At 43.1% G+C, this 108,655-nt stretch overlaps 6 protein-coding genes across 7 annotated transcripts; 4 read left to right on the top strand and 2 right to left on the bottom strand.

The window, feature by feature from the left end:
* The first annotated feature begins 463 nt into the window (after positions 1-463).
* LOC133497048 (leucine-rich alpha-2-glycoprotein-like) lies at positions 464-1,447 on the top strand. The gene has a single exon (XM_061813231.1). It carries the CDS (start codon positions 464-466, stop codon positions 1,445-1,447), a length of 984 nt encoding a protein of 327 aa, XP_061669215.1.
* Positions 1,448-18,873: 17,426 nt separating this feature from the next.
* On the bottom strand, positions 18,874-22,971 carry LOC133496632 (potassium voltage-gated channel subfamily F member 1-like). Its single transcript, XM_061812439.1, has 2 exons — positions 22,309-22,971; positions 18,874-21,191 (listed from the first exon to the last, which is right to left on the bottom strand). The coding sequence occupies exons 1-2, from the start codon at positions 22,969-22,971 to the stop codon at positions 20,424-20,426; spliced, it is 1,431 nt and encodes a 476-aa protein (XP_061668423.1). The 3' UTR covers positions 18,874-20,423.
* A 1,099-nt stretch (positions 22,972-24,070) lies between these two features.
* On the top strand, positions 24,071-30,493 carry pdia6 (protein disulfide isomerase family A, member 6). Its single transcript, XM_061812638.1, has 13 exons — positions 24,071-24,203; positions 24,492-24,636; positions 25,040-25,097; positions 25,361-25,487; positions 25,567-25,673; positions 25,751-25,875; positions 26,115-26,229; positions 27,338-27,478; positions 27,591-27,675; positions 29,248-29,320; positions 29,408-29,566; positions 29,660-29,756; positions 29,903-30,493. The coding sequence occupies exons 1-13, from the start codon at positions 24,185-24,187 to the stop codon at positions 29,975-29,977; spliced, it is 1,326 nt and encodes a 441-aa protein (XP_061668622.1). The 5' UTR covers positions 24,071-24,184; the 3' UTR covers positions 29,978-30,493.
* Positions 30,275-37,685, bottom strand: hpcal1 (hippocalcin-like 1). 2 transcript variants are annotated; one of them, XM_061812639.1, is made up of 4 exons: positions 37,456-37,685; positions 32,525-33,018; positions 31,882-31,987; positions 30,275-31,187 (listed from the first exon to the last, which is right to left on the bottom strand). In XM_061812639.1, exons 2-4 carry the CDS (start codon positions 32,900-32,902, stop codon positions 31,090-31,092), a joined length of 582 nt encoding a protein of 193 aa, XP_061668623.1. In that variant the 5' UTR covers positions 32,903-33,018; positions 37,456-37,685; the 3' UTR covers positions 30,275-31,089. The 2 variants fall into 2 exon arrangements, with proteins under 2 accessions (XP_061668623.1, XP_061668625.1); XM_061812641.1 differs by having other exon boundaries at positions 32,525-33,015.
* A 4,850-nt stretch (positions 37,686-42,535) lies between these two features.
* apobb.1 (apolipoprotein Bb, tandem duplicate 1) lies at positions 42,536-58,272 on the top strand. The gene is given in 29 exon segments (XM_061812287.1): positions 42,536-42,593; positions 44,309-44,341; positions 44,429-44,541; positions 44,635-44,780; positions 44,856-45,003; positions 45,122-45,274; positions 45,347-45,471; positions 45,556-45,641; positions 45,730-46,174; positions 46,253-46,367; positions 46,483-46,629; positions 46,886-47,097; positions 47,201-47,396; positions 47,479-47,655; positions 47,733-47,936; positions 48,038-48,205; positions 48,297-48,502; positions 48,607-48,789; positions 48,886-49,016; positions 49,115-49,325; positions 49,406-49,578; positions 49,814-49,974; positions 50,050-50,159; positions 50,242-50,615; positions 50,705-52,120; positions 52,123-56,721; positions 56,813-56,924; positions 56,990-57,176; positions 57,258-58,272. Coding segments are annotated over 29 exon segments (11,379 nt in total). The 3' UTR covers positions 58,248-58,272.
* A 3,201-nt stretch (positions 58,273-61,473) lies between these two features.
* Positions 61,474-106,891, top strand: LOC133496977 (apolipoprotein B-100-like). The gene is made up of 50 exons (XM_061813115.1): positions 61,474-61,562; positions 61,754-61,798; positions 62,112-62,224; positions 62,316-62,461; positions 62,950-63,097; positions 64,900-65,052; positions 65,225-65,349; positions 65,457-65,542; positions 65,652-66,102; positions 66,191-66,308; positions 66,715-66,861; positions 66,958-67,169; positions 67,267-67,486; positions 67,596-67,769; positions 67,851-68,054; positions 68,130-68,297; positions 68,398-68,603; positions 68,798-68,962; positions 69,137-69,258; positions 69,372-69,573; positions 69,679-69,851; positions 69,936-70,111; positions 70,193-70,308; positions 70,420-70,781; positions 70,883-75,561; positions 75,663-76,745; positions 81,021-81,803; positions 84,385-84,602; positions 88,747-89,104; positions 89,845-89,913; positions 90,180-90,285; positions 90,907-91,094; positions 91,731-91,903; positions 93,436-93,766; positions 93,840-93,933; positions 96,826-96,933; positions 97,887-98,032; positions 98,275-98,398; positions 98,481-98,621; positions 99,055-99,360; positions 99,461-99,688; positions 100,716-100,983; positions 101,095-101,224; positions 101,309-101,443; positions 101,590-101,727; positions 102,502-102,627; positions 102,861-102,932; positions 103,651-103,772; positions 104,966-105,158; positions 105,509-106,891. Exons 1-50 carry the CDS (start codon positions 61,508-61,510, stop codon positions 105,638-105,640), a joined length of 14,538 nt encoding a protein of 4,845 aa, XP_061669099.1. The 5' UTR covers positions 61,474-61,507; the 3' UTR covers positions 105,641-106,891.
* The last annotated feature ends 1,764 nt before the right edge of the window (positions 106,892-108,655 follow it).

Here is a 108,655-nt window from a genome sequence, read left to right as displayed (position 1 = left end):
TCTCTAAGACAAGTTCTCCAAATTTGGTTATTTCTAAAACTGTGTAATACCCTCGAATGCTTGGTGCTCCTCAATCCACTTGACAGCAGAAGCAACAAATCGGTCTTTAAAGGAGATCCAGTCGTCTCAGGGCCATTGCTGGCTTCACTTTAGTTGAGCTGTGAAGTCAGGTGAGTGTTGCACAGTCCAAAAGGGGTAAAAAGTCAAAGCTCAAGTTTTTGCGACGCAAAGGTCAGCAGTCGATAAACTGAATTGTTTGCTCAGTTCTGTTTGCCTCTTGCAACATTATGTCCCAAGCGACCGTCCTCGTTCACCCGTAAATCACGGCACCTCTTTCGACGTTAATCAACTGCTCTCTTGTCACTTGCAGGTAAGATTGAGAATCGCCGTCAAAATTCTTCGAGGAAAAATATTCAGTAGTCCTTGTGTATGGTTTTCTTTCCACACTGTGCAGCGTTTGAAGATGATCTTGAGGTTTCTGCTGTTTTTGTGTGCGCTGGCTAACAGCAGCGTCCACACTTGCCCAAGACAGTGCTCCTGCTCCTTTGCTGAGGTGGAGTGCGGCGACATCGCAACCATGACATCGTTCCCCGTAGATGCTTTGCCATCCAACACCACCGTGTTGTCCATCTGGTCCACCCAGATCTCTTCTCTAGAAGCCAGTCATTTAAATACTTTACCTTTTCTAAACAAGCTTAATCTGTATTCCAACAAACTTGAAAAGCTTCCTTCTGATCTCCTGCGGAACGCATCCTGGCTGAGCTCACTGGATCTCACGGGGAATCAGATTGTACGCCTCCCTCCAGGAGTCTTCAGCCAGAAGTCCCTCCGTAACCTGGTGCTCAAAAATAACCGCATCGAACAAACAGACGCCGAGTGGTTTGATGATGACAGCAACCTGATCTGGTTGGACTTGTCCGGGAATCGCTTATCCGAGATCCCGGTAAATTTGTTTCAGAAGCTAAAACATCTCGAGCATCTGGATGTGAGTGACAACAACCTGGCGGATCTGCACCCAGATGCTTTGAAGAACCTGTACCACCTGGACATTCTGAACCTCGCCGGGAACAAACTGAGCACCCTGACGCCAACGGCCTTCAGCCACAACCAGAAGCTCTCACGTCTGTTTCTACAGGAGAATCACTTCCGGGAGCTTCCGCCGTCCCTCCTGTTGGGTCCGCAGAACCTTCAGATGCTTCTTCTCAACCAGAACCAGCTACAGCATCTTCCCGCAGGCCTTTTGGACGGCAGGAACTCCTCTTTCCAGCTGATCCTATCAGCAAACCCATGGCTGTGCGACAGCAAGATGGAGTACCTGTGGAGGTGGCTTAATGAGCATTCTCAGAATGTATTTTATTTGGAGGAGGTGACATGTGCTGGACCAGAACCTCTCAAAAACAGACAAGTTGTGTCTTTAAGTGAAAGTGAACTTGGTTTGGTCAGATAAGATGATTCCATGCGAGGGAACATGGTCTTGTGTCCCTTAAACAATAATGTAAAAATCAACTAGGTAGAATTCGAAAATAATACTCATCAAAGTGATCTATGCATTATTAAAACAGAATTGAAATTCAGTAGCTAGTCAGAACATACCAACACTTATTTCTATCATTTGCAGCGGCATCTATCTTTACTGTACCATGGTGAGAGTTGTTCCTTCGAATTTTCACTCTCATACAGAGTATTGGAGGTGACAAGTCGTCAAGAAAAGTGGTCATAATATTGATTCTAATCACCTTTAAAATTAAAGGTCAAGTGTTGTGAAATGGATGATTTTTAGTATGTTATTAATCTAAAAAAAAAAAAAAACAGCAGCCGGGTATGGACCCATCCGTTTTTTCACCACTAAACATAATTTTGCCGTATATGGTTTTGTGTAACTCCCGCCATGAGAATCCTCTCGAGGGATTTGTTTTTGACAAGAAGCAGGAAGTGACCGTTAGAGGCAGTAGCGCGCTCAAGCGGACTCGTTTGTTTCTATTAATTTTACCTGCGGGAAGACTCGTTGTTCCTTCGTGTAAGGCAAAATGCCGCCTTGATGCATTGCTGGATGTTGCTCGAACACTTTGGAGGATGGATCCGCTCCTCATACTTTTCCAAAAGATCCGGGTCGTTGTGAAAAATAGATTGCACAGGTGCAAAGGAGGAAAGCTTCCTGGGTTCCAAATGACAGGTAGGTGTGTATACAGCTACTAAAAAAAAATAATGGTTTTGGGGGGGACCACATAATCCGTCTCTCATAACGTAACAAAAGATCCTCGTACGTATGACAGGCGTGTCGATGTGCGCGTCGGGCTCACCGGCGAAGGCTTCCGCGTCATGCCTCGCAGATGAGCACAGCTTCGGCAAGGCTGGCTCATGCATACTGTCTGGGAATCTGTTGTTAGTTAAAAGTGATCCGCATATCATCTAAATATGGCTTGAAACAATCGGGTAATATATTCCACCAGACACTAAACTCGATTGTGAGATGTTCTCTTCTTTCAAAAGAGCTTCCGTGTCCCATAGTCGATGGGCGGACGAGCCGCCGCCGAAGCCGTGCCTCGCGGACGAGCTGGCTCACACATACTGTCTGGGAGTCTGTTGTTAATGAGAAGTGATCCGCATATCATCTAAATATGGCACGAAACAATACGGTAATATTGCACCGGACACTTCACTCGATTGTGAGACGTTCTCTTCTTCGAAAAGAGCTTCCATGTCTGAAGGGGCGTGTCCCACGGTAGGGGCCACAGCGTGTTTTCAATGGCGAATGTCCGGGGTGACGTCACAGGCAGGAGATGCACCCAATATGGCGACTACTTGGATGTGAAATGACACTTCCGCAACTGGATGATGCGCTCTCCGCTCATATTTATTTTTTCATATGGACATTGAAGTGAATAATGTAACATGTATTTTTCATTTCAATATCTATTTTAGAATGTTTATAGGGATGACACTTGCCCTTTAAATATGGCCAGAGATAATCCGAATGTAACAGAAAAATGTGATTAAGGGACGTGGAAAACTGTGACCGATGCTCCTTTGGTATTTCTCTCATGTTCAAGAATCTCACAATAGCAGACCGAATTTTCTCCTCATTTCCATCGCTCGTAGCGTTGTGTGTCCTGTAGTTTTTAATGATGTCGAGCGAAAGTGGGAGTGCGTGGGCTGAATGTTCCAGCTGACCTCCTCTGGATTATTTTTTTCCCCCTCCTGCATTCATTCTTCAGTTTTCTTGCGCCATCTCCAATAATATGAATCTTTTGTATTGGTTTGTTTTTCCTTTTGACGGTAAAATACGGCCTCCTGCTCAGGCTCTCACTTATGAAAATGAAACATCATTCATCCATCAAAGAGCAGAGGTAAACAACTCAATGTTGATATACAGGCCAGAGCAGAGTGCGGCGTTAAATGCGGCGAGCGATGCTCTCTGCGGCTGCGTTTAATGTGAACGCATACGCTCTCGCCTGTGGTGGCGAAAATGGCGCAAGGTGGCGCATTTAATTGCAAAGTTGTTGTGTTTTTCATATTTAAAAGAGAACTAGTCGGTAATACTAAATGACAAAAAAAAATAATTATTTTGACATTTCACCACACCGTCGTCTGATAGACGCCGAACTGCTACCGAGAATGCAAAAGGTCAAATTTTTAAGTTTTTGCTCCCTCGCTCTCTTTCTCATTTACCCTGAAAGTAAATGATACATTTTAAAATGTCAGCAAGCCTCTTGGTCCAAATGTTCAAAACGAAAGCCGCAGATGGGTGCTAATTATTTTGTCATTATGCAGCACTCTACGAATTACTCCCCCGCTTAAGCTCGCAATTCACAACAACGAACAAAAGCTCTTCTCGTGGATTTTTCTAAAGTGGAAAATTGACTTTTTGTTGCTTTTATACAAATAGTTCAGTCTCTGGATTTGCTGCACCCCACTGAGTCCACAGTTAAAGAACCAGGTCAGTCTTTTCAAAATGGATTTGTGAGTCAGCAGTTTTGGACTTTTGGCTAATTTACATAATAACTGCTCCCACCCCTCCAGTTTTTCCCAATGATGTTACGATATGGCTTCACAGTTCTCAAGTCCCGGGTTCAATTCCGGACTCTCCTGTGTTGGGTTTGCATGTTCTCCCCCTGCCTGCGTGTGTTTTCTCCGGGTGGGCACTCCGGTTTCCTCCCACATCCCAAAAACATGCAACATTAATTGGACACTCTAAATTGCCCCTAGGTGTGATTCTGAGTGCAGATGTTTGTCTCTTTGTGCCCTGGCAACCAGTTCAGGGTGTACCCTGCCTGACAGCTGGGATAGCCTCCAGCAATTCCCGCGACCCTCGTGAGGATAAGCGGCAAAGAAAATGGTTGGATGGATGGAAAAATGATAACATTGAGATGTTCCCCGCATTTTTGTGTCACCAAACATCAACGATAGTTGCAAAACTCATTACCCTTGATTTCTGATTCCAAAACGAGTTCATAAATTTCCCGTGTAAATATGACGAGGCCATTAAAGTTTATTATGGCTTCAGTCATCACGGCCCCCTGAGGGGAAACCGTAACTACAATGCGACCCACAACAAAAATGGGGTTGACACCCCTGACTTAAGACGTAGAATTAATCAGTTGCCCTCAATTTTGAAATAGCACTTTAAAACGTTTCCTCAATGCGGAATTGCCGACTTTCTGGATTTCGTTATTTCACAGCGGCGTCACCCAAAGAGCTTCAGAGGTTTCTCTGAATAAAAAAAAAAAAAAAAATCCCTCCAAAAGGCGCTTTTCAAAAGTCTCCGCGTCAACGGCGCACTTTGTTCTTTAACCGTTTTTCATGTCCATCTCGGGTTAAAAGGCGAGAAAAGCTTTTTTTTTTTTTCTTGTTTTTTTTCCCCCTCATTAAAATGTAACCTTTAGGTGGAAGAGCGCCGTCGCCTACAGGCGCCATTAACATGTGAGCGCTCCCACTGAGCCCTTTTATCAAGCCTCCCACACGTCGCGGCTCAAACCTGCTCATGTTCGGGATCCGCCGGGTTTTTCATTTCATCATCTGCGGGAGCGCGCGGTCGAGGTGACGAGCGCCAAAACGCAACGAGATCCCTGAAGCGGAAGACTGAAAGTTGCTTCCGCGATCACACGTCTGGTGGCTTGCGGGCGACATTTCGCTGCTCCCGAGGCAACGAGAGGCCATCAGGAGGGCTGTTGTTAGACGGATGCTATGTTTAAACATCATGCCACAAAGTCACGCTGGTATATTTCGGGAATGAATGTCCGTTGGATTGCTAAGTGAAGAAACGCACATCTCCAATGATGGATGGACGCGAGATTAAAACCGGCACACGGACTCAAACCGGCTCAAACCGCCACAGCGTGGACACCTTGAAATATGCTTATACATATTGCCCTCCCGTCGCATGTTGTGAACAGAGTTTGAGCACGGTGTGTCAGAAAGTTGACTTTGAGACTCCAGCGGGATTACTCCGAAACGGAAACCTTTTACTTTGTAGTTTGCATTTGAAATAGATTTTCCACACGCTTGGTGACAACTAAAAATACAAGTTGTTAGCCAGTGTGCCAAACAGTTCCGAGGTTCTCATTCAGCAAACAAAACACGGAAAGAAGCTATATGTCATTTTAATGGCTGCTTTCAATTTTGTCCAAAATCTGTTTGCTGATGGGCGGCACGGTGGATCAGCTGGTAAAGCGTTGGCCTCATAGTTCTGAGGACCCGAGGTTTGCATGTTCTCCCCATGCCTGCGTGGGTCTTCTCTAAAACACTCTAAAATTGCCCCTGGGTGGGATTGTGAGTGCAGCTGTTTGTCTCTATATGCCCTGCGATTGGCTAGCAACCGGTTCATGGTGTACCCCGCCTCCTGCCCGTTGACAGCTAGGATAGGCTCCAGTACTCCCCGTGACCCTCGTGAGGATAAGCGGCAAAGGAAATGGATGGATGGATGGATGTTTCCTGATAATAACCAGTCACTCACATTTGAAAAATGTATGAGTATGGGCAGTCATGCCCGCAGATATAACGTTGCTGCTGTGTGTTCTGTTTGTAAATATGAGTGTACCTCTTTAAGAGCGGAGCGGGGCGGTGTCAGGTAAACTAGGAAGTAGAAGTAGGCTGAGCAGCAGCTTGTTGTGAAGAGACCGTGTGCTTCTGTGTTTAAAAAAAAAAAAAAAAAAAAGGCGTCAGGATGTGGTTCACTGCACTGGATCAGTTTGCATGTGCGCTGAGAGTGTATGACAAGTGTGCAATTGATTAAGCAGTAACGATTGTGAATATTGAACAAGTTTAACATTTATGATTGTCGGCCCCCACCCCTTGACTACCAGATTGGTGTGGGAAAATTATGTTTAACTTACGCCACACCACAGGATCACTTAGGATCATTTTTTGTGACACCTGACAATCGGGCCTTTTCTTCCTTTGATCGTAAGAGAGGAAAAATGATCAAATTTCAGCCCGATTATCGGTTTGTCGATCCTTGTCTTAACAACAAACTCACCCTGCTGAAGTACGAAGTTTTGCTTCAATTAGTAAACATCGGTCACTCACATTTTGAAAAATGTACATGTGTGGTCAGTCATACCCGCAGATATAAAGTTGCGGGTGTGTGTTCTGTTTGTAATTTTGAGTGTACCCCTTTAAGAGCGGAGGGGGGCGGTGTCAAGTAAGCTAGGAAGTAGAAGTAGGCTGAGCAGCAGTTTGTTGTTAAGAGACTGTGTGCTTCCGTGTTAAAAAAAAAAAAAAGAAAAAAGACGCCGGGCTGTGGTTCACGGCGCTGGATCGGTTTTAATGTACGCTGAGAGTGTGCGACAAGTGCGCAATTGCGCAGTGGCGCAGCTTACAGGGAACATCGGTCAGGACTACACAAAATAAGCGATATATTTCAATATCTATGTATTTATACTCATGACAAATTTTATCCACGTGATTTTTCACACTCGACTGTGATCACAATACATACGCAAGTACCGTTATTTAATCAAGATAATTTCATACTTTATATGAATATATTCAAATTAATACGGGACACACCTCAACAGTCGTACCAGAAATTACTCCTTACCCATTTACAAGATTTTTTTTTTTTTTTAAAGCTGAAAGTGCATTTCATTGAATTACTTTTTCATCACTTTGACTGCTCAAGCATTAAAGTTGAGTTTGTTTTTGTGCGAGGGGGGGGCGGGGGGGGGGGGGGGGGACTTTTGATGAGTATCGCTAAAAGTTTTAATGGCTTTTTCCAACTCACCTTGTCGCGTCAGGGCTTCGACATCCGAAATAAAGTCAACGTTCATTATGTCGTCCACGGGGATCGCAGCGCCTCCACCGCATGCTAAAATTCTGCATTTTTAAAAAAAAAATGCACCGGCGCCAGAAAACATCTGCGTACGTATCGCCAGCTTTTGTGTGTGGGCGGACATTGATTTGCACAAGCCCGGCGATCACTCACATAAAGGGACAAACCTGCCTGACAAAGTTTAATTACCTCCGAAGACGAAAAAAAAAAGCCCATCACAGCGTTTCATCAGTGAGTGACATCTAAATCTCCTTGATGGCTCCTCACATTCTTTGCCAAAAGTTATTCGGATCCTCTCGCTCTGATGCGATAGGGATTATCATCGGGCTCGAACCGTCCCCGCGGCGTCTATAAACGACCTTTCACCTGTTGTTGGGCTGCCCGCCGCAGGAGGGGGGGAAGGTCAAGGCGGCCCGGGGAGATCGTTTATCAGCGGTCGGGCTGAATGTTTTCTGAAGGCGGACGGAGATAAAGTTAGCAAAGACTAATGGACTTGGGCATCCGCTGAAGAAACTATCGATTCAGTGTGTCTAACGTCCAGGTTGAAAGATGTCTGGCTGCTTGTCACGAATGTCTTTACTGACAGAACCGACATGCGCTGGCCGATAAATATTGCATTCGTGTCGTGCAAATCAAAAGGATGGATTCATCCGTTTTCGATCTTCTCACAGGGCCGCCCGTGTTGTGCGAATTCGCCCTCTGCCGTCGACCGGAATCGGCGTCGCAGCTGCTGCTTGCGAACTTCGTGTGACCCGAACCGGAAAACAGGTCGGCGGACTCCCCCGTTTATGCTGGCATGATTACGGATATAGTTTGAAAAAAATTTGAGTAGGTTTGGGTTATCAAATCATGGTTTTGTAACTGGTTGTGTTAACATTTAACGCGAATTTATCCTGATTGTGTGTGGGAGCTCTCAATGGAGAAGTTGTATGTGTGTGTGTGTGTGTGTGTGTGTGTGTGTGTGTGGGAGGGAGGGGGGGGTCATTATTTTAGTATTTAGCTTTAGTTGACATAGGTAGGTAAATCGGGCGACCCTAACGGGACAAGCCGAAAGGAAAAGAAGAAGAAGAACAAGTTTAATATTTGTGATATTTGGCCCTAACCCCTACGGTGGATCAGCTGGTAAAGCCTTGGCCTCACAGTTCTGATGACCCGGGTTCGATCCCGGACCGACTTGTGTGGAGTTTGCCTGCATTGGTTTCCTCCGGTCACTCCGGTTTCCTCCCACATCCCAAAAACATGTAACATTAATTGGACACTCTAAATTGCCTCTAGGTGTGATTGTGAGTGCGACTGTTTGTCTCGATGTGCCCTGCGATTGGCTGGCAACCAGTTCAGGGTGTACCCCGCCTCCTGCCCCTTGACAGCTGGGCTAGGCTCCAGCACTCTCTGCGACCCTCATGAGGATAAGCGGCTGTCACGTCCCATCGGAACAAGAGTAGGACCCAAACGCAGGACTCGGAAGACACAAGGTAGTTCAAGGAGACACGTTTATTGTATGCAGAGGTAGGGGATCGAGCAGGCGGTCCGGTGCAGCAGCGGTAGTTGGGACGTCGGGCGAAGAGAGCAGGTGAGCGGGCGGGGAGGAGTCAATCAAAGCAGGCAGAAGTAACGAAGGAGTCAGGGGTTGGTCGGAGAACGGACGAAGGTCGGTACACACAGGTTCGATCGGGGATACCGGAGCACACGAACGGGACATGAAGATCAATGAACTGGCGTTGGCCAGTTGTCATCGCGGTCATATAAATCCACAGCATAATCAGGCTGCATGAGGCGCAGGTCTGCACCTTCCAATCAGCGCACCTGCGCGGACACCCGCACAGCTCGTGCTAGAGCGGCAGGATCATGACAGCGGCAAAGAAAATGGATGGATTGCCCTGACCCCTTGACTAGCAGATTAGCGTGGGAAAATTATGTTTGTTACGCCATACCACGGGATAATCACTTATGATCATTTTTTGCAACACCTGACAATCGGGCCCTTTCTTACTTTATCATAAGAGAGGAAAAATGATCAAATTTCAGCCCGATTATCGATTTGTCTATCCCCATCTTAACAATAAACCAACCCTGCTGAAGTACGAAGTTTTGCTTCAATTAGTAAACATCAGTCACTCACATTCGAAATATGTACAAGTGTGGTCAGTCATGCCCGCAGATATAAAGTTGCGGGTGTGTGTTCTGTTTTGTAATTATGAGTGTACCCCTTTAAGAGCGGAGGGTGGCGGTGTCAGGTGAACTAGGAAGTAGAAGTAGTTCCGTGTTTTTAAAAAAAAAAGAAAGAAATCAGGCTGTGGTTCACTGCGCTGGATCAGTTTTCATGTGTGTTGAGAGTGTGCGACAAGTGCGCAATTGCACAGTGGTGCAGCTTAGAGGGAACATCGGTCAAGACTACACAAAATAAGCGATATCTTTCAATATATACGTATTTCAGCTCGTAACAAATTTTACACACGTGATTTTTCGTGCTCGATTGTGCAGATTCGCGAGTGCGATGGCGTGCGGGCGCGTATGCACCTGTCAAATCTGAGTGACTGAAACATGCATACTTGATTTGGTTCTGGGGACTTTTTTTTGTTTTTTTCTTTTTACAGTTAGTTTTTTGAGAAAATTATGGTTTTTTTTTAATCCCAGCGTGTTTTTATCAGCATGCTTTCACACTGGCAATCCTTAACGTTGCACCAAATAGTTTCCTTGTCAAAGAAACTCGTCTTCAACAGATAAATAACGTCCAAAACCCGATTGAATAGCGAACGGAATTTATTGTGCGCCAAATCTCACAGCGACGCATTGACTTAGAACTCATAACAACAAAATGGTAAATTAAATTAAAACAATCAATGAAAGTTGATCCACTGCCGCACCGCAATATAATTCGAGCCAAGTTGTCAGACTTTTTTTAATAATTGCAGCCCAGATCAATGAGTGCCTCCCAGGGAAGGCAGATGCAGCAGTTCTCGCAAAGTCCGAAACGTACGAAAGCGCTGCCAGGACCTCGTCGTGACCGGAACAGTTCGCCGCAATTAAAGGCACACCTCGCCACCCCCCGGATGAGACGATCATCAGGGGCGAGTGCTCGCTTTGGCCGTCTGCTGCGGTCTCTCGAGGCCAATTTCCTTAACGAGATGTCCGAACACGACAGGTGACGACGCGGGGCCGCCGCAGCGTGGATCAGAAGGACGGGGGACAGAGCACCAGTTCAGCAGTTTTTGTCACAAATTTCATTTTAATTCGCCCCGTTTAGTACGCAAGAAGAAATACACGAGAGAGCCGTTTCATCCTTTTTATGCCCCGGCTGATCTTTGTAACCCACGGACGGAAGTCGTTTGCCAAGAAAGTCGAGCAATGACTGGATTGCTTTCCCGGAATAAAGCGAAGCAGCTTTCAACAATTCATTTGCGCCCGTCGGCCCCTCTCAAAGGCTGAATTCGCTCGGCGCTTGGTACCGGTGTGCAAGGTGCTCATTTAAAGTGCCAGATAAGGTTAAGATGAAGCCCCCCCCCCGCGCCGGAACCTTCCAAATAGACGACATTTGAAGCACCCGACAAGAACGTCGACGAACACAAAGCGACTCCATTTGGTCTTTTGTCTGATATACACGGAAAGCGAGACTGCTACACCGCCAGGGCGGGTCAAATGTCATGCCGGCCTACGCGCTACGTGGAGTTTTGTCCTTATTAACTGAGAAATAGCAAGCAATAGCATGATCTTTATTTACTCAAATATTAAAAAAGATGAGATTCAACTATATTTAATTACTGTGAAATGTAATTACATTTTTCTTTTTCTCCAATGCTGAGCACAAAAATAATCAACTTTTCAAATATCAGTTTTGATAAATCAGGTATGTGAAAGCAATCTTTTTTTTTGTCGATCACATAAAATGTAATCATTTATATCATTCTCCACATGACATATGAACATATTATTATGTACATATTGAAATTCAGTAGAGAAAAAAAATGTTTGGCAATGTTTCCACAACATATAACCAATTCATTTGAGTTATTATTGTACATAAAGATTTCCATCCATCCATTTTCTACCGCTTCTTCGGGTCGGGTTGCGGGGGAAGTAGCTTCAGCGGGGATACCCAGACTTCCCTTTCCCCAGCCACTTCTTCCAGATCTTCCGGAAGGATCCTGAGGAGTTCCCAAGGTATCCGAGAGACATCGTCTCTCCAGCGTGTCCTGGGTCGTCCCCGGGGTCTCTTTCCGGTGGGACGTGCCCAGAACACCTCACCAGGGAGGCGGCTGGGACACATCCGGATCAGATGCCCCAGCCACCTCATCTGGTTCCTCTCGATGCGGAGGAGCAGCGGCTCGACACTGAGCCCCTCCCGGATGACCGAGCTTCTCACCTTATCTCTCGGGGAAAGCCCAGACACCCTGCGGAGGGCCACTTTTATCCGATCTTGTTCTTTCGGTCACGACCCACAGCTCATGCCCATAAGGTGAGGGTAGGAACGTAGATCGACTGGTAAATCGAGAGCTTCGCATTTCAACTTAGCTCCTTTTTCACCACAACGGACCGATACAGAGTCTGCATCACTGCAGACGCTGCCCCGATCCGGCTGTCGATCTCCCGCTCCATTTTTCCCTCACTCGTGAACAAGACCCCAAGATACTTGAAATCCAACTTGGGACAGGATCTCATCACCGACCCGGAGAGGCGCACGCCACCCTTTTCCGACTGAGGACTACGGTCTCAAATTTGGAGGTGCTGATTCTCATCCCGGCCGCTTCACACTCGGCTGCGGATCGCTCCAGTGAGCGTTGGAGATCACGGCTTGATGAAGATGAAGATAAAAAAAAATTGTAATACAATAATCATCTAGTGTCAAGTATTTTGTGAATGGATATCATACCCCATGAAACTGGAGAAAACTTTTTTTTGTATTTATTTTTGTGAACACCGACCCTCCTTCGCAACGTACTTTTGCTATTTCCACATCATTTACTTTTTTTATGGCCAGTGAGAAAGGCCAGCATCAACAAGTACTTGCATAATATGATAGAGTATATTTAAAAAATGAAAACAAAGGTGGAGCTCAACTATAAAATGTGATTTAGTGTATAAACTTTTACCGCATTCACGGGTGGACGCCAGCAGAGGTTATCTCAGCGGCTTTTACGCCCTTAAATGTTTTACGAGGGAATGTAAACAAGCGCACGCCGGCCCCAATCTCCGGCAACACCTCTGCAACCCGCCGAGATCCAACGCGAGCGCCGTTTCGAATAAACGTGGCCTTTACAAGCGCAATAACGCTCAAACGCAATGCGGGGAAATCAAGCATCCTCATTAGCAAACAAAAAACAAACAAAAAAAATGCTGCGGAGAGGAGATGAGACGATCCACGATGGAGGAAATTATTCGGCACATTCGTTGGGCACCTCTGCGGTAACTTTTACTGCCCAACGCAACAGTGGAAGAACAGAAGCAATTTAAAGCGGCGTGCATCAAATCTATGGAGAAGCTGACTTTGATTCGGTTTTCAAGTCCTCCTCCATTTCACATTAAAAACTCGCTAGTTCCTCTAGATGACAAGACGGGAGAGAAATAATGAGGCTCCAATTCTCATCCCAAATGGGAAGATACAAAGTGGCTGAATCCACTTTTCTTTTTTTTTTTTGGACGCACTTCAAGTTTTGACTCACTATATATTTGTTGCTTATCTTTTTCCATTAACGGAGAAGACAAAGTAAATTCGAAACGTCCGCATAATCTGGGATTGATAAACTGTGCCCCGTGCACAGGAGTCAGACATCTTTAATCATCAGTCGGCTTGCGTTCATTTGTTTTTGTTTGCCCCAACCCCCCCCCACCCCCACCCCCACTACATTTTGCATTTTTACAAGCCTGGCGAAAACTGTATTTCATCACCACTGTCAATTTTCTCCAACTTCTAAAAGAGTCAATCTAATCCATCCATCCTTCCATTTCCTCAGCCACTTATCCTCACAATGGTCGCGGGGAGTGCTGGAGCCTATCCCAGCTGTCAACAGGCAGGAGGCGGGGTACGCCCTGAACTGGTCGCCAGTCAACTCAATGTGCTCTATGTGATTAAAGGCATTTGAAAACAAAGAGATAAAACATTTCAAACGGGTTAAAAACAATAAAAATTACAAACATAATATTAAAAAAAAAAAAAAAGACAATTAAAACCGCAAGTAATCTGATCAAAAAGTGGATGTTTTTGGAATATGTGAGGAAACCGGAGTGCCCAGACAAAACCCACACAGGCACGGGGGAGAACATGCAAGCTCCACACAGCCGGGGCCGGGTTCGAACCCGGGTCCTCAGAACTGTGAGGTCAACGCTTTACCAACTGATCCATTGTAAATACAATACACTATATTGGATATTGATTTTTTTTTAATTACCTTCAAGCTGTCCAATTCAAATGAAAATGAAACAAAATTGGATTAAAAAATGTATTTGATTTTAAAAAGTACATTTATCCTAGTAAGCGTAAGTTGTGCATACCCTAAAGGACATGTGTCAAACTCGAGGCCCGGGGACCAGATGCCGCCCGCCACAGGATTTTATATGGCCCGCAAAGCCAAATCCTCTGTGGCGACTTCCATGATTTTTGTGAAAATCTCTACCAAAATTTCAAATTGTCCTCTATAACAAATGATGACATGTTGCCAAACATGAACAATGTTTGAAAAACCCATTACCCTTGAATTCTGATTGGCAAACTAGCTCAGAAATTTTGTGCGTAAATATGATGAGTTGATTAAAGATTTATATGGTTTTGCAGATATAATGGCCGTCTGAGGGAAATTTTAACCACAATGTGGCCCACGACAAAAAAAGAGTTTGAAAACAGAAAAAAATAAAAAACAAAATGCAACGATAAAGCCACACTCCTTTTGAATAAATCTGACACTTGTATGTATTTCCCTAAATCACACACAAAAAAATGTTTTTGAACTGTACTGTACTGAAAGGCCTTTTTACATGTGATGCAGTTCATATGTTTTGAATGTATCATATATTTCGGGACAATTGTACATAAGGCATCATTCTGTCTGCACTGGACCATTTTTCAGACTAAGAGCCCCGATTGTGTTAAAATGTTTCTATTTCAGTGACTATTTCGTCGCGATTTTCCCTTTTCCCACGAGTTCACGACTCATCTCGCTATTTGTCGCGTCGCCGACGCAGTCGCGGTCCTCCGGGGTTGCACTTATGCACACAACAATTCGACTTTCTCGCCGTTAGCTCCCTCGGCACCCGAGGGCCCTCCCGGTACGTTCTCGGTTTGCATTCGTTTCGTCCGGTCGGCCACGCAGCAGAGATTAGTTTCACGTTCCTGATCCTGCAACGGAAAATAAATCCCAAATGGGAGACGACCGCTGGGGAGGCTGTAAAGCCAAAGCGCTGTTGCACATTATCCCCACATCATTATTCGAATGACTGAGTTTGGCTATCTCGGATTAAAATCCATTTAAATATCCTATTTGAAATGCCTCGAGATACAAGATAACTGCATTGTGTCCCCAAAGTAGTTGCTTTGCTTGCTTGCACACATTGGGATTTACTTGGGGGGGAGGGGGGGGGGTGTTTGCCATAAAGGTAAGCATGTCTGCGTCGTAGTTGTAAGGTCCAGGATTGGAGTCCTGGTCTTGTCCCGTTGTTTAGGCGTGTAAAAATTTCCATGGGAACAGTTTCGAAAATGAATGTTTAAGACAATGCATTTAGCTTTTTTTTTTGATTGAAAATGTAAATGTTTCATGATGGAGCAGGTTTGCCAAATTCATTTTTATCGCGGACCACATTTTACTTCCGGTTTCCGTCAGAGGGCCATTATGACTGAAACCATGAAAATCTTCAATTGACCTATCATATTTGCACATTTAAGCTATCAACTAGTCTTGGAGTCAGAAATCAAGGACAATGGGTTTTTCAACTGTTGTTGATGTTTGGTAACACAAAAATACTTGTTATATCTCAGTGTATTATTTATGATATGACAATTAAAAATTTTGGTACAAATTTGAACAAAAACCCTGAAAAAAATCATGGCTTCACGGGCCACATAAAATCATGTGGTGGGCCGCATCTGGCCCCCGGGCCTTGAGTTTGATACCTATGGAGAGATATTTTCAATTCAAATGTAACTATCCATCCATCTATTTTCTTTGCCGCTCATCCTCACGAGGGTGGCGGGGAGCGCTGGAGCCCATCCCAACTGTCAAGGGGCAGGAGGCGGGGTACACCCTGAACTGGTCGCCAGCCAATCGGAGGGCACATAGAGACAAACAACAATCGCACTCACAATCACACCTTGGGGCAATTTAGAGTGTCCAATTAATGTTGCATGTTTTTGGGATGTGCGGGGAAACCACAGTGCCCGAGAAAACCCAAACGGGCACGGGGAGAACATGCAAACTCCACACAGGCGGGGCAGAGATTGAACCCGGGACCTCAGAACTCTTTACCAGCTTATCCACCGTACCACCTCAAATGTAACTAAATACAATAAACAGTGTTTGTCTCTTTAAGGGAAAATATGGACCGTCCAATAATAGATCGTGTTGTTGTTGCGTTTTTTTTTTTTTTGTTTGTTTGGTTTTTTTTGGATGCTGGTTAGATGAGGCAGCACAGTGGCGCAGCTATAGAGTGTTGGCCTCACAGTTCTGAGGACCATGGTTCAAACCCCGGTCTCTGTGGACGTTGAATGTTCTCCCCGTGTCTGCTTGGGTTTCCTCCGGGCACTCCGTTTTCCTCCCACATCCCAAAAAACGTGCAAACTCTAAATTGCCCATAGGTGTGATTGTAAATATGACTGTCGTCTTGTCTCCATGTGCCCTGCGATTGGCTGGCAACCAGTTCAGGGCGTAGGCTCCAGCACCCGACCCTCGTGAGGATAAGCGGCTAAGAAAATGGACGGATGGATTGGATGACCAAGATCCGGGAGGTCCCCGCAAGGCGAGACGAAGGTTGGAAAGCGATGGCGAAATGTAGCGTGGCAACATGTCATCATTAGCAAACAATGAGAGGCGCGGGTCAGCTGGCAGGAGTTTCGGGAATAATTGCCTCCTACACGGGCAAACATTGCTCTACAAATATAGCCGCGGTGTCATTATTGTCCCCCCTCACCGCTCTACTTGTTGACTTAGTTGTCAAATGAGTACAAGCAGGATACAAACAACAAAACATGAAAAATTCACATTTTTTAAAAAAGCGTGACTTCTATTGGTTTTTTTTTTCCTGTACAAAGTATGGAGACATCGGGTTTTTCGTGAATATTATTGTCTGGAATAGAATATAGAAACTAATTTTATTTATTTTTTTTGGAGCAGCTCCATATTTCGAGCGCCCACAGAGTGCCGCAGACGGGCAACACGGAGGAGTGAAAATAGTGATTAGCCAACAGCCCACAGCAGGTCACACATGAAGGAGCCAATGGATGCGCTCGCTTTGTGTACGTTGGAGGCGGGTGGCGAGGACGAGGATATTTCAACCTGAAGATCAACAGTATGGACGGTATTTTTGGTTGATCGTGGCGGCCTTACTTGAACAAAGCTCTCATTGTGTACAATTTCTATAGAATTTATATATTTAAAAAAAATTCCGTAGAAATTCTATAGAAAGTTCTGAAGAACAGAAAATGGCACAGTGTTTGATCTCAAATTTCTATAGAATTTGTACAGGAAATAATTCCTGTAGAACAATTTTCAAGCAACATCAGAGTTAATACACATGCTGAAGTCGCATAATAAAAGTATTTGTTACAATATATAAATATTGTCACGACGATGGATATTTCAAAATACGGCAAGTCCATAAGATGAGCCACTATTATAAAGCCTACATCTTGAAAACCCGGAAACCGGCTGTCAATGTTCACAAACCTTCGATCGCTATCAACCAATTGGCCAACGCGCCAAGGAGAAGTCACCAGACCAAATCCGGATTCGAACCATTATTCCACAGATGGCAAGGCATAATTCCGCAGTGAAAAGCTTTAAACTGTCAGTCAAGGTAACAACAACACTCCCGGTCTGCTCGGCAACCACGTTGCGGTACCCACCAAACGTCAGTCAGGCTTTCAAAATAAAAGCATGCCAGCAAAACAGTTTTATCACTTGCTTCGATGCCAAGTGTCTTTTTTTTTTTTTTTTTTTTGGTGGGGGGCATTAAGAAAGGCCCGTCCCAATCAATAAATAATAAGACATAATAATAACAACTGATAAATTATGATTAATAATAATAATTTATAGCAATTAATTAAAACACTACGCACAAAAAGGATGTCATTGTGGTAATCACAATATTGTTTTTAAACATCTGGTCTTTATTTTTCAGGTCTCTTACAGGACAAAACAGGACTGATTTATTCATTTTAGTATGACAACATAGACACAAAAGTGAAAAGAAGAAAAAAATATATATTTTTTGTAAGGGACTCATATTTCACAATTACAATGTGGGCTACTTGTACGGCGCACGTGGGCCACTCCGATGTTATAAAGACGTCGTCACCAGCAGTTTAAACACAGCACACGATCGCTTCCGCGTCGTCCCGCAGCGCATGCATTTACACCAAGGACAAATATCACGAAAAATTATTCATCAATATTTTGATGCCAAGCGATTCCAAAATAGCGCTCGAGTGGTGGAGCCAATTTCAGTATAACCTTTTAAATGTGCCACACGTTGGGGCAATATCAATTTTTTTTTTTTTTTTACTTCTCCAAATAGAGTATGACATTATGAACAATTTAACCACCCACACTACTGAAGTCACGTGTACAGCTTCATCTAAAAAAATAAAAAAAAAATGTAAGACGAGTTGAATTTTTGTTTTCTATATGTTTTTTTATACTGGCTCTTTTATTGCTCCTTGGAGCTTGTTGGACTTTATGAACAAATCAATTCATAGATCCTCCGGGGAGGGGGGAAAGATGCAGCAACATTGAAAGGCTTGGCGGTTCCACGTTCTGCGGTTTTACTGGGCTCGGAAGGGAGGGCGGGCGGGGGAGGTTCACGGCCTTTTAAACATCCCGGCGCGCTGGATCGGGTTTATATCTGATGCCTCATAGTCACGCCGAGGCCGAAAAAGACCGAGAACAGCTGTGAGGTTGCGCTAGAGTCCCCCCCCCCCCCCACACTGGACACTTTATTCGGTACACTAGTGGAGAAAATGCTCAACAGAAAAAAGAAAAAGAACATTTGCACCCAGCATTTATGCAAAATGGGAAAAAAATGATAGATTTGTAAAGTGGACACATTCATTGTAAGATGCAAGACTGTTCAACATACAGCATCTATAATATAACAATAATGTGGGCCGCGTGCGTGTCCCCCCCCCCCACTCCCCCTCACCCCCCCCTCCTTTTCCTCCACACCTTCCTTTTTACGACACTTAAACACGAAACATTCTGATTTATAGAGAGGAATAATAAGAGGCTTGCTACCATACAGCAGATATAAAAGCACTAAACATATGGAAATAAATTTGAATGAAAAATGCCACTGGAAATTTTATGTTGTAAAATTCCCACCATTATTTCAAAGTGATCACATTTCCAATAGCTGTATTTCACGTTTAACTTTTCAAAGTTAACAAATTTGCCATATAAATAAATTCAACCTTTAAAATTCAAATGCAATATTTTCAGTCTCCTGAGATTGTGAACTGGCTACAATTCGCTGTCTAAATTCAGTGTTGAGAAGGCAGCCAATCCAGTCACGCTTTCTTAGTACGTGACGTCACGTGACTAAGAAAGCGTAACCGGATTGGCTGGGTGTTAGCCGGGGAATTTCAGACAGCGAATTGTAGATGGAGAATCTCAGAAGACTTTCGAGATTTTTTTTTTTGGTTTTTTGCTTCCGTTTTCGAACGAAAATCAGTACTCGAACCGATGCGACAAAACCCGGAAATAACATAACTGGCTGACCCACGACGCGCGTCATTATTGTGTATAACGCAGCCTCTGCACGCAGACGTGGGAAATATCGATTCGGTTTTCGAACAAATCAGTTCCCGAACCGCCTTCTGGAACGGATTGGCGTCGAGAACCGTATTATACGACGAGACCAAAATCGTTTCAAAAACGTTTTCCGCCATTACCGCGACCTACAACCTCTACTCACGGTGGAAAATATCTATATTTTTTTTCAAAAGGGTGAATAACAATAAGCAACTGTAATAGTGTAGTTGCATAAGTGCGCACACCCTCTTATAATTGGGTACAAGTGCCGAGTTCAGAATTAACCAATCGCATTTGAACTCGCCTCTGATTAATCCCGTATTGATCAATTAGTCCTAGTTCTAGTCGGGTTAATGGTTGCATGCCCAATGCTGGCTTTAATTGATCCTATCATCAATTGAGCTCTTTGGGTCAAAAGTGACACTAAAGGCGGGCAAAGTTTTGAAATCATTTTTCTTGATCTCGTTTTATGCTCCGTCACACAAAAACCTTGCATTTAAACAGAAGTACGTAGACCTTTAGCAGCTATTCTGTTACAATTCATCTCAACGTCACAATCCACGTGCCTGAAGGGACGCACAAAGGCACACACAGTTGAGTCAGTACTTGAATGCACCTCCAAATCCATTTAGGAGCCTTCGAGACTGCTTCGGAGTCACCCCCGCTGTGATTTCCTTCTTTTACAATCACGTCGCCATTCTTGTGTTCCAGCAGAGGATCAGTAGCAATCTGATTAGTAATTATATGCGGTAATATTATCTATTGTCAAGTATTTAAACTCAACTATGAGTCCAGTCCAGTTTTTAAGCATTTTTTTTTTGACCCGTGAGAGCAGGAATGAGCAAAGTCCGACCTACAGGTCGCATAAGGCCTGCTCGTCTCTTATAAATGAAACATTACATTGATTAGTATTCCATATACTCTATATTATTTTACATAAGCAGCACGGAAGGGGAGTGGACGGTGGATCCGCCTCACGGTTCCGAGGTCGGGCGTTTGAATCCGCCTCAGTAAGTGTGTTTTCACGTTTTCTATATTTTCCACTGGTTCCAGTAAGCAGCAATATCTGAGAAAGTGGACGTTTAGTCATGCTCTCTTAGATGTCCGGACACGCCCAAGATGGTGGACCCGTTGGGTGCCCCCCCCCAGGGCATTCCCCATGATTCCCCCACAGTAGCCATTTGAGGAACCATTTAGAGAACTGTTCAGTGTTTGGTTTCAGCTTTGGCATTCATGTTAGGGCTCCGGTTTGTTGCCCAACCCTTGTAGGGGGTCTTCAGGAGTCCCACCCGGGCGTCCCCGCCCCCACACACGTGCTCGCGGCGGCCACCGTCCTGGTCGAAGCGCAAGGCCATCAGTTCGATCTCGTGCTTGGCGGCCGTCTCCAGAACCTGCTGCTTATTGTAAAACAGCACAAAATTGTTGATGATGGGATGGATGGGCAACGCGATGGCGATCACGCCGCACAGGAAGCTGATGGCGGCGTTGCACCGGCCCAAGGTGGTCTTGGGGTACACGTCGCCGTAGCCAACGGTGGTCATGGTGATCACGGCCCACCAGAAGGACTGCGGGATGCTCGTGAACAAGGTCTCCGGGTGGTTCTGCTCCATGGTGTAGCCCAGCGCGGAGAACAGGAAGACCCCCACGCCCATGTACATGAGGAGCAGGCCCAGCTCCTTCAGGCTGCTCTTCAGGGCGCTGGTGAGGGTCTGCAGCCCCGACGAGTGGCGCGCCAACTTGAAGATGCGGGCGATGCGCATGATGCGTAAGGCCTGCACCGCCTGCTGCACGTTGGCCAGCTCCATCACGCCGGCGCCCAGCGAGGTGAGGAGGAGCACCACGAAGAAGGGCATGATGGCCATGAAGTCCACCACGTTCATGAAGGCCAGCGCGAACTTGACTTTATTCGGGGACGAGGCGAAGCGCAGGACGTACTCGACGGTGAACCAACCGATGCACGCCGTCTCGATCCACTGAAAAAGGGAAAGTGCATTTTTTTTACATGAATTTATTGTTGTTTGCATTTCGACTGAGGACAAACTCAAATTAAATTAAAAGTCAAAATACCGACTTAAGTAGAACTGAAGTTGCACAAACAGTGCAGCAAAACATGTAGACAGACAACATAATGATAGTCGGGGATACTGTGTATTTGTTTGTCGTCTGGAGAAAATGATTATTACTACACCGGCTTACGAGGTCTATTATTTTGTCCCTGGTGGTCAAGCCACGTTCACGAGAATATTTGAATATTTATACAGTACGACCTCGGTTCTCCAACAAATCTGTTTTCTAATGAAAATTTTGAGATTTTTTTTTTTTTTTTTTTTGCTTCTGTTTTCGAACGAAAATCGGTACTCGAACGCCCCCCAACAAAACCCGGAAATAACGTAGCGGCCCGACCGACTGACCCACGACGCGTGGTTTTTTTTTTTTTGGGGGGGGAATTCCAACACACCGCAAAAAACCTGGAAATAACATACGGTTTTCGAACATATCGGTTCTCGAACCGCCTTCTGGAACAGATTGTGGTCGAGAACCGAGGTTGTACTGTATTCCACTTGTCACTATTAAGATTTTTATTATAAAGTTAAGTTTTACAAATTGCTATTTTCTTTATTAAGGCCACATTGGGCGGCACGGTGGATCAGCTGGTAAAGCGTTGGTCTCACAGTTCTGAGGTCCCGGGTTCAATCCCGGACCCGCCTGTGTGCACGTTCTCCCCGTGCCTGCGTGGGTTTCCTCCGGGCACTCCGGTTTCCTCCCACATCCCAAAAACATGCAAGATGAATGGAACACTCTAAATTGCCCCTAGGTGTGATTGTGAGTGCTGCTTGTTTGTCTCGATGTGCCCTGCGATTGGCCGGCAACCCGTTGAGGGTGTAGCTCGCCTCCCGCCCGTTGACAACTGGGATAGGCTCCAGCACTCCCCGCGACCCTCGTGAGGATGAGCGGCGAAGAAAATGCATGGATGGAAGGTCACATTGCATTGGGGGTTTATAATGGCATTTCCATTCATTTCAATGGGAAAGGTGATGGAATGGATTCAACTTTTGTATCTCAAATTAAAGATTATTTTATCAACGTGACCTCCAAGGTGGGGTTCTCCATGAGGTTCCCCTCCTCGTCTTCCACCTGCAGCTCCGGTATGGTGCTGACGCACATGACCACGGACGAGACGAGGATGAAGACGAAGGAGAGGATGGCGACGACGTGCGCCGGCAAGGAGGACTCGGGCTTCTCCATGAGCCTCCACACGCACGTCCGGAAGCGCTGCCAGCCGACGGCGCTCGGATCTCCTTCCCGGTCCACCAGGATAGTCCTCACCTTCTCGGCGATCTCCTCCAGCTCGTCCTCCACCTCCTTCAAGTTGCTCTTGCAGCACTCGTCCAAGAAATCCGGCTCGATTTTCCAGAAGTCCATCTCCTTCATGAAGCAGATGGGGCAGATGCCCCGCTTCACGTGGATCTCCCCGTAGTAATAAAGCTCCGCGATGCACTTGAACGCGTCTGGATCCCGGTCGAAATAAAACTCTCCCTTTTCGGGGTCGTAGTCGTCGCACAGGGAGGAGATGACGTCCTCCGCGGGAAACCCGGACACCGAGTTCGCCAGTTGGGCCAGGCGGCTGTCCGGGAAGCGGTTGAGAACGTCCCGGCGAAACACCTGTTTGAGCCCGCCGATGTTCACCGCGATCTCCGGCTCCTCGCTGGCCGCGGAGCCGCTCCGGCGCCGGCTCCTGTGGGTTCCCCACATTCTGCAGGGGCGCCGTGCAATTGTGTACCACAAAGTGTTTGACAGTTCAACAAAATAACAATTTAAAAATATGTAATCAAGACAAAAATACTTTATCAGCTGAAGATGCTTGATTGCTTCCACGCAAGAGCGTTTTGTGGCTCTGAGTGGACAAAGTTGGGCTTGAAGCGCGCGTGGGATCACTGAACTGAGCGAACCAGACCCAGTTCCGGTAAGACAACAAAATAAGAGCATAATTGTGAAGTCTTTCCTGTTTGCACAGTCTTGAAATCCCTACACACGACAGAAAATAACGAATACTGGAATTATTATTATTAAGTAATAATAACAACTATTTATTCACCGCTGTGCTATGAGAAATATTATATTCATCCCGTGAATTTGTCCAATCTTATTAAAACTACTTTCAGCGTTCAAACGTGTTTCTGTTTTTATTGAATGATGCTATTCAAAATATTATTATTTTAACTAATAATAACTATTTTTTCACCGTTGCTATATGATAAATACTATATTCATCCTGTGAGTTTGTCCATTCAAAAAAAAAACTACTATAAGTGTTCAAACATGTTTATATTTTTTTATTGAACGATGCTATTTATTAAAGACTCGGAATTATGGGACGTCGTCGTTGGGTCATAGGATTCAGTCGATTATTTGTCCCCACCTAGAGGCCGCCAAAAAATAATGCACGGCGAACATCGGCACGCTGAGTTTTAAGTGGTGTACCATCAGGTCCATTTAACGTAACTACATTAATAAAGTATCAGTGATTATCTGTATATTAAACCATTTCAACTCATGTTGTAATAACGTTACAATTATTCATTTATTACTAGAAAGCAAATATGTTGTGCATCATCTTATTTTTCCAGCGATTCCTCTGTGTTTTTATGACTATACATAATTCATTCATTTGTTTGTTTTTGTTTGTTTTTTCCCCCGAGACAACGTAAACAACAACAACCCGTTATTACTTTTTACACGTTTCCTTATACCCTTACACGGCGCCTTCCGATTGGTCAGCCACGCGGAACTGCGCGTGTCAGCCAATCGGCGTTCTTAGATTGGTTGCGCCGCTCGAGTTCAGCCAATCAGCGTGGGCCACGGTGGGTCTCCTCCACTGAGTTTATTCAAGGTAGCTGAAGGCCAGTGGCGGTCGTCTTCGTGGAGTTTGGGTGTCAAGGAGGAATCTTTGGAAGCTGCTAAAACCATGAAACCCTTAGTTTGTGGTAAGTGGAGCTGCAGATTAATATGACTGTTTTTTTAAGAACCAAAATAGACCCCGTTTTGGGATTCTCGGGTTAGCCAATCGTGGAGTCTTGTGTCTTGTTTGGCTAGCTTGGACCAACGAAACCATCAAAGCTTCACAGGCCTCTTAAAATTAATCAAACCTGCATTTCCAGTATTAACTAGTATGATTTGCTAATGCAAGATAAATCTTGTTTCAAAACGGCTGCCAGCTGGTTATCCGTAGATGTGACAGAATAATGACTTAAGATGTGAATTTTTTTGTGCAGGGGTGTTGCTGGGCTGTTCGCTGTTTGTGGGTGTGCGAGGCTTTTATTCCTCCAGCGACGATGTGGTCGAACTGAACCCCTCAAACTTCAACAGAGAGGTGATCCAGAGCGACAGTCTGTGGCTGATCGAGTTCTATGCTCCATGGTGAGTGCGTTCACACAACTTCGGTGGGTCAAATTCAGTGCTTTGGGGTGTCCCAGAAAACAACGAAATCGTGCTGTTACGTCTAATAAGGCCAATAATTGTATGGTCTGTAGCTGTCAAAAAGCCACACAGTTTTTAGATTTGGAGTTCATATCTGCATGGAGTTTTCATGTTCTCCCCACCCTACAGCCGAAATATGGCTTCCCACATTCGACAAACATAAACGTTATATTATTTGTGGTCGATAGATGTGAATGGGAGAAGGAATGATTGTGTGTCCATTAGCGCCTTGAGCGAGTTACTTGTCCAGTATATAGCTCACTTCTAACCCAGAGTCAATTGGGATACGCGCAGGAGTGTTTAACTGATGCACGATGTTAACACGCCTTTGCTTTCCGATCAGGTGCGGCCACTGTCAAAAGTTGACGCCAGACTGGAAGAAGGCTGCGTCAGCCCTGAAGGTAAACAACACATCAGTGTATATTTACGAAGAACCTTTTAAAATACCGTAACCACTATTAAGTGTGACTTAATGAATCGCAAAAGAAACTTCTCGGGTCATTTAAATAAGGTCCACAACCAGTTGAAAGTTTGGTCATGGTTTCTCTTTCCATAACTTGAGAAAGTGTTTCAAAGCTTTTGCTGGTCGTGTATGTTTCAATCATTCGATGCCATATGTTGGTCAGATGAACAAAAAATGTACTTATTGTGCTCTCTCTCTCAGGGTATTGTCAAGGTGGGCGCGGTAGACGCAGACCAACACAAGTCTTTGGGAAGCCAGTATGGCGTTTCCGGCTTCCCCACTATCAAAATCTTTGGCGGCAACAAGCACAAACCTGAACAATATCAAGGTATTTGTGCTCTAAACAAAAATAAAAAAGTTTTTCTTCTTAAGTGGACAAAATGATGGAGGGTCATTTCATCCCGCAGGTGGACGCAGTAGCCAGGCCATTGTGGATGGCGCCATGAATGCTCTGCGCGCTCTGGTCAGAGAACGACTCGATGGCAAGTCTGGCAGCTCGGGGTACAGCAAACAGGTACGAGAAGAGTCAACGCGGCTTTCCCGGTGCCAAATTGCAAAACGGAGCCGCGTGAGACTTTGCACCCCCGGCAGGGCGGCGGCGACGGTAAAAAGGACGTGGTGGAGCTCACCGACGACAACTTTGACAAGACGGTGCTGCAGAGCGACGACGTGTGGTTGGTGGAGTTCTTCGCCCCCTGGTGTGGACACTGCAAGAAGTGAGTTGGGCCCCCCCTTGATAAGCTTGTACAGTGGAACCTATCCAGATGTGCACAGTTTGGAAATTCTGCCAAAATTTGAAGGAAAAATATTGTGCGTTTGATTGTTAAATTGTCTCACTCATCTTTACTTTACTTTGACAATGAATAACTATGGCCAGTTATCCTCAAATCGATTTTTTTGATAAAAAAGATTTCTTGTAAAAAAGTGACCCGATGTCGCTTTTTGCCATCACCAGCCTGGAGCCCGAATGGGCAGCCGCCGCTTCAGCTGTCAAGGAGCAAACCAAGGGCAAAGTTCGCCTGGGAGCCGTGGACGCGACCGTACATCAGGCGGTGTCCAGCCGCTACGGGGTGAGCACGAAACCGGAATCATGAATGAAATGCCTTCATTTCGACAGACAGTGTTTTTTTTTTTTTTCGTCAAACTCATTGAAACAACCATCCGGGTCCACTATTTTACCTCAATTTCTTCACACGCCATTAATTAACAGTCAATTCCATACAATTAATGAATGGCTTTGTGGATAAGTATGGCCGTCACACATCAACTTTCCAGAGAACTGCAGTCAATCAATATTTGGGGGTCAGAAGATTCTGCGTCACTGGCTTGACCAAAATATTAACATCATTGACTTTTATTACTCCAACTTGCCAACTACCGTAATTCCCGGCCTACAGAGCGCACCTGGTAACAAGCCTCACCGAGTACATTTGTAAAGGAAATACCATTTGGTACATACATATGCCGCAGCTGTGTAAAAGCCGCAAGTGCTAACATTGAAACCCACATTCAAACACAAGATATTTACAAAGAAAGACTGTACCAAGAAAGAGTTTACCACGAGCAAAATTACGGTAGCGCTCTCTAAATTCCAACGGTCGATTCTAATTGGCATTCACAAATGACATCCAAATTGGAATCAAATGGTATTACTTATAATCTTCAGAAATATCAGCCGTCATCCAGAGAATGAAAGTTCCAACTTAACTTGAAAACTGTCTAAAACTATATTTGTATGATATCACAAAAAAACTGGAAAGTTAGTGTAGTTTGGAGTTTTGCTGCTGATCTTCCAGTGTATGAATCTAAAAAATGGCCGCCGTTTCTCGTGTGTGTGTGTGTGTGTGTGTGTGTGTGTGTGTGTGTGTGAGACACATTGCGTGCTTATTTGCATTTAATTTTCCAAAGAACAAAAAATATGTAACGGAACAGTGGATATGAGGGAAAACCACTACTGGCCGTTTCTGACGGCAGAAACCATACGCCGTATTTTTATATATATATATTTTTTTTTTTAAGCATGGTGTGCCAACAGTTGGAGTTTGATTCCTTCTGAGTCAGAAAATTCATCATTCCTTTTTTTTTTCGACACACTTGAATGCCATTTTGTCCGTGGCCATAGTTGACACACCGTGCACGCTAAATCGGAATACCAACACGCATTCTCTCTCTTTGCAGATCCGAGGTTTTCCCACCATTAAGATATTCCGCAAAGGGGAGGAGCCCGAGGACTACCAAGGGGGACGCTCCCGCGGCGACATCATTGAGAGGGCCATGGACCTGTTCTCCGACAACGCTCCTGCCCCAGAACTGCTGGAGGTTAGTCGGCATGTCAGGTGCTGCGTTAGACTTGGAAAGAGGTTGGGATCATTTGAGGGAAATGACATCATCTGCAGGAAGTGAGACGGGAAGAAAATGTCTTGTCTTCCAGATCCTTAATGAAGACGTACTGAAGACGACTTGTGAGGATAGTCAGCTGTGCATAATTGGCATCTTGCCCCACATTCTGGACACGGGTGAGCGCACGCACACAGTGAACGGTAACCCCACCCCCGGTCCCCTTTTCACACTTTGTAAACTCGCCTCGCAGCTGCCGCGATTATTCAAATGACTCAAATAATTCCATTACCGAAATAGGTTTGGTGCAATATCTGCCACAAAACTTTTGCAGGGAGAATTTTTCCCCCACACCATTTTATATATACACACCGTAATTCCTGGTGTGACGGTCTGAGCGTTCCCAGTGCTGAAAGGTCTTCTTCGGGTTAATGCTCATGCGTGTAGAATTTCTTTGAAATTTTGGAATTTTTCTACTTCCATGCCAGTCTGAAACTTCCCCATCCATGCTTCTTCCGTGTGTTCATTTTCACGCCGCGTGCATATCTCACAAACCCGAACACGGCGAACGAAAGCTCTGCATGCTGCTTACAATATAAGATAATTTCAGCGCGTGAAAATGATACGACACTTACTCTCACTATCCCAAATGTGCCTTAATGACTGAGCCCGAACAATCCTCTGATTTCCTGTTCAATGCTTGAACGCGCTTTCCAGTTGATAAATAACAAACGATACGTTCGCGTTTGTTTCTGTGTTCTTTCATTCGCTGTGTTCGGCTTTTGTGAGACGCTCATAGCGGGATGCAGGCGGAGCGAAAATGAACACGTGGAAGAAGGATGGACTGGGGGAAGTTTTAGACTGGCACGAAGTATGAAAAAGTAGAAAAATTGAAAAAAATTCTACACATGCGCATTCATGCCAAGGGGACTTCTCAGCACGGGGGAGCGCTCAGACTGTCACACGGGCCTACAAGCCGCGACTTTTTTCACAGCCACCCCGCGAGTTGGCGTTAGCGCCACCACGTCAGTATTAGCACCACCGTGCTAGCTAGCGTCAGCGATAGTGCCGCCGCGTTAGCTTCAAACCAGGGTTCACCAACCTTTTTGAGACTTGAGGGCTACATTGTCAGCACCAATCGTATGAAGGGGTACATGATCTGTTTGCAGCAAACTTCAGAGTCAGTTCATTATACATAAAATGATTTAGTTTGAATTCTTTATTTTATACATTATTCATTTTTATTTCATTAGGCAAGTCGGATTCAAAATTTGAAGCACAAATAATAATAACAATTTGTGACCTCTCCTTTTTTTTAAAACATGCCTCGCGTGGGCCTTAAGTGGTCCTCATTGGGCAACCATGCGACCGTTGGCACCACGTTGGGGAATCGTGCTTTAAACTCTTTCTGTGTACCGAGGCTTATCACTATGTGCGCTCTGTAGGCCGGGAATTACGGTACATAAATTGGTGGTAAGATGGGAGATGGTGTCCGGAAAAGACAATGGCAAAAGTTTGGGGCCATGTCACAAAAAAAGGGAATGTCGAACCGCGATAGTACGCGACAGTCCCCTTGTCCTTTTCTTGAGTATATGTAGTAATATGTTGACCCGGTTAAACATTGACGTCATAACAGCCTTCTGTGGGAAATTGTTGTTACATCGTGACCCGTTTCGTACCCCCGCTCGAGTCAGTCATCCAGTACTTCCTTTCTACTCATAAGTGCGTGCTTGTACCGTTTATGTGAACAGGTGCCGCTGGTAGAAACAACTACCTGGAGGTGATGATCAAGATGGCCGACAAGTACAAGAAGAAGATGTGGGGGTAAGCGCCAAAAGCCGAGCGTCTTCACTTAAATCTAATAAGAGTTGAGTTATTGACACCTCACCGCTCCCTCCCAATCCCCATCAGGTGGCTTTGGGCCGAGGCCGGCAGTCAGATGGAGCTGGAGGCCTCGCTGGGCATCGGCGGCTTCGGCTACCCTGCCATGGCCGCCATCAACACGCGCAAGATGAAGTTCGCCCTGCTCAAGGGCTCCTTCAGTGACACGGGGATTCACGAGTTCCTCAGGTGAGTTGTACAAGTTTTTTTTTTTTTTTTTTGGGGGGGGGGGTCAAGTTAGCAGCAGCCAGCAAAACAGTTCTCTCTGCTCATCTTTTGCAGGGAGCTTTCTGTCGGACGAGGCTCGACGGCCTCTTTGGCAGGTGGCGCGATGCCCAAAATTCACTCCGTTGAACCGTGGGATGGAAAAGATGGACAGGTGAGACTCGGGCTAGGATCTTTTGACCTAAGCAAGAATTTAATTTTAACACCTGACAGTAAAAATATTTTGTTCCGAGTAAACACTACATGACCAGATTGTATACCAATGTCACGAATCGATCATAATTGTGTCTTCGCCGACAGCTTCCTGCGGAGGAGGAATATGACCTCAGCGACGTGGAGCTGGACGACGACGTCTACGACAAGATTGAGTTATGAGGCTCTTAATTGGGGGGGTTTAAAAAAAGAAAGGGGGGCCGGGATTTGATCCAGGCCGCTTTTGCTTGGATTGTTGTCTGTTCCCGTGCGAGCCACCTCCCCTTTCTCCTGTGGACAAATGGAAGGCCCGCTCGGTCGCAGTTGCAGAAATACTCCGGAGGGGGATTCCTTGACGTTTCATCTTTTGGGTGAAGTCACACACACATGGGGGGGGGGGGGGGTAAAATCTCTAATATCTCCCAATAGTTCCAATCCATCATATTTAAGAGGGGGAAAGCCTTTTATTGATCATGCGTCTTTTTTTTTTTTTTTTTTTTTTTTTTTTTAATGTTGACTCGAATAACACTGTCAAACCCTCATGCGGTGGCATCTTTTTTTCCCCCCTCCAGCCTGGTTTTCAATCCAATCGGCGGGTTTAGGATGAAGGGGTCACATCATGTGTAGATTTTTCATACACAAACTTTTATTTCAATTGTGTGAAAACATTTGTTACAATAATAAAACCGTTTAAAAACAGCCGCTGTCTCTAAAGTCACTGTATGATATGATGCGTTATAGCAGAGTGCATGCACTACTAAAAGGCATATACGTACATATTTTGTGTGTACAAGAGCCACCAACCATTCCTGAGCGACAACACTGAAGTGAATTAAAATGTTAACACAGTTATGGAATTAATTCCCTCTTAATGTAACATAGCTAGTTTTTAATACTTGCAAGTCAGGAATCCAGTCGATTATAAATACATGATATGGCACTTGACTTTGGGGGGGCAAGTAAAATCCATTTCAACACAGTTGGAAAGCTTTTACACATAAAATGTGCAAGAATATACAGAAAAAATAATAAGCCACAATTATGAAAAGCAGGGTTTCCCAAGCTACGGGGCAGGTAATTTTTTTTTTTTATTATTGGGCAACTGATTGTCACAGTAGAATCCTTTTAAGTAAACATTTTCCATGTTTTTGTCATTTCTCATATGTCATTGCAGTACGTGATGAATTTTAGCAAAAAGGCCAAATTTGTAATATTGAGTGGAAAGTTTGGGGAACCCTTATGTAAACAATAAGACGTTGTGGAGTGCTGTACGTGTTTGGGCGCGCGTTGTTTTCTCAGAACTGACGAGAGGTTCCCTGGTCGGACTGCAGCAGTCTGACGATGGATGGGTCGCTCTTGGCACCTTTAATGAACTCCTCCAGGGACAAACGACCTATCCATCACACATGACAAAAGCAGTTTGTCGTACCTGAGATTTGAGCATGTATTAAATACCCTTCATATCCATCAGTCCAATTCAAATACCGTAATTCCCGGCCTACAGAGTGCACCTTGTTATAAGCCTCTGTATACAGAAAGACTTCAACGCTAGCGCACCTGGGTGTAAGCCTCGGTACACAGAGTTTAATGTTGGCATCGCACAAGGGTTAGCATGGTGCTAGCGTTAGCGCAGCGATAGCATTAGCGCACCTGGTTATAAGCCTCGGTGCATAGAAAGAGTTTAGGCGCTAGCGCTGCGCTAACTCCGCATCACCGCATAAACCGCAGGGTTGGAAACCGTGTGAAAAAAGTCGCGGCTTGTAGGCCGGAAATTACGGTAGTCTACCCAACAGTCACTAGGCAAGGGCGGATATTACAAAATAAATAACCATTCACAATCACTTTCACACCAAAGTAAGAACGTTCAAATCCCACACAGGAAGGCAAGAGCCAAGTCTGGAACCAAACATCTTCCAACTGTGAGGCAGATGTGCTAATCAGTGTACAACAGATAATATTCACATTTCTGTTTGCGGTTGTGTAAGTCAGGGTGCGTTGACTTCCTGAGAAATGCAAATATGGTTGGTTGTATTGTTGTCATTAATCTGTTTTTGCAGAAATTATTGGATGAAAGCGAATCGTCTCACCGTCGTTGTCGACATCCATCTGTCTGAAGATCTTATCCGTGCGTTTCTCCGGTGTGGATTCATCCTCGGGCATCTTCATTACCGAAGACACCATCTTATAAATGGCCTGCAAAAACCAGGTTAGTCACACAGTATTTGAGAGCCTGAAATATTGACTCTGTCTTTTATACAACCTAAAAGGTTGGCTTGTCTCAGGACCAAAAACCAGAGTTACAAATTGCCCTGATACATTTTTTATCGGCAAAAAACACAACAGGCAAAGCAAATATTGATATGACCCCGCAGGCAGCTCGGCTCACCACACTGGGGGGAGTAAATTTAACTACGGAAAGGGCAAAGCTATGTGATGTCAGGAGAAAACATGAATGCAGTCCCCTGCGAGACCAGAAATATGATTTCATAGTTCAAACTTTGAGCTGAAACTGGTGGATTCGGAGAGGTCATACCAAGGTTTTATATGTGGTTTTTCAAAAACAGATTTTGTAATAAATCTGAACCATGAGGAATGTCAAAAATAAATGTAAGCTAGGCTGAAGTTAAAAGATTTTGAAAGACTCCACGCAGAGGTTAAGACCCAGTCCCCAATTGCTACCGTTTGAATTTCGACATCGGAGTTGAAACGGTCTGGGCACATGGTCCTCACCTGGACTATCTCCAGCATCTCGGCCCGGCTGATGTAACCATTCCCGTCCAGGTCGTACATGCTGAAGGCCCAGCGCAGTTTCTGCTCCAGCCCGCCACGCGACGTCACGCTCAGGGCGATGATGAACTCCCTGAAGTCGATGGTGGCGTCGCCGTTGGTGTCGAATGTCCGGAAGACGTGTTCCGCAAACTTGGAGGCGTCTCCGTAGGGGAAAAAGTTAGCGTAGATCTTCTTGAACTCCTCCACGGTCAGGTGGCCGGTGGGGCAGTCCTTGAGGAATCCCCGGTACCACTCCTGCAGCTCGTGGTCGGTGAACTCGGTGTTCTCCCGCAAATCGTTGAGGACCTCGGGCCGGAGTTTACTGTTCTGTTTTCCCATGATGCAGCGCTACTGGCAGCAGGCAAATAGCTGGAGGTTCTACAGTGTCCCTGGAAGTTCTCCACACTCCCACTGCTTTTGTTTTGGACAACTACTCGGTTGGAGAGGAGACTCTTCTGAAGGGAACAACAATTATCATTAGTATACATGTGGTAAAATAATCAATGATTCATTCCTTCAATAAATTCATGAGAACTCGCCACTGTGACCCGACCGCTTTCAGAGCCACTGGCTTCCACCGGTCAACGGAATTGCCAACCCCGGTCTAACTAGCCTCCCCGCACAGTTGTGCACAATTTTATGCAGTTCACCAAAACAGAGCCTCTTGCGTTAAAAGGATTAATAACTTTTGTCAGTACCGTATGTAGAGCCCTGGGCAAAGCAACCTGCAACCCAAAACTGTTGAAACATGTCGTCTATCATTAGCCTACACTAACAGTAGTCGATCCATCCATCCATCCATTTTCTACCGCTTCTCCGGGTCGGGTCACGGGGGGAAGTAGCTTCAGGAGGGATACCCAGACTTCCCTTTCCCCAGCCACTTCTTCCAGTTCTTCCGGAGGGATCCCGAGGTGTTCCCAAGCCAGCCGAGAGACATAGTCTCTCCAGCATGTCCTGGGTCATCCCCGGGGTCTCTTTCCGGTGGGACATGCCCGGAACACCAGGGAGGCATCCGAATCAGATGTCTCAGCCACCTCATCTGGCTCCTCTGGAGGAGTCACTGAGCCCCTCCCGTATGACCGAGTTCCTCACCCTATCTCTAAGGGAGAGCCCGGACACCCTGCGCAGGAAACTCATTTCAGCCGCTTGTATTCGGGATGTTGTTCTTTCGGGAACGACCCACAGCTCGTGCCCATAGGTGAGGGGAGGAACGTAGATCGACTGGTAAATCCAGAGCTTCGGCCTTCGACTTAGCTCCCTCTTTACCACAACGGACCGATACAAAGTCCGCATCACTGCAGACGTTGCACCGATCCGTCTGTCGATCTCCTGCTCCATTCTTCCCTCACTGGTGAACAAGACCCCAAGTAGTAGTCGTAGTAGTAATAGTAGTCGTAGTTTTATGGAAATGAAGTCGTCATCAAAGTGATTTTGGTCCATAAAAATAAAAAAATCAATTGCAGCAGTAAATAAGCATTCAGTTACCATTTCTGACCTCATACTAACCATCCAACGATTAACCAATTTTGAGATGCACCAATCCTTATTTATCAAATTCCATCATAACAGGAGTGTCATAAATTTGTGAGGTGCGACATCAGAGCAATAATGTGTCATCTAAACATTTAAAAAAAAAAAAAAGTATGATAGTCTCACTCACTCAAGACGTTCCCGGCCTTTGATTAGTCATCGCATTATTGTATATACGGCGTTTATCACTCGGGCATCTGGTTGACCAAATTAGGTCATTTCCTTGGAAAAAGCATGACTGGAATTCATGAGATTGTTTTTTTTATAAGAAGAAAGAAACCGATGCGAGCCTCCGACTGTCCTCCAAAAAAATTTAATGCAAAGACTCTCGAGTTTGTCATTCCGAAATCCCAATCCGCTTGCGCCCTGCAGTCCGCTTTTTCCGCCGGCTTCTCTCCCTAATGAGTCTGTTTCACGCAGTCGTGTGTGTGTGTGTGTGTACTGTATGTATATGATATACAGATATGTATAGTAAAATCCTTTCACAGCTATTAGATACAGTTGCATGATTTCCTTCGGTTTTGCGTGTCCTGAAATACACTCAATATGCGCCCCGCTGTTTACTTGGCACAAATCAATGCGAAAGTGAGTCGAGCTCTGCCCAGAATCGCTGCAGTACACGCAGAGAGTCCTCCATGCGTACAGCTTCAGTGATTTTTCTGCCTTGTCACGGTTGCGGGAATTGAAAGTACATAGCCCAAAGAAAAAGGTCACAGTTAGTTTCGGCGGCCTTAAAGGACACCTGCACAACGTCAGTCAACAACAGTTAAATCGACACCCTTGCTATAGTAGTTAGTTGTACTAGTGCAGTGGTTCCCAAAGTGCGGTACGAGTGACATAGGTTCCTTCTCGTGGTACGCAAGAGAAACACTAAACACTAAATGTTCAAATGGAACTCAATGTTATAGTAAATTACTGTAATATTAAATGTATTTTCTCAGGATACAATCTCTAACTTGTTTTTATGAACACCCGGTCATTAGGGTGGTACTTGGAAAGCAAAGTAATTTTCAAGGTGGCAGTTGGTGTGAAATGTTTGCGGACCACTCTGCTTGTGTTTTAAAGTAATAAGTCATAAGGGTGAATATTACGTCCTGGCACCTCCATCCTCAGCACCCTTCTACAAATATACTCACTCTCTCGCCTCTGGACATGTCCGAAACATCGAAGTCTGCACTCTCGGACCTTGTCTCCAAAACATCCAACTTTAGCTGTCCCTCTAATGAGCTCATTTCTAATCCTGTCCAACCTGCTCACTTCGAGCGAGAACCTCAACATTTCTGCTACCTCCAGTTCTGCTTCCTGTTATTTCTTCAGTGTCACCGTCTCTAATCCGTACATCACCGCCGTTTTGTAAAATTTGCGCTTCATCCTGGCGGAGACTCTTCTGTCACATAGAACACCAGACACCTTCCGCCAATTGTTCCACCCCGCTTGTACCCATTTCTTCACTTCCTTACCACACTAACCACTGCTCTGTAATGTTGACCCCAAATAATTGAAGTCGTGCACCCTCGCCATCTCTTCTCCCTGGAGTTTCACTCTTCCTCTCATTCACGCACATATAGTCTGTTTCATTTCGGCTAATCTTCATTCCTCTCCTTTCCAGAGCTTGCCTCCATCTTTCTAATTGTTCGTCCGCCTGCTCCCTGCTTTCACTGCAGATCACAATATCATCTACGAACATCATGGTCCAAGGGGATTCCAGTCTAACCTCATATGTCAGCCAATCCATTACTACCGCAAACAGGAAGGGGCTCAGGGCGGATCCCTGATGCAGTCCCACCTCCACCTTAAATTCTTCTGACACACCTACTGTTCTGCTGCCCTCATTCATATCCTGTACTATTCTGACATATTTCTCCACCACACCGGACTTGCGCTTGCAGTACCACAGTTCCTCTCTTGGTACTCTGTCATAGGTTTTATCTAGATCTACAAAGATAGAATGTAGCTCCTTCTGCCATCCTCAAGGCAAATAATGCATCTGTGGTACTCTTTGAATGAAACTACACTGTTCCTCGCAGATAAGTACTTCTGTCCTGAGTCTAGCCTCCACTACTCTTTCCCATAACCTCATCGTGTGGCTCATCATCTTTATTCCTCTAAGTAAGAGGAAATGCAAAAACATGAAAACATTGAATTGGGAGATTTCATCCTTTACATTTTAAAAAATGGGGATAAAGAAACTCATAACTCATCTTTAATTAAAACTATTCCTTTTCATGATGTCAAGGGGTCACATACTATTACCGCGTGATGCGAAGAACGTTTTAAAGCGCCCTTTCATGCCGTTTGATTGGGCGGAAATCAAACCCAAAAAAACCGCGAGCTCACAAGATCCATTTTGCCTTCTGTGTTGGTCATAAAGATGGAATCAATGCAGTTGGAGATGAGTTAGTTTATAAAAAAAGAGAGAGAGAGAGAGGAGAGAGAGAGAGAGAGAGAGGAGAGAGAGAGAGCGAGCTAAGCGAACTCTCCCCATATTCATCTCTCTGTGCAGTTCTCTGAACTACTGCGGAGAACACGACGCACCCGGTTCAGGATGAGGTCCCCTGACACGCCAGTTGCCAAGGCAACCGAGTAGCGGTGCTAAAGCTCAAGGAAAGGGAGGCGATGCAACTGTTACTCTGGTGCACTTGCAGGACAGGCGATGCCGTACCGAGTGTGTGTATACCGTACTCTGACGCCATCAACCACGCCTTTACGGCAATACATTCAGTTTCCGTTCTCTGCTTCCAACTTTGTGCGAAGACTCCAGACTATCACACCCCCCCCCCACCCTCCCAAAAAAAGGGGAGGATTTTTTTGGTTTTGTTTTGTTTTTTTAAACGATGCATGGAGGCTGTGTAGTACTGAACTGGACTGCTGGATGGAAAAAGCTCTCGTAGGTGCAATGTGTGGGTGGACTAATGCAGTTGTTCATAGTTTATATTCCCGTGCGTCCGTTTCTGTCACATTTTAGTGAGCAAAATCAATCAAATGTGCAGACTCCCTTGGGATTTCCGTCAATAACGAGACTTCGCTTTTATTTAGTATTAGTTACTTGAATTGTCATTTAATGACGTTAATGAGGGTTTTCCTCGCAAATGATGGGTTTTACAATTTTGTAATAACGAAAAAAACGATTTTTTTTACATGATTCGGTGATGATGTGATCCATTTAGCACTGAATTTTAATAAAAATGTGCATATAGTGCTTTGACAGAAATAGCATGTGATGCAAGTTTAGTTTAAATGGGTGTAACCCTTAAAACTATCATCGTGTCTTGAGGGAAAACTGGAACGGCGGCCCACCGCTAACTTTTAAAGACTTTTGCGTCACAAGAAGTTTGTTATTTAAAAATAAAAATAAAAATTACCTTTGAAGGGACGTTTGGGGTGGAAAAGTCCGCTTTGGTCGCGCCAGTTCTTCAGCGGGCACCATTAAACTTCAACGTCTTGTGTTGAGCAATTCAACAAGGGGAAGGGGGGAAAAAAGAAGAACGTTGATGTTTTGTTTTTTGGGGTTGTTGGGAAAGTTTTCGCGGGGCTGCTACGCGGCAGTTTGTTTTGTTTTCTCGTGGGCTCGCTGGCGATGCTCCGGCTTGAAGGGCTGGTGGAAGATGTGGCACGATCCAGCTCGGTTTCCATCCGGCTCAACCATAAAACAGAAAAGATGGGGGGAATTACTTTTGTTTCGTCATCCAATTCTGTTCTTTTGGAAAATAAATACGTTTTGTGTCACATGAATGACTATTAAATACTTAAGGAAAATAATATACGTGCTGAAATGTCTATTTTTCTCGCTGGCGGTGTGATTTCTTTGCGCGCCTTCTCCCTTATCCACCCTTCATGTCAGAAATGGATCGTTCCATTCTCTCCTTGCTGCTTCCATCGGAGAAAAAGTCGCAGCGTCCGGTGGAAAATGAGCTCGGTTCGACTATTATTAGCTCTCGAAAATGCACGTCTGAGAAGAAAATCCTACAAAACCAACACCAAAATTAAAAACAAAAAAAGGCGGAGAATAAAGTCCCTTTTTAAAAAAATCGGTTTCATGTCCACTAAGAATTGAAAAAAAAAAACCACAAAAAAAAAACCAAATCCATCACAAATCCGTTATTTCCCCAATAATTTCAACGGTGCATTCTGCAGGGATTTTCAACCATATGGTGTGGACTTTACTTGTGCACGTTACAGACACTTCAGGAAGTGTGCTGGTGTGTATGTCAGCATTTCAGGGAGTGGATCAATAATTAACTGCGTGTTTCTGAAGCTTGACACCTGTTCCCATGAGCGCATGGTGCGTTTATCTCTCCCTCCCTGAAAGGGGAATTTATCCAGTACATGCAGACAAGTGGTGGTCCTTGAACCTGAAGTGAAATGAGATCACAAAAAAAAAAATCAATCCCAACCACAACCTGGAATGCAGTATGTAAATCATCAGAAGGGTTAGCAATCAATTTCCATTAACGGTTTTTTTAAAAAAAAGAGCATTTAATTATTACTAATAATGTGGCTTTGTGCATCTATCTACGCGTGTTGACAGCTAGAACAATGAAATGTTCTTCCACAAAATGGCAGAAGGTGCAATTAACTTGTCCACCCAGTTGTTCACATTCAATTCGACAAAATAACAGCTTTGTGTTTAACTTTCACGTTAAGTTAGTACATTTGTGAGTCAACTGAGACGAGATCATCATGATTTCCCTTTTTTTTTTTTTTTTGGCGGGGGAGGGGAGATATTTTTAATGTAATATACGGTAATATACTCATATGCCTGGAAGGCCTCCCCCTCCACCTTTTTGGCTGAAATAATTCAGGAATGTTGCACTAGAGGGCGCCAAGGTGAATTGGTTCCAATATGGGCACTTGCTATGGCTTTACATATACTTTATGTACTGTATATTAACACACTCCACTGCTTTTCACACAAATATTTAGGGGGGGGGCTGGCAAATGATATTTTATACATTATCATTAGAAAACATGTCAACTTAATGTTCCTAGAGGGGAAATCAAACACGTGAGATTTTGGTATATAGTTGTTACTATGGATAATAAGGTGTAAAGGGAAGAAAAAAATACTTTAAATTCATCTTTTGGACCGTCCACACCAAATAGTGAGTATGTGTTTGTACATTCATGTACAGTAACAGTCTAGAATAGGAAAAATAGCTGATTTATTTGGGTTATAAATTTATGTTCATCTTGAAAGGGAAATTCCGGTGGTTTGGATTAACAATGTATCCAGTAGGTCATGTAATATGTACTATATCTTGATAATGTGATGTTAAATGCTCTCTCATTTAATAGTGTTTCGAGAAGGTTTTTATCGACAATTACACATTTTCACGTGAGCTGCCATTTTGGCGAGTCACATGACCTACGTGTGCGGATGTGACGCGTTGCGTGCCATTCCAAACGCTCAATTTTATGGGACACCATTATGCCCGAGCGATGATTTCTCAGATTTAACTTCATCTGATGAAGAAATAGCAGTATCGGTTGATCGGGAAGACGGAGGAATACTTCCATACAGATTTGTAATCTATAGCTGTAAATAATGTTGAATATTCGGATGGTTCTTCGGGCGGAATGATGTGGAATCTGACAAGCGACTCGCAAAAATGGCAGCAGACTCGTAAAAATGGCGGCGCACCTGGAAATTCTGAATTGCCGATAAAAATCTTCTCAAAACAGGATTAAATCAGAGAGGATTTAACATCACATTATCAAGATAGAGTACATATTACATGACCCTATTGGATACATTGTTAATGCAAACCACCAGAATTTTCCTTTAAAAAAAAAATCATAAGTGACTGAGTTGTTCATTTTGTATGGAAGCATATTACTGCCACACCAAAAAAAAAGGTCATGTTTCTCATAATTATGTGAAACTTATCACATAATTATGCGAAACTTATCACATAATTATGTGAAACGTGACCTTTTTTTTGGTGTGGCAGTAATATGGTTCCGTAATTTTGTACTGTACTTGCTCTTAGTATAGAAAATGGAACGACACAATAGTACGCCTGCCCTGCATATACAATACTCTGGAGAAATATGATAAACTTTGATCGGTCTTCTTTGAATGTCAATGGCGTTTTATTGGGTTTGAAAAGTGTTATCGTTCTCTATCTGATAAAGTGGAAGAACAATATGGCTGCTGGGGCACACCAGGCTTTATGACGCCGCAGATACCCTGCGCATGACTCGGCCTTGTCTGGACTTTCAGCCAACGTTCGTCCCCTTGCCATCGATCGATGCGTCGGTGAACCTCCGGCGCGTTTGCAGTTAATAGTCACGCTAAAAAAATCCAGTAGATAAATGCAAAAACCTCAGGATGGCAGAATTATAGTGCGGTGAGGAATATGACCGTAACAATCAATAGCTTGTATGCTTTCCTGGCTGAATTTCTTGAGGCCAATCACACAATGTGTCGCTTATCAAGTGGTTAAGGCCCCCCCCCATGATATCCATGTGAGTCAATCCAAACAACAACAGCAAAAAAAAACATTTAAATAATGCACGGGAATTTCGATCATTTGCAAGGTTTAACACACAACCTCACACCATAGGGATGAAAAACACGTTTCAACTTTGAGTCGAAATGTTTATGTTTGCTTGAGACCCAAACCGAGCCATAGAGGAACCTTTGAATGTTTGTAGATCGAAGTTCATCAACCATATGATATTGAATTATGGAGGAGGGGGTCGGGGGGGGGGGGGCGTTTTCATTTTGGGTTAGTGGCAGCGGAATCGGAGAGAGAAGCAGCGACATAAGAGCGAGGTAAAATGCTTTTGGATTAATATTCCAATGATTTTAGTTTTATCCTTGATATGTGACTGTGTGTTTAACTGGTGGTGTACCTTGTTTTCCTGAGAAAAGATCTAAGGGTCATAAAAAACATTAATTAAAAATAATTTAAAATTGTTAGCAATGTATGTACAATAAATGCAATGTATCAATGTTTTTTATATTTTTTGTTATTAATTTAAAACATAAGAGTGCTTAAAAAATTGTGAGAAAATGAAATGGGTATCCTACGCAGAATGAGTTTTTTTGTTTTGTTTTTATACAAAGTATTAATAAACTATTGTGTTTGGATCATGTTTTGATGATGATGCCACAAAAAAAAAAAGATAAATAATACTGTAGTTCACTTGTACCCGTGACCTCATCCACACAGCAGGAAGTTGCTACGATGACTAAGCAAATGTGCGAAAACTCGCAGACTGGCATTAAATGGATAGAATTCGGAGTTAAGCTACTGAGAGCAAGAGTAGGCTAAATCCGTTTTGTTATTTTGCATTCAATCACATTTAGTGATTAAAAATGTTATGATTGCGATCAAATCTTGGCCTATCTTATATTCTCATGATTACTTTTTACGGGTACTTGGTTTTGCAGAACTTGTGGTCTTGGCAAGATATTCGCATTTTGCCAAATCTAATGATTTTGGATTCATTCAAATCGATATTTATTTGAGATCATATTGCTTGCACTTGTACCCAAAATGGAGAAACTATAGATTCTTCAGTTTTATAGGTCCGACCCCGGTCTGTAGCATAATATTTTTAAATACTATATATGATAATCAAGACAACATATGAAGCTCTAAATGCATTTAATGTAGGCAGCACAGTGGATCAGCTGCTGAAGCCTCACAATTCTGAAAACCCGGGTTCGATCCCGGCCCCGCCTGCGTGGAGTTTGCATGTTCTCCCCGTGCCTGCGTGGGTTTCCTCCGGGCACTCCATTTTCCTCCCACCTCCCAAAAACAATGCCACATAAGTTGGACACTCTAAATTGCCCATAGGTGTGATTGTGCGTGCGGTTGCTTGTCTCTATGTGCCCTGCAATTGGCTGATGATGACCAGTTCAGGGTGTACCCCGCCTCCTGCCTGTTGACAGCTGGGATAGGCTCCGGCACTCCCCGCGACCCTTGTGAGGATAAGCGGGAAAGAAAATGGATGGATGAATGCATTTAATGAAATGAATTTTGAACATACACGTCATGCTAGCATTTTGGGGAATAGATTTTAACATCCACATTTTAACCAAACACGGCAATAAAACACCACTACTTGGAGACTTTCAATAATTTTTGGGGGGCTAAGACTGACTTATCGTAATCATCTTAGTGCATCTCGGTCAAGAACAGACATTGAGTTTGAACTCATTGGCGTTTGATCATTTGATGCGATCAGACATTCGTGTCAGGGCCCCCGCGTGTAACGATTTCAGAAAATCTGGTGTTGTAAGCCTCTGATTTGAGCAATGCGTCTCCTTCGTGCACCTTTTCCCCTTTGTCCCTCCACACTGCAGGCCCCAGCGGACTTTGAGCGTTCCCCGCAGTATCTGCGTTATAAAAGACCCGAGAGGATTCAGACGACTTAGTCTCATCTGAGTACTCGCCAAACACCAAAGGGATCGAGGCTTCCGAGCCCACCATGAGGGACTCGAAGCTCTGCCTTCTGCTGATCCTCGGCACGTCGGCCTTGGCCGCTGGTGAGTACTTTCAACAGTTTCAAAGACATGGTGTTCAATATTGTTCATGATCAAATTCAGATTATTTTGCTGTGAAAGCTTAAGATTGGTATTTTGAATTTCCTATGATCAATGTTGGCCAATGCTATTTTTTTTTTTTTTTAAGCATCCTAATATTTTGGGTCTTTGGGTGAGCAGTGAATTTTACAAATGAGCTTTACTTTTAAGGACAATTTCATTTACAACATACTTTTTTCTTTGAAATTTGCAGTTTTCACATTGTTGCTGAAAAGCATTTATTCAAGTTAATTGACTTATTTTCCTTGATTCCATTTCAAATATATGTATAAGCTTAATACTATCATGACATCCTCATTATTCTTTCTGCATGTAATTCAATGTGGGTGTTTTGGTCCCCGCTTACTTGACAATAATAGACTCTGGCGCCGACCCAAACGTAGCACCACTACGTCAATTACATCAGGAACAAATAATATTACTGTCAAAAGGGTTATAGGCCAATGGAAACATTGTGCCGTCATATTTATTGACCTATTATGACCTACGTATTAACTAAATAACACTGTCATTTGGTTTTCCTGGTTTTAACTGAAGGTGTTCCACAAGGCGCGATACTAGATCCTGCGCTGTTCAATCTACATCAATTGTATTAAATCCTCTATTACACATTGTATAGTATACTTAATGTAATGCCCTTACGTAAGTGAAAAGAACACGATAAGCACACTCACATGGGAGCTGCTGTCGGCCACAGCTCACACCAAGAGATTCACAAGCAGACGCCCTGACATCACGTGCGACCAACCCACGTCGTAAAGTTGCACATCGAACACGCAAATACTACATTAGTGATGTTTACACTTGCATTTTTTTATCCACATTTTGAGTGTGTTTCGATACATTTAAGTGTTTTTTTAAAAGGTTAAAATGTAATTTGTCTATATCCTGTCGAGAACCTTGAAAATGAGGGCTTGTCCTTTATGATCTCTTCAAATTTTAGTAAAGATTTGAATTAAATCAAATTTGAGTATGATGGTTTGGTCTCCACTTAGTTGATGATAATAACAAATTGACTTCTGTCAATTACAGTGTAGTGGAGAAGAATGGTATTAAAATGTATATCTTGGCTGTTTAATATTTTCAAATTTTTGTGAGTTTTGAGTTTGTAGCTGAAAAACAATAAAAATGTTTTGTTTGTGTTTCAATTTTGAAAAATGCAAAGCCTGGACAAACATGCTTTTCATTCAACAGTGTTTGTAAAATAAAAACATTGCTTTCAGATTTTAGAATATTCTTATGCCGGCGGCATAGTGGATCAGCTGGAAAGCGTTGGCCTCACAGTTCTGAGGTCCCGGGTTCAATCCCGGCCCCGCCTTTGTGGAGTTTGGATGGTCTCCCCGTGCCTGCAAGGGTTTCCTCCGGGCACTCCGGTTTCCTCCCACATCTCAAAAGCATGAGACATTAATTGGACACTCTAAAATGCCCCTAGGTGTGATGATGAGTGCGACTTTTTGTATCAATGTGCCCTGCGATTGCCTGGCAACCAGGTCACGGTGTACGCTGCCTCCTGCCCGTTGACAGCTGGGATAAGCTCTAGCACTCCCCGCTACCCTTGTGAGGATAAGCGGCTAAGAAAATGGATGGATGGATGGATGGAATATTCTTATGTTCTATATATCCTGTAAATAAATAATTATTCTCCTTCTTGTTCCAAGTTGCCCAAAATGGAGATCAGCCAACTTGCCTGCGTAAGTTGTCCCAGATGAATTGCGAAATAAAATATCACACAATAGCAGTGAGTGTCTCACAAAGGTAATACCGATGTTGTCCTCTAGTTGCCAAAAGGTATAAGACCCTGCACAAGTACGAATATCAATACGTAGCTGAATCTCTGAATGCCATCACTGGAGCGTCATCGGTCAAGAACGGACCCAGGGCAACATGCAAGGTTTGAGCAGTGCAGTCTCTGAGTTTCAGTTTGTGTAAAGCCCACGAGAGGGATAAAGCTACAATATAATGTTGACACGGGTCTCCGTCACAGGTTGAAATTGAAGTCCCGCAGACTTGCAGTTTCATCGTACGCACCACTGGCTGTAGCCTGAGCGAAGTGGTTGGTGTTGACTCAAACGGCAATCCCGCGTTCAACCCTGCGCCCGGCTCGGATGCCTTCGCCGATGAAATGGAAAGGTGAATGGAACATAATCCACAAATATTTAGACGTACAAAAGCAAGTCCATTAACATGTCCTCTGTTGTGTTTTAGATATCCTCTGAAGGTTGTGGTTGAGGGTGACTACGATGTGAAACTGTACCCCGAGGAAGGTGAGACGACAACCACCCTGAACATCAAGAGGGGCATCGTCTCATCCCTGGCTGTGCCTCTGATGGAACAGGACAAGAACAAGAATATGGTGCCGTAATTTCATTTGGAAATTTCCAAAAACAACTACAATATTCCATTTTCTGAATCAAATTAACGATTGCCCTCAAATGTAAATTCATTTTGCATTTATTCCTCTGGCATTTTAGCCAACAATCCATGGTATGTGCAAGACCTACTACGTGATCAACGCTCGAGAGGATATCGCAACTGACGTTACCCTGGAAAGGGACCTGTCCACATGTGACAGATTCGTCCCAGTAAGAGATCATACCAGCCCCCTGGCACTCATCGCTGGCATGGTAAGTCAAAACAACCAAAATTTAGGATGCGAAAATGCCATTCAGACCAATAATTTCATTTTTCCTTTTCAGCAATACCCTCTTTCCAAGCTCCTCAGAAGCTCGGAGACCTGTAACTACAAGTTTGACAATGAGAAGAGACACATGACCTCTGGGTCTTGCACAGAGAAGCACATGCTGATCCCGTTCTCCCACAAGTAAATCTGAATTTACGTATCTCGTGCCCCATATATCGTGCTTTGGTAATATAGTATATTTTCTGCCTCATTTTACAATTTTAGGGGCCAATATGGAGTTACGAATGTTGGAACGCAGGAACTAACCCTGTTGAAGGTTTCTACTTCCAATGACAGACTCTTCGACCATGGTAAGATCAGAATTTAATCAGATGTTTTTTTAAATATCATCTCCAAAGCGAAACCAGTAATTTCTGCAATGCTGCTGGTGTTTCACAGGCGTTAATGCCAAAGGTCTTCATATGGACGTTGTTGAGCACAAGACATATTTCCAGAACAGAGATGCTTTTCTGGATCTGCTGCACGACGTGGCCACTCTGCCTGAGACCGAGGGCGAGAGGAGGGCGCACTTATTCCGTCAGGTCGTCACCATGGTCCGCGGAATGAAGAGCGAAACCCTGAGCAGCGCCATTCCCGAGGCTCTCGTTGTGTCCCGTGTCCTGACCTATCAAGTTCTGGCCCAGTGTGGAACTCCAGAGTGCAGCAGTGCCATCATGCAGATCCTCAGGGGCTTCCAGACCTCAGCAGTTGAAGTTGACGCCACGGTTTTTGCATTGGGACTTGTTTCTAACCCTTCTGCTCTGCTGATAAACGACATGCTTGAAATGGTCAAGTACAAGCCCAGCAAACCCATCATGTACGGCCTTAGCAATGTCGTCAAGAGGTGAGTTACGGTACCTTAATTCGAGGTGTACTAATTACTGTCAAATGGGAGTCAAAAACCCAAATGTCTTCATCATAGGTTCTACAAAAGCGAAGGAAAACTTATTCCTGAGATTCGCTCTGTTGCTGAGTTCATGGCAGGCCGTTTGGGTGACTGCACCGGCGACGAAGACAACACTTTCCTGACTTTGAGAGTACGTAATTATGCAAATATATTCTTCAACGACATGTCTAATGGAACCATTATCACAATCATGTTTGTTTTTATACAGTACAATAAAGAGATTTTTTTGGTCTGTCTTGCTCTAGGTTATTGGGAACATGGCTCCCGCTGTTGTGCCTGCTAGTCCTGCGCTCAGAGCTTCAGTCCTGCAGTGTGTGAACCAACAAGAGGCTTCCCTGGCAGTGCAGCAAGCTGCCATCCAGGTTTATCGGCTGACTCCCATCCCAGATGAGGCAAGTGCAAACAACAACAACTTTCTTTCGGCTTGTCCCGTGAGGGGTCGCCACAGCGTGCCATCTCAAATGAACGCTCATATTTGTTTGGCACAGTTTTTGCCCTTCCTGACGCAACCCCTCTTGGGGAGTGGAGGCCCCAGTGAGAAGCGAACTCATGACCCTCGGTTTACTAAACCAATGCTCTAACCACTGAGCTTTAGGAATATTAATAAATCATAAAAATAATTGGTGAAACAATCTTTTTTTTTCACAGGGAAGAGAAATTCTCATTCAGGTCCTTTTGGACAGTGCCAGCCCCGTGCAAAAGAGAATTGCTGCTTATCTTGTGCTTATGAAGAACCCCCTGCCAAGTGAGTTGCTACGTTTGGCTACTGCCTTGGCCACTGAAGAAGACACCCAGTACAAGAGCTTCGTGGTGTCCCACATGACCAACATTTTGTCTTCAACTGAGCCTAAAACCGAAGAGTATGTGAGATTTGCCGCATAATCATTCATCTGTCGTAATTGTCAGAATGCCGCTAAATTGAGGAAATTAGAGGTTGAACTGTGTCTTTGTTTTCTTGCCAAGACTCAGACAAAAGATTCGTGACGCCCTCCAGGGCAATGAGATCGGACCCATCATGGACCCCCTCAAATTCTCTCGCAACTACCGGATCGGATCTGTGGAAGGAAACATGATCTTTGAGGGCACCAGCTACTTGCCCAAAGAAGCCATGCTGGAAATGACTCTTCAGGCATTTGGTTTCAACATTGACACGGTGGAGGTAAATATTTTGAAACTCACAGTAAGAGTAAGTCAGCGTAAGCTTAGATCAAGTTAACTTGTGACTTCCAACACCGTTACAGATTGGTATGGAGGGTACAGGATTTGAACCAACAGTTGACGCACTGTTTGGCGACAACGGATTCTTCCCCGACACTGCCATGAAGACAATATACTTTGTCTCGGATAAGATGCACACAGTCGGAGACATTGTGCGGCACTTACTTCCTGGCTCGAGGAACGCTGAGATGAAGAGAAAGGTATTTGGAGTGGCTGAAAACAACCACTTTGGTTGTATCCAACGATTAAGTCGTACTTTTCGCACGTCTGTGTTTAGGTCTCTCGGGATTTTATGAGAGAAGTTGGGCAGAACCTCAACTTGCTGATGAGGAAACTGGAGACTTCGAAGTCTCCAGAGGCAATGATGTACCTGAGATTATTCGGAAATGAGCTGGGATATCTGAAGACCAGTGAAGTGGGAGATATGGCATACTCTGCCTACTTGATGATTGAGAGCATGTTCAGGATGTTCCCCACTGATGTAAGGAAAGAAAATGCGACTGAAGGAGAACAGTTTACAGCATTATTGTATGAAATCAATTTGTTATCCATGTGATTGAAATCTGAACTGTATTTGCACAGGTCTTGATGGGACTGATGACAAAGGCTGACAATACCATCTTTGCCCACTATATCTTCATGGACAATGACTTTTTCCTGCCAACTGTCACTGGTATGCCTCTGAAAATTTCACTGTCTGGGACCTTCACCCCCGGTATCAAGGGCGGACTTAAGCTTGCCCGTGACATGGTAATTATTTTGCCGAATATGTTTTGATCACATCATTGATTCATAGGCCATATCTTCAAATCACCGTACGTCTTTTGTGTTTGTCTGACAGAGTGAAGTCGCTTTCATGCCCTCCGCTGGGGTTGAGATTGCGACCCACGTTGGCGCCTACATTCCTGAATATCTCAACTCGGGATTGGAGATGCACTCCAACCTCTTCCATGAGAGCGGCCTCCGGGCCAAGCTCTCCATGGGACGTGACCATGTCAAGCTGACCATTCCTGCGCCAAAGAGCCCGACCAAGCTCATCAAAATGACGTAAGCTGCAATAATGATAAAACTAATAATGGCAGCTGCATGCCAAGGGTGGAAGTTCACTTTTTGTTGATTTTAACCTTTGTACCTTGGTATTTAAAATTTAGAACCACGCTCGTGGCAGTGAATGATCTTGGGGTTGTGACTATCACCCCGATGGGGACCCACAAAGTCGATGTTAGTGAATGCACCCCCTTTTTTGCTGGGATGAAATACTGCACTGCTCTTCAGTACATTGATGCTTCCTCTCAAGACACAGCCCCCTACTTCCCCTTCACCGGTGACAGCAAGTGAGAAAAACAAATCACAGAACATCTAAATTTTTATGAATAAATTTCTTAACAAAAGCAGATTAATCCATTAAATGATGACATGAATTTTAATAGATTTGCACTGGAGCTCCATCCGACCGGTGAAGTCTCTGAGTACACCGCGACTCTTGCATATGAGCTGCTAAAGGAGGGGGACGAGGGCAAACAAAAGGTCGACTCTGTGAAGTTTGTTCTTAGAGCAGAAGGTACATCACGCGAAAGATAATAATGAGCTTTTACCTCACTCGAACCGGATTCGAAATTCTGTGAAGTGACATTATTGTCTTGGTTGGGGCAAAAACAGGTACCGAGCCGACAGAGGCCAGAGCTATCATGAAATACAACAGAAGGAAGAAAACGGTCACAGCTGATCTCCAGATTCCTGACTATGATTTGGAAGTAGGATTGAGGCTAGGAGTTGTTGATGGGAAAACCAGAGGCAAAGGAACCCACTCCGTCTCTTTGGATCTCCTGAACAAAAACATCCCTCAGCTTACCCTGGTTGGCCGAGCCAAGTAAGAAATTGTCTCATAGCGGAGAAACGATCTCATCTGTCATATTTTATTCTGGATTCCGACTCTGGTATTTCTTTCAGTCTTGAAATGATGAAGAAAGGTATGCTTCAAATTCAGCTTCTCGTCCCCGTATTGAACGTCGACGCCTCGGTCACAGCTAACATAAAGCGAGAAGACGAACTGGAATTGAAACTGAAGAGTGAAGTGAAGATCCTGGAGGCCATGTCCAAACAGGAGATTGCAATGAAATATGGTAATATATTTTTTCCATATTCAACCATCAGCAATACTTACCGGTATACTAATACTAATACTCACGATTGGCTAGCTCACAGGATTTTTTCATGGGTGTTTCATGTCCATTTCTGACTTAACATAGCACCTTAAAGTCAACACTGAATTTGAATCAATCAAATCATTAATGTAAATGTAAGTAAAAGAAACACTTTCATTGGTTACAATGTTTCCATTTGTTCTCCATTTTCAAGATGACAGCAAGGTTGCGGTCGAGTTCAAATCTGATGTGAACACTGACGTCACCTTTGGGCTATTCGCTGATGTGTTTGAGAAGTATACACAACGACTTCTCGACGCACAGGTGGGACAGACTGACATGAAGGTCGCTCACATCTTCAAGAAGTTTGGGGAGGTATGCGATATACAACTATTATGGTTGTTTGGTTTCTATATTTCAGGTAAAATGATTATTGTTGTTGTCTAATAGGCAGCAAACAACTACATGCAGAAGTATGGTGCTGAGATCCCTTACCTTCAGAACTTCAGAGTTCCAGATATGCCTGAGATTTCTCTGCCAGAGCGATTGTTCTTGAACACGTACGTTTGAAATGCGACATATGAATTAGTTATTGGGTTTCTCGTTTCACAATTATGTGTTTACATGTCAAACTTTTAACAGTGAAACGAAGGCTGTGTACTACTTCAACAAAGAGCGCTTGACCTTCGTCATCCCACTCCCTCTGGGAGGAAAATCGACTAAGGAGCTCAATTTCCCAGCAGCTTTAACAACACCTCACCTGTCCCTGCCTGAGTTTGGACTTGAGCTCATCTCAATGAGGATTCCAATCCCGGAGCTTTTTGTGCCCGAGAGCCTCACTTTAAGTGTTCCCCTTTTTGGCAAAACTGAAGTTTCAACACAGATGAAGAGCAACCTCTACGACATGGAGGCATCGATGGCAGCTGGCAAGGATGTTGTGGAAACCCCAAGTTACTCTGCCAAGTTTGATATCAAAGGAACCTCGCCATTTGAAATTCTCGCAGTCAAGCTTGAAGGTATTTCTAAAATTACTAAAATTATGCAAATGCTGCATCATACAAGTGCAAGGCTGTACTTACTATTTCTTTCTCTTTCTTTCATTTAGGCTCCGGAATGTTGGCCACCACTAATTCACTTAAGGCCCAGGTGAAAGGCTCTTTGTCCCACAAGTTCATTGAGGCCAGTGTCAATTTCTTCGAGGATACAACCATCACTGACAAAATTAATGTGCAATCAAGTTCCAAGATCGTAGCCACAAGCCCATTTAGCCTCACTGTTGACATCGAGCACAATTCTCTGGCTGGACTCAACACTGAAAAAATCTCCATTGATAACAACTTGAAGGGAATGTTCATGGCTGGGCCCCTCTATGCCAAGACCTCTTCAACTCAGACTATCCATGTTATTCCATTCAAACCAAATGCAAAGATTGACTCCTTGGTTGAGTTTAACTCAACTCTTGTTCAAGCTAAAAACAGAATTTCAGCAACATTTGTTGACGGTGACTTGCTGGTTGTTTCTAACAGCAATGCCTTTGAAGACACCTTGACCCATGTTGCTGAGCTTTCTTTCACAGACAGCAACCTGTCACTGAAGTGCCACTCGAGTGCCAATGCGCTCGGTATGAAAATCTACAACAAGGCTGAAGCTTCTGCGGGAGTCGGCAAAATTGCGCTGAGAGTGGAAACAAATGGAGACCGGTCCAAAGATCATATCTACTCTTTGCTGACTTCCTCCCTTGACGTCAGTGGCCTGACTGTAAACAGTGATGCCATCGTTCGGCTTCCGCAGAACACCGCCACGCACAAAGCCACCCTGAGAGTGGACAAGGACGGTTTGATCACAAGTGGAACAAACACTCTGCAGAGTCCTCTTACTCTGGAAAACACCTTTAATGCCAGGCTGGACACTTCAAGAGCAACTCTGTCCATTAACAACAAGGCTGCAATGCTGGACCTCAAGTTTGATAATAGCAATGATCTGACCGTAACACTTTCTAGCCTTAATGTGAACTCTAAGGCTAAAGCCCAAGTCAGTGATTATACCTCTTATAAACACGATGTTGCCATTGATCTGACACCATATGCCGCATCTGCCAAGGTCAACAACAACCTGAAGCTTCTTGCTGCCAACATCATCAATGAGGCTCAGTTGCACGCAGGTTTTTACAAGATGGACCTGACTGGAAGCTTGAAAGCCACCTATGGTGAAACTGAGATCAAGCACCTCTATCAGGTGAACTATGCTGACATGACTGCCAACGCAAAGTGCACCACAACTGGAAATCTTTTTGGAACCCACATGACCCATAACTCAGAGCTTGAAATTATTGGTCTTGCTGCCAGGTTCACCAACGATGGCCGCTTTAACTCGCAGCTAGTGCGCTTTGACCATACACTCCGTTCCAGCATTGTTCCTTTTGACTTCAACCTTGATGCCATCTTCAACGCTGATGGGGACTTGTCGTTGTATGGAAAACACAGTGCACAGCTCTATGGCAAGTTCCTACTGCAAGCACAACCTTGGCTTTTGCTACCTCACATGAATGCCGAGCCTCAGTCAGCCAGAGACTAGACAATGGAATTTCCCTGGAGACCACTTTTGACAATAAGATGGATGCTGTTCTTTCCCCTAATGAACAGAAGAGCGGTTTTAGTCTAAAATCTAAAATAAATAATCATGCCTTTAATCAAGACCTGAGTCTTTACAACACTGCTGGGGAAACCGGGATGGGCGTTTCTGCTACCCTACTCACAAACATCATCAACACCAAATCCACAAACAACCAGGAATTTGGTTTCTCGGGTTTCCTCAAGTATGACAAGAACACAAACTGCCACATCGTTCAGTTCCCTTTGATAGAAAATATACCTTTCTTCTTGGAAAGCATCAAGAATTCTATTGTCCGTGTCGCAGAAATGGTTCAGGACTGCATCAGCAATGAGGAAATCAGGGCAAAACTCGGGGCACTTCCTCAGCGTGTAGGTGAGTTTGTAGCTCAACTTAACATTGAAGGCAAAATCATTCAGTTGAAGGAGTACTTCAGTGAACTCACCCCAAAGATTCAGATTTCCATGGATGATGTAGATAATACATTAAGAAACCTGAAGGATGTTTTTGACAAAATGATGACTGGTGTCACCTTTTACATTCAAAACTATCTTACCACGCTTGAACAAATTATTGTTGATGGCAACACGTTTGAAACCATTGCGTCAAGGATCCAAGACCTGGTAAATACCATTAATGCTGAGTATGACATTAAGGGAATGGTTCTGTATGTTATCGATACAGTGAAGATGATGATCCAGCAGATTGACTTGGAACAATTACAAGGCACCACTGTGGCATTCCTGAGAAATATTGAGAATGAATACAAAATTATGGCTGATCTGATTGATTGCCTAAATTTCATGAAAACCGGAGTTGAGAATTTTGATTTTGTTGAATTTGTTGCCGAACTGAAGGAGTTTATTACAGACATCAACATCAGTGGTACCGTTAAGGATTTAATAAATGAGATTCCAACTGAGATACTTGACGAGATAATAAAACATATCAGGAAACTGATCCAGGATCTCAACATTCTTGAAAAATTCAACACATTCTCTGGAACGCTAAGGGAGTTTGTTGTGAAGCTTGAAGCTGACAAGAAGGTCCAAGTCATCTTGGAAAAACTGGTGGAGGTCATCAAGCAGTTTAGAATTGAGCAAACAATCAACACTGTTGCCAGGATGGTGAGTGATGCAGACATCCCCGGTAAATTCCACCAGGTCTTCCAGGTAGTTATTGACTACATGAAATCCGCTGAAGTTAAGGATATGATTCAACAGCTGAAGTCATTTATCGAGTCTACCATGCAGAAGATGACATCATTTGATTATAATGGATTTGTGGATGATGTGAACAATTGCATTGCTTCCTGCACTACTTACATTAATGCTCTCATCAGGACTCTTGAAATTCCCCAGAAACTTGAAGCAGCAAAAGAGTTCTCCAACGTCGTCCTGGCCTCAGCTAAAGGCGTTATCGATCGTCTGAGAGAAGTCAGAGTTGCAGAAATTATGGCATCTGTAAATGAACTGATGGACCAGGCTATGTTTGGAGAAATCAAAAGATTGTTTGAATATATAAAAGAGGAAGTTACAAATATCGACATTAAAGGTGAGCTTGCCTCATACCTGAAGTCAGCGAGCAGATTCTACAAGGTAGTCCTGAAAATTGTTACTGATATGTGTCATCGTGTGATCGAAGAAATCAAGGCAGTGTTCCCCGAACAAAAAATCTTCAGTGAGATTCAGCAAATCTTTGACTCACTAATAAGGGAATTGAAGAAATACCAGCTGAATATTCCATCTTTCACTGTTCCGCTCACTGACCTGGTGGTGCCTTCCATGACATTCAAAATGGATCAACTTCATCTCGTTGAAATTCCCACAAAGTTTGATATCCCTGAGTTCACAATTCTTGGCTTCCATGCTATCAAAGCCACCGCCGTTTCATTTGATGACATCAAGCAGAGTATCATCCAAATGATTGACTTCATCTTAAATGTGAATTTCAACGCGATTGACTTTGAAACCTTCTTTGGAGACCTAACACTGAACTACCTGCCTTCCATGCCAGAGATCCACTTCTCAGATATCTCTCTTCCTGAGATATCCTTCCCTGCTATCCCTCACTTCCCTGTAGAGAAGCTTGTCAAGTCTTTTTCGGCTCCTGAGATAAGACTTCCAACAATCCCAAGTGATATTGTGGTCCCATGCTTTGGCAAACTCTACGGTGAGATTCGATTTAATACTCCCATTTACACTGTCAAGACATCTGTTGAGCTCCAAAACTCCACCGAGTCGGCAATGACACCCCAATTAAAAGGAATCATTACTTCCCAAGGCACATCTACCAGCTTTGAAATTCTCAATTACAAAGTTGACTCAACTGCTCAAATTGCACTTCCCAAAATGAGCCGGGTTGTGCTCGCAGAGACCCTCAAGATCAATCACCTTGCTCTTGTGTTTGATCACCAAGCCTCTCTATCTCTCTACGGTCTCTCTGGTCAGGCCCAAGCTAAGACCACAGTGAAAGTTAATACTCCAATTTACAATGCTGATGTCACAAACCTTGCTTTTATCGCCATGGAAGAGGGAATGGCAGCGTCTCTAGAAACAAACTACAAACATCTCGTAGACCTTCCGATCGTCAGTGTCAAAAATGATGCCACCGTGAACCAGAAGGCAGTCCTCCGTCAAGACGGCTCCACCCTCACTCTGACTGTTGACAATGTTGGCAAGTCTGTCGCTCAGGAAGGCAACCACAGCAGCAACTTATATTTGTCACTGAGTCCAATCCTTGTCACGCTGACCTTCTCTGGTAATACAGACTCAAAAGCATTGACGATGAAACAGCAATTAACTGCTGAAGCAAGCCCTCTGCTCTACAAGTTTAATGTCCTTAACGAGATGAAAGCCTCTGTGATTAATAACAGTGTGGTTTCGGCCTCTGGACATGTCAACCTCAATACCATGAAGGCTCAGCTTAAAGTAAACCATGACACGGACTTGACCGGTGTGATTAGAGGACTCCTCTCCAACGGAATTGACATTGTTGCCCATCCCTACGAGTTTTTCGCTGACTTCCAAAACAAAGTAAATTGCAGGGTGGCAATCTTTGGAGTGCCAACTGCTAAGATTAATCTCCAGAACCGTTATTCTGCCACTCTGACGCCCAACAGCCAGAAGATGAACATCGTTTATACTGCTCGTCTTAATCAAGGTGTGATGACCTACAACTTCACTTTCGACAACAACAAAAAGGAGTCAGGAGCCTTTATTGCAATGAATGGTAATGCCAATCTTGACTTCCTGACGAACCCCATCAGCATTCCTGCTATTGAATTCCCGTTTGTTGGCATCCGTACCCCAGCAATAAGTGATCTGAACTTGTATGAACTGGCAGGACTCAAGAACCTTCTGATTTCTACTGAACAACACGTCAGTCTTGATGCCAAGATTGTTTATCAGAAAAAGCAGGCTGCTCCCATCGCCGTTATATTGAGCCTGATCGAGATCCCCCCTGCGGGTGACCTGATTACAGACCTGTCCTTTAAATCTGCCGTAATCAGTGTGAACGTCAATACTGGACTCTCTGCAGCTGATGATATTGTATTCCGTCTGGGCGCTACCACTGCCTCTGTGTTTGAGCACTTGAAAGCCAAACTTGATGGCACCACCAGCCTGACCACCAAGAGAGGAATCAAGTTGGCAAATTCCTTATCCTTAGAAAATCGGTACATTGACGGAACCCACGACAGCACTTTTAGCGTCAATACTGAAACCCTGGAAGCTGCTACTTCGGTGTCTTCTGCTGCACGGATTTCTCTCCCTATAGTGAGCTTGGAATTGAACCAAAATCTTGTTGCAGACACGAAATCCAAAGCCAAGGCTCACTCTACCATGAACATCAGGGGAAATTACAACATCCCTGTGTTCAGGGCTGTTGGAAAAACAAACACTGAATTCAGCCTGAAGCTGGAGGGAAGCGGTGAAGACATTTCCATTGAAGCATTCACGAAGGCAAACATGGATGGCACAGTGCTTGATAACTATATAATACTTGGAGTCTTGGATAGCGACGTGAACCTGTTCTTGAATAATGGCCTACGCTCCACCTCCAAGGTCATGGCCGATGTCAAGCTTAACCACGGCACCACTAAAGTGATCAACTTTGATTTCATCGACAGCCTGGCTGTGCAAGCCTCCCGGAGTCATGTCTACGCCATGCTTAAGCACACAAGTAACAACGAGCTCAACCTGTTGAGTTTCAACACCAATGGGAAGCATTTTGCCCAGACTACCATTGATCTTGCATCAGTCCCTTCCTTGACCGCTGATATCGAGATTAATCTGTCACAACCAAGCAGCCTGGGTGAGTTCGCCATCTTTGAAAAAAGTGTGGCCGATGTTACATTCGACAAGCAGAAGATCTCCACCAACGGCAAAGTGGCAACGCCGCTGTACACCTCAAATTTTGACGTCCTACTGGAGAGAAATGCTCCCATTTTCAAAGGAACTTTTAAATCCTCTGCCACCTCCGCTTTTGTGCTCTTGGATTACGACATAGATGGTAAATTAGTGATATTCCTTTAATATAATTATTTACATTGTTTCCATGTTTTCAAGTACTGAATTACACAAAAAAAAACCTTTGCCCGTAGCTTCTTCAACATTAAGATTCCAGAATGCAGCTTTGAACATGATCAACAAGCTCGCGCTGACACATGCCGACCTCAACATGGACGCCAACCACGTCATTGACCAGAGTACAAGGTAAGATTATCTTTGTTTCAATAGTTGTTGTAAAGACTGAGTTTAAGGTGAATGCTCTTTTGCAGTGTTCCTCACCAGACCCTCAATGTGGACATCACCAGTCCAACTTTCACTGACGTCAACCTCCGCTATGCCGCTCGTAGAGACGTTCTTAGTGCCTCGCTATCTACTCCGTCTGTTGGCTTTCTGGGGTTGCAATTGAACGGGAGGGTCCCGTCTCAGATGAGTGCAAGGTTCTACGGTCGTTATCCTGTGAGTTGAGTACTCTGACACTTTTGTAATTGGTTTTACTCAGTATCGCTTAAGTTCTATTTTGCCTTACTTTTTTGGCAGTCTGCTCCGGAGGCTGACGTTGATATCTTGGTCATAAAATCATCTTCCAAGGCTGCAAATAGGATGAACCTCCAGATTGTCTACAACACTGATACACCCAAACTGATGCTCTCTGAATTGAAGCTGCGACTCCCTTCCGTCATTTCCGCCTTCGCGGAATTCCTTCAAAAGTATCAGATCAAGAGCGACTTGGAGAAGTTGAAGAGTGTCGTAGTCAACCGAATCAGCGATGTCTATAGTACCGTCATCAACAATGATGTCCAGATGAGCCAGCTGTCAATCTTCTTTAGAAACACTATCGTCCAGTTCCAACAAAACATCCAGGTTGTCTTGGACTCTATCGTCAGGCTGCTGAGAGAGATCAAGTTTAAACTCCCAGGGTCTGAGGAAATGACCACACTTCCAGAGGTCCTGAAGAAGATGACCAGTAGCGTTGCTAATACTCTGGATAAAAATATCCAGATTATTTATCAGAACACAGAGGTCTACTATAACTTATTTCTGGAGAAAATCAGCAGCGTGAAAATCACCATGCCAGTCGGCGATGCAGTTACTGTCGGCCACATCTTTGAAAATATAAAAACCTACGTCAAGAATGGCATCAGTCCACTGGTGCACTCCTTGAAAAACGTGGAGAGTTTCGACACCGTGCTGGAGAGAATCGGCGAGACCCTGACCGCCGTTGTTGACAAATCCCAGCACTTTGTTGACTCGATCAACTCCGACTATTTAGATGAACTCTTCCTCCAAATCAATGAGCTCTATCGCAGTCTTGTGAGAGTCGTGAAAGTCGTTGTTGACAAGATCTCTGCCCTTGATGTGGAGCAGCTGAGCAACGCGTATGATTCCCTTATGGACATGTTCATTAAGGCGGTGGATCAAGTCAATGCCACGGTTTTTGAGCAAATGGCACAATCTTCACAGAATGCTCGTGTGAAACTCAGTAACGGAAAGCTTCAGATTGACCTCCCCTTGACTTTCCAACAATGAAGACCGAGGTCCAACCGAGTTCTGAATCAGCATGAAACACTCCCACCTGTTTGGAAGGAGTATTGCCGGTTAGATTGCTAGCATATTTATAACATCCAATGAACAACAGTGTCAAATGAGTTGGTTTAATCCGTTAAACATGTAACATTATACATACTCTTGCGAAGAATGACATTTCCCAATAAAGTATATTAAAATGAACCATCGATGTCTGATATTTTGTCCATGTTGCATATGAAATAACGATTTTATAATATTATTGTGAAAAATGTGTATTTCCAAATCTCATCCTTAAAACTAATACATTTCTTGCACCTTCTTATTACACATCAATTGCATGCATCATCATAATATTTCTTATAATGAATCGTTTCATTAAACTTTTTTAAGCAATCACTCCAAGGCAATAATTTGTTATATTCATGCATTCTAATAAAATTCAATCTGAATTTATCTTACACTTGATTGTTTTGTTTCGTCCCCTGCCGAATTTGTAATTTCTGTTTACAATAAATTAAACAACTTTACGAGTGCTTATCGATTATGGTAATAAACAGAATATCCATCGAAATGAACATGGAAGCGCAAGGCGTCAAATGATTGTCGTGGAGTGATGATGATTATGAGAATGTTAACGGCGTGGTCTGAAAGTACACAGCGGGATCTTATGATCTGAAAATTTTTGGGACCTCAGTCATCAAGAAAACTGCAGGAATTTGAACTACACTGACTGCACAGTTCAGCTGGAAAGCGTTGGCCTCCCAGTTCTGAGGTCCCGGGTTCAATCCCCGCCCCGCCTGTGCGGAGTTTGCATGTTCTCCCCGTGCCTAAGTGGATTTTCTCCGGGCACTCCGGTTTCCTCCCACATCTCAAAAACATGCAACATTATTTGGACACTCTAAATCGCCCCGAGGTGTGATTGTGGGTGTGGCTGTTTGTCTCGATGTGCCCTGCGAGTGGCTGGCGACCAGTTCAGGGTGTACCCCGCCTCCTGCCCGTTGACAGCTGGGATCGGCTCCAGCTCTCCCCACGACCCTCGTGAGGATAAGCGGTGAAGAAAATGGATGGATGGATAGTTATTTCACCACAATAAATAAAGTATGTGGCACTTTAGTAGTTGTATGGATCATATTTAATACATCTACAGTAACTGTTGTTTAGCTATTACAAGGTGGAAAAAGACAAATTAGGATTCCTCAAGTGGGAAGTTCGAGATTTGAAAACTTCTCTGCTTGTATCTGAATTATTAACATTGAGTTGATTCTGGTTCGACTTCTGTTTTTTTGTTTTTTTTTCCCTGAAACAATTTTAATTTGTGAATGTCTTCCTACTTGCTCATTTGAGTGACATTTAGGGTGTTTGAGAACCCCTGCTTTCAGGAATATGAGTATGAGTTCAAACCTGATTCTTCATCAACAGTGGTACTTTTTTTTTTTTTTTTTTTACTTCTTGGCTCTCTTTAGCTGCATTCGTGTAGCTTTTAAGAAACGGTCCATTTGCATATAAAGTCCTGTACAGTAAGGTTGTTTTTCTTTGCTTTTATGCAACACAAGACTTGTCATCCTGTGTCAGATTGGGTTATCTTGAGTGCATCTCTCTCCCAATCATGTTCAAATAGCCTCTGCTGGCTTTTTAAGTGGGGGAGAGGTCAGTCAACAGTATACCAATTGACAAGTTCTGTTCCTTTTGGGTCTCGGGTACAAACGCTCGCTCACAGATATGCAAAGTCTTCATTGGTCTAAACAATAAATATGGCTTCATACTGAGAGGTTTAATGTAAAAAAAAAAATCGAAATATTAAATATTCTCATCATGATGTCTGGGAGGATTACAAGAATAATGATGATCATATTGTAAAAATAATAAATTAATAACTAGATAGACAAAGAAATAAACAAACAAATAAGTAAATAAAGAATTTGTTGACTGTCAATCGATCCTAAACTGAAGAATTTATAGGGAAGGAAACATCACAAAACTTGGGACATGACCAGGGAAATAATTTAAGGAATTCTGTTCAGGAATTTTTTTGTGTACTTATTTTTTTCCCTCTCATTTGTCGTTGTTGTTGCCTGCACAGAGGGTAAAATTTAAATAATATACATTTTTAAAGAGCCTATTGTGCTGTCATTTTTTATGTAATTGTGGGCCTTTTCTATTATTTATTATTTAGAATATATCCACTTTATGATCATATTACTTGCACTGTATGCAGTTTTAATTGTCTTTTTTTAATATTTTTTATTTTTATTTTTTTTATGCTATTTTAAAAGTTTTATCTCTTTGTTTTCAAATGCCTTTAATCATGTAAAGCACATTGAGTTACCTTGTGTATGAAATGCGCTATACAAATACTTTGACTTTGCTTTGCTTATTTGTTTTTATTAAAAAGATAACTGGTAATAACGAAACACGTGACCCTAGTGAGGATAAGCGGTACAGTGAATTTGTGGATGTAAAAACAGTATGTAGAAATATTTATCACAACTATGTTACAGGGTTGAAATCAGAATTAAGAGTAAATCAATTCTAAAAGAAGATGTAATAATATTATAAAGTAGGGCGAGTGGATAAATTTTTTTCTTCTTTCTACTCCTTTTGAGATATGCTGTAATGCTTTATTTTTTTTATTGTATGCTATGTTGTTATTTTTAAATCACTCTCATGTTAAGATAAAGTTCCATTTAAAAAAAAAAACGTGAATCTATTATGTTGTCACACAATCACGAACAGCAGCAGGTTGAGTCATTTCTTTCTTAGTTGATATGAATTATATCATTAAGCCAAAAGTGCAAAGGTTTTCTGTTTTAAAAGTGTTAGATGTGACTCAGTAGCGAATAACTGTTGTTGCGTGATGTCAATCCATCCTTTAGAAGCTCTAGAACTATCACAATAATTTCCGTGACAAAGTTGAATTCCCCAAAAACTTACAATATTATTGCAACATTTTTTTTTTTTTGCTGTCAGCTTTCTAGGGTCCCCTAAAGCACCAAATTAGAATATTCAGCATTATCACGGCAAACACCCCCACCCAGTGCTGACATCACACCTCAGTTTGTGAAACATTTTTTACCTTTGGCCTGCCACAAGGACTGCTCAGACTTTGGAACCAGGGCAACACATTTGCAAGTCCCGCTAATCGCGTACCGGGAAGACGGCAGAACTATAAAAGCCTTCGTATCAAACCGCAAGGATTAGTCTTCGCTGAAGGAGGAGGACTCTTTTTTTACCACAAGGATTTCCAGGTGCTGAGCCCCGGCATGGGACGTACCAGGATCTACCTTCTGCTCCTGCTGGGCACGTGCACCCTTGCCCGTAAGTATTATTTTCTTTGAAAACATTTTAATGTCAAGGATGGGAATACAGACTGTATGTGACATACTGTATGTTATTACATAGTAGTATATTTTACATTGCATTTATGTTGTCGTGCAAATTGTGTTGTTGTTCTCCACTGAGTAAAGGTCAATTTATTAAAAAAAATGTTTGTTTGCTATTCTTTCCAGAGCAAGATGCGGGAAGTGTGGCTGAACAATCTCCGACATGCTTTTGTAAGTTTCCCGTTTATTCTCAATAATTTCCTGTTTTTAGAAATGATAATGAGGTAAATACTTGGGAAATGCAATGGAATTCTGTGTCAACACCACGCAAAAACTACGGTTAAATGTTGCAGTTAAGGGAATGGATTGTTCCATCATACTGAGAGGTTTTTCTAATATTTCCAAATTCTTATATTCACCTCATACTGTGGTGTAGGAAAAATGTTGATACAGGATCTTGTATCGGATCTGATGCGTCGCAGTGATTTAGCACCGAAAATCCAAATATTGCTCAGGTCCAACTAATGTTTACTTCGCATTTCAGTGGCTAAAAGGTTCAGGAACTTCAAGCGCTTCGTGTACAACTACGAGGCCGAGACCGTCAACGGCGTTCCCGGAGCTACCGACAACAAGAGTGGCCCCAAAGTCTCCTGTCAAGTACGTCTCGCGACCTGAACCGCTAGTCCTTACCCCGTCCTGACCGTCACGAAAGCAAAGCCTGACCAAGCAGTTCTCCATCTCCTGCCAGGTTGAGCTTGAAGTACCCCAGAGCTGCAGCTTCGTCCTTCGCACCACGCAATGCTCTCTGAGTGAGATCTTTGACGTGGATGATGACGGCAAGGCGTTGTATCGCCCCGCTGCCGGAGCTCAGGCTTTCAAAGCCGCCATGGCCAAGTGAGTCTACTCGACCCTCTTTCAAATGCAATTTTAAAACCGGAGGCTGTTTTATTCAGGGAGCAGGTGACATTTAGATTTCTTTTTTCTATTTTACAGATAATCCTTAAAGTATTTGGGTATGACTCTGAGCTATATACCTAAAATTTGAATCTTTATGAGCTAGCTAGCAGTCTAGATCCTCAGATGATGGCCTTTTGGTTGTTCCAAAATCCAAGGTTTCAAACTAAAAGATGATTGAGCGGCCTCCATCAGGGCACCTTGGCTTTGGAAAACCAACAGATCTGTTTACGGTTCAGTTTTTACGAGATGTCATGTTCTACCTTATTAATTTTCTGCAAACCTACGTCGTGACTCCTAGTCTAGGTTCCTCAATCCGTTTTAAATACGAGTCATAGGTAGTACGATAGTCGTTATATATGATTGTTTGGGTATGTAAGAAGAAAAATAGAATCAAGTTTTAAGTGACAATCCATCCATATCATCAGGAACCCACTGAAGGTCACCGTTGAGCGCCACACTGACGTCAAACTCTTCCCTGAGGAGGATGAGCCAGTCAACATCTTGAACATCAAGAGAGGAATCGTGTCGTCCCTCCTCGTTCCCGTCATGGAAGAAGAGAGGAACAACAAAATGGTGAGGGATCCTGTTTGTGCCCGAGTGTTTTTTTTTTTTTAAATCAATCAAAAGAGAGCTCGTTTCTGTTTGCGGCGAAGAGTCATGCAGTGATAAACATGTTGCGCAATGATGTGATAATCTTGAATCGCTGACACATGCACACGGTCCACTTTGTGTTCCCACATCACCAAGCGGGTCAAAGTCCAAGATAACTTTATCTCTCCCATGGCATCACCTACTCATATAATTGTTTTTAATCTGGCATATTGATTTGACCATCTGATTAAAGTGGATTGCTGCAAAACAGAAAACATGTTCACCATTTCAGATATTTAAACTAACTTTGGATTGTTTTTTATTGTATAGCCCATGTGATAATTTTAATCACACAGATAACAAAAAGCAAGAGCTATGAAAGGGGGACAGACAAACTAAAGGGAGTCCTCGGGTTAAGACGGTCCCGACCTAAGACGTTTTGACTTTACAAGGCCCGTCCCCCGTCCGCCATTTTGTCTGGCTAATGCTTGTCCGTGTTTGTGCGCCAGGAGTCTCTTCGCATTTTTCGCCCTCCTTTTTAGACATTATCACCGCAGAGAAGAAAGCTCTGTCTTTTAGCAATGCTTCTTCAGCCAAAAGAAAATCCAAGACCGTGGAAAGGAAGTTCAAGAGCATAAAAAGATTGGCGAAAGTAGAGACACCAACACCACCAAGCCTTCAATCGGTCGACCGTGGTGACAATTATTAAAGAGAGACCCCATATTTTAGCGCATGTGAAGTGTTCCGTTTCTATGTCAGATACGATGATCTCAAAATAAGGTTCTTTCATACTTGTCGAGATGGAGAGGACTGAGGACCAGGTTCCTTCGCAATAGCTAAGCACATCCTCCTGTTTTTCTTCTCTGACCACCTCTCAGCAGTAACGCTAAGTACGTCATCTTGTTTATTTTAATGCATTTGTTTTTTTATACAAAGTATTTTGATGGAAATTCTGACTTTAATGGCGGAATCCGACTTAAGTAGAAATTCGAGTGAAGTCGCTACTGTAGGAATGGATCTCAGTCATAAACAGGGGACTCCCTGTACATCCAGTAACTTGTAATTATAGGCCTGCTCCAGAGAAACTACTGAAACTGACTAACCCATCTCAATATCCTTTTCTTTCTTACTTCCCCCATTTCGTTTTGGTCTACTTTTTTTTTTCAGACAAAATGTGGTCGACCCTGTTTAACGTGAGGTATCAAAAGATGCGTCTCATATGCACTAGTGTCAGAATTATTTTTGTTTTTAAGTTCTGTGTTACCGTCACATTGGAATTCCCTAAAAACTGAAACTAAACTCCCATGGAAAATGAGTCCCGTACAAAATGAGTCATGGTGCTGTGGGATATTGTAACCAACAGATGCTTTTTTCCGTCTCCTTTTCATAACATGATTCTGATCTTTATTGTGGCATCACTGTTTTTTTTTTTTTTGTGTGTGTGTGTAAATTTGTGCTTCTGTTTCGATTGACAGTGGTAGCACAAATTCAGCAAAGAAAGACCAGTTTTATTTGAATAGGGGAATGGAATTTTCAGGAATTTAGACAGTGAGCCAGCAGAAAATCCGATGAAAATGTCTCCAATGAACTCATTTCCCAGGCCACCCAATTCCCTCCTGTAGCCTAAAATTTGATGATTTTCTCTGTACTTAACAGTAACTACAGTATTATTAAAAACTAAGATCAATGAACAGAAAGAAACCTAAACTCCATCTGCTATAATGCCGTGTGGACGCCACTGACTGATTCCAGTCCCCTAATCCTGAATTTGAATGACATTGCAGCCCACCGTGTACGGTGTCTGCGCCACCGACTTCACAGTCAACGCCAGAGAAGACATCGCTACCGACGTTACCATCAGCAGGGATCTTTCCGGATGTGACAGCTTCAGCGCTCACAAGCAGGCCACCAGTCCCATAGCTCTCATCTCGGGAATGGTAAAGGCCTCGAGCTACCTTCCTTGTCACCTACTAATGCCACAATTGTGTCTCATTCATTCAAAACGGCATGGACTCTACTCACGAAAACCATTTTTACTAAATTACTAGGGTTCATGGAACATATGACGGTACAGCTTATTAATGTTTGCTCGTGTCTCTCCACTTTTAGCACTATCCTTTGTCCAAGCTGATTAGCAGCCACCAGACTTGCAACTACAAGTTTGACAACCAGAAGAAGCACATGACCAGCGGGACCTGCACGGAGAAGCATCTATTCCTGCACCTCTCCCAAAAGTGAGTGAACAAATGAACCCGATCCAAACGTTATTTAAAAGAAATTTGAATGTTACGACTGCTTTCCGCATTGTTATTCATTTGCTGTAACTGTGTGCCATACATAGGAACGAGTACGGAATTTCCGCACTGGTGAAGCAGACTGTGACTCTGAAGGAGACCGGCAAGATTAATGACAGAGTCTTTGATCATAGTAAGTGTTTTTGCTGTTAGAATGTGCCGGAATCTGTCCAATAATGTTCATTTCTGGATGCGGTGTAATGGTTTGTGTTTTGTTTTGTTTTGTTTTGTTTTTTGAACAGATGAGGCCCTCCTGCGTTTCTTGCCAATGGAGGTTGTTGATGACAAGTCACCTGTGCAAAGTAAAGATGCTGCAATTAGCACAATGCAACAGCTGAAGACCCTGTCCCAGACCAGCAACGGGGACCAACGCGCCTCCCTCTTCCACAAACTGGTGTCTGAGCTGCGTGGCCTGAAGGCTGACGCCCTGCAGTCTGTTGCACTTGAGATGATGGATGTGTCCGATTCCCTGACCGTGCAAGCCCTGGTTCAGTGCGGTACTCCGGAGTGCACCAGCGCCATGCTGAGAGTTCTCGGGACCTTCGAGAAGTCTGCTGTTGAAGTAGAAGCAGCGGTTTACGCACTGGGACTGCTGCCTAACCCTTCACGCCTAATGGTCAAGGATATTCTGGACATGGCTCAGAACAGGAAGAGCAAGCCCATCATGTTTGCCTTGAGTAATGTGGTCAGGAAGTAAGTCCGCATCAGTCGTGATGTCAGTGATTTTGTAGAAATGGGTTATTTCTCGTGTAACAAATGTGATTTAAAACTTTGTCACTAGGCTGTACCAAGCTGAGGGAAAAGTCACTCCAGAGATTACTGCTGTTTCCAACTTCCTGGCTTCCCTTCTGGGTCCGGATTGTTCTGGGGAGAAAGATCTGACCTTCCTGACTTTGAGGGTTGGTAATCAAATGGCACATTAAGAGATTGATGCTATGGTGCAATATTCAATGAGGCAGACGGTGTTCGTGCTCGAAATTTACATAGTCCCTCTATACCCAGTGTACACATTGAGCTTGTACAACCTAGATGTATACTATATCTAGTTCAATTACCAGACAGGGACTGGGCTAGTTCCACTGAATTTGAATTCTATGATTCAAGTTTTGTGAATTTTGTGTCTCTGACCATGTAAATGCGCTTCTGAATACATTGAAAAATTAAAAAATCATTTAAAAACTGTTCCCAGATAAATGGAAGTCTTTACAATGAAGCTAAAAAGGAGGGACCAACTCTGCATTTATTCTACTTTTACTGATTTTCTTTTTTGAAAAATTAAGGTTACATTTTTACACTTGAATCTAGGTTGTTGGTAACATTGGAGATGTGATGGAAGATGCTGACCCCGCTATTAAGAGCACCCTGCTCAAATGCATGAGACAACCTGCAACCACACTCTCCGTTCAGCTTGCTGCCATCCAAGCTTTCAGGCGAATGTCTGTAACAGATGAGGTAGCTAAAACTTCTCTGAACAACAAAAACACTCGTGTTTTCAGTTTTATTATGAATCTTTTCCATAAGTGTATTGACCTTTCATTTGCTGTGCAGGTTCGCTCAAACCTCCAGCGGGTCAGCCAGTATCCAAAAGGTGCTGTGCAGAAGCGCCTTGCGGCCTACCTGATTCTGATGAGAAACCCTCTCAGCAGTGACATTGACATGGTGAAGAAGATCTTGAAACAGGAGCAGAATGAGCAAGTCAAATCTTTTGTGACCTCCCACGTCTACAACATCATCTCCTCCACTGATCCTGAGACCCAAAAGTAAGATTAACCTGGCTAAAATCCACACGCTTAATTATAAAACCAAATACGAATAAGTTGGGGTTTTTTTTGGTTCTTTGTGTTTTCTTTGCTACAGACTTGGAAGGAAGATAATGGACGCTTTGCAGGACATTGATGTGGCCACACACAATGACTACACAACAAAGTCTCGCAACTACAAATTGGGTTTGGCACATGAAAGCATGCAGGCCGACATTCAGGGCAACGTTATCTTTGACCCTAGCAACCAGCTGCCCAGAGAAGTCATGTTAGAATCGACCCTGAAACTTTTTGGCTACAATATGGACATGTGGGAGGTGTGTAACAGTCAAGGTCATAATATAGAAATGTTAAGTATGTAAGATAAATTAGAACAAGAACAAGAACCCGTTCGCTCTTTCTGAATCTTGTTTTTGCCGCTTGTAGCTTGGAATCGAAGGAAAAGGCTCGGAACCCTACATTGAGGCTTTGTTTGGAAAGAATGGCTTCTTTCCAGACTCTTTGTCCAAGACTTTGTACTGGGCGGAGAACAAGATGCCAGTCAAGATGATGGAAGTCCTGGAGAAGTGGCTTACTCCCTTGAAATCAGGAGACCAGAAGGTATTTTGGGTTCAAACCTCACGCTTTTCAGTATGAGTAATGTCACCGTTAAAAGAACGCAAACAATTTTTTTCCCTCAAGGTGCCTGAACATCTTATGAGAGAAATTACTCGCAATTTCAACAAGCTCATGAAGGATTTGCACGATCAAGAATCTCCAGAGGCCATGGCCTACCTTAAGATTATGGGAACAGAGCTTGGTTTCATCAAGGCCAGCGATTTGAAGTTTCTTGCTGATAACGCTAAAATGTATGCAGAGATTTTCTTGAAGATCCTCCCTACCAAGGTATTTCATATTTTCAAATTTTCTGACATTTTTAAAGCACTGTATTAGGGCATTTTTAACTTGTTCTTTTTTTAGGTGGTGTCCAAACTGATGTCCGGCACAGACAATGAGATCTTTATCCATTACATGTTCATGGATAACAAATTCGTCCTTCCAACAGCCTCTGGCTTGCCTCTCACATTTTCACTGTCAGGTACCTTTACTCCCGGAGCTAAGGGCGGACTTCGTATTTCCCGAAACATGGTACATTTTCTCATATAAGTTCTCATTAACATTATATTATAATCCATTGTGATCGTCTGTATCACTTTTCGATCCATACAATCTGTTGTGTTCAACGCAGAATGAAGTGTCGTTCATGCCGTCTGTCGGCGTCGAGTTCGTGACCCAAATGGGCGTCCACGTGCCCGAATTTGTCGTCTCGACTGTCGAGATGCACACCAGCTTATACCACGAGAGTGCACTCAATGCTAAGCTCACCATGGAGTCAAACCAGGTCAAACTTTCTATTCCAGCTGCACAAGCCCCTGCAAAGTTTTTGAGAATCAGGTAAAAATAAAATAAAATCAGAAAAGTTAATAACAAGTAGTGTGGGTTGTAAACAAAGTTTGTTTGTATTTTGTCTTTGGAAATAAGTCAATTTTCCATCTTCAGAAATAATATTAGCTCTCTGTAACTGTTTGTCATATGAAATCCTGAAATGGTAACTTTTAAAAGCAATTTCTGTTATCTGTTTTACATAGCAATAGAGTGATGATTGTTGGCAATGGCAAGGCTCGTCTGATCCCGCACAATCGGTTCGTTGTAAACTGCGACTCCCTCTATGGAATCAAGTACTGCACAAAAAAACTTCAAGCTGAAGTGCAGAGTCAAACCAATGTTTACGTCCCTCTGGCTGGAGAGACAATGTAAGTTGAAAATATGGAATGAAATAAAGTATCAAGAATCATTTAATGCATATCAATTTGACATTTTGACAATTATTGTAAAGAATAGATACATATTTATGATGATTATTTAGCTTTTTGTCTTTTGTTTCTTTTTCAAGATGACAACCTAAATCTTTGTCCTGTTCATCTCAGGTTTGGAATCGACATTGAGCCTCAGGTCTCATACACGGCTACTGTTGCATACGCACTCCTCAGTGAAGGAACTGATGGCCGCCAGAAGGTGGATTCCCTGAAGATTAGTCTGGAAACTGAAGGTATAAGTGCCACAATTAGGAAGACGATAGTTGTCAGTCTCTTTTGTTCTGAGAATAGTTCGCTCGTCTCTCTGCAGCAAACATGACCGTTATATTTATTTCCAACTACACAGGGGCTCAGGCTGCAGAAGCTTCCGCCATCATGAAATACAACAGGAACAGGAATGTCTTCACCAGCCAAATCCAGATACCCAATATGGATGTCGAAGCTGGGATCAAGGTTGGCCTGACTGATACCAGCACCAAAGGCAAAGCCCTCACTATTGAGCTTTCCAACAAAAACGTCCCACAGCTCACGCTGACTGGTCGTGCCCAGTAAGTAAACAAACCAGAAATGCAGAACCCTAACCAGGCCTAAGAGTCCAGTTAACAGGAACTATCTCTCTTGATGCTGTGATTGTTTTTTAATTCATTCTTTAGGCTTCAGGACATGAACAACGGCATGCTACAGGTTCAATTGGAGGTCCCCTCTCTGAAGACAGATGCTATCATTTCTGCCACCATGAGTAAAGCCAAAGAATTAACATTCGAGATCAAAAGTGACGTGAAGCTCCCAGAGACATTCTCGATTCAGTCAGTCACATTCAAATATGGTATGTCTTAAAAGTCACACACACAACCAACATTGAACATGTGTGTTCATTACAGTAGCTAAAAGATGAAATGTTCGGTTTCAGGCGAGGATCAGGCAGAGCTCAAGCTGATGTCAAACATGAACGCTGAGACCAAAGTCCTGGTACCTTATACTGAAGCTCTCGGGGCCTGGGTCAGGCAGTTTGTTGAAAATGCCATGGATCGTCGGGTTGTTAACACTGACATGAAACTGCGTCACATTGTCAACAAAGCATTTGAGGTGAGTTTGCTTTTACTGAAGACTTTCCCTTAATTCAAGTTCAAATGTAAAAAAAAAAAAGAAAATCTCTTTTCTCCTAAGGCCTCCAACATCTGGTTGAACAAGATCTCCGCTGATGTACCCTATGTGGAGACTCTGAGGAACAACATTGCAAATGTGGAAATGCCCACCATGCCTGAGAACCTGTTTATGAACATGTAAGAGAAAACTCCCTACTGATTATAAGAATTGGTTATAAATGTTATCACGTTAAAGAAGCTTACATCAAACTAAAAGTAATACTCTATGTATTTTCATGTCATCATTAGGGAAAGCAAATTCCGCTACCAGTTCAACAAGAACTATCTGACCATCAGTATCCCTCTGCCACTTGGAGGGAAATCCTCTCAGGAATTGTTCGTCTTCCCTAAAATAATCACCATCCCACTGCTGGGTGTGGAGCTTGCGCCACAGGAGATAGAAATTCCCAAATTTACCATCCCCGCCGAGCAAGAGATCACCCTGCCCCTTATTGGAATGGTGGAAGTCTCCGCTAAGGTGAACAGCAACTATTACAACTGGGAGACAATTGTGTCGGCAGGCAACAATACCGTGGACTCTCCAAACTATTTGGCCAAATTCAAGGTTCAGGCGACCAGTCCAATCAAACTTCTGTCTTTCACGGCTGAAGGTAATATCAATTATTACTTTAACCAGACATTAAAAAAAATATATGACGATCAATTTACAAATGACATCGTGTTAAAAATGTCACTGTTTTTGTGTTGACAGGAGCTACACAATTTACTGATACAGCCGAGAAAACACTGAAATTCACCCTGAATGGCTCCCTGGAGCACGAGTTTGTGAGTACAAGGGTTAACATGGAGGAAACGATTGCTGTCTCAGACAATGTAATGTCATCAGGAAAATACAACATCCACGCTGCTGCACCCTTGGGCTTGCGGACCTCTCTGGATATTACCAAACACTTCACTCTTGATTCAGCCAAGCTATTGGGAGACATCAATGCCAATGGAAGTGTCACTGTTGGTTCTTTAACTGCTAGTACCACTTATCTCAACACCTTCTCGGCTGACCGTGCAAAGAAAGAAGCCAGATTGGAGAGCACACTGAGCGCAAACTCTGAAATTCTGAAGGTTACAAATAAGATCACGTCTGTGTATGCAAATGAGAATCTTATGATGGAGTCGAAGACTGACATCAAGAGTGATCCCATCAAGCACTCAACAAAAATTAACCTTAACTACAAGGATGTCAAGCTTAGCGTTCTTTCCAACTCTGTGACGAAAACTGGTCAGAGAAAGCTTCAGAGCCAAGTTGAGTTCTCGGCTTCTGCAGATCAAGCCAGCCTCCGTGTAGAAAATACAGCGGAAGATACAGTGAACCGTGCCTACTCTTTGCTAACTGGTTCCATTAATCCTTCAGGCTTGGAGCTCAATGCTGACGCCTCTGTTAACATCTTTTCGAGCGTTGCCTCTCACAAGGCAACCTTGGCCTTGAATTCCAAAGGCCTGACCACCAGCTGTACCACAACTGCTCAGCACAACCCAATGACCTTTGAGAATATTTTCCACAGTGGACTTGATGCTAACGGTGCCACCATGTCTCTCACCACAAAGGGAGGCACCAAAGAGAACAAAGTTTACTTTAATGTTGAAGGAAAGCTTGCAAGCTCTGAAGTCTACCTCAATGGCGTTTTCAACGGTGACATCCTACCAATCAACACGAGAAACACAATGAACTTCAGAATAAGTGAGGATGGTCTGATCTTATCCAACAACATAGTTGGAGCTATCAATGAAATGCGGACCGAAAATTCAAATTCCCTTTCTTTTACACCAAGATCGTTGACTCTCCACAGCAAGACTGACAACGTCCTTGACACGAGGAACTCGTACATGCATGACATCACATTTACCGTGGAGCGTTTTACAGCCTCAGCCATGATAAAAAATAATCTGAAGATCATGGAGGTGAACTTCAATAATGTTGCCCAGTTCAAGGCACAACCTTACAACATGGAGCTGACAGGAACACTGAAGGGAGACTTGTCGGAAGATGAACTCAAGCACACTTATGAAGTGAAGTTCATGAACATGATCCTGTCTACAAAGTGCAACACTAACGGAAACCTCCTAGGATCTCAGATAACACATGCCACCGACTTGGAGATTGCTGGTCTAACTGTGAAATTCAACAACGTTGCTGATTACAAATCTCAGTCACTTCGTTTTGACAGTAAGGTCAACGCTGTTGCTGAACCCTTCTTTCTTACCGTTGACGCCTTGTTAAACTCAAATGGTGGAGTATCTTTGTATGGACACCAGAGTGGGGAACTGTATAGTAAATTCCTCCTGAAAGCAGAGCCCCTCCTATTCACACATTCGTTTGAATACAGAGCTTCAACCACTCATGAGATTGAAGGCAGACCTACAATCAAGACCACTGTGGACAACAAGCTCAGCAGCACCGTGAGTCTTCAAGAACAAAACGTCCACCTGAGAGTTAAATCCAAGGTAAACGACCACACTTTCGATCAACAATTGGAGGCCTACAACAATGCAGAGAGAATGGCTATTGACATGAGGGGAGCAGTCACCACAAACCTCTTCAGTGAAACCATCCAAGACTACAGTGTGTCCGGATTTGTCAAGTATGACAAGAACACTGATAGCCATTTTATCCAGATCCCTTTCACCGAGCACATTCCCGCAATCATTGAAGTTGTAACGAAGACAGTCACGAGCTTGACCGACAATGCCGTTGTATTGCTGAAAGACATCAACGCTGAGTATGAGATCTGTACCACGATTCAGAACAAAGTGTCTGAACTGAAGGAGGTCATTGACAACTTTGACTTAAACCTCATTGCCCAAAATGTGAGAAAATATGTCAGCTACATTGAGAATGTCTTGACCAACCTGACCGCCAAGTTGCCAAAAGAAAAAGTCCTCACTGTGCTGAAATCAGTCAAGGACGCTATCATGGCTTGGATAAAGAAACATCGTATCTCTGAGAGATTCAATAAAATCTACGAGAAAATGGAGGAAATCCTGTCCGAATATGAGGTTGACAAGATGGTCGGGGCAGTGATGGATGAGGTCGTCAAAATTATGAAGCAGTATCAAGTGAGGGAAAAGATCAACTCTGTATTTGCCCTTCTTAGGTCAATTGACATCCAGCCATTGTTTGAAAAGGTTACAGTACCTATTCAGGAGCTTGTAAATGATCTATACAATTTTGACTTCAAACAGCTCATCAATGACATGAGGGATTATGTGATGAGAACGGTACAGGAAATACAATCCTTTGATTATAACAAATTAACACTGCAGGTGAAAGAAAAAGTAAGAGATATGAGCAAGATTCCCTGTTTTGGAAAGCTCTACGGAGAGTTTAAAATCAACTCGCCTCATTACAACCTCACGACGACTGCGGATCTGGAAAACACCACGGCTACATCGGTCACACCAGAGTTCAAAGTGAACTTCAATTCTCGGGCCACGTCGACTTTGAGGGTCCTCCAGTTTTCGATAGATGCCGATGCCCATTTCGCTCTACCCAAAATGAGCCGTTTGACGATTTCTGAGTATATTAAGATTGACCAGTCATCTTTTAAGGTCGGCCACAAGGGAACTATGACTATCTATGGCCTGTCAGGTCAAGGTTCTGCGGAAACTACTGCAAAGATAGCCACCGAATTTTACTCTTCAGATCTCATCAACAATGTGTTCGTTGCGATGGAAGACGGGCTCTCCGCAAGTGTAAATACGAACTACAATCATGACTTCAACGTGCCACCCCTCAACATATTCACTCACGTGTCATCAACTCAAAAGACCAATCTTTCACTGGAAGCGGGCTCTGCGCATCTGAAGATGAACACCATGGCGAATGCAAAATATGTAATTCAGGAGTTCTCAGACGAGGCAACTCACAGCAGTAACGTGGACTTAGTCATGGATCTGCACACGGCCAAAGTGACTTTCATTGGTGCAACAGGCTCCAAAGGCTTTAAAAGCAATCAGAATGTGGTCGCGGATATCTGCATTTTCCGCCATGCGATTGTAGACGCCAAGGTTGAAACAGAAACACCTGTGATGAAGGGGAGCGTTTTAGACATCAAGTTCCAGGCTAAGGTTGAAGACATGAAAATTGATCTCACTGCCTCTCATAATGCGCAACTAATTGAGGGAACTCTTTCAAGCTCCGCCCTTGCCTTGATCACACCAACTGAGCTCATGTTTGACAGCAAGAATAGGGCAAATTCCAAGATTTTCCTTCCGTTCCAGCTGCCCGAAAAGCTGGAGTTCGTTAATGACATCTCTCTTACACTGAACGCTGAAGTGCAGCAGGCCAGCTGGACTGGAATGGCCAAAGTCAACCAATACAAATATTTCCATGACTTCAAAATGGATAATGGTGAAAGGGAAATTAATATCATCGCTCAGATCCAGGGAGAGGCAAGTCTTGATATCTTGAGGATACCGATCACTATTCCTGAAATAACAGTGCCATATTATGGAATGAAGACACCAAAAGTGAAGGATTTCTCACTGTGGGAGGACGCTGGTCTGAGTTATCTCCTCAGTACGACACAACAGAGCTTTGACATGAACTCCAAGATTAAATACATAAAGAACCCAGAGATGTTCACCATAAGCTTGTATGCAGATCCCATTGTCAACGTCATCAACACCAACATCAAAAATCTACACAAGAAAGTGCTCATGGGCAAAGATAAGACTGCTGATATTCTGTCGTCCACCTATGCCAAAGCACAAGCAAAATATGAAAAATATAATATTGGATTGCCTAAAACACTCACAATTCCTGCTTACAAAGTACCGTTGATCAATGCTGAGACGTCATCATTCACAATTCCCCTCCCAGACACCAGTCTTGTCACAATGCCAGCTTTGCGTGTCCCATCAGCTATCAGCAAATTTACTCTTCCCAAAATCACTCTGCCCAAAATCCAGAGCATAAAGATTCCGCTGATGGGTGATCTGACCTTCGAGTTCTCCATGAAGGCACCGCTGATCAGTCTGAAAAGCAACGCCAGTGTTCTCAACAAGGACAGCTTCGTCATCAAACTTGACGCATCCTCATCATCGGAATTTGAGTTTCTGACGGGAAAAATTCAGGGCAACACCAACGTCAACGTGTTGGATGGATTCAAGATGGCTTCTGTCCTGGCTGTAAAACATACAGCATTGGAAGGAAACCACGGCAGCACCATCGTCTTAAATCGTAAAAATGTCGACGCCTCCGTCAGCAATTCAGTCAAAGTCCATCTGCCTTATGAGACCGTGGAAGTCCGCCAGGAGTTTACTAGAAACAGCCTCCTCTTCTCTCTTGCCACCCCATCTGCTGGTCATGTTGCAATTCAAATGCAGACCAAGATCCCACCACAGTTGACAGCGAGACTCTACGGACGCTATCCTGTAAGTACTAACTTTTTTTTTTTAGGGGGTGTTACATTTTCATCGAAATGTCAGAAAACATATTATCTTTGTTCATTTTCTAACAATGTCTTGTTCCACAGACTGACCCACAAACGGATATTGATATCTTGGCCCTGAAGATGTCTGTGATGAACTCTGAGAAGCTGAACATTCAGACTTCCTGGAACATGGAGATGCCATATGAGATGATGCTGGGACTGAAGAAGAATGTTCCTGTGATGGTCAAAACGGTCACTACTCCTACTATCATGACTTATGATAAAATTAGCAGATATGCACGGAGCCTTGAGGGTTCTTTCAAGCAGGCTAGGCACCAGGGTACAGTGATGCTGAATAGGGCTGTTGACAAGTTTGTAACCGTTAAGCCCTCCGACCTGCTGACCTCCGTCAAAGATCAGACAAATATTGTCGTTAGACAATACAAACAAAAAATTGAGACTTTTTTCGAGGCTGCAGTTAAATTCCTCAGAGAGACCAAGTTTCTAATCCCAGGTTATGCACAAAGGCTATCAGGTCTTGAGGTCTATCAGAAATGTGGTGCCTTTATTGCTGAAGTGTACGAGGAGGTGATTCAGAGTATCCCAAAGTTTTTCAAAGCAGCCGTTGAGTCCTTTGAAGCCATTGAATTTAAAATTCCCGGTTCTAGCCTTGTTGTCAGCGGAAGAGACTTTCTGAATGACTTTTATAGAGCTTTGAGGATAGTCCAGGACCAGGTGAGTGCCACACTGAGACATGTGGGAGGCAATACTATCAAAGATATCCACAGGGATCTTTCTACATTCCATAAGAGGCTCCTCCAATTTTTAAGATCACAAGATATTGCGAAGCTGCCCACCCTTGTCGCCGACATGTACCAGGAAGCCATTGACTCGCGCGTCTTAACCAGAGTTGTTAATCAGCTTGACAAGGTCCACCCCATAATTAGCGAATACCTTACAGGAATAACGACGAAGCTCCAGAACATTCTGGACTACATCTCCAGTGAGCAACTCCAATCAGACATTCAACACGCAATTAACTTGATGCTGAAACGCGTGAATGCTTTCCAAAACCATATCATTCGAATCCTAAAGGAAAAAAGTCAAAGCGTTGAACCGTTCGTAAGAGTTGGCGACAGACAGATGGAGGTGGATATTCCGTTTCCCTTTCTTCACCAGTTCAACTAACTTTCTTGGCTAACTCCACCAAAGCATTCTAAGAACGAGATACAATCGAAACTGGACACTAAATGTGATATGTATCCATGATGCTGGCCTCTTTTGTTTTCCATATGATACATTTTGTTCATTTCAGACCTGCTGCCCACTGTGCTTCATTTGTATGTCGTATTGTACTATTTAAAACCTGTTTCCTTAATTAAAGACAGTTTTTACTGCATACACCTTGCGTCCTGTGTATGGTTTCGGTCAGTTTTTTTGAAAACCACATTAGCAAATGTACTTTTGACATAATTGCGATAAACTACTAACTACATATTTATTCATTTGATTTATGGCACAGGTGTCAAACTCAAGGCCCGGGGGGGGGGGGGGGGGGGATCTGGCCCACCACATGATTTTATGTGGCCCATGGCGGCAAATCAACTTCCATGATTTTTGTGACAATCTGTTCTAAATTTCTAACTCATATGTCATAAATGATTACATTTAGATGTTATTTGCATTTTTTTGTGTAACCAAACATGAACAATGGTTGAAAAACACATTAGCATTGTGTTCTGATTCCAAAATTATTTCAGAAATTATAGATTTTAATGCTTTCACAGTCATAACGGCCCTCTGAGGGAAACTGCAACTAAGATGTGGCTGTGCCAAAAATGAGTTTGACACCTCTGATTTTGGGGAAAAGATCACTGACAACATTTTAAGGATTATAATAAATACTGTCAACTCATCAACTTAGTGTGTTTCTAATGTAATATTTTCGAGAGTAGTTGCTGCAATGTTTTAATTTTTTTTAACTATAGTTTGTATAAAGCGTGGAAAATAATACATAGTAAAAGGAACCTTTTTCAAGGAAGTTGTGTGAGAGAAACTTTCAAACCGATCCATGTCATACAAATATTAGTCATGTGTATTGTTAGGTCTAACTATAGCAGAGCAACATACGGCTCCAAGCAGTCAGTGACACATGCCCTCAAATTAGCAAACAATTGGAAATAGTCATCTTGTTACTTGTTTTTTTTTAAAATAGCCTGAAAAAAAATCTGTCTTAAAAAATGTATATATATATATATATATATATATATATATATATATATATATATATATATATATATATATAATCCTACAGTAGTTCATTTGATTAAGAGTCCACAAAAAATGGACAAATTGACTTGCTGCATTTTAGCAGCATGTCCCTCAAATAAATAAAATTGGCAGAAATATAAATCTGTGAGACATTTCTTGATATGCTGTATGTAATGCCATTAATCGTGTGTTAGCTTGCTTTGCAATTAAAACATGGATGTTATATGCATTATTAGTGTTGGTAATAGTCTTTAAGGGGTGACACGGTGGATCAGCTGGTAAAGCGTTGGCCTCACAGTTCTGAGGACCCGGGTTGAATCCCGGCCCCGCCTGTGTGGAGTTTGCATGTCTTCTCCGTGCCTGTGTGGGTTTTCTCCAGGCACTCCGGTGTCCTCCCACAGCCCAAAAACATGCAAGATGAATGGAACACTCTAAATTGCCCCTAGGTGTGATTGTGAGTGCGCCTGTTTGTCACTCTGTGCCCTGCGATTGCCTGGCAACCAGTCTACGGCAGGGCACTCATTTTTGTCGCGGGCCACATTGTAGTTACGGTTTCCCTCAGAGGGCAGTTATGACTGTGAAATCATAAAAATCTCTGACTGTCTAATCATATTTACAGATGGAATTTATGAAGTACTTTTGGAATCATAAATCAAGGGAATGGTTGTTTAAACTATTATTGAAAAATGCTGGCAAATCTCAATATTATCATTTAGGATATGACAATGGGAAATTTTGGTGCAGATTTGATCAAAAATCATGGAAGTTGTTCCACATGATTTGCGTCCGCGGGCCACATAAAGTCATGTGGCGGGCCGGATTTGGCCCCCGGGCCTTGAGTTTGAAACTCGTGGTCTAGGGTGTACCCTGCCTCTTGCCCGTCGACAGATGGGATAGGCTCCAGAACTGCCCGCGCCTCTCTTGAGGATAAGCGGGGAAGAAAATGGATGGATGGACGAATGACACCACTTAGATAGTAATATATATATATTTTTAATAATTTCATCAGAAAAAGAAAAATCTGTTTAAATAAAAATAAAATGCTCCCACTTCCCCATTAAAAACTAGAAAATGCAGCATAAGTGTGTTTTTTCAAATACACAAAATAGTTTAGTGTGGCACATGAGCACGTTTCTTCTGCATCACTGTAGAAATTGAAAATGAAAACAAGGCCGTCTGAGTCATATTTACGAATTCAAATCAACACGGGAGCTAGCGTGGGAACAATCAGCAGCACAATCGCAGTCCGACCCGGGAGGTCAGCAAAAAGCCCGGCGACACACGGCAGGCACAAATGTGACTCTGACATCATTTTGTTCATGTTTTACAAAAGATACCCTTCGAAAACAAATAAAAATAAAACAATTTGACAGACATTTGATACCAGCAGCGATAACAAGATTTAAGATTCAGAATCTAAGGTCAAATCAGATGTAAAATCTTGTAAGATTTGGCATTTAAACAAGCACCCTAAATTGTGTCGTAAAGGTAGCGTTACACATTTTGGAGTACAGACTGATTTGCCCAAAAAATTACACTCAAGAAAAAAAACTGAAAAGCATTAGCAGATAGTTTGTCCACCAAAAAAAAAAAAAAAATGGAAATACATTCATAGTCATTACTCTTGACACATGAGTGGATTAGCATAGTCATGTGCATGTCTCAATTGAATTTGTTAATTCTTCTTACAAATTTTAGAGCATTCCCCGCCTCCCCCCCCAAAAAAACTGCAGAATCGGTGCCAAGTGGCTCACTCCATATTTTTACTGCCATCAAATGGTTTAAGTCTTATTTAAGCGTATGCATATTTCTTATCGAGCTCTTACTCACGCTTATCGCTTTTTTCTGTCCCACATTTTACCAAAATTGCAGCCTTTAGAACTGCATTTGGTACAGGTCCAAATTGAAATATTAACAGCGCCAATAATATGTCCTATAATTTCGTCTCCAAACTAAGTTACCAGCGATGACGATAAGGTGCTTAAAACATACCTGAATGACATTAAACTAAACGTACCCCAGTTTAATTAAGAATTACAAAAAAATTCCACTGGACTGCATTGTTGGTCCTTAATCCACAATACAGTATGACATTTCTGTGGTACTATGCGGATGAAGAAAATACTGTACGTGGGCAGACTTTGAAGCCATGCCATGCCGCATGTTACATAATGCAACATTTAACGTGAACCGGTTATAACAATTGCAGAGCGCTTTCTGCCCAAGTAAAAATAATTACAAATTAAAAAGAGGAATTGCTCAACCAATCATTTTCCCCCAATAGTGACAAGGAAGTTTTTGTTCATTGCCAAAACTGAACAAAGGCCTTTGTCAAACACTACCGGGTACAATCCTGTGCAATTCCTTCATTAAAAAAAAATGTTTAACAGTTACAAGTGAACATAAATCACAAATGCAAACCTTAGCGCTTTAACTTTAGTAATAAGTATTTGCATGAAGACTTTGCCTTTCATATGCGAGCTGAAAGTGAGAAGTCTTAAAAATGCAGACCAGTGAAGTGGTCAAGTAATCATGCACTCTGTAGTAAGTTTGCAAAAACGGATATTAAAAAATACGGACTCTAGCAACACAAAAAACATATTTTTCTGAATTTGACCATAAATCAAGATAATTTCGTTAACTGCCACAATCAATCAACAGACCCTGCTAAAAAAAAATTCTATAGAATTTGTACAGAACAACTTGTCCTGTAAAACTTTGGCTGTGATTTTCTATAGAATCTCTACAGAACAATAGAATTTCTATAGAAATTCTATCGGACTTGGGTCCTAAAGTTCTTAGAAATGTTCCATACATTTTTTTTTAGCAGGGGAGAAAAATACATGCCGGTTTTGGTTGAAAAAAAAAAAAAGTAATGAAAATAAAGATGATTTCCATGACTAACCGCTTGGTTCACCCCGTCTCAACCCAGTCCTATATGTATAAAAAATATTTTTAGTCACATCATCACTTTCTGATTTCCGGCATTATAATAATACACAAAGTTCGAGGCTACGTGTGGTGAGTTTTAAAGGCAGAAAAAAAGTAGTAGGGTTTGAAATCCTCCACCAGCGATGTCACGTGACCCGAGATAATTGTTCAAAACACTCCCGCAGCAACACAAAAGGATTATTTACGTCTTTTGAAGACATTAATGTTAATTTTTTGTCGAGGCTGGCTGCGCCCCAGGGAGCGGCAGTCCCCGAAGAGGCCTCGCAAGCCTTCAGGTCAGACCAGGACGCAGAGTCTGTGCGGCCGATGCCGCTTCTGTTTCTGCAAGGCCGCCCTCGCAGCCGTCTCGAACACCTCCCAGATGCCCTCCTTGGTCTTGGCCGAGCACTCCAAGTAGTCGTGGGCGCCGATCCGCGCGGCCATGGCGCGGCCGTCGTCGGGCCTGACTGGCTCCAGCTTGAGCCGGCCCAGCTCGTTCTTGACGTTCTCGTCGTTGCGGAGATCCTTCTTGTTGGCCACCAGGATGATGGGCACGTTGGGGCAGAAGTGTTTGACCTCGGGCACCCACTTCTCCGGGATGTTTTCCAGCGAGTCCGGGCTATCCACGGAGAAGCACATCAAAATGACGTCCGTGTCCGGGTAGGAGAGCGGGCGGAGCCGGTCGTAGTCCTCCTGTCCCGCGGTGTCCCACAGGGCCAGCTGGACCTGCTTGGTGTCCACCTCGATATCCGCCACGTAGGTTTCGAACACCGTCGGGTGGTACGTCTCCGGGAACTCGTCTTTGCTGAACACGATCAAGAGGCACGTTTTCCCGCACGCCCCGTCGCCCACCACCACGAGCTTCTTGCGGATCTCTGCCGCCATTTGCGAGTCCTTCCCCATGGTCGGGTCCGCGCAAAACCGAAAGAGGCGCAAGTGGGAAAACAAGACTTTTGGGTCTCTGCAGCAAGACTTTTTTTTTTTTTTTTTTTACCGTGTGCGCGACAAACTCAGCGAGATCTCTTTATAAAGCAAAATGAAGTTTCCTAAATATAGCAATCCAATCGGAACGAGGGAGGGGAAGTTTCAGCTTGCGGAGTAACGTGGTGATTGGAGCTCGCCGGGTTGTGGATTTTCCTCGTCGGGCGGGGGCGGGGGATCTCGTCTGAATGACTGCATCTAAATGTTTATAAATATTTCCGGGTAGGGGTTGCAAATTTGCAACAAGTTTAATATCATCGAAAATTTGAACTCCAGAGTATCATTTTCTGAAGGTGTCAGACTTTTCTCTCAGCAAAATTTTATTTGCTCCATCCAGGGTTAAAATATCCACATAAAACGTTTATGAACATGTAAACTATTTTTTCAGAGCCGCCACAAGGAGTCCAGAATCCTGGATCGTAGATCACTTGGCAACCCCACAATATAAACAGTTTGGGGTTTGAATTGCACAACCTTCCTGCACCCCCCCCCCACACACACACACACATTGTTCAGTAAATGTATGCTTTGGTTCCCGAACACAATCAATTACAGAAGGCTGGTTGAAAACCAAAACGTTTGAAAACCGAAGCATGTTTTCCCATTACAATGAATGGAAAATTAAATAATGCGTTCCAAGCCTAAAAAATAGTTTTTTAAAGTGATTTTTTAGCTTTTCCTGATAATACACTGCATAGTAAAAATACATGTATAGTTTAAATACTTTATATAATTAAGTAATTTAAGAAATATATTTATTTTTTGCTTAAAATATTTGCTTTTGCCTAATAGAGTACGCGAGGCTGGGAGTGCATTGACTTCCCTGTAGCGACTCGGCCCCCAGCCTTGTAACCCTTTTTTTTATTAACAAAAGTGTATAATAACTTTAAACAACTTAACGAGGCGGGGAAAAAACATTGTTTTTTATTTGCACAGAAAGTACGTAAGGTAAAAAAAAACAACTTTCAACTAGAGGTAGGGTTAATGGAATAAAAGAAAAAAAACAATCCAAAAAATCAGTTTCAAATGTCTTCGGTGGGGATGACTCGCCCCTTTTTCCACAAAGAACAAATCTAATGTTTGTTTCTGCCATCTTTTAAGCACTTTTCTGGAGTGGCTCATAACATCATTATTAAAATTTTACAGTGCTCTGCAACATTCAGCTTTATTCGGGTGATGGAGTTGTGCAAAATCATGGATGTCGTTCCATTTAACGCAGACAGCTTTAATATCGGCACTTGAGACAGCCTCATCGTGCTTTTCCACATAAGGATTTCCACCCTGGACTGGTCGCTCACCGGCCAATCACAGGACACATATAGACAGATGACCATTCACGCTCAGAGCTATGCACAATTTAGTCTTTATTTAATTTAACGTGCATAATTTTGGGGATGTGGGAGGAAACTTGAGTACCTGGAAAAATATTGCAACCATAGGGAGGACCATATGAAGTCTCCATACTCTAATCAATCCGTCCATCCAGTTTCTTTGCCGCTTATCCTCACGAGGGTCGCGGGGAGTGCTGGAGCCTATCCAAGCTGTCAACGTGCAGGAGGCGGGGTACACTACGAACTGGTTGCCAGCCAATCGCAGGGCACATGGAGACAAACAGCCGCGCTCACAATCACACCTAGGGGCAATTTCGTCACTGACAGTTTAGTGGTACACACGCCTGCCCTTGGTGCGGGCAGCGTGGGATTGATTCCCCGCTCAGTGGTTGGTGTCGATATCTGCCCTGCAACTGACTGGGGACCAGTTCAGGGTGCAGTCTGCCTTTCGCCCGAAGCTAGCCGGGATAAGCTCCAGCTTTCCCATAACCCTTGTGAGGATAAGCGGCTTGGATCATGACATGACATTAATGTTGCATGTTTTTGGGCTGTGGGAGGAAACCGGAGTGACCGGAGAAAACCCACGCAGGCACAGGGAGAACATGCGAACGAACAGGCGATTGAACCCGGGACCTCAGAACTGTTAGGCCAATGCTTGATCAGCTGATGGGACAAGCCGAAAGGAAAAGATGTGTATTAACATAGAACAGAAGAGGAAACAAAAAAAGGGACAAGATCTTATACGGTTCAGTACTTGTCAGACTGGATTATTGCTCAACTGTTACTGCAGAACTTGTTGGCTCAGTAAACCACTGTTTTTATTTTTTTGTAATGCTTTTGACCTTTGGGCATGGTAATGAAATTTAACCATCAACTGCGGATCTATCTCAACGACGATGGAGGTGGACACTTGTCGTAATGCGACTGTATACAAACTTGGGTTTAGTGGAATAAACAGTATTGCTTCTTTTCAACAAAGAGTATGATTCATACTTTCTGTGTTTGTTCTCATGTAAAACTCGTGGAGCCGCTAACCACCTGACCCAAGAACCTGTTCTAGTTCTGCGGCCTAAGTTACTTTTCCAGGAGGTCAGCAAGAGGCTGTATAAGGTTGTGCCTGCAGAATCTTTGTCATCCTAACGACAAACATGTTTTATTTTTATTTTTTTTTATGTAGTTATCCGTGGTGTATCAAATGCACAAATGCAGCGTCGGTTTCGTGAATTAAGAGTCGACTCTTCTCGATGAGTCAAGTTCACCAAAGCTAGATGGCTAAAATGGGCCGGAAAGTCCCCTCGAACTAACCGAAGTCGCAGTTGGGAGGGGACGACGCCGTGCGCACGATGTTGCAGTTCACCATACCCACGTACAGGGGGCAGCAGCACCGGCGAACGATTAGCCGAGGCTATCAAAGCCTTGCAAAAAAAAAAAAAAAAAAAATAGCGCTCTCTCTCCAAGGTAACAAAACAATTTCGAATCTGGTTTACGGCGTGCCTCAAGCCCGGAGCCTCTTTGGATACGACAACGCGTAAGTATTGATATATTTTTTTTAGCTCTATTGTTCAGTGTCGACAGACGGAAGAAAGTGGCTCCGCGTGTTTTTTTTTTTTTTTTTTTGACAGGCCGCTGCCGTCGTGCGAGCATTTCCCCTTTTGTTTAGCGGTTAAGGCCCCACTGTTTGGAACTTGAAGGGGTGCCATGTTGTTTAGCCGCTGAGTGTTTGCTCGGATGCTTTTAGCTCGCACACAACACCGACGTGATAATTTGTACTAGCACGGCGCCCGATGAGACATTTCTGCGTTTTATCCAGCGTCGCTGCCGGTTACGAACTCTACAGTAGACACCACGAAAGGGGTCGCCTGAAAACGAGCATTGCGCACATTGGTCGATGTAAGTCTTGCAGTGCTTATTTCAAGAGTAAACTTTGATGTCAAGCACAGCCAACCCATAATAAACAGGCCTTACGCGGCTAACGATAGCAGGTTAGCCGTGGAGTTTGCTAATGCTAATCATAGTGAAGGGAGAAAACATGATCAGCTCGATTGAATTTTGGGATAAAATGTACTAACGTGCAGTTTGGAATTGCAAGCTTGTAAAACACAATTGATGTCCAGCTGTGTAATTCCACGAAGGTAACTGCTGTTAGCACATCACACAATTGCTGCCTGTTAGCTTGCTAGTTAGCTTCTATTTTCTAATAGCCTAGCGCCACAACAAGCTGTATATCGTTAAAAATGTTTCATTAACTTATATCACGCAGACAAGACTCCCGCTACGACAGGTGCTTCGTGTTAATTTGAGGGAAAAAAATTACATTTAGCTGGTATAACGCCGCTTGTGTGGTCGCAATTGAAGCTAACAACGAATGCTAACAAGCGGCACTTGTTTTGTTCGTTTTTTTTCCCCTTTTTGTGCTCGTTAACGCCTGTACTTTTTGTTATGTGTTATTTACAACTCTCTATTTGATCTTAACTCTTCCCTATAACACAGGCTATTACTGTTGTCATATTTTGAGCCACTCATTTATTATGAGTTAATCTCAATTTAAGAGGTCATAACCAATTAAATGGGGTTTAATCAAGCAAAAAAAGCAAACCGATTTCAAGCAAAGATAATGCTTGAATTTATGTGGGCGCAGTCAAAACAGAGGAATTCAATTTACAGTAATTGATGCTGTGGTGTAGAAGGTTACTTACAGTATATGTATGTAATATTTTGCTCCCTCATGTTTAGCCAAAATAAGGTGACCAACATATTAGACTCACATTTACAAACTACAGGAGCAGTTACAGGTAATACGGGTGTAGTAACACTGTCAAAACTGCATTATCCTGGAGTGAAAGTGGATTATAAAATTATGTTTTTACTTAAAAAATGCAAATTTTGTACATTGAACTAAAGTGATCTGTGTGGTCGGGGCCAAAACACGTGACAGACAGCAAACATTTGTGAACATTACATTCCATTGTTTAATTGTTAATGATATGACACCTCTTGCAATTGTGCAAAGCGAAAACCAAGATGAAATGTTTGGACAGCAAACAGAATTAGGCTGTAGTTCCGTCAAATCTCTCCCTAAATGTTGAAAGTGGTCCGTCAAATCCCACTTTACACAAACGGGGAAATCAAAACTTTGTAGACGGGATTACACACAAAGAATACCACCTGGATCGGGAATACTGAGGACTCTCAAATCTGATTTTACGGTCCGAACGTGTTGAAATAAGTGTCACAAAATTATGTTTGTCTTCAATATATTTTGAATGACAACATAAAGCAATATGACAACGGTCATGACGAGATACCTCTGTCCTTTATAAAGGTTGAGGGTTCACTATTTTTTTCATCACAACGATAAAATGGCTGGTCTATTTCAAAGTCTTCTAGACAAATGCAAATAGTCATGACCGACACGACGGTTTCGTGGCATCGTTAGTCAGAGAAATGCAGAATTAGAACCTTCCAGACAAGATAAAAAGGTGATTTATTTTCATCATCATTTTTTATCACCCCGAGAAAACGGTCATTTTTGACTGTTGATCAAGTTCTGTAGTATTTCCTGAAATGATAATATACTGACAGGTCCAGCCCTCATTAATCATCTTATAGGAGTTCTCCAGAAGGGAAGTCATTTGTTTTGGAGGAACCTCATTTCTCGGATGTGCTAACGTCCAAATGAATCCTCAGTCTCAAAAGTAAAGGGACACTCATCCGTTTGCTGCAAACTTCATGATGAAATACTTCTGAGCGATGGATTATGCAAGCAAGACAGGATATGTTCCATGTTTTTAACTACTGTACGTCAGTCACCTTTTACAGTGGTCGTGCTGAAGTGACACATATGCGAGCTGAAAAGCATTTAATTATTAAAAAACACATGGTAGTTTTTTTTTAACTACTATATAAACTTGACTTTGATAGACGCTCTTACACTTGCCCCATACTAACAATAGTGTGTTGGAATTGACAGTGTAGGTATAAAGTTAAAGCGGAAATATTCAGGAATGACGTAGGTTGATGGACACACAGTGTAATGTTACCAGCTCTGTGATCAGTGAAACGACACAATCACACGCCCACACATTTGCCAATACTAATGATTACAGTGACATATTTGATTAAGGCAGTTAATAAAAAAAAAAGCAATGTGCAACCTTTTGAATTCCATCCTATGGGCCTTCTTGATAAACTCCACGATGACTTTGTCCTGGAAGCTTTCATCTGACTTGATCTTCTGAAGCATCCTACATTCAGTAGACATCATGACAAGGCCAGACACTCTGCTGTCCCATGGCTTTGCGCTGATAGGTTTTGATCCGTTTTAGTCCAGAGAATGTACTTTCCACCAAGGCGGTGGTGGATAGCAGAGTGAGGAACAGTTCACACAGTTTGTGGGGTTGCGGCATGGCATCACACAAGCCATTAGAGCGCAAGAAACGGGTAAATTCCGAGACGTTTTACCACACAAGGTATGTGCGGAGATCCACGCTCGTGCTTGCTCATAGCAGTGTGAAGGTTGTTTAGGTCATTATAACCTGCCATAGTGCACTCTGTGTCTTCCGTGGAAAAAAAGGAGACCGGGCCAGCAGAACAGTTTGCTAACCTGTAGACAGCCAGCTAGCCATTTATGTTTTTGTACGTGCTTGCTTGAAAGTGACAGACGGAATTCTTTCCCGTTTTCGTGATGACTACTTCAGGACTAGCCCGACCACTTGTAATTATATTGTTCTTTCCTTCAAAAGTTCTCCGGGAAAACAGCACTGAATGTAAAGACTGAATTCAAACAGCCTTTCGGAATTCATGATACTCGCTTGCGAAAAGCTAGAAAATTCAGCTTTTCGCAAGTAAAACAGGACAAATTAAACAGGAATTTAAGACCAAAACAGTAGAAGTAAGCTACTCTATAATAGAAGACACTGACAGATACATATTTTCAATGATTTTATTGAAGGGCTTAGTCATGCACTGCATATATAGGTTATTATGACCGCTGGCCACTGCTATACGTGTCTGGAGATCATTTAATATTAATTGTAGCCAGAGGGTTGCACCTTCTGAGGTGAGGATTGACCGCAGGTCAGGTCAGTTCAGCATGTAATGTAAGTGACAGTTTTATCAACATGATCAAAGAGTCAAAAGTAAGAGCTAACCCGCTGTTGCAGACGTTACCAGTAATAAAGAGAAACAGGAAAATCTCACAAACTATTATCAGCGAAAACTTGGGATGGAAGTGAACATTCGAGGAAAAATGATGGATCTAGTAGTATAATCATCCCCAAATAGAAACAATTAAAATAAGAAAATAGTGGCGTTAAAAGACTGGTATCAGTCTTCAATAAGATGAGGGACAGCTATCGTGAAACTCTAAATGTACTGCAAATTCTAATCCTAAAATACTTGCATATTTCAAACTTTTGTAGCAATCGCCTTCAAAATTAAGTTTACAGTTGGTCTAAAATGAAAAAAAAATACAGTGAAATATGTTCAGCAAATCGTTTTAATTCTGTTCTCCATAAAGATTCTGTGAAATTGTAATAGAAATAATCAAACAAGCTTATCATATTTATATTTATTGAATTTATTATATTATGCATGACATTACAAATCTATAGATTGTGTTTGTGTGCCTACTGTTGTATTCCGGGTGAACTAAAACACTCTGTTCTCTTTAGGCTTACCCGTGGCATGAGCATTCCATGCAGCATCCTAGGTATGAATGACGTGACCTGGCAGGAGACGAGAGGTGGGATGCTGCATGCAAATGGTGGTCCTGAGGCCGGGGGTGTCAGAGTCCACAGCGGCGGGCCCTTGGCCGCAGCGGCTGGCCAGGCTTCGGGAGGCCCCCATTTGCAGGGCATGGACAGGGCAGGCAACCCCACGCCGGGAATGCCGCAGCCTCCGTTGAGCGGTCGCTCGCAGGACGACGCCACGGTCAGCTACTTCTTCCAGAGGCAGCCCGGGGAGCAACTTGGAGGTTGCGCGCCGAACAAGCATCGCTGGCCCACTGGAGACCCCAACCATGTTGATCAGGTATCTTGCATTTGGTTGGGAAATTCTGATCAACCAAACCCGTGTCGGTGGAAGGCCCTGAAGTGACAGTTAATGTGCAAAGTCAAACAAGCCATTCGTATAATGTTTGTTGTCCAAGTTCTAATTTGAAAATATTTTCTTTTCCCATAAATAATAAAGTAAAGCCAATTTAATCAGCCCAGCCTTTACCTGTAACCATTATTAAACCTTTATTAACCTAAATAATGAATCATTGTCATTCAAGCCCAGCAATCCCCCGTCATTTGCAGAAGTTACAATCTCAAAACTGAATGTTTGTGCGTACCTAATGCCTTATCCACCTCTCCTGTAAAGCAGAGCATTTGCTTATCTTCAGAAGAACCAGAGGACATGATCTTTGTTCAAACAGGCCCCAATGTATATAGTGGTTTACATAAGAGGTTTTGCATTCACAGCAACAACTGTACAAGTTTTTCGTTTACTAGTTTGTGTGTTCTCTTCTACATCACAGTATATACTCAATTCATGAAATGTCAAAAGGCCTGTGATTTCAATGTAAACAAACCAAAGGGTGTTGAAACGTGTTCTTAATCAGCTAATGAACTTTAAAGTAAATCAGTTTCTTCAGTGAGGAGGATATTACATTTCCATCTATTGTCAGTGCTGGTTTTTGCTGTCCACCAACTCCAGCTCAGTCTCTCTTGTGCTGTTTGATTATGTGATTTATATTTAGATTAATGATTGTGTTCCTTTTGTTTCAGGTCCGTGCTGTGGATGAAATGAACTACGACTTTCAAGCGCTTGCTTTGGAGTCAAGAGGGATGGGAGAGGTATGATTTTTTTGTTGTCAGATCTTCTAATTTGTATTGATAAGTATGGTTGAAATATTTTTTTATACCAGAGATTATATTTATACCACCGCTAATACTCAAGTGTAATGAGACGAAAGTTGCTTTAGCAAAGGGGAATGGATTTTACTCTTGGAATGATGTTTTGAATTTAAATATTGTCCCCAATTACACCAACCTCTAAAACTATTATAATTAATCATCTCTGAAGCATCGCTAAATCTAATTTGTGGCTGTTTTGTTTGAAGCTGTTGCCGGCAAAAAAGCTCTGGGATTCAGATGAACTGGCAAAGGACGGAAGAAAAGGAATGCTTCTTGGAGAGGAGTGGAGGGACAATGCATGGGGGGCATCACGTGAGTGACACGCCTTTTTTTTTTTTTGCCTTAGATTTTCAAATTAATACCACGGGGTAATGGTGGAGCACTGAAAAAGTACCACAAGAATAATGTTGAGTATTTCAGAATAATATGGAAATTAGAAACATACATGTGTGACTTTTCAAGGTTACAAAAAACACACAATGAAGTAGTTTTTCTTTCAGCGCAAGAGTAGGCACTATGCTCAGATACATATGTATTACACACTTTTCATTTGATTGTTTGTATTTATGGGGTGTATGTTTTTTTTTTTTTTATGCACATTTACTGTAATTATGATTTTACCAATTGCCTCAGCATAGCTTGACCTGCACGCAAATGTGGATTTGGTCACCACTGGAGGATTGGAAACTGAGGACCCCCTATATGGATGAGAATAAAGTAATAAGCATGTCACGATTGAGAACAGCCCTAATTTTACAAATAAATTGTGTGAATGTAAAATTGAAGCTGTAATCCTACAGGATTAAAGTAAAAATATTGGAATATGCAAGTCTGGAAATAATTTGAACATTTTTTGGGAGGGGGAATCCATTCATAAATTTTTCATGGACAGTTATGTAGATGTTTGATCCCAGTCCTTTCCCTTTTCATCAGACCATTCAGTCTCCCAGCCAATTATGGTCCAGCGTCGGCCAGGTCAGGGTTTCCACGGGAACGGTGATGCGAATTCGGTGCTGTCTCCTCGTTCAGAGGGCGGAGGTTTAGGCGTGAGCATGGTGGAGTATGTCCTGAGCTCGTCTCCCGGTGACAAGATGGATGCCCGTTACAGGAACGGTGGTTATGTGAGTAGAAACACACTACCAGGTTTGACTTAAAGGCTACTGAAAATGCACTAATATCACTTTTGTTTTGACAAAGCACAAGTACTTAACATCTTAGTACTCACTGATGGAGAGTACCAATATTCCAGGATTCCTTTATGTTTTGCAGTTGTGATGAATCAGTTTAATTGCAACCAAATATTTTTCAAAAACTTGTAACCAGGGTTGTCTCAATCTGATCAGAAATTGGGGGCGATCACATAATTTTCAGATGATTGTTATTATCTGAAAAATAAAGTTGATTTTCCAGAGGTCATAAAGTACCCAAATAATCCTGAGGTCAAATTATATTGCCTTATGTGAATAGCAGTAATTTAGTTTTGTATTACACAAAGTAACATTTTAAGTTGGGTGGTGGCCTGAAAAGGATTTGAGGGGGAAAAAAAACATCCACAAAAGTGCTAGGATTCCACAAAAATGCTCCACTTTTCAAGCCCAGTTATGTAGCACCTGTTTGTTCATAAATGAACCAAAACAATAAAGAAGTCCACCCATATTATAGACCTACATTATTGGCATTGATTTTTATACTGGCATTTATGTATCCCTAAATTGAACCATCACTGGTCAACTTGGCTCATCTTATTAATGATGCAGGGTGGAGGCGATACGGATCAGGATGGACGAGAGAAGAACGATGGCCCAGAAAAAGTGTCTCCTTTTGAGGAAGATAAGAACCCAGATATGAAGGTGGGGGACGACAGTGATCCTGCGAAGGCCAATGGAAGAAGTTTACTAAATGGCATGGACAGAGACTGCAAAGACTTCAAGTGTGTTTTATAGGATGCTGGCAAAATTTTGAACGCACTGTTGTTGAAGACAGAAGTTTACGTACACTGTTCCGAAACACATTTTTGTCTCACTGAAGTCAAATCAGACTAAACCTCTCCTGTTTCAGGTCAGTCAGGATCACCAAAAAATTGATATGCTACATAATGAGAGAATGTCTTAAATAATTTAATATTATTTTCTTCAAGGTCAAAAGTTTACACACGTATAAAGTAGTATGGCTTTAAAGAACACGGGGGAGCCCAGATTATTGGGGCATGGCTTTGGAAGCTCCTGATAGGTTAACTGAAAAACCTGAAACATTCTGTTTCCTTGTTTGAAATCATGGGAAGATCAAAACGACTCCACAAGTCTGGCTCATCTTTGGGTGCAATTTCCTGATGCTTGAAGGTGCCTCGTTCATCTGTTCAAGCGATTATACGCAAGAGTAAACATGAGAACGTCCAGCCATCAGACCGCTCAGGGAGGAGACGGGATCTGTTACAGTGATGTATCTTGGTCCAAAATGTGCGAATAACCCCCAGAACAAAAACTCAAGTCCTGGTGAAGATGTTGGATGAAGCTGGCAGGAGAATGTCATTATCCATAGTGAAACGAGTCCTACAGCAACATGGACTGAAAAGCCACTAACAGAGAATGAAGCCATTACTCCTAAAAAAAAAAACATAATAAAAGCCACATTACAATTTGCAAAATGACAAAATCTTAACTTCTGGAGACGTCATGTGGTCTGATGAAACTAAAGTGGTGCTGTTTGGCCATAATGACCAACATTACATCTGGAGTAAGAGGGGGGAAGCTTGTAGACCTGAGAGCACGATACAAAGTGTGAAGCATGGAAGTGGTAGCATCACGTTGTTGGCCCGTTTTGCTGCAGCAGGAAGTGGAGCTCTTGATACAGTAGACATCATGAAGAAAGAACATTACAAGGCAACATCTCAGGTCATTAGCCTAAAAGATAAAAGTTTGGCGCAACTGGGGCTTCCAAATGGACAATGATCCTACACATGCTCCCAATGTGGTTAAAAAAAAAAAGTGGCTTGAAGGAATTAAGTCAGTGTGTTGGAGTGGGCATCACAAAGCCCTGATTTGAATCCCATCGAAAATTTGTTGGCAGATCCGAAAAAGTGCATTCAAGCAAGGCAACCGACAAACCTGACACCAGTTGTGTACAGAGGAATCGGTCATGATTCCAGCAGAGTAGGTTGCGGAAAGTTACCCAAAAGTTTGACCCAAGTCATGTAGTTCAAAGGAAATGTTAGTGAACTTTTGACCTTGAAGAAAATAATGTGAAATTCTGTCATTATTGTGCCATTTAACAAAATTAAATAATTTTGGTGATCCTGACTGACCTGAAACAGGAGAGGTTCAGTCTTATTTTACTTCAGACAGTGAGACAAAAACTGTAAAGTGTTTTGTGTAAACTTCTGGCTTCAATTGTATTGATTGGCTCGTAATATTTACAAATCAACCCTAAATACTAATGTCCTAACGTAACTTATGTACCCATCAGTCCAACTCCGGGGAGCCGGCAAGCTTCTCCCACTGAAGCTGTGGAGAGGATGGGCCCTAACCAGACAGGATTGGAGATGATGAGCCAGCACCATGTTCACGCCCATGCCCACGCTCATGCCCATGCCCACGCTCACGCCCACGCTCTACAACAACAGAACCACAGCAAGGGCCCGGTGGAAGACTTTCAGAACCAGGAAGCCCAGAACATGGGTGGCATGGAGCAACAAGCCGGTGTGGAATCCCTCCAGTTTGAATATGCAAGCAACCAGATTCAGGTGGACTCCTCCGGAACCCCAGTTGGATTGTTTGACTACAGCTCTCAGCAGCAGGTCTGTTTTTAAATGAAGAACTCCCTAATTTCAGTTTTGTATCATGCTTTAAACCTCTTGGGTCCATTTCTAGTTATTCCAGAGGTCAAATCCCCTGACTGTTCAGCAACTCACAGCAGCCCAGCAGCAACAGTATGCCCTTGCAGCAGCTCAGCAGCAACACCTCGGTAAGTTATTTCATACTATTTAGGGGACCAAGCAGCGATCGATAGGGAGCTACCATCGGTCCCCTCTTGTATCTGTAAGGATTATTCTTATTTTAGTCACAAAAACAAGGCCAAAAATGAGGCCCTTACCATGCATGAATACTCACTAGTTTGGGAGACAATTTTATATTTTCAAGTTTTTATGCACCTTTTCCAAAAAATGGCTCCACAGCATTACCGAGAACAGCCCAAACTTCATCAAACCGCAACTTTGCAATCCTATGCGCAGGAGCTCTGAAATTTTGTAGGCATATAGAGCGAGCCAGGCCCCCCCTCCACACACACACAAAAAAATTATCACCTACGATGTCGTAGCTCGTACAGGGAATGACCTTTTGAAGGCAAAAATGTGCTTTTCTCATTCTTTTGGAATTTTGCGTACTCCCAGAGTTGATTGGATTTGCTTCAAAACCTGCTGTGTACATTAAAAATTGTTGGTTTCTGCATTTCTTGAAATATATGTCAGGGCCACTCCTTCAAATTTGTCATTTGGCACACACTGCACAAATGAGGCCGACCAGTAACGGCAAAGCTAACTACTACTACTGACAACGAAGCTGATAGAAGGCATCAAGACAAACAAAAAAAGTCAGCGCGGGTGATGTCGTAGCTCGTAAAGGGAGTGAGCTATTACCTTTTGTTTGAAAACATTGTTTTTTGGGGGGGCGGGGTATACTTTCGCTGTTTACTTGTACTGCTTCAGTCCAATTACCTTCAAACTTGCTGCGCACCATTTCTAGATTTAAAAGGTCTCTCATTTCACCAAAAGGTACCAAACTAGCTGCCTACATGTGTCGATGCCTGCCGTTTATCAATACTTCAGACGCCCATCCCCTAAATGCGCCACAAAGAGCGCTGCAACTTTGTAATCCTACCCTTCCCCCTTTTTTTGGAAGGTTACTCCTGTTGTACTGCGAGTAATACTTTAGTTAACTCTTCAGTTAAAACTCGTCAGCTAGGTGTATTGGCTGCGTTCTCTCATTTTGTCAGTAGAACCTCTTTACTAAAATCAACAGAAAATGCTCTACCACCCTTTTGAAGATCCCAATTGTGCTTTTTTAGGCCGCTGCTCATCCAGCATTTTCCTGGTTTGTATTTACCGGTTCTCAGTGATGATCGACCATTATTTCCTGGTCTCTGGTGCCCTCATGTTGCTCTAATGTATCATTACATCTGTTCCTCAATTGAAATGCAATACATAGGCAACATAGTTGAGCGTTTTTGTTCCGACTTTTTTATTTCTCAATTGGTTCTCACCGTTCCTGCATTTACTTGTTCAGCTCCTTCATGCTGACGTGGGAATGTTACATTTCCCAATTTTCCTGCAATTTCAATATACAAGCCTGAACTTCCTTCCTACTTTTTACAATTTTATTTCAAACTATTTCTCAATGGATGTGCACCGTTCCAACTTCCGCATGTTACGCTCCTTCCTGTCGACCTGTGAATAAGTCACTTTTCCCTACTTTCCCGCCAGTTCATAATTTAACCCTGAACTTCCTGCTTTTTACTCATTTATTTCTAACTTCCGTGTTTTTCCATGAATTCCCACGGCTCCAACTTCAGTGTGTTTCACTCTTACAAGCCGACCTGTGAACACGTACCAGTTCCCATATTTCCCGACATTTCTACATAAAAGCCTGAGCTTCCTCTTTTTCCACATTTACTTCTAACTTATTTCTCAACAGATTTGCACCGTTCCTACTCTGTATTTTCTTGGCATACTGTGCGGCACGCATCCTGTAGCCCAGCGTCCATTTGCGTTCCGGGGGCCGTTTCCGGCCCCAACCTCGACACACCAGTACCCTGACCTCCAGGACCACCCGCCACCGGTACCCCATTGTGGCACAGCCTGTATGGTGCGCAAACTACGACCTGGGGGCTGCTTGCAGCCTGGGGCCGGTTTGCGGCCCTTTGCCTCGCTACTATCTCGACCAGTACCCTGTCATGCAAGTACCCCAACGTGGCAGAGGGTGTACTGTACGGCTCGGGGAGCATTTCGCCGCCCTTAATTCCGCATGCCGCTACCCCAACCTGCTGGTATTTCCGCATGCAGTGACCCCAACACGCAATTAACCCGACCTGCTGGTATCTCGACGTGCGACTACCCAGACTTGCAAGTCCCTCCCAACATCGTGCAGGTGCAAGGTCTCTATCGTACCCATATCTATTTTTTTTTATGTTCCCATAGCTATTTTTTTTCATCCTGGATTCTGCCAAGCTATCTAATTTGGTCCAGTTAAGTATGATGGGCATTTTTGTTGTTTCTTGCAAAGGGCACCAGAGAAAGTGACTGTAACATAGAAAGTCAGCTTGACAACACTGCCTTTTTGTTACCCGGCGGAGTACCAAACTAGAAATGTTGTGACTAATCTGGGAAGCCAGGTCTTGCTTCCACCAAGTGATAAGCTCTGGAACAGTATACATTTTATCCTTTACATTGAAATTCCACAAAATAGGCACATGTATGTCCAAACTGAAGAGCTGACAATAAGCGCCTTTTGCTTCTTATACAAAACCTGCCACAGCCTTTTTCACACAGTGTGATGCTGGCGTCCGCTTGGTGGACAGACAAATAACTGCGTTGTTCTATGTTACGAATTAAATAAAAGGGAAGGAAACAAGTGCCAGTATTAAAAAGTAGATTATACTGGCAAGTGGAATACTAAATTTCTTATCTCTCATTGTCAGACTTAATTTCATTCGCAGTGTTATCACCTCTCCACACCTGGTGGGGGAACCCATAAGATAGCAGAATGTAGTGAACTTGAGTATAGGTTAGTGGTTTCAAGACATTATTTTTTTTTAAGAAAATATAATTCACATGTTCAATTTTGTTCCCTTTTACTTTAGCTGGCCTCGCTCCTGCATTTGTGCCAAACCCTTACATCATCAATGCTGCGCCCCCTGGAGCTGATCCATACACTGCAGCAGGGTTGGCAGCAGCAGCTACTCTTGCTGGTGATCACAACACACTTTCTGATTTATTTAAATTTTTTTTTTTCAAATTATTCACATAGAGTTGGGTTTGGATTACATTTCTTACACCCCTGCGGATGACAAAAATCCATGAATAAATGATGCAGTATTAATGTACCTATTTATGATGAGCACCATATTTTTGCCAACAAAAAAATCACTTAAGTCTTAAATTTGATCCAAAATGGACAGCATATCTTATGTGCACAATTGTGTGGCTGCCCAATGACGTACACTTGCACACACTGTTTACACTGTTAGCATGTATGCTAGCACGTTTTAATGTGTATGTAAGATACCATATGGTGGGCCTCACAAGGCAGAGAGGAATACACTAATTGCTTTTTAAATCTGTAAGCAGAAGAAGCTTACGTTGCCTCGCACGCTGCCTGTGTAGTTTTATTTGCTCATTAAGCTATTCTGTTTGCTGTGGTGTAATAATTTGAGTTTCGATGTAACACCGCAAGTATGAACAACATTGTAAGTAATGACATGTCTACATAGGCAATTTAAGATTCTTCCGCTTACAGATGTGTAACGCAATTGTTCCTCAGTGGCTTGTGAGCGCCATCATAAGTTAGCTTCCATACACACTAAAATACGTGCCAGCATGCATGCTAACAGTGATCCCAGTGTGTTTAAGTGTACTTTCTTGGACAAGTCACACATTTGCTAATGTTGGAGCTTGATGTGCGCATAAGATGCGCCATGTCTAATGTGGCACCTCGTCTATTTAGAAGAGAATGTAAGACCTCTATGGTCGTGAAAATATGATACATTAAAAAAAAAAAAACTTGGAGAGAAAAATCCACGAGTATGCTGGGCCGCGAACGGTGAACCACGAATGGGCAATGGCACACTATGTATTTTTTTCCAACTTTTTCAACAGTCACCAACATCAACGTCATATAGTATTTTTTTGCCCCTCCCTACAGGCCCCACAGTGGTTCCACCACAATACTACGGTGTTCCTTGGGGGGTGTACCCAGCCAATCTTTTCCAACAACAAGCCGCATCTACTGCCAATCACTCTGCTAATCAGCAAGCATCCAATCAGGGACCAGGGCCAGGCCAACCTCAGGTACGTGTAATGTGCTAATTTTACCTTTAACTTGCTCTGCGTTAATGACAGCCAGCTGCACTGTAGGCTTCAAACACAACAGAAGCGAAGAGAATATTGCTTTTGGGAGCTGTTTGCCTTGGAAAAAAGGCCTTGATTCGAAAGCTCTTTCAGACTGTTCCTTAGATTGCTGTTTGAATAGAGTTCTGTTTTGTGGCTAAGTTACAATGATGTGTTGATGACAATATCCTACAAACCACCAGGTAATGCGCACAGGAAACAACCAGCGTCCTCTTACGCCTGGGCAAGGTCAACAAAGTCAGCAGGAATCCCTGGCTGCAGCAGCAGCTGCTGCAAACCCCGCACTGGCATACACAGGAATGCCCGGTTAGTGCATATCCTCTTCACCATTAGGAAATGCACATTTTATTTTATTTACTTTACAGACTAATTTGCTTTCTCTTCTCAGGTTATCAGGTGCTGGCCCCTGCAGCTTACTACGACCAGACCGGGGCCCTAGTGATGGGTCCTAGTGCTCGGACTGGCCTCGGTGGTCCAGTTCGTTTAGTTCAGACTCCTCTCCTCATCAATCCTGCAGCAGCACAGGCCGGTAAGTAATCATGGAACGTGTATGGGTGTATGGTAAATAGTTATTTATATTCACAACCTGGAAAGGACAGCACTTTATTACTGAAATGAAATTTGACATCCAATATTTATATAGGCTTTGGTCCCCATGAATTTTTCCAATCAACTGTGCCCATAGAAACCTCGAGGAAGGATTTTATGTCGCAGTATTTTCCTTTAATAGACACCATGATGATTGCAACCCATCATCTTTTGTGGTGGTCATATTTGAAACTTTTTGTGGTATTTCTAATTAAGGTGTAGTATAAAACATTAAACCTAAAACATTTTCATCTGGTGAAGGAAATGTTAAAAGCCTGAAATTCTACATGACATGAATATGCTTAAATATGGCCAAAACTGAAATCACACAGATTTTCCATTTCTTCACCACACTCTTCATACTCTCTGACCAGCAGCTGCGGTGTCTGCGTCTGGTTCTGGTAGCAACATGTCTGGCCCTCCAGCAAACGGCATGTACCGCTCCATGCCTCAACCCCAACCTCAGCCACAACAGCAGCAAGCGCCCCCGCAGAGCAGCGGCTTGCAGTCAAGTTCTTTCTACGGATCCGGGTCGGTCCCCAATACGTCTCAGAGCAGCTCACTTTTCTCCCATACATCTGCTCAACCTCCGCCCCAGAGCTCCTCGCTGGGCTTCAGCAGCACCGGCAGCTCGCTCGGTGTGGGTCTGGCCTCTGCCCTCGGAGGGTTCGGCTCGTCAGGTCAGTGACCAAAACCCGAGGTTGTTTGCTGTTTTACCTTTTGCTTTTGCTTTTATTAAAATCTCCTCACTATAGTACTTTGTCTTTTTATTTCTGGTAGTATCGAGCTCTACAAGCAGCAGTGTGTCTCGCAGGGACTCGCTGTTGACGAGTTCTGATCTTTACAAACGCGGCAGCAGCAGTTTAACTCCCATCGGCCAGCCCTTTTACAACAGCCTGGGTTACTCCTCGTCACCCAGCCCGATTGGACTCACCCCCGGGCATTCGCCTCTCACTCCCCCTCCCTCTCTGCCCTCCTCTCACGGGTCCACCTCCAGCCTTCACCTCGGTGAGAGAATATTTCTTTGATGTCCATAGAATTAATAAGAGGTTGCGATGCACAACTGAGTCAATGTTTCCAATGTTGACTATGATCAGCTCATTTGCACAAGAGAATAAAGTGTTTAAATTTACCAGTTCCACTGTACAATAATTCTCGACGTATTATCAGGGTGTTCCAAAATACTGGACATTTTAAATAAGATTTGAGTAATTACATCTTTGGTAAACGAGATTAGATGGGCTTCATGTTAAAGAAAAACATATCAAAACTAAAACAATATTGATTTTACAACCTGTTTTGCAAAAAAAAAAAAAAAAAAAAAGACACCTTTTACTTTTTCCCCCCTTAATTTTGACTTTTTTTGTGTGATGTCCAAAGCTGCTTCCAGTTTTATGAATATCTGATTATATTACTACACTCTCACTTGAGTATGCTCGGCATGTGTTAACATAAAATTCCTTTGCGTTCCTAGTAAATGCTGTTGATCATGCTGGACAAAAAGGTAAAAAAAAAAAAACAAAAACTAACAAATTTGCATCCAAGTTTACACATATACATCTCAATATAATTTAGGACAAAATTCTATCCATTTTCTGAGTCGCTTATCCTCATGAAAATCGCGGGATTGCTGGAACCAATCCCAGCTGTCATCGAGCAGGAAGAAGAATATGCGCTGACCTAGTTGCCAGCCAATAGCATGATCACACCTAGAGGTAATTTAGAGTCTCTAATTAATGCATGTTTTTTGGGATGTGGGAGGAATCCGAAGTGCCCGGAGAAAACTCATGCAGGCACCGGAAGAACATGCAAAGGTCACACAGGCGGGGGTCAGGATTTGAACCCCATTCCTTAGAACTGTAAGGCTGCACCACCGTGCTTAAGACAGAATTGACCGTGTTACCGATATTGACTAAAAATTGATGTACGGCGTTTTTGTCACACCCTGTATAGTAAAATCGTAATAGTCTTTTAGGTGGGGGACGAGGGGGTATATTTCCAGTTTATGGTCATGGCTATTATCCTGTAATCCCAGGTGGCTTGACAAATGGCAGCGGGCGTTACATCTCTGCAGCACCCGGAGCTGAGGCCAAGTACCGCAGTGCCGGTGGGACGTCCAGCCTATTTAATTCCAGCAGCCAGCTCTTTCCCCCGTCTCGGCCCCGCTACAGCCGATCAGACATGATGCCCTCCGGCCGCAGCCGCCTCCTGGAAGATTTTCGCAACAACCGCTTCCCAAACCTCCAGCTCCGAGACCTCCCCGGACACATGGTGGAGTTCTCTCAAGATCAGCACGGATCAAGGTTGACGAAATGTGCTTTCGTATTTCATAATAGCCGCCCAGCTATTTCCGTAACGACAAATGGTTTGAGACAGATTATTTTTTGGCACAGTTTTTAAATCTCTCCTCTCAGATTCATCCAGCAGAAGCTGGAGCGAGCCAGTCCCGCTGAGAGACAGATGGTTTTCGGCGAGATTCTCCAAGCAGCCTACCAGCTGATGACTGATGTGTTTGGGAACTACGTCATCCAGAAGTTCTTCGAGGTATGACTGGAATCCGTTAACAACGAGGACTCGATTTGCGGAGTTGTCATATTAAATTTGGATGCTGTGGTTTCTGCGTTGTAGTTTGGAAGCGCAGACCAGAAGCTGGCTTTGGCGACCCGAATCCGTGGCCACGTCCTCCCGCTGGCTTTACAGATGTACGGGTGCAGGGTCATTCAGAAAGCGTTGGAGTCCATTTCTTCTGAGCAGCAGGTAATTGTAAGTGAGATTTTACTTTAAAATCAGTTTGCCTCATTTGATTGGGATACTTGTTTTCATTGCAACAAACTTCAGCCTTTCATTTCAACAAGGTGAGCTCCTTGGGAAAGGTCTCAGCTCTTTCGTTCAATTGATTTTGGTTTCAGAGCGACATTGTTCGTGAGCTGGACGGCCACGTTTTAAAGTGTGTGAAGGACCAGAATGGAAACCATGTGGTGCAGAAGTGCATTGAGTGTGTCCAGCCTCAAGCGCTACAGTTCATTATCGATGCCTTCCAAGGCCAGGTATGCATGTGTATTCAATTAATGTCAATGAAGTTCTCACGTTTTTGCAAATTGCAACCTCTCCTCTTACAGGAGCCTTTCCTCAGGTCATCGCCGGCTGTTTGTTTCCAAACATAAGTACCGTAATTCCCGGCCTACAGAGCGCACCTGGTTATAAGCCTCACCCAGTACATTTGTAAAGGAAATACCATTTGGTACATACATAGGCCGTAGCCGTGTAAAAGCCGCAAGTGCCCACAATTGAAACCGACATTGAAACATGAGATATTTACAAAGAAAGATGGTACACAGAGTTTAATGCTAGCGCCGCTGCGCTAACGCTAATGCCGCCGTGCTAACAGCGCCGGTTAAAAACAAAAACCATACTGGTAAAAATCCCTGAGACACGGCAGTAACACGCTAGCGCAGCAATATAAGGACCGGACTGGTAAAAGTCACTTCCTCGGCACATATGTTCCACCCCACCAGTCTCACCCTTACCTTTTCCGCTCGAATGCCCATTTGCGGCCATTAGGGGAAAAAAACATGCACAAATTAGCCGCATTACCGCATAAACTGCAGGGTTGACAGTGTGTGAAAAAAGTCATGGTTTATAGGCCCGAAAATATGGCATATCATTTTTTGTGATGATGTAATGTCAGCAAAAGAGAGAAGAGTGTTAGTAAGGGTCCATTTGAACAATGGAAGCTACAAATAATAGTGCCAAGAAAAGATAATCGCTTAATATTCCAGCCCTATGTGTATTTATGTGTTATCCTCCTGTTGCTTTTACAGGTTTTTGTCCTCTCCACGCACCCTTACGGCTGTCGGGTAATCCAAAGGATTCTGGAGCACTGCACCCAGGAGCAGACTTTGCCGATACTGGAGGAGCTGCATCAGCACTCTGAGCAGCTGGGTCAGGTGAGGATGCCCCACCTCATTATCCACGCGTTCAGTTTCAGGTGCATTTGTTTGTTTCCAGAAATGTGACTCATCACTGTTATGTGCATGTTTCGCAGCATTTCATATTTTAGCCTCTTAGCCGGTGTGTTTGCTAAATGTAAACAACAAATGTTATTTGTGCTGTTAGCGTTCATTACATCTGACATGTGAATATTGAAACATCCCCACCCCCCCTCACCTATTCCATCCAGAAATATCAAGGCGTATCATTGGAGATGACACCCAAAACATATTATACAGTGTCCCGTGATGCACTGTTCAAGGTCAGAGCAATTTGCCTCTCTCTAAAAGATTTTTTTTCACCACCTTCTTCTCTTCCCTTTTCTGATGATTTTTAATATTAAGATAGATGGCGCTTCCAACTTTTAGGGGTCCTTAATCTACCAATCTTTTTTTTTTTTCCTTGCCTCTGCCCTTTCTCACTTAATGCCGCAGAAGATTTACGAGGCTTCTCTTCCGCCTCGTGTTCCTATTTCATCCGGCGTTCCCAATCTTAATCTTTTGATAAATGCTCCCCAAAGACTTCAAATGCTGCTTGAGTTTTAAATAATTGGATAATAAATTAAACTTGGGTGCAAAATTACACCTTAAAGTGGAACATATTTGACAGGAAATCCATTTGAGAGCAAATTTTAAAAGCTGGTTGTTAGTCAGAATTGCTAGTTTTTAATTTGAACAATTCCGAGTGGTGTTGTCTCCCTTCCGCTCACACCTAAGGGCAAAGATGCTGCTGGTTCTGTCGACAGCTCGGTCCTTTTTGCAAACCATCAGGATCTGTTTTGTCTGACCTTCTGCAGTGATGACATCATAGTCAACTTGGGGGTGTCTCATTTATCTTCCATCGTGTCCATGCATGATTACCTCAAACGACGTAGTGCACGAGTGTCAGACGAATGGCTGTCACGCTGCTTCTTTGTAAGACTCAAAATCGTTGATCGTGGGCATTTGTCGTCTCCCCCTCCTCCCCGCGCTCTCCTCCAGGATCAGTACGGCAACTACGTCATTCAGCATGTTTTGGAGCACGGCAGACCAGAAGACAAGAGCAAGATAGTCGCAGAAGTGCGAGGAAAGGTCCTTCTACTCAGCCAACACAAATTTGCAAGGTATAACACCGGTTCCATCCTGCATAAAAACAAAACAAAGTTAAACCACCACCCCACAATCCATAATGACCTATTGGAACTGTACCAGTTGCCATACATTCATTCGTGAAGACACTGATTTAATTTAGCTGCATGTAAAAACATAAGTACCAGCTGGTGTACTGGGATTTCCCCTTTTGGCGAAACAATATTTATGAAACTTGGGTTTGATACTACCCGAGGAAATGTCACACTTTCTTTTTGACAAGTATTTCCTCTTTTTTTCTAGACCTTGTACTGTATTTCAACCTACTAAATTTATAATTAATAATAATTTAAATAAATCAAACCTACAGAGCGCACCTGGTTATAAGCCTCACGCAATACATTTGTAATGGAAATAACATTTGGTACGTACACACGCCGCAGCTGTGTAAAAGCCACAAGTGCCGACATTGAAACACGAGATGTTTACAAAGAAAGACGATACACAGAAAGAGTTTAACGTTTGGGTAATCAAGGCTGAGGGCTACTTCGTTAGAACTGATTGTACGAAGGGCTGCATGACTTGTTTGCAGCAAACTTCAGTCATAATTCATTATACACACACAAAATATTTTCATTTATTTTTTTTGTATGATGTGCCATGACAGGTATTTTGAAAAATGTAAACAACATAAACAAGTCAGATTAAAAATTTAAAGCGGTGGTATTTTTAGAACATGCCTCGGGTGCGGCTTAAATTGTCGTCGCAGGCTACCATGCGCCCACGGGCACCACGTTGGTGACCCGTGGTTTAATGCTAGTGCCGCACGAACAGGGCCAGTTGGGGAAAAAAAAAAGGAATACATACTGGTAAAAATCACTGAAACACGACAGTAAAACGCTAGCACAGGGCTAACAGGGCCGGACCGGTAAAAGTCACTTCCTCGGCACATATATTCCACCGGTCTCACTCTTACCTTTTCCGCTCAAGTGCCCCCTTGCAGCCGTTAGAAAAATGCACAAATTCATCACCGCATAAACCGCAGGGTTGAAAGCATGTGGAAAAAAATTGCAGCTTATGGGCCGGAAATTACAGTACTATGAAAGTGAGTTTGGTCCCATTTCCATGGCAATAGTGGGAATGTTGAGCTGTGTCCAAATTTACGGGCGTCGCTGGGCCCCAGGCGGCTATTTCCTGTGTAATTATCGCTTCTTTTTTTGGCCGTCAGTAACGTCGTGGAGAAGTGCGTGATCCACTCCTCGCGTGCCGAGAGAGCGCTGCTGATCGACGAGGTGTGCTGCCAGAAGGACGGCCCCCACAGCGCCCTGTACACGATGATGAAGGACCAGTACGCCAACTACGTTGTCCAGAGAATGATCGACATGGCCGAACCGGCTCAGCGTAAAATCATCATGCACAAGGTAGACGTGCCGGCACGTTAAAGGGCGGACGGACGCATTAAAGTTTGTTTTCTTGAGTTACAACGTGCCACTATAAAATACTGCAGGTAATCTTTATTTAAATTTGAATTTTAACATTTAACAGTAAATTTCCGGGGGATACATTTGAAATGATAAAACTTTGCACCACATCTTCCGCAGGGATGTTAAGTTTGCAGATCAGGTTGTTTTTTTTTTTTTTTAATATAGACAATGTCCGAATTTTGTTTGAAATAGTACTTGAGATCTGAATGTTTCATGGGCCAAAAATTATAATGTATATTAAAAAAAAATAACTTTTTTTTTTTTTTTTTTTTTTTTTCCCTCCCTAGATTCGGCCTCACATTGCCACCTTGCGCAAGTACACGTATGGGAAACACATTCTGGCCAAACTGGAAAAGTACTACATGAAGAGCGGCTCTGAGCTGGGTCCCATAGGCGGCCCCGCAAATGGCCTGATGTAGTCAACTCTTGACGACATGAACTACCCCCACCCAAAAAATAAGAGGCACAGGGTCTCAGCATATTAAGATGTTTGCTTAACCTCTTTTTTTTCCCAGGGCGATTTTCAGAAAAAAAAAAGACAGATCAATTTCACCGTAAAAGGCCGTGACAACTTGATTTTTGCCACTGTGCCGCCCCCGGTGAGGTCCCAATTTGGCCCCCCCAGCCCGCCGCGAGCAGCGTAAATCGGCAAGCCGTTTTTGGGGCGTGAAGCACAAGACCATTGTTAATTATGTAATTGATGTATGTGACTGGTTTTCATATTGTACATTTTTTTTTTTTTTACCTTGTAAATTGTTTGTAGAAAAAGAAAAAAACACATTTGTTGAAACTTCTTACAATTCATACCAGGAAGTGACCTATTAAAGCTAAAAAAAAAAAAATGAATAACAAAATTCCATTTGCTTTTTGAACTGACTTCTCCAAGTCCAGGAAATTTGATATTTATAGATATAACCCCATGCAGAGTTGAAACAATAGCCGAACACGCCAAAGCAAACTGCAAAGTACAGGCAAAGGCAAAACGTGTGCGGGGTGCCACCGGTTTTGTCAAAAAGACCCTTTTTGCTCGCTTAATTTGGGGGACAACTCGGTGGTATATATATATATTTTTTGTAATGGGGCCTTTTTTTTTTTTTTTTTTTTTAAACCTTGCACCCCCTCCTCATCACATCCTCCCTTTTTCACCATGTTCACCATCTCGGCCAGCAGCAGCTTGACGTCTTGTTTTTGTTACCCAAAAGGCCCAAAAGAGGCTTTCTGCTTCCATTAGTTGATTTTTTTTTTTTTTAAACTGAACAGGTACTAACAAGCGAAGTTGTAAAAAGCTCCAGAAGGGCTCGCTCGGTTTTAAATGACACTATCAGCGGAGATTCAATGATGCGGTGAGAGGCATTTGGGCACATGCCGTGGAAGGTTAGAATTCACCCCCGACCCCCCCTGTTAATTCTTTTTAGTGTCTTTTTAAGTAGGAAATGAACACTGCTCTGAGCTAACTTTATGTACTAAATCATCTCTGGCTTAAAAAAAAAAAAAAAAAAAAGTAGTTTAGTGTAGCATCTTTACGTGCGATTCTTAATTGCTTTTGCTTTCGGGTCGCCGCGACGGACTAACGCCCCCGCCCCAACCGTCGTAGAATGAGCGACGTAAAAGTGAGCTTGGTCCCGGCGTTGTACGTGGGAGAGAATGAAATACCGGGGACTTGTGGAGGAGGTGATTTTTAAGTGGGATTTTTCACGTTCCAAAGTTTGTATTTTTTCACTCTTTTGATCGGATGCCGGCGGGGGCCCATCCGAACTTATACAACTTGTCTTGTAATACTCGTAGTGATGGCTTCTTTGAATTGTAGAATACATGTAGTATATGTGCAGTCGGTAAGTGTAAGATTTATTATAATTATTAGCTAAAGTGAGGAGAGGAAAAAAAAATTGTGTAGTGGTGTGTTTTTTTGACAGGCCTTGCGAACTTGTAGTGATGCTTTTAATTCCCTCTGTACAGTTGTACATTTGTGTTTATGCTGTAAATGGGATGTCTTCTACATTTTAGCGGGGAGAAAAAGGCTAAAAGTGTGCATTTTGATGTGTATATTCATCACTCCCCCCCTTCTTTGAATATGTATACATTTTTATTTGAGCAAGTGTTATTTTAAAGAAAAAAAAAATGATTTTCAAGGCTTTAATCTGGCATGTAATTTTTTTTTTTGTAATCTATTGGAAAAGGTCAGCCTCTATTTGTACTGGAGCTGCTGTAATATCCATTGTTGATAGTCTTTCCGATGTGTGACACTTAAAAGAAAATATGGATATAAACACAAACAAAAAAAATACTCAAAATCAGAGGCTGCCTTTCGTCGTCTGCTGACTTCACAGGATATGACAAATATTTTTGTACAGAAAAAGTGCTGTATTTTGGAGCGGCTACTACCTTGTAAGCAAAAAAAAAAAAAAGCATTGTAAAATATTGTCAATTATATAAATATGAACATAGTTTTGTCACACTGTCAAAAGTCATGTACATTTTCAGGTGGCCTTATGTACATTTCCAGCTGTTAAATGAAGAAAACACTCATTTTTTGGGGGGATGCAGAATTGTGACTATGTATGATTAAAACTGTTCTTCTAACATCTGACCTGCATTTTTGTCATTTTTGTCTTATGTTTTTAAAAGACTAAAATCCGTTTCCTGCAGCGCTTTTACTCTATTCAGTTTGCAGGTGAACGTGAGCCCAACGTACACGAAGCGTGTTGCAGCCACACATTAATCTTCGGTAAACCTGTGCCTGACATACTTTTTTTTCCCCCAATATGCATATTTCTCAAATTAGTCCAATGCGCATTTAAAAAAAAGAAAATAAACCGCTGGGATAGGCTTCAGCCCCGTACACGGAAGCGCGATGTGGCCACACGAACTTTGGTAAACCTCTGTGTGACCGACGGTAGCGAAGATTAATGTGTGGGTGAAAAACGCTTCGTGTATGTTGTTTTTTTTTTTTTAAAGCATTGTTTTCAAATGAGCCAACTTGGCATTATAAATACTTCTTGGGAATTTGAGATTGTGAAGAATAATTCCTACCTGAAGTGGGATGATTGTTACACAGTCGTGTCTATTTGGTTGGACACCATCCATCACGTTTAATTGCCGAAATCCATCAATCTTTTCTGGTCTTTTCAGATGGTATTCCATAGAATTATCTTTTTAAATATCTGTCTCATCTCTTGTAACAACCAACAGCACAACGAGTCTCCAGCATTGTGTCTATTCTGCTCTGGTTCAATGTCCCCCACACTGTCGAGCAGCTCTTTTTGACCGGCAATATGGCGCCGTGAAAATGTTGACGTCATGTGCACGAGCTTTCGGCACCATCTATAAAACAATTCGGTGGTAGCCTCCTCCGTGTTGTGTGTTTCTAGTAATTTTGACATTTCCCCCCACTTTCCACGAGCCAAATCTGTTGTTACTGGAGTTGGAGCGCATAA

Source organism: Syngnathoides biaculeatus, chromosome 23 (assembly GCF_019802595.1).
Source record: "Syngnathoides biaculeatus isolate LvHL_M chromosome 23, ASM1980259v1, whole genome shotgun sequence".
Lineage (NCBI taxonomy): Eukaryota > Metazoa > Chordata > Actinopteri > Syngnathiformes > Syngnathidae > Syngnathoides > Syngnathoides biaculeatus.
Note: the sequence above shows the minus strand (reverse complement) of the source record. Positions and strands in the feature narration are given on the sequence as shown.

Excerpts from the sequence above, each read along its gene's own strand:
- LOC133497048 (XM_061813231.1), top strand. The coding sequence starts at position 464 with ATGATCTTGAGGTTTCTGCTGTTTTTGTGTGCGCTGGCTAACAGCAGC.
- LOC133496632 (XM_061812439.1), bottom strand. The coding sequence starts at position 22,971 with ATGTGGGGAACCCACAGGAGCCGGCGCCGGAGCGGCTCCGCGGCCAGC. Across the intron at positions 21,192-22,308 it reads TGGAGAACCCCACCTTGGAG|TGGATCGAGACGGCGTGCAT; the intron begins GTCACGTTGATA and ends TCCCTTTTTCAG.
- pdia6 (XM_061812638.1), top strand. Across the intron at positions 25,876-26,114 it reads TGGTGTGGACACTGCAAGAA|CCTGGAGCCCGAATGGGCAG; the intron begins GTGAGTTGGGCC and ends TGCCATCACCAG. Across the intron at positions 29,567-29,659 it reads GGGATTCACGAGTTCCTCAG|GGAGCTTTCTGTCGGACGAG; the intron begins GTGAGTTGTACA and ends CATCTTTTGCAG.
- hpcal1 (XM_061812639.1), bottom strand. The coding sequence starts at position 32,902 with ATGGGAAAACAGAACAGTAAACTCCGGCCCGAGGTCCTCAACGATTTG. Across the intron at positions 31,988-32,524 it reads AGATGCTGGAGATAGTCCAG|GCCATTTATAAGATGGTGTC; the intron begins GTGAGGACCATG and ends TGGTTTTTGCAG. Across the intron at positions 31,188-31,881 it reads GATGGATGTCGACAACGACG|GTCGTTTGTCCCTGGAGGAG; the intron begins GTGAGACGATTC and ends TGTGATGGATAG.
- LOC133496977 (XM_061813115.1), top strand. The coding sequence starts at position 61,508 with ATGGGACGTACCAGGATCTACCTTCTGCTCCTGCTGGGCACGTGCACC. Across the intron at positions 91,904-93,435 it reads AGAGACTGCAAAGACTTCAA|TCCAACTCCGGGGAGCCGGC; the intron begins GTGTGTTTTATA and ends TGTACCCATCAG. Across the intron at positions 101,728-102,501 it reads TCGATGCCTTCCAAGGCCAG|GTTTTTGTCCTCTCCACGCA; the intron begins GTATGCATGTGT and ends TTGCTTTTACAG.